General features: G+C 32.0%; 6 protein-coding genes and 2 long non-coding RNA genes across 9 annotated transcripts; 4 read left to right on the top strand and 4 right to left on the bottom strand.

Moving 5' to 3' along the window:
• The first annotated feature begins 21,952 nt into the window (after positions 1-21,952).
• Positions 21,953-25,495, top strand: LOC134684664 (serine/threonine-protein phosphatase 6 regulatory ankyrin repeat subunit C-like). The gene has a single exon (XM_063543968.1). It carries the CDS (start codon positions 21,953-21,955, stop codon positions 25,493-25,495), a length of 3,543 nt encoding a protein of 1,180 aa, XP_063400038.1.
• A 14,322-nt stretch (positions 25,496-39,817) lies between these two features.
• Positions 39,818-46,335, bottom strand: LOC134684663 (uncharacterized). Its single transcript, XM_063543967.1, has 7 exons — positions 46,186-46,335; positions 45,014-45,072; positions 43,988-44,099; positions 43,256-43,314; positions 42,004-42,072; positions 40,290-40,376; positions 39,818-39,825 (listed from the first exon to the last, which is right to left on the bottom strand). The coding sequence occupies exons 1-7, from the start codon at positions 46,272-46,274 to the stop codon at positions 39,818-39,820; spliced, it is 483 nt and encodes a 160-aa protein (XP_063400037.1). The 5' UTR covers positions 46,275-46,335.
• Positions 46,336-50,945: 4,610 nt separating this feature from the next.
• Positions 50,946-55,006, bottom strand: LOC134683931 (uncharacterized). The gene is made up of 3 exons (XR_010101113.1): positions 54,912-55,006; positions 52,563-52,760; positions 50,946-51,135 (listed from the first exon to the last, which is right to left on the bottom strand). It is a non-coding gene; the product is annotated as an uncharacterized LOC134683931 (long non-coding RNA).
• A 5,862-nt stretch (positions 55,007-60,868) lies between these two features.
• Positions 60,869-64,956, top strand: LOC134683930 (uncharacterized). Its single transcript, XR_010101112.1, has 3 exons — positions 60,869-60,987; positions 62,972-63,059; positions 64,610-64,956. It is a non-coding gene; the product is annotated as an uncharacterized LOC134683930 (long non-coding RNA).
• Positions 64,957-71,611: 6,655 nt separating this feature from the next.
• Positions 71,612-86,571, bottom strand: LOC134684662 (putative GTP-binding protein 6). The gene is made up of 13 exons (XM_063543966.1): positions 86,554-86,571; positions 85,104-85,209; positions 82,310-82,387; positions 81,792-81,887; positions 80,296-80,402; positions 79,414-79,601; positions 78,125-78,214; positions 77,512-77,629; positions 76,580-76,700; positions 75,625-75,833; positions 74,518-74,663; positions 73,855-74,010; positions 71,612-71,799 (listed from the first exon to the last, which is right to left on the bottom strand). The coding sequence occupies exons 1-13, from the start codon at positions 86,569-86,571 to the stop codon at positions 71,640-71,642; spliced, it is 1,593 nt and encodes a 530-aa protein (XP_063400036.1). The 3' UTR covers positions 71,612-71,639.
• Positions 85,403-99,075, top strand: LOC134684661 (DNA repair protein XRCC4-like). The gene is made up of 11 exons (XM_063543965.1): positions 85,403-85,548; positions 86,646-86,790; positions 87,305-87,495; positions 88,206-88,370; positions 89,809-89,865; positions 90,341-90,398; positions 91,249-91,339; positions 92,083-92,113; positions 92,520-92,623; positions 93,360-93,443; positions 96,086-99,075. The coding sequence occupies exons 2-11, from the start codon at positions 86,661-86,663 to the stop codon at positions 96,204-96,206; spliced, it is 1,032 nt and encodes a 343-aa protein (XP_063400035.1). The 5' UTR covers positions 85,403-85,548; positions 86,646-86,660; the 3' UTR covers positions 96,207-99,075.
• Positions 99,076-104,446: 5,371 nt separating this feature from the next.
• On the bottom strand, positions 104,447-122,562 carry LOC134682987 (uncharacterized). 2 transcript variants are annotated; one of them, XM_063541960.1, is made up of 8 exons: positions 122,479-122,562; positions 114,897-114,998; positions 111,920-112,204; positions 110,301-110,481; positions 109,510-109,652; positions 107,443-107,604; positions 106,591-106,737; positions 104,447-105,558 (listed from the first exon to the last, which is right to left on the bottom strand). In XM_063541960.1, the coding sequence occupies exons 2-8, from the start codon at positions 114,979-114,981 to the stop codon at positions 105,260-105,262; spliced, it is 1,302 nt and encodes a 433-aa protein (XP_063398030.1). In that variant the 5' UTR covers positions 114,982-114,998; positions 122,479-122,562; the 3' UTR covers positions 104,447-105,259. The 2 variants fall into 2 exon arrangements, with proteins under 2 accessions (XP_063398030.1, XP_063398029.1); XM_063541959.1 differs by lacking the exon at positions 122,479-122,562 and adding an exon at positions 116,273-116,383.
• A 3,457-nt stretch (positions 122,563-126,019) lies between these two features.
• On the top strand, positions 126,020-127,492 carry LOC134684660 (uncharacterized). The gene has a single exon (XM_063543964.1). The coding sequence runs from the start codon at positions 126,020-126,022 to the stop codon at positions 127,490-127,492; it is 1,473 nt and encodes a 490-aa protein (XP_063400034.1).
• Positions 127,493-144,179: the final 16,687 nt, after the last annotated feature.

The following is a 144,179-nucleotide window of genomic DNA, read 5'->3' as shown; positions in this document are numbered from 1 at the left end:
TTTGTGATGATGACATCATTCATACTTATCAAAACAAATAGCTCTTTTCATAACAAGAGATCCGGTATATTAATTCGATATAGTCGTCTTATATCTTCTAGAGTATACCCCTAGTTCATGTCACATTTCACATTCAATCTAATAATACTCTACATGCACACGCATGTATGTAAACGGACATTCTCTTTATCAACTTGGACATGATGAACAGTAATGGAATCTTAGTTAAATTTTTCACACAGTATAGGGTTTCATTTGTATCCAAATACAACGCATTCCACTTTTTCAATTTTAAACATTCCTAGCGTTTTTGGCAGTATACTAATAAACTGATAACATAATCCATTGCTCGACAGACTAGTCTTCAATTTATATCGAAATATTACCTGTCCGTGACCTTCTGCTGTAGTTTTTTCTATGGTCGGGTTGTTGTCTCTTTGACACATTCCCAATTTCCATTCTCCAATTTTAAGTAAAGGTTCAGATTTACTAAAACAACTATGCATAATTAGAAATTAATCAATATGTTATAACTTCTTTAGATTATATATGTACAACAGAAAAAGAAAGACTAGGACAGAACAACTCTAAATATCCGATTATTGTACATGACAGGTATATATCTAATATCAAATTATACAATTTTACACAAATATAAATTTAACTATAATCATCGATTAGTTCAGATGTGTTATCATTGTTAAATAATATTTGCTCTCTATTTTTTTAACTTGTCAGATATTTGGAATCCTCTTGTTTTATTTTGTAGAGCAAATAAAACATTTGCCCGCAAACACCTACTGTTATTTTTATAATTTTATTGCATCTTGTTTAAAAAGTTATTTTTGATAATCTTATCTGAATCTCGTAATAGTTTTTAAAGGGAAAAAGGTGGTAGTGTTATATATAAGAAAAATCTTGAGAGACGCAGTTTTCAAAAAAAATTCAATGGTTTATTTCTCGAAAATAAATACACGGACCCTGAATTTTTTGTGTTCTTTAAGTTCCTTAATCTATTTCCTATCAAGGTAAAGCTGTCTTGTAAAAAGCTTATTATTTTACAACTTCAGTAGCAAACATCCTTAAATAAAGAATTGGCATCATGCCTGATAGTGTACAGTAGAAATAATGCTGGTGTATTGCGAAGCCTAAATAGTATTTCTAAACTAACACGTTCAAGTGCTACAGATATTTATTAACAACTTATAACAATTTGTTTTCAAACATCATCTAGTATGGAGTATAGTTATTAATTCATTTATATTAAAATGTTTAATGTAATATATCTTTAGATTTACTCTGAAACGGGCCCTTTGATTGGATTTCAATAAATATTATTTTTCTTTTCTATTATTTCAAAGCTGTATATTTTTCTAAAATGTTTACCCTTGATTGTACAACTTTTATTCTTTATTGTAAAATTGTGTAACTTGTTGTGAATAACAATACTTTAAAATACTTCTTGAAATATAATGTGGTAACAAAAGTACAAAAGGTAAGACATAATAAATATGTGCGCAAGTTGTCAATGAATTCTTCATGACAAAATTGGGTTTCACAGTTCAGCAAAAAATTCCTTCTCAAAATCCAGTCGGAAAAATAGTGTATGACAATGTAAAACAACTCAAACAAGAAAACTAACGGCCTTATTTGTGTAAAAAAAAGGACGAAAAACAAATATGCATCACATAAACAAACGACAACCACTGAATAACAGGCTGCTGGCTTTGGAAAAGCACATACATGAATAATTGGTGGCGGGGTTAAACATGTTAGCGGGATTCCAACCCTCCCCTTACGTTTGTTGTTTTAACCCTTAAACCACAAACCTGGTGGTAAGCAGTAACCCTTATTTAAGAAAATACTGATAAGAAAGAAGGCAAGTTCTTAAATAATGCCTACCCTAACGATTTAAACTCCAAACCAAGGCTCGTCTGCAGCATTTTAACTTTAAAACAGAAGGACTAAGATTTTGACCATGTTTACCAACATTTTTAATATATGTCTTGTCTCTTTTAATTCAGATTGTGCAATGAAAATAAAACTTTAATTGGAAACACCTATTTTGAAGAGCTGATGACTGGTAAGATTAAGCGGTCGATTCAAAGAAGGTTCTATTGCTTCAGCTATATATCTTAAACCATTAAAATACTTAGTATAAAATATTAGATATTTTGTATGTTTGACGTAATGTATTCAGTAATATATTATTTGCTTATAAAGGAGAAGACTCTTAGGGTTCACAAAATTGTTCTTATTCTTTTGCTTATTTTGTGTTTGATTTTTTTGACAATGTAATTTATTTAAACCTATGAATTTTTCGATGATTAATAGTATTTGTTTTTAATCACAAACATATGGTGAAATGGTTAACGATTCGTTAAAACAGACATACATGCAACATTTATTCACATGATTTTAACTGTTAATACTTCTATCTTTCATGTGCGAACATTTCTTTGCAGTAAGTTGTATATACTTCATTTGGTCATATAGTTATATCATGGTGTGTATATTCTTTCTATTTATTCAGAATGTTCTTCCTCAAGATTTGTCTTTGTTGTTATTGCAATATGCACGTCCCTTATAGCGGTTGAAGGTATGTGCAATTACGGGATGCATTTAACATGTTTAATGATACATTCCAATAACATAAATAACAGGGAACCAACTCAAAATATATCAATCCGGGGAATATATAAGGGGCATACGTGCAGATCTATAGATTCAAACAAATACAAATTGTGTAAATATTTTGTAGATTTTTAAGTAAGTACTGTTTCAAATGGAGTATGATCACTTAAAGCATAGTAGGATACCTGTTGATGTAAAAGAGGGACGAAAGACACCAGAGGTCTCGTCAAACGGTAACAAACTGACAACGCCAAGGTCAAAAATGAAAAAGACAAAGAGACAAACAATAGGACACATGTGTTTACAATTGAGAATGGATATGAGGAATATGTCAAAAAGACAACCTGACTAAAGAGTAGATACCATCCGAATACATGTAGGATCCAACACAGCTAGAAAATCTAGTACCCAGAAGTGGACTTTTCACAATTATTCGATTTGCTCATTTCTTAGTTTGATCTCGGTTTTGTACATGCTGTATGTATTCTTAAAAAAAAATAGCGATATTGGCATTTTCGTGGCGTTCAAATTATACTCGTTAAGGTAGCCGGAACTTCTGGGGACAAACATTGACCTTCGACAAGAAATTTGCTACCGTAGTTTTTAACGCGTGATTGGAATCGTATGCTGCTCCAACTAGTTATACAATAGTTCGACTTCTAAAACAATTCAACCATTGAACTACTGCATACATAAATGTACGTAATCAGTTGTACTGGTAATCAATATTTCATTACCAGTAAGATTAAGATGATATTTTTTTTAATCAAACAATATAAGGTTATTGATTACTAAGGTTACAAGGTCCGCTCGGCAAATTTGACACTTATGTGTGATTAATTTTCAATTGGGGACTTCCTTTTTTACAAGTTCTGTACAATGACAGAGGTTATTTAAAAAAAAACAATAAGGAAAAATGTTATGCAAACTATGTGCGTGTCTTTCTCCATCATATCAATTTTAAACAGTAACATAAAACTCAATTGAGTTACTCAAAAAAGAAAACAGAAACGACACGATAGGACAAAATGATTATCGACATGTTTATTTATTTTTGCCAATCACTTGTAACTTTTATTTCTAATAAAACAAAACTCTTATCAATGAATAATCTGTAGGAATACCAAAACAATGTTTTATCTATAAAATAATGATTATTGTATCACAACATATGATAGGCAGGTCGATACAACAAATCACAAAGTGAACAGTAACAGATCATCCATATTATTTATCCAGTAATTCTTCCAAGTGTTCAAATCATTCGAAATTCCCGAAATGTAATCACAGTTTAAATCTTACAAGGAAAAAAAAGTATTCCAAGTGCATTCATTATATTATTATTTTTTTCAGGGTTTCTTCTGTTTCTTCTGTTTTTGTGCTGTAATGAAAAGGGTAAGAGGTGGTAATAGCATCATCAATGTCTTTTATGTATAGGAAGAAGGGCTGATAACACCCTTAAGCTTACAAGTTGGTTCCGATCGCAAAATGGTAAAATAATCGAAGCCTATGTGCACTCTTTTATATCAAGATGAAGGTGTGGTATAATTGCCAATTAGAAAACCCTTCATAACAGGCAAACTGACACAGAAATCAATACTTATAGGTCCCCGTACGGCCTTTAACACCGAGCAAAACACATACAACATAGTCGGCTACAAAGTGCCTCGTCATGACAAATGATAAAAACTAATGCATTGTTACATATTTAATAACAAGAATTTTAGTTAACAGTAAATATTTGATTGTTTCTATTAGTTGTTATTTGCTTCAAACTGGCTCCCAATAACTGTGAGCGGTCTCATATTTGTGCTTTGTTACTTTTTGGTAAGTTGAGATACATCAAATCCCTGCACGGTCCGGTCTGTGTTTTTGTTGGAAGTTTGTATTCTGTTTGCAACGATCTGATGACATTAGCCGTTTTCAACTGATTTTGATAGTTTGCTCCTGTTTTGGGTTATGACAAAAACCCGTCACATTCTTTTTGTGCCTTTTCAAAGGCACGAACATGTTGTGCAGTTGTTGTCATTAGTTCGTGTCTGTCATGACTGTTTGTCGTTATTTTTTCTATTATCAGTTATGCCTTTTGTCTTATCAATTAAATCGTTTGATATTTTAGCTGTCGGTGGCTTTTAAAGCCGAGTATACGGTATTTTCTTATTATAAAAGGTCACATGGTTGCCTATAAATGCTTTTCTCAACTTCATTTAGACTTTGGTGGATAGTTGTCCAATTGTCATTTCGTTGTTTTATACTTTATTAACTTACGGTTGACTTTTTTATTTATTCGTCTTCAAAATTAATGTTCGTTATCAAAAAAACAAAGAAAAAACATTGATCTTGAGTATTTAGAAATACTCACATAGGTTAAATAATGATGATGTAAGTTTGATTTTCCATTTACACACAAACACACATCTAGCAGAATTGTAAAATTGTCAAATATATTAGTAAGTAGATTGAAGGTAAAATAAATTAGATAGATTCATTTAAAATGTGAAGTATTTCAAATGTTTGTTTCTTCTGTCATGTAACTAGATACTGTAACAGAACATTTAATTAAAGTTGATGACGATATTAGATACCTGGAAGAACGGGAATCGAACGGACAATTAGTAATTGCAACAAAAGGTAAAAGTATGTTAAACGTTTCTGACGTTGAAAACATCAAAAAGCCTTATTTGGTGAACCTTACATATTGTTGTATCTGTTTCCTACTGCTGTGCATTTGAAATAGACTTAATTAAACAATGGCCTTTTTGTACTTATTAAGCTAATTAAGAATCGAGTAAATTAATTAGGTCTTTCCACCTTTCCGTGTGGAAAGACCTATTGTATTTGTTCTGATTATTATTTTTTTTTCTTCCGCCTAATTTTTTTTCTTGCGTAGTATTGATGTTTCAAAAGATTTGGAATATGATATCGTATAGTTTATACGCTTTAAAAATTTACAACGACGTAACAAAATACTTTACGTTGTAAGAAGTTATCAAAGGTACCAGGATAATAATTTAGTACGCCAGACGCGCATTTCGTCTCACAAGACTCATCAGTGACGCTAAAATAAAAAATATTTATAAACCCAAACAAGTACAAAGTTGAAGAGCATTGAGGATCCGAAATTCCAAAAAGTTGTGCCAAATACGGCTATGGTAATCTATGCCTGGGATAACAAAGACCTTTGTTTTTCAAAAAGTTCTGTATACAGAAAATTTATAAAAATGACCACATTATTGATATTCATGTCAACACCGAAGTGTTGAATTCTGGGCTGGTGATACCCTAGGGGACAAAAACGTCCACCAGCAGTGGCATCGACCCAGTGGTGTAAATAGTTATCAAAGGTACCAGGATTATAATTTAGTACGCCAGACGCGCGTTTCGTCTTCATAAGACTCATCAGTGACGCTCATATCAAAAATATTTATAAACCCAAACAAGTACAAAGTTGAAGATCATTGAGGATCCAAAAGAGTTATCTCCCCAAACACTGTTTTTCTTGTAGCCACTAATCCTTCGCAACCATAAAAGATAACGACAAATTTATTTTACCAAATTGCTCGTTACATCTTAAAGATAAGGATATTCATGAGAACCGACGCTTTACGGAGACTACATATGATAGTTTTTCATTTTATTCGAGTGATATGCATTTCTAACTAGTAAACCATAAGTAATTAAGACCAGGATCTGCAGATTTAAGGTCCGTGGTCCAAAAAAATGAAAATGAGGTCAAGGTCAAAGGTCAATGTCGTATTCTGAATTTTGATTTTGGCTTATTTTCACTTTTTTCAAATACCTTATGACATATCGACAAATAATTGTCCATAAATTATTAGTTGTGACATGTCTTTACTTGTATATTTTGGTTGAAAGCGTGTGCAGACAATAAATGGGAGTGTTTGCCCATCTTACATTTAGAATAATGCGTAAAGTGATATTACTCGCTAACCAAACATATTAAAGACCTAAGGTCCTTGGTTTGTGACCTCGAAATTGAGGTCAAGGTCATAGGTTTATGGGACGTTCTAGATTTTGACCTTTGCTTTAAATTCATATTAATCGACATAAAGCCATAGGAACTAACATTTTAAACTGATTTTTTTATATTTCAATATCAAAATAGATTTTTACTAGTGGAAAGACCTTCAATTGTTCTCTGAACAATTTGTTTTTAATTTTGAATGATCTTTGTGGAGAAATGAATATATGTTCTGTAAAAAAACAAAAGTAAAGGAATGTATAATGAACATATTGAATTCCTGAAAAAAAGTGGACAAAACAGGGAATGAACAATAATAGAAGAAGGTAACATGTCGCTTACTTATAATGATTGAGCTAATTTTGAGAAAATAACTTAAAAAGAGTTTTTGTGATACACAAAACTCTTTCAAAATTTCATTCATTATGCTATTACACATTTAAAAAAAACAAATGTTTTCCCCTTTTGATATAGAAAAGTTTGAATTTGAATAATTTTAGAAACATCTTAATCTGGTAAGAGAATCTAAGTGGTGAATAGAAGGGGATACTTGTGCAGATATCATTATTAAAAGAGAGCAAATATACTTTAAATTCAGGCAATAAGAATAAGAAGTTTTATTTCTTTTAGCTCAAAATGGAGAATGATTCGTCTTTTTTGTTTAACAAATACTATTTGTCGACATAGTTATATTGTTTGAGTGCGATTTTCTCGTCACATACACGGACACGTTAACATTTGAAATTTTACAATATATTAGATATGAAGTAATATTAAATTATCGTTTTATGTGTAATGCATTTAGGTTCCAGAATATCGGCAACATATATAGAAATGGATAATGAAACTATTGGATCTCTGAACGAATTTGAACTAAAAGAGGAATTAACAGGAGAATTTTGTTTACTATTTTATCCGTTCATTTTATTATTCTTGCATATCTCATTTTGTCATTTTCTTTTGCTATACACATTAAGATTACAGCCAACGCCTCTTTTATGCTATTGATATCGATAAGTTAGAATGTGCAAATATTTCGAAAAATCTAAATAAAATGTCAATTGAGAATAAGAACACCTTCTCCCCTCCCCCCCCCCCCCCCCCCCAATAAAAAAACACCAAAAAAAACCAATCGCATCTGAAAAATGAGTATGAATTGAATTTTCTCGTCACATACACGCACATGTCATCAGTTTGAATATTACAGTATTCAATATATTTGAAATTTAATGAATCATAGAACTCTTATAAAAACACTATAAGCTTACATTTTTAAAGGGGCTCTACCTGCCAAATTCATGTTCACCGATTTCACTCAAATTATCATACTTGATTTATAACATACGGCAACGTATTTTCAAATTACTATAAGTCAAAAGTATATAGTTAACACTGCAGGTATTCAATAATGTATATCATAATTTCGTGTATATGTTAGTCTTAACGCCATCTATTTGACGTTCAAGATGACCACCGGTGTCTGTCACTTGTCATATAACCCGATCTAAACATGCACATAGATATAAATGGATATCACATTCGTGTAATTCGATTTTTCTGGGTCTGATTGATTTCATGTTGAAGGTTAAAAGAAATTGTCGTGTTTTAAAAAAATATTTTTATGTGGATCATATTAGTCAACGAAATAGATCTCCAATATATCGGTTTCAATATTAACATTTTTTTTCGTTTAAATGACTGAGCACGATTTATACATACGTAACCAATCTTTAGCTGTTGAGTTAATTTGAAGGTCACCTAGATACGAATTCAATGAGGTCGAATTTTTCTCTTGCAAGTGAATAATTAATCATTAATATTTATTTGCTTATTCTGACAAAATTGGACCAAATTGGTCGTTTGAACGAATAATAATTTCATGATTTCAATATTTTTGATGATCGAACCAAACAAAATCATATTCTTTGTTGTTCATTTCTCGTAACTAGACCCTGTTTAAATTTTAAGTCATTTCAACTAATCATTTATGATTAATGTATATAGGTTCTGTCACAACAACAACAGGTATAGAAATGTACAATGGACGTATTGAATTCCTTAAAGAACATGAATCAGGAAAGGAGTTAACAATTACAGAAGGTAAAATATCGTTTACTTCAGTTTCAGTTCAATGTAAGAACAAAAACATTGGTTTCATTTGGTAAACCTGGCATATCTAATATTTTGTTCTCCTTTTGCTATGCACATTAGTAGTGCAATCAATGACCCCTTTTTTCTATTAATATAGATAAGTAAGAATTTGAAAATAGTTAGAAAAACCTAACTATTTGTCAATGTCTTTATAATGTTTGAGAAACCGTTTAAAAAACAATTGCATCTAAATAATGAATAATTACGTAAAGACATGTTAAATGTGACGGTGGTTTGCATTTTCTCGTCACATACGCGCACATATGATTTTTTTTAATATCGCAATATACAATATATTTGAAATGAATCACGGAAAATACCTTTAAACACAATAAGATAGAGTCTATTAAAGTTAATGTAAATTAACATTATCTTGTATGTTCAATGTTTGTAGGATCTGTAACAACAATAACAACAAGTATAAAAATGAATGAAGAACATGATATCGGATTATTGGAAGAACGTGAACCAAGAAAGGAACTTACAGTTACAGAAAAAGGTAAAATATCGTTTAAATATGTTTGCGTTAATTATGAGAAAGCGATTAAAAGGTGTCTTATGTACTTAATCTTTCATATCTCTTTCTTTTACTTTTGCAGTAATGCATTTAAGTCAATGCCTCCTTTTTGACGAGCCGTCGACATTTGTCGAAAACGCGAGGTATAGCAATCCTACATTTCGTCGTCGGTGTCGTCGTTGGTCTTGTCGTCAGTGTCGTCGTCGATGTCGTCTTCGGCGTCATCTACAAATATTCATTATGTGGTTGAATTTTTTTGAAATTTATACATTTTTTTATAACTAGCCTTAATTTCGGCCAAACTTGGAAAGAAGCTTGATTATGATCATAAGATAGTATCCAGATATACATTTTGTAAATACAAAAATCCTGTTTATCTGTGTTTTACTTATAAATGGACTAAGTTGTGTTATGCAAGTAAACATAACATTCGCTCTGTAGTTCAAGTTTTTAAAGTTTTTATAACTTTCTTAAACTATCTTTGCTTAATACCAAACTTGGACAGAAGCATGTTTACAATCATTAGATAATATCCAGATATATATTTTTTTTAATAAATCCTGTTTATTCTTATTTGACTTATAAGTAGAATTATTGTTTTCAACCAGTTAACATTGTATTTACTCTGTGGTTCAAGTTTTTTGAAATTTTAAGCACTTTCTTAAACTATCCTTGATTTCTACCAAACATTGACAGAAGCTTGTTTATGATAAGATAGTATCCAGAAATATATTTTGTCAAAAATAAATTCTGTTTATTTGTATTTTACTTATAAATAAACTTTATTATTCTGCTTACATTAACTTTGGTGGTTAAAGTTTGAAAAAAATTATAACTTTCTTTAACTAACCTGTGTGTCTACGGAACTTGGACATAAGGTTGTTTATGATCCAGAATTAAATTTTGTAAAAAGAAATCCTTTTTTGTCTTCATATTTTAGTTATAATGAACTAAGTTTTTCTGCCAGTTAACATAACATTCACACTGTGATTTAAGTTTTTAAATTTGTATTACTTTCATAAACTATCCTTGATTTCTTCCAAATTTGGACAGAAGTTTGTTTATGATCAAAAGCTAGTATCTAGAATGAAATTTTGTAAACATTTATTTCTAGTAATTCAGGATGTGATCCATATATGGACTTAGTTTATCTTCCAAATAACATTAAATACAGTCTGCAGTTAAAGGTCTTAAAACATTTATTAGATTCATTAAGTAGGCAAAACATTGGGTTGTGTGGAATCCTTACAATTTTTTCTTTTGGTATAGATAAGTTATTCCTTTTTTTATTTAAAAAAAATCTCAAACTTGTTTGAGAAGTTAAACGGTAAATAGAAGAAAAGATGTGTACTCTCTATCAGACTTGTTTTTTTTCGACAAAAAATGTGAAGGTTGCGTAATATGTGAAACTACCCCTTTTGGCTTTCGAAAACATAAACAAGCTTATATCGTAAATGATGAATTATAGAGTAGAGCCCAATGTGTGAATTAATCCTCAATTCCATGCATGCAAACATATAACTGTCTCAATATGTTTAAACGGCAATTGATTCGTCCAATTTGTTAACAAATACTATTTTCAATTTAGTTGTATGTTTATGAAGCCAGAAAAGAAACTTGCATCTGCATAATAAATATTACACAAAGACAATGTTATTGTTAGTGGATGTTCATGTGACATAAACGCACACGTTTACATTAAAAATATTACAATATACAATATATTTGAAGTTAAATGGATCATGAAACTGATCTTTAAAACACAATAAGCGCTTGCGTCTTTTAAATATTATGTAGTTTTTAATAATCTTTTATGTGCAATGAATGTAGGATCTGTACAAACAACAACAAGTATAGAAATGAATAAAGAACGTGACATTGGATTACTGGCAAAACGTGAACCAAGAAAGGAATTAACAGAAAAAGGTAAAATATCGTTTACTTATATTTCAGATCATTGCATGAAAACGAATAAAAAAGGAGTGTTATGTTAAAAATACACATCAGGGGTTACATTGTATAATTTCCAGCAAAACGAATAGGGGAGGGACTAGAACAGAAAAACAATTTTCATTCAGTGGCAATAACTCATATATTAAAGCGTACAATGACGACTGTCTCGTCTAGGTGGCTACATTTGCTGTCTCAAGTTTATTTATATCTCAGACTGGTATAATAGTTGTCATCAACGCCAAAATAAATATAAAAAAAGGTTGACAACAATTTAAAAAAAGATTCAACTTATTTTGGGCGTGTCATTTCTTTTTTTATATCGCCTTGCTGATCGGTTTTGTTATTTATATTTTTCATCTACTACTGTCCTAGCAAAAGTCACAAAACTGTTAAAATCAGCCATGCAACTTATTTGAAAAGATCTAGCTGACTTTTCTTGTTGTTTGCACATTACAATCATGCAACTCGTGTGTAGCTCGTCTTTCCCTTTAATTTTTTTTAAGGTAAAGATAGCGTAAAATATCTCACTGCACCAGGCATCGGATATACATTCCTAATATATGTTGATCAGACAAAGCTGCGTATTTATAAAACCAAAAGGCCAAACGAACGCACCCATTTAGCAAGAGTATACTGTTGGAGGGGATAGGTCCATATTTCTATACCCAAGCGATTCACTTGGTTTTGAATAAAAGGGGATAAAAGTAAACATTAATGCGACAGCAACCCTTCGGGCTTGAGGATCTGAACACCCCTTTTTGTTCAGAGGTATTTCAATATCAATATTAACTAATCATTGAACTTTTACTATTACGCAATATACCTATGATTATTTCAACATGTTTAAAGTGTAACTGATTCGTCTATTTTGTTTTAAAAAATTACACTATTTTTAACATAGTTGTATGTTTAGGAAACCAGAAAAAAAACTTGCATCTGCATAATGAGTATTACACATAGACATAGTTAATGTTATTGTCAGCGAATTTTTATGTGACATAAACGCACACGTTAACATTAAAAATATTACAATATACAATATATTTGAAGTTAAATAAATCATGAAACTGATCTTCAAAACACAATTAGCGCCTTTTGATTTTTGATTTTTTTTGAGAATTTTCCTCGGAGTTTATTATTTTTGTGGTTTTTACTTTTGAGTCTATCGAATGCTATGTAGTTTTAAATGATCTTTCATATTCAATGTATGTAGGATCTATAACAACAACAACTAGTATAGAAATGAATAAAGAAAGTGATATTGGATTACTGGCAAAACGTGAACCAAGAAAGGAATTAACAATTACAGAAAAAGGTAAAATATCGTTTACTTATATTTCAGGATTGAAAACAATTAAAAAAGGAGTGTTATGCTGTCAACCTGTCATATCTCTTTTGTTTTTCTTTAGATATGCACTTCAGCCTTTTTAATAATGTTTCCTTTCTTCTTTTAGTTTAGAGAGCCAAGATATTCAAATGTTTGAAAATTTCAAAAATGAATTGTGAAGGTTGGGTAAAATGTAAAACAATCCCCGTTCTAAACATAAAAAAAATGTTCTTATAAACTATAAAGGAGAAAGAAGAACCAAACGCGTGAGAATGCATCTGTATAATGAGTATTATAAAAGACAAAAAGTAAGTGTTATTTTCTCGTCACATACAAGCACACCTCAACAGTTTGAATATTATAATATACAATTCATTTGAAGTTAAATGAATCATGGAACTGATCTGCAAAACACAATAAGTTTTGTATAATTTTGTATGTTTAATGTATATAGGATCTGTATCATCAATAAATAAAATGAATATAGAACCAGATATTGGAGTACTGGAAGAACGTGAACTAAAAAAGGAATTAACAATTACAGAAGAAGGTAATATATCGTTTACTGATGTTTTAGTTTATTTCGAAAAAACGATTAAAAAGGAGTGTTATGTTGTCAACTTGGCATCTTCCTATTTTTGTTCTGTAGATATGCACTTCAGAATTTAAATCAATGATGTTTTTTAGCTCACCGGGCCCGAAGGGCCAAGTGAGCTTTTCTCATCACTTGGCGTCTGTCGTCCGTCGTCGTCCGTCGTCCGGCGTTAACTTTTACAAAAATCTTCTCCTCTGAAACTACTGGGCCAAATTAAACCAAACTTGGCCACATTCATCATTGATGTATCTAGTTTAACATTTGTGTTTTTTGACCCGGCAAACCAACCAAGATGGCCGCCATGGCTAAAAATAGAACATAGGGGTAAAATGCAGTTTTTGGCTTATAACTCAAAAACCAAAGCATTTAGAGCAAATCTGACATTTGGTAAAATTGTTTATCAGGTCAAAATTTATCTGCCCAGAAATTTTCAGATGAATCAGACAACCAATTGTCGGTTTGCTGCCCCTAAATTGGTAATTTTAAGGAAATTTTACTGTTTTTGGTTATTATCTTGAATATAATTAAAGATGGATATAAACTGTAAACAGCAATAATGTTCAGCAAAGTAAGATTTACTAATAAGTCAACATGACCAAAATGGTCAGTTGACCCCTTTAGGAGTTATTGCCCTTTATAGTCAATTTTTAACCATTTTCGTAAATCTCCATGATCTTTTACAAAAATCTTATCCTCTGAAACTACCGAGCCAAATTAATCCAAACTTCTCCACAATTATCATTGATGTTTCTTGTTTAAAAATTGTGTTTTTTTACCCGGCCAACCAACCAAGATGGCCGCCACAGCTAAAAATAGAACATGGAGGTTAAATGCAGTTTTTGGTTATTACTCAAAAACCAAAGCATTAAGAGCAAATCTGATGAGGGTTAAAATTGTTTATCTGGTCAAGATCTATCTGCCCTGAAATTTTAATATGAATGGGACAACTCTTTGTTGGGTTGCTGCCCCTGAATTGGTAATTTTAAGGGAATTTTGCTGTTTTTGGATATTATCTTGAATATTATTATGGATAGAGATAAACTGCAAACAGCAAAAGTGTTCAGCAAAGTCAGATTTACAAATAAGTCAACAGGACCAAAATGGTCAGTTGACCTCTTTAGGAGTTATTGCCCTTTATAGTCAATTTTTAACCATTTTTCGTAAATCTTAGTTAATTTTTACAAAAATCTTCTCCTCTGAAACTACTGGACAAAATTTTACCAAACAGAGCCAGAATCATCATTAGGCTATCTTGTGTAAAAATCGTGTTTTATGACCGGGCAAACCAACCAAGATGGCCGCTACGGCTAAAAATAGGACATAGGGGTAAAATGCAGTTTTTCGCTTATAACTCAAAAACCAAAGCATTTAGAGCAAATCTGACAAGGTTTATCTGGTCAAGATCTATCTGCCCTGACATTTTTAGAAGAATTGGACAACTCGTTGTTAGGTTGCTGCCCCTAAATTGGTAATTTTAAGGAAATTTTGCTGTTTTGGGTTATTATCTTGAACATTATTATAGATAGAGGTAAAATATAAACAGCAATAATGTACAGTAATTTAAGACTTAAAAATAAGTCAAAATGACCAAAATGGTCATTTGACCCCCTAAGAAGTTATTGTCCTTTATTATCAAATTTTAACAATTTTCATAAAATTTGTAAATTTTTACTAACATTTTCCATTGAAACTACACGGACAGGTTCATTATAGATAGAGATAATTGTAAGCAGCAAGAATGTTCAGTAAAGAAAGATGAATAAACACATCACAATCACCTAAACACAAATTTGTCATGAACTGTCTGCTTCCTTTGTTTAATTCACATATACCAAGGTGGGCGACACAGGCTCTTTAGAGCCTCTAGTTTTTATTCTTTAAGTACAGAGAAAAAAGATTTTTCAAATTTAAAAACAAAATATCAACCTTGTTACAGAAAGGTGAAAGGTGAAAAGAAGGGAATGCGTGTAAATTGTCGTTATGAAATGACAGAACAGATATGTACTCTCGATAAGACATAGGTTGTTTTTTTCTATTTTATACACGCACTCGTCAACATTTTGATATTTAACATTGAGTAATTCAAGAAACACTTTAAGCTTGGCTCTATTAAATGATAAGTAATTTTAAATGATCATTTGTGTTCAATGTATTGTTAGGTACTGTAATAACAGCTAAATGTATGGAAATGAATAATGAACATATAGTATTCCAGAAAGAATTTGAACCAAATATTATAAGTAGTGAATTAACAGTTCCGGAAGAAGGTAATCTGTCGTTTACTTATGTTTCAGTCCATAGGAGAAAACGATAGAAAATAGTCTTTATTTTGGTTATGGCTACTACTCACAGTATCATCATATACACCAACCCATTTCCAGTAAAAAAATTAAGTGTTGTACAACAATATTTAACGATAAATTTGTGTATATGTTTCAAATTCCAGTAATAACAGGCGATAATAAACATTTTTCTCTTCCTTGTCTTGATTTAAAATTTAAATTCAATTACATGGATAATCTTTCAACGAGGATACAATTATAAATTATTCAATTCAATTTGGAAATCATGTTTGCAACTAAATCAAATAATAAGAAGTTTAAAATGAAAGAATTATGTACTGTGTTCAGATGTTGTATAGTTAAAGTATCCAAAACTAAAGCATGCATTGAAAATATGTTTTTGTTTCAGATGTATGCGCTGAGAGAAAAATGACAAAGGAGAAAACACATTCGACTCGTTTACAAGACCTGTTTCGCGTTGTGAACACGGTTGTAATGCAGAAAATTGAAGAGGAAAGATTAAAAGCAAATCTTGAAATGCTTCATTTGGATTCTGTAGAAGGGTTTTTACCTTCATTGTCTAGGGAAAAGAAGGAGGATATTCTCTGTATATCAGGTATAATGTGTAATCGTTTATTTAAAAAGTTCGGGTCCATACCTCCTTGTTAAACTATAAAGATATTTGCGAGTAAAATAGTCGATAACCATTCATAAAGAAAACACAAAATGTAACTGTGTTACTTTCAATCACCAAAAATATGATTATAATATCTCATCACGATGATGGAATTTTAAACAACATTAACTGGCTATACAGCCCTTGCATGGTCTTTCAATGAACATATTGGATGACTGAAAGAATATTGACCAAATAAGGAATTAAAAATTACAGAAGTAGGTAAACTGTCGTTCACTTATATGTTTCAGTTCATTGTAAGATGACGACAAAAAAAATGGTACTTTTTTCTTTTGCTATGCCCTTAACCATTTGAATCAATGTCTACTTTTTCCTCTGGATAAAGCATGGCGTCTTAACATCATGTGTACATTTAATAGCTAAACTCAAACTAAAAAAGAACGTTTCAAAGTTCTGACCATCATTACTATGAGGTATCAGGTAGCCTTCATAGAATATTAAATGAGGTATATTTTCCCGAATATAAAACGACCTACCGCATCAGGCCATTTACTAAGTTTTTAATATCATGACCAATACGACGGGTGTCACATGTGGAGCAGCGTCTGCTAATCTTTCTGGGGCACCTGAAATCATCCCCAGATTTTCGTGGGGTTCGTGTTGCTTAGTACTTAGTTTGCTTTGTTGTGTCTTGTGTACTATAATTTTTCTATGTGTCTTTTTCTTTTATAGCCATGGCTTTGTCAGTTTCGATCTATGGGTTAAAATGTCCCTCTTGTATCTTTTGAACCTGTTTTAGCAAATGTGTCATTCAGCTTTTGACTACATAGTTCTAAAGATCTGCTCCAGCATTTCTTTTGCAATCTATTGAATTTTACAGCAAAATCTAAACCTTTTTTTTAAACTTTCCAATAGAAATTATAATGCTTAACTTATAGTTCGGCTACATAGTCTCATAACACAGAGCTTTTTGGTGAAAACTGAATAAACGTTCCATTTGACAAAATGTTTGAGATGCCACATTACGGAAAGTCACGGTGCTACTCAACTACCACAAATTGGAAATTAAAGTTACTTATTAATGTTGATGGTTTGATTTATATCTTAATCGTTTCCTCGTCATAGACAAACATATGTGACTTCAAACAAAAACTGCCTCCCCTCCACTAGATTATGAGGGAAAACGAAAAAACGACTGGAATCCAAACTTCATCTTATATTCATATTTTTACGGTCACCGTAAGGAATTGGTTGCCCGTAAGGATGTGTCAATATTTCAATATACCAGCCACCTTATACTAGTTAAGAAGTCTGCTGTGTGATTTTACTATTTTTTTATAATCTTCAAATGGTACTGAGTGTGAATTTGCCATGATGAATGATAAATCGATATCACTTGGCGCCTGGTTTAGCTTCTTTTTGTGTTTCACACACATCATTTTAAATACAACGGAATTTGATGAGACTGTCATCAAAGTGTGAGGTTTAGTGCTGTAAAGCCAGGTTTAGTGCTATAAAACCATTTTCTACAATGAAAAATACCTGTGCCAAGCCATTCGTTTTGTAAACGTTCTGTCATTTGAATTTGCCATGTGATTAGTTCAGTATTTTTGTGTTTTTACTTTTTAATAAATTTCACAATTGGTTAGGCACTGTCTCCCGATCTAGTGATCTGCTTTGTGCAGTTTTAAGTGGAATATAACCTATAGATTACCCAATATTTCATAATAGTTACAGAAGTGTTAAAAATGGGTACATAATGTATAGTATTCATTAATATATACTTCTAGGTACCATAAATTTTAAACTTGTACATTATGTGAATGGCAACTTTACTTAATGTGTTTCAGATAATCAAGTATTCAAGTCATCTATGAATTACAGGCTTGTTCTACTGTTACGATTTTGGCTATTGTCAAATGGACAGAAGGCTCCGACAAATGATTTTGAAAAGATGCCATCTACAAACGATACAAGTATACAAGCAGATTTGTCAAGAATTTATCTGTCAAGAACAGATATTTCAATAACAGATCTAGAACCTGTCGGAGCATGGGAAACTGTTTTTCAGGTAAGTGTGCAAGATTTTTTCATTTTGGCAATTTGATATACATGCTATTTCAGTTCTATAAATCAACAAAATCCTAGTGTCATGACACTGCAAAACCATAATCTACCTGATTTTATCGTATTGAAGATTTATATATAGTTTATACTGTCTAGTATCTAACAATGTTTAATCAATTATTGTATATGCTCTTCAGGTGAAAGAAATATATTATCAGTTATTAAATGAAATGTAACATTGTTTCTTTTTTAGCAAAGGCGTTTTCAGTTTATTTGCAATCTATGAGTATGAATGTATCTTTAACCTCAGATATATTCAAATAGAATTGTTACATAATAGTTATTCAAACATGACGTCCTTCAAACGCTTTGAGTACACACCCGTCGTAAAATATGAATAAATTGCAGTGGCTGTCTGATCGTTGTCCCATGTCATATGTTTTTTATGAATGAAGTGCCCGACGTCATATAATGATGACGCAATAATTTAAGTATTTTACTGGAGAATACACGCTTCTCATAACGAAAATCATCACAACAAGGAAACGTAAACAACCAATGCTAAAATGTGGTATGCGCCCATTTTTTTTTATACAAGAAGAGTACATTATCATTAAAATTCATCCAAATCTATCTAAATACGTTATTGTAAATAGTTTAAGCATGTCACTAGTTCTGTTTGCTCCGTTCTTTTACGCCAATTTAAAAGTGCGTTGATTTATGGGAACGGCAAATATTTGCTATCGCTTTGGGTAAAATATTTGTCATAAAAGGCCAACCTGTGGTAAAATCACGATATATTCAAGCCCCCATGAATTATTTCTTAAATATACTATTTGTCTTTTTTATATGTCATAGCTAAGACCGCACAGAGCAGGTATGAAATGTTTGCCACTGAAGAACGTAAAACAATAAACATCGTATTCACAACAAGACTAAAGCATTCACTTTCTAATTCCGAGAAATTGAGGATTTATTATCTTCCCCTAACATGCATAATGACGCCTTGACTATTGTACATCATATTATAATGAGTATGTATGCATTCAATTGTGTATCTCGTTTTACTGATGGTTTCAATGCTTTATTTATCTTAGGCTGTATTCAGACTTGGTGGAGGTAAAGTACAAGAAGCAGTTCCAAATGTTGAAAAAATTATGAAAAAGGAGCAATATAGCTGCTCGTGTAAAGGTATACTATAATATTTGATAATGATATTATGCAAATTATGTTATATGTAATCCTTTATATAACTAGATTTATAAAATACAGTGTAATATTGCAAATGTTAGATGATAGTGCGTTTCTGTGATTGTTAAAATTTAGTTATTAACCCTCATACCTACCTATCTACCTACCTACATATATACATATATTTTTTTACAGATTTGCACAAGCTAGAAATCGGGACCTGGAAAAAACATGAAGCAAGTTTATGTAAAACAGATGTTGATGAAAACATACAAAGGCAGTTACAAGACTCATCATGTGTGGCACTTGTGGGATCAGATAAAAAGGAAGTAGACGATGTGTTACATCATAATGCACTTCTGTTTGTAGAAAGAAATAATCGATATGTTATATTACCTTGTAAAAGTCCTTTGGAAATTGTACATCACTATAAGGGTGATAGGTATCAATTGTTCATTTTAGAAGATCCATGTGGTCGCGAATTACCCCTAAAAACCACCATCGAGTATATGGTTCAAACTGACGAAACTTTTAAACAAATGTTACAAACAGATCAGACAAAAATCATGATAACTTTTACCCCAACTGTATTTTGGAAATTTCCTTACTCAGGGTCCTTTTTTGATAATCTTATAACATTTTTAGCACCCGACTATACAGTCTTGTTTGGGAGTGAGCAATTCTCTAACAAAGAAAGGTCTTACACGAAAGAATTAGACGATTGGTTTCTAAATGATAGGCCAAAACACTGTGCGTTGTTTACAACAGTTATACGTAATGGTTATATATCAAGTGGTTCGCATTCTAAAGAAAACGAAACGGCACAGGAAACTGTAAGATTTGAACAGATTTGTCGAAAATATTCAATTGATTGTCAAAAAGTCACTGAAAGCTTTCGGGGTATTTCTGGTAATTATGTTATTAAAGAGGATAATGAATTCCGAATTCCCCAACCAATGTTTAACTTTCTCTGTTGCTACTTCGGCAGGCATACAGAACTGCAGGGTCTTTTTTTGCAGTATGTAGAAGGACATTTTTTTTATGAAAAAATAGTTTTAGAGTCCATACTGGGTGAACTATCGGGCAGCTTGATAAAAGTTAAAAAGTCTCAGGAAAAACATTATTTTGAACGCGTACTTTATGATATGTCGCGAAAAGATACCAGTGTATTTTATTCCAAACAAATGAAACATCCCCTGTATAGAGATTTACTCGTGCGATACATGACAAAATCATTGGAGACAGGCGAAATTGACATATTAAATTCAAGGGAACTTCTTGAAATTGAGGTCATTAGAACAAAGTCAAGGTCAATGCTGATAGCAGTATGTAGCGAAGGATATGAAGATATCATGTCAATTATGTTAGGCCATTTGCATGATAACATTAGAGTTAAAACAGTTTGTGATCTGTTCAGGATTTCAATCGATCAAGAATATCCATTTCCAATCATAAAATCGCTCTTAGACAAAGTTAATGACGTAAACAAAATATCGGATTGCTCATGGACCGCATTAGGCGTTGCATGTTTACACAAAAATTCAAAGTTAGCTGAAATATTGATTGAAAAAGGTGCCAACATTGATAGAGCTGATTTAAAGGGTACTACGCCGTTGATGTTAGCATGTTATTATGGGTTGCACTCAACAGTACAGTTGCTGTTCTATAAAGGTGCAGACATGTATAAGCCTGACTGTAGAAATATGTCGCCCTTTAAATATGCATGTGTTGGTGGACATGAAAATATAGTTTCACTATTTTTAGAAAAGGAAATAACGTCTTTTAGCACTCAATACAATGATTCGAGACTGGCACTGGTTTTAGCATATGAAGAAAAACAAACCAATATAATCACATTACTGAAAAACAAAGGTTTTGATCTAGAAAAATTAGATGAATTTGGCAATACCATTTTAGTCAATGCGTGCAGGAATAGTGATAACAGAACAGTGCATAGTCTTATTAAATTAGGAGCAAATGTAAATGTCCGTGACGTTACAGGAGTGACGCCGCTAATTCGTGCGTGTTCAACAGGAGATACTGGTATTGTTAAACTTCTTATAACGGAAGAAAATAAAGATCTCAACATTGCAGACAATAAGGGATGGACACCTTTAAAATGGGCGTCGTTTAATGGACAAATCCAGGTTGTTGAAATCTTGTTGCAGACGAACCGAGTTGAAATTGATAAAGCTGACAAATGTGGATATACTCCACTTATGTCATGCTGTTATAAGGGACATTTAGAGATCGCAAAACATCTTGTTTGTCAAAAGGCAAATCTTAATTACAAGAGCAAGGATGGAACGACGCCATTAATGATTGCAGCACAGACCGAGCATAATGAAGTCCTTAATCTACTCCTTGACAATAAGGCAAACATTGATCTCGATGATGATATTGGAAGGACACCACTCAGTGTCGCATGTAACAAAAACAACGATCAAGCGGTTTGTCTCTTTCTTGAAAAAGGCTCAAATGTCGATACTGTCTGATAAGGATGGTTTTACTCCCTTACAAATAGCATGCAAAAAAAGAAATGTCAAAATAGTATCACAGCTCATCAAAACTGGAGCGGAGGTTAACAAGCAGGACAAAGATGGGGTGACGGCACTTATGACAGCCTGTCAGTTTGCACAAGAAATGATCGTAGAGAAAGATACAGGTACAATATATTTTAAAAACATTATCCCACAGATTGAAGTAAGTCACAATGACCAGTATGAAGTGATAGAGTTTCTTGTCAAAAATGACGCAGAAATAAATATGATTGACAATAGGGGATTTACTCCCCTTATTATTGCATGCAAAAATAGAAATGCTTGTCTTGCTGAATTCTTAATCAATTCCAATGCTGATGCAAATTTGGCAGCTGGTGATGGGTGCACTCCATTACATACTGCATGTTTAGGAGGTGATGAGAAAATGGTAAAATTACTCTTACATAATAATGTTAACATAGACAAAGAAGACAATGAAGGTTCGTCACCTTTGAAAACTGCCTCTGTCAATGGTCATCATGAAATAGTCAGAACACTACTGCAGAACAATGCTAATGTTGACAAAGCTGATAATGATGGATGGACATCACTAATGACTGCTTGCAAAACCGGAAATTTCACAGTGATCAGTGTTTTAATAGAGTGCAAAGCGAATGTCAATTATTCTAGTCCGATAGGGGATACTCCCATAATCATAGCATGCATACACAGTGACAAGGAAATAGTTGAAAAGTTGCTGGAATGTGGTGCTAATTACAATACACCTAACCATATTGGACAAACTCCGCTTTTAAAGGCGATTATGTATGGTCGGACAGAGAATGTTTCAGTATTACTGCAGCATAACGTTGATATAAATATAACAGACAATAATGGCATAAGCCCATTAAAAGCTGCATGCAACGGGATGAATGTAGTTATTATCGAATCACTTTTCAAAGCTGAAGCTATAATGGATATTGAAGATGAATATGGTTACACTCCTCTCCTAAGCGCCTGTGAAGCACAAAACTCGGAAGTAATTTCTCTGCTTATTCAATCTGGAGCCAATGTAAATAAAATTGCCCCAGATGGCTGGAACCCTTACCTTCTTGCCATTAGAAATAGTAACAATGTATTAGCAAACTTTTTAATTCATTGTGGAGCTGACCAAAACGCTGTATCATTAATGCAAGCGTGTGAAGATAAACATATTCCTGTAATTGAAGTATTATTAGATCTAAATCACAATGATCCTTCAAAAACCATTGATAACATGCCTCCTTTCAAGATGGTGATTGCAACACGGCAATTTGATGTATTGGATATATTTTTAAAGAAAGGGATAACATTTGATCTAGACAGTCTCATCTTAAGAAATCTTATTGAACACAACGATGCGGAAGGTTTTTCTGCTCTTACAAAAGCCTGTGAAGGTGGGAACATGGAAACATTAACATACCTACTTGAGCTAGGTGCTGACATGTTAAAGCCAGACGGGCGTGGATGTTCTCCTTTAACAAATGCATGTATAACTGGACAGGAACAAAATGTTGACATATTTCTCAAAAAATCAAGTAAAAACGTATCCGAAATTCGTAGTTTATATCTGAACACAGTGGACAATAACGGATACACACCTCTTACAGCTGCAACAAGCAAGGGACATGCCCGAATTATACAGTCACTTGTTTCAACTGGAGCAAACGTTCACAAGGTTGATATGCACGGTCAATCACCAATTATGTATTCCTGTCAAAGGGGAGACTTAGAGACAGTTAAAATACTAGTTGCAAAAGGAGCCAGTATAAATGTTGCATCTGAAATGCAAGCCTCTCCTGTTTCTCTTGCAATACAGTATGAGGCATGGAATGTTGTAAACTTCTTGATAGAACAAGGAGTTGATAAAACACAGACAGATCTGATGAGTACCAGTATCAATAAATCTAGTCATGACATCTTGACAAAAGCTAGTAAAGAAGGATTCAAGGCACTGTTCGAATTTATCATAAATCATAGTACACCACTTAATTTAGATGATTTGATTGAAGATCTAACTATTTTGATGCATGCATGTAAGATGAACCAAAAGGAAATAGTTGAGATAATTACTACTAAAAATATTAACATAGACTTGGCAAATAGTGATGGTTTTACAGCTTTGATGTTTGCTTGTCTTGGAGGGTATACAGACATAGCTGAAATCTTGTTACGCAATCATGCAAATGTGAATGCATTAAGCAATCTTGAAATAACGCCTCTGATGCTTGCATGTCAAAGAGGTACAGTTTCAATCATTAGTTTACTGTTGAAAAATGGGGCGAACAAAGATAAACAATCAAAGGATAGATTAACTGCATCGTCCATTGCATGCTATTCTAAAAATTATGCAGTGGTAGAATACCTTTTAAGGAGCAGATTAGATAGACTCTTGGAAGACGACATCCGAAAATTGCTGTCCGATAGAACAAAAACAGACGTCCGACATTTTATTTTAAACATCTGTAGGAGTGGCTTTAAGTCAATATTTGATTTATTGATAGAAAATGAAAAAATCATTGATGCCGTCGATTTAGATGAAAACAGTTATCTTATGCTCGCAAGTCAAGGAGGGTATGTTGATATCATCGAAACACTGCTTAAAAGAGGGGCAAAAATTAATTTAAAGAATAAATTTGGATGGGATGCGCTCAGATTGGCATGTAAAGGTGGTCATGCAAAATGTGTTAAAATGCTTTTGCAAAATGGGGCACATGCAAATCAACGTGATGAGGAAGGTAAAACTCCTTTGATGATGGCTTGTGAGGGTGGTTTCTTTGAAGTCATAACAACATTAATACAATTTGATGCTGACATCACATTAGTTAATAGAAAAGGAACATCAGCACTTTCAATTGCGTCAAGAGAAGGTCACCTTGAAGTTGTAAAATACATTATTAGCAAAGGTACATACGCCAGTAAATACGAAAAAGAATGCTTAAAGTCCTTGATGGCAGCATGTGAAAATGGTCATCTTGAGATTGTTCGTCTATTAATCGATACGAAAATAAATCTTAATTTGTGCGATAGCCATGGCTTTACACCTCTCAGGATTGCTTGTAACGGTAGCCATGAAGACGTTGTCAATATTCTGATTCAAAATGACGCAGAAATCAATAAAGGTGACAATAACTGTTGGGCACCATTGAAGTCAGCATGTAGAGATGGAAACGAAGCGATAGTCGCATTATTATTAAAGATGCGCGCTGAAATAGATAAAACAGACAATAAAGGACGAACCCCTCTTATGTCTGCCTGTCAAAATGGACATAATAAAATCGTAAAACTACTCTTAAAATACCAAGCAGATATTGACATGACAGATATGGGTGGTTGGACAGCTTTAAGAACTGCATGTCATCATGGTCAGGCTTCAACAGTGAAAGTCCTAGTAAACAACAGCGCGAACGTTGATATTGTTGACAAATACAGATGTAGTCCTCTAAAAGCATGTGTTGATAAGTGTAAAACCATAACTGATTCACAAACACCGAGTCCAATACAACAATATAAGGAAATAGTTTCGATTTTGATCGAAAATGATGCTAATGTAAATGTGGCTGACAAAAAAGGATGCACATGCTTAATGTCTGCCTGTAAAGGTGGTCACATTGATTTGATTAACCTTTTATTGACATAGGTTGATGATGTTAACAATGTCGATAATCAAGGACAGACATCATTAGAAATTATCTGTAGTAGAGGCCACACTGATGTTGCCAAACAACTTCTCGTTCATGGCGCCGATATCAATAAAGTAGACAATTATGGCTGGACACCTTTGCAAATTGCTTGCAGATTTGGACACAAAGATACAGCTGAATTCTTATTATGTCAAGGAGCAAACGTTGATATCAAAGACAATGATGGATTTACAGCTATGATATATGCCTCTCAAAGTGGGAATAAAGAGATTGTGGAGTTAGTTCAAGAGCATGGTGGAAACGTACAATGCACTGAGAGTGATGGACTAATAACGCAAATTGAGTTTAAAAAAGGTGTCAAAATATGGACAAACTATTTAAAATGGCAGCGATTATGTTCACAGGTTGTGAGGATTATGACGATTATGAAGATTATGAAGATGATGAAGAGTATGAGTTTGATGAGGACGATGACGATGATGAAGTTATGAATTTGGTCAGTGACAGCGACATCGAAAGTGACATTTCTTTCTGCCATTTGTCGGCCGCTATGCCAAATCAATCCGCGTTTTCGTATTCCCGAGCCCAGTTTTCATTTTCACTTTGATATGAAAGTTCATGTATTCCAAGTTTCCCTGATACCTTTATACAATCTGCACCATGGACTTAAATACCAAGGTTTACATGTTTATTATCTAAAAGGGGAGTTATGCTAAGATTCATTTGGTGGTTCCTAAAATGTTTTTAAAAATAATGAAAATGTTTCGATTTGATAATACAGACAAATGAAAGATACGGCATAATCCTCACATTGAAGTGCAAATGGGCAATTTGTGTTCACTTTGTTGTCAAGTTCGACATGCTGAACTTAGATATGAGCGAAGAGATTGAATTGATAGTTTACTGACATGAACATAATCATCTTATCATTCATCTTGAATGATATCTTAAAGCAAAATATTTTTAGCCATATAATACATTTCAAAGAGGTTTGCTACTCAGTTTCAAAATTACAAGCTTTTCATAACACTAGCATATAATGATAGGGAATTAATAAAGGAACCAAAAATATATAGGTCAGTGTGATGGTTTCCCCGATATGTGCCATTGTAATTTAGGCTCTTGAATTTTCATAGCTTTATCATTGACAAGTTTAAGTTCTCAAAAACTATGGACTTTGCTAATTGTTAAAGACCGTACGGTGACCTATAGTTGTTAATTACTGTCAGTGTCATTTTGGTCTCTTGTGGACGGTTGTCTCATTGGCAATCATACCACATCTTCTTTTTTATATGTATATTGATATATCAACTTACAAGCATACTATATATGTTTAGTTAGTACTTAGTATTGACCTTTTGTTAGTAATGAGAATGTCATAGTTTTTATACTTTTCTGTTTTTGTATGTTATTATTTTCTTTTGTAAGCGATAAGATAAGATAAAATAAAATTTTATCATAGTGTCACATAGTAATTTACGTAATAAAGTACACACTATACTTATCAACAGTTACAACATTCAATCAATACCCACCCATGAAATTGACTTATGAGACACTTTTAAAACTTTATATTCACATTTAATTCTAGTAAAAATCTGTATTTACAATATTTAAAGTTACAATCACGTTGTATGTTGAATAAAAAACAGTTAAATAAAAAATAAAGATAAAATAAAATATTGTTAGCAATATGTTATTTTCATTTTCTTTTGATTTTCTCTATGCTAATTTATGATAATTTCGTCCATGAGTGTTGTTTTGACAATGTTCCACATGAAATTAGCTCTCTGAAACCATAAAAACTTCTTTCGTATAGCTTTATAATATAGGCAATGGTTTTCCTTAACTGCTTTTTTGTGTACACAGTCAAGTACCTCCAATGAATGCCAATGAAACAAAAATTAACGATTTGGTTTCATATATTTTATATCTTAACATAAATGCATAAGTCATCTCTGTATAAAATTTCTTTTTATCATGTAACCCTATTTTATTTTACGATATATCCTTTTCTGTCTATATGGTCAATTGGTCATAGGTTCACGTTTTGATATGAACATAATAAAGGACCCCATGTTTTTTTCATGTTTATGTTCCATATGGAAGAAACAGTTCTCTCTTTTAATCTGGAGTGAGAAAACATTATTAATTATTTATATTTTTATTGGTTATAATTAGCATCATCAATATTTTACAAGTAATAAGAACAATTTTCAATTAATATTGTGAACCTTATTTTGAAGCCACTCCATAAAATTTATAGTTAAATATAATGTCTTTTTATTAGATGTCATGGTCTTTAGTATCTAACATGTGAGTTATTTTCTTTATAGTTTTGTTTTACACTGAAGCTTTTACTGTATTTTAATTTTGAATGTGTATAAAGTAAGTGACATAAGTGAGTGTATATTTTAAGATTACATTTGCACAATCAGAAACAAACATCATTGCTAGCGTTAGAATTATTTTATAATTAATTATGATTTGTGTGTGTGCAGATTTGTATTTGTTATTGTATGTTCTGCCTTTCGGAAGAGGTGTAAAAAAAGAAAGAAAAAGCAGAGAAAGCATTCAGTGACCATGTAAACTAATTGCTTAGTACTATGAAATGTTTTAGGTTGATATAAATCACTTTTTATTTCAGAGTTAGGTTAACAAATTAAAAACAACACAAGATAAGACTTATTCTACATTTTTACCTTCAATTTGAGCCATAAAATAGTCTTTACATAGTCAATAAACTAAGGATATCATAATTAAAAACTTAATATCGTTGATGAAAATAACCTGACAATCTGTCAAATCTTTTATATACATCAATTACAACACTTGAACTACCAATACATCTAGTGTGGGACGGAAAGAAAAAGAACAATTTAATTATTTGTATAATATATGATTCTTAAAAGATGTTGGAATATATTTTATAAAACATAAAAGTGTTGTATAAATTTTTAATGATTTTAATTTTTATCATGATATCTTAGTGTTGAAAAACATTTGTAAAGAATTTGCTTTAGACTAGAATTTTGTTTATTGACGGACATTAAATTCCCCCATCAAACACATACATTTTAATTAAACAATAACTTGCCTCCTAAAACACTCGAATGCTCGGTGTATATTTAATTCATTGTTAATACTTTTATCTTCAAAGCTATTCCAGAACAAGCACAAAGTTGTCGAAGCATGGATAAAGGACAATAATTCATGAAAGAGACATATAAGACAGCTCTATTATACATTCTAAGACATGTTTCAGTACGCTATTTTTATTTTTTGCAAGTTTCATACCGGTAAAGAATGATCGGATATGTTAACATATCACATAGTCTTTATTTATTTTAGTGAGTATTGAACAGTTTAAATTGCATTTTTACAAACTAATACATTGTTATTTTATTAATAATAAGATACAACAAATTGTTTTTTTTTGTACTTAATCCAATAATATCTTTATCATAATAAAGTTGTTGTTTCATGCTTATACGCTCAATCTTTTTTCTCTCCAAGTTTCATTGTTCAGAACAGAGAAACTTGGTACTCAACAACTACTTCATAGAAACGTAAATATAAATAAATTCAAATAAAAAAGCTAAAATAAATGTTACTGAATTTGTAAGAACATATCAACTTGATAAATTTAGAACGCTCAAATATTATGCAACACAGAAAACTAGCATTGCAATGCAATACCTAATAGTTCATGGAACGCTAAATATTTCCCAACGTAAAGCACAGAAAGTAACAAGAAAGCAGTTGTAGTAAGATATGGTGGTGATTGGCATGATGTGTATGCTTATATCAACAATGATCGTAGGGCTAAATGTATCGGTGCATTTTGTTATCTGTAAAACGCCTCTGGTATTAGTTGCAGACTTCTAAGACGCCCTTCAAAGCACTTCCAAACTGAATCCATTTTAACAAACAACAAGAATGTGTCCAGTACACGGATGACCCACTCGCACTTCCATTTTTATGTTCTGTGGATCGGGAAATGGGGGTAGAAATCTCATTTGACATTTAGATTAAAAAGATGATATCATAGGGAACATGTGTAATAGGTTTCAAGACGATTGGATTTCAACTTCATAAAAAAAATACCTGTACAAAACAATTTAACCTGATGCGGACGGGCAAACGGACGCACAGACCAGAGAACATAATGCCCCTCTACTATCGTAAAAAAAAGCAATAAGTTACACTGCTGCTAAAACGATAAATATGGTATAATATACATATCGAATTTCAAACAACAATTAATATAAAGCGCATATAAGCCACCCCAAACTTCAAAAAATGTGTAGCTAAAGCAAACATATGTGGAACCTTGCGAAATCAACAAGATGTGTGTACATTTATTGTCATATATATTCTCTGGGAGTTAAATTCGAATGTATATAATGAAAGAAATTTCCCTCAACAAACATCAGAAAAAAAAACCAAGGGACTTGGCGTTATATATTAAAGTATAGTTTTTTTATCGGTCGAAAAATAAAATATCGAATTAATGCTGTCAAAACTGAATTTATATTATCGCTTTCTGATGAGTATAAGACTCGAAAATAATAGTTAAATCGGTTAGCTCTCTATATCAATCGAAATTAACAATAAGTCCTTGATTCATTATTGAGGGAGGAATTATTACACGACGCCTTCTTCAGTGTATGTAAAGTGCGGATCCTAAAATATCATTTTTACTGTATATGCCATAAATGTCTACTGTAGAATGATAAATAAACAGACGAACTTTTTTTAATTTTTGAAGAAAATCAAGAAAATTAGTTAAAATGTATATGTTCAGAAATACATTATACTAATAAAACAAAGTAAGAGATGCGAGCGGGGTTTTATCGCGCCTAAAGCCATCCAGTTGTTAAATATATACCAAAATAGGTGAATATTTAGGACATTTCACGAACAGATCGTGCAGGTGCTTTATAACTAACAGGTTAGATGTTGTTGCAGTAAAAAATATTCATTTTAATACAATTATTAAAGTTGTATAACGTAGAATATGTTTTGTCATTCAGTTTCTTCATATTTAACTAAATGCCACTATGATGATTTCGTAATGCTAGTCATGTTTACTGTCGAATAATGATACTATTCTTTCATTTTCACTGTGGAGCAAATCATTATTATTGTATATGCGGTGCATTTTCACTGTATAATTTTATTTTATTTTATCTATTACAGCTCATTTCTTTAAGCATGTAGAGCAAGACTTTAGTTGATTTGCTTGCTTGCTTTTTTTTTTGATAATCATTATGATAACACCCAATTTAATTCAAATATTAAAAATACAGGTTAAACTATGCCTATTCATATTGTTTAAAAATGTCAATCTTATTTACAAAGTTTGTATAAACAATTATACAAACAAAGCAAGCCAACCAAAGTTTTGCTTTACATGCATTAGGAAATTAGCTGTAAAGCCTTAATTTAGCCGACTTGCTCAAACAATAGATAAAGTAAGAGAAAGATTTGATCAAATTTAACTTACGGAGGAAAGTTTGGTTTTAAAACACTCTAATAAATTCAATAGAAATAACATTAATTTCAAATGTATTCCATTTAGTTTCTTATAAAGCGTATATATAGGGATCTTTATCCTTAATTTTTTTATCCATTTCCATGACATTTCACCACTAATTACGTACATCTTGATATAGATTGCACCTTTGTTTTCCCGTTTAAAAGGTTTTACACTGGAGCCCTTTATAACTTGCTGTTCTACTTTTATAAATTGTGACTCGGATGGAGAGTTGTCTCATTGTCACATACGACATCTACATGTATATATGGCTCAAAAACGAAACGAGACGGGATAAAAAGGGATAAAAGAATCTACGCTACTTTTTTAAAATATTTATAATGGGATTAATATGAGTCAAAATAGAGTAAAATAGTGGGTCGCATTTGGGTATAAGCGTCACGCCGGATTGCCGATTTTTTGCAAGCGTGACAGGTGAAAGTCAAATGATTGTGTAGTGAAAAACGGGAAATGAAGTCTAGCGGGACACGGATAAAAATTAGAACTGCATAGTATAAGCGGGATACGGGAATCTGACAAAACAATAAGCTGAATACGGGAATCTGACAAAACAGTAAGCGGGATCCGGGATCAGAACCCCCCAATGAGACCCAAGAATAAGATATTTTTGTATATTCATCCTATTGTTGCAGTCATGCCTTGAAGAACAAATGTATCCGATGCATGCATTTTTTTTTTTATATTTTTGGTCCCTTTTTCAATTTTGTGGGGTCCAAATTTATAGACAAAAGTCCTTTAATATAGATATTTGGAATTCGTTGACATGCTGAATCTAACCGTGTATCTAGTTTGGGGATTTCTTTTGCCTAGTTGCTGAAATAGCTCACATAGAGTTCCAAAGGGTGTAAAATCAACAAACATGAATTGTAGCATGCATTTCGCGTACAATAACCCAAATGTGCATGGTTTTACCTCTGCGGTAGTATCCATTCGCGGATCTACAATTTTTCATAAGTAGGGACCCACTGACTGCCTAAGAGGGCCCGCTGCTGTCACCTTCCAGTGATTCCCTATATAAGTTAAAATCAAGGAGAAACGTAATCTGAAGAATACAATATGACATTTTGAGAATCGCTTTTGTTACAAGTTTGAAAAGCTATATATTTGATGAAGAATGAATGAGGAGTTTGTATTTCAATTTGAAAAAAACATGTTTCATAAATCCTAAAGTCATCAACTAAGGTTTTTTTCATTTGTTGCAAGTGCATTTATCACATAATTCTACAATGAAAATTCCTCGCATCTTTGAAAATTCTACATTAATAATGACTGCACTAACAGTGATAATTCATCGCATCTATAGTTAAAATGGATCGCTTTCAATAATCGATATGCTATATAATGATGCTTTTATAACACTTATTTGAACTTTAATGCTATGTTTGTATATTATAAAGACATATCACAATGAAAATATGTTAAAACTTAACTTAAAATCCTTTAACTTGATATTTTCAAAACGTAAACAAATACAGTTTTCCCATGATCCTTTATTCTACAATAGACATACCCGCATATAACAGTAAAAATGAACTAGCTGGATTCGCACTTTATATACACTGTTCTTTGTAAATCCTCAAACATCAGAATTCTCAGTTTACATCAATAATTAATGATTGCCAATATGACAACTATTAACAAGAGTTAATATGACGTGAATGTCATGACCAGCAAACAGAAAGTGGTTGGGCGACTGACGGACGGACATAATAACCGAATAGCGAATGTTATATATTATTCGGCGTTAGCGAAGCCGGCAAAAATTGATAACAAGAATCGCAAAAACTACTTTAAGTTTAACAGACCTCATAAGAAACTAACGCCAGTCTACGTAGGAAAATCAGCCGTAACAACAGATACAAACAACTATTACACATGGTCTTGATAACGGTAATAATAGTCGGAACTTGTAGTTTCTTATTTTAATTTCATTGTTCCTGGGGTTTTAATGTTGTTTTAAAAATGTTTCATACCTTCGTTTTATAATATACAACAGAAAGCTGTAATATTATATCTGAAACAATGAGCATATAATAAAGGGGTTATTTCGTTGAAGTTTATGACCCCTCATTATTTACTGTATTATACGAACTTTTATGGTGCAAAACTGTTATAATGTTAAGGGAATTTATGAAATAGACTTGTCGTTCTATTCACTATTGTTTTTTGTATTTTGCTACCGTTTCATTGTTACAGAAAATATTTTCTGTCTAAGAAATGCTTAAATAAAAACCTCGTGTTGAGTAAACAAACAAGTTCACTTAAACTGGTCGATACTTGAAATTTGAATATCTTTGTTCAATAACTATAGGTACGGAAAATCTTTGTATGGAAAAAAAATCATAAACAATTGAATAGTTATCAAAGGTACCAGTATTACAATTTAATACGCCAGACGCGCGTTTCGTCTACATATGACTCATCAGTGACGCTCAGATCAAAACAGTTAAAAACCAAACAAATACGAAGTTGAAGAGCATTGAGGACCCAAAATTCCAAAAAGTTGAGCCAAATACAACTAAGGTAATCTAATCCTGGGGGCAAGAAAATCCTTAGTTTTTCGAAAAATTCAAAGTTTTGTAAACAGAAAATTTATAAAAATGACCATATAATAGATATGCATGTCAACACCGAATTGCTGACTACGTGGCTGGTGATACCCTCGGGGACGAAACGTCCACCAGCAGTGGTATCGACCCAGTGGTGTAAATAGTTATCAAAGGTACCAGGATTATAATTAACTACGCCAGACGCGCGTTTCGTCTACATATGACTCAGTATGGTACTGTTGACTTTATTTTTGGAGTGGTTTTCTATTGATTTATATTTCTATAAAGTTAGCAATGACACAACAAAGAGATACTTAAATTCAATGGCTTCATTGTTTTTGTCCAAGATTCTTATTTGATTTGTACTTTTGTAATTAGCAATCGGAGACATTTGCTTCATTCAACTCTGACACAAATTCCAAATATGAATTCAAACATTCTGCATTCCCCAATGAAATAGTATCCTCGTGAGTTCCACTGGTTAAGTCCTTGTTATTATTTTCAGGATCAAAAACGAGATTGCTATTTTGAATCATTTTGTTGACATCGATAGTTTCGTACAAAGCTTCGCCTCTAATGTGTACTTCTGGTGGATCAATATTAACTATTCGATAAGCCCTGATTGTTGTATGATTCTCATATACTTTTCTCCATTTATAGAAAGCTAATACAATTACAAGTACGAAACAACCAACTGCTGCTGATGTATATGCTAATATATATTTTATCGACAATTCTGAAATGAAATAAACCAATCCGGTAAATTATAACTGTTATCATATTACTGAGTATATGTATACACACAAACAAAATTAGTTATTGTCTGTATGATAGAGACATCAATAAAATTGCAAAAAAGAGTTAAACTTCATAATTTGGACACAACAATTAAAATAAGGAAATGTGGTATGGATGCAATGAGACAAATATCCACAAAGGTTAAAATAAAATGGATGTCAGCAACCATGGGCAACCATACTACCTTCAATGATAAAAACCTATACCGTATACATTGTAGTCTCCCATTAGTTTAAACATATTTATTTATAGTGGATTGGGAAACAAGTTTTACAAATTATATTAATCCCTTTCCACTTTGCGGGTGCGAGTGCTGCCTTGTAGCGGCATTAGCCTACTCTTTTTCGAAATCTACAAGGGTGTCTTTAACGTGCAAGAGATATGGCTCTCTCTTAACACGGGTCAGCCATTCATCGTCCCCGTCCGACGGACTATCATCGTTTCCTCAAGACCATAGTCTCCCATTATTGACCTCGAGATGAAAAATAGGAACAGTTATATATTTGGGACAGTTTATATAAAAGTTTTGCGGGGGTAAACATGTTTGAAGGCGCTAACCATCCACTCTAACCTTAGACACTGGTGTTAAGGCACAATAAATCGGTTACTAGTATCTAAAAGTGTACGAAGAGAAGGAACTAAATTTAAGCCCCCCCCCCCCTCCCCCCATGTCCAAGTATCTTAAAAAGAAAACTCAAATTGAGAAACCAGCATTCACAAAACACAACTGTTACACAACGAAAACTGCTGCAACACAAAAAACTAAAGATTTGGCACGAGAACATCACAAAAAATCGAGGTGATCTCAAAAACTGTGGAGATTCAGTAGTTCTGTCTGTGATATTTATTGATTTGACATTTAGGGAGCCACCAACCATTTAACTTGATGGGGAAGGGGCGGTAATCGGTTCGTGTATTATCACATATTTTCTTCTTCAACAAATTGGAAATCAGGATACAATGTATTTTATTAAAAAAAACATACCCCAACCAACCCCTCCCTTTTCAAGTTAAAAGGTCGTTCTCTTAATAGAAACGTGTTTATTGAATTCGCTATCAAACACTTAAACATCAACAAATTCAAAGAACAAGTTGTACTTACAATTTTTCTATTCCTAAAGCATGTAAAATGTTTATCCTAGGGCACAGAAGGGAGTTAGTAGTTAGTTATACAAAAGGCATACACATTCTTATTGGTTTTTATCTTACCCGAATGTACTTTCTCTTTTGACATGTTTAAATGAACATAGCTTTGTTCCACGCTTGTTGACACAGTTTGAAACGACGTTGTATTTCTATCTCCTACAAAACATTATGTTTAATATTTAGAAAACAAAAATATGTGGTAAAGGGCATCCCTCCCCCGTGGCACACTGTGTTCAGTTCAAAATACCATCATGTTTTAAAACAGTTTACTTTTTAATGAACATATGTACTAAGTTTCGACTAAACCAATGAACACTGTGTATCATCGCCACCGGAAATTGGGTACTAACGAAGCGGAGAGAAATAGAAAAAAAGGTAAACAAGTTAAGAATTCATTCAAATTAAAGCATTTCCTCTCATTTGATGAGGGTGCCGCTTAAGAAATGATTTTCTGATATATAATTCTTTAAATTATTAGGCAGATAAGTACAAAATTAATACAAGATTTTGTGTAATACTCCAAAATTTGCCACTTAGTACCGGAAAATTTCGAGGTCGATCGTCCTCTGTGGCCCCATTCTCAAGATATTGAACTGTTTTTCATCATTTTTCCAGACACGTTTTAAGATTATTATAGTGTGGCATCATATTTGCTGAAATTTGTTGTCAAAAACATGTTTTTTAAAGAATATGGACAAAAACATTGTTTGTTTGTTGTGCGGCGAATTGCAGGACGTTGTACGGCGAATTGCAAATTAAATAACAATTTTTGTCAGTACGGCGTCCTGCAATTATATATATTATAATTTTAAGAGGAAATTAATCACTGTTTAGATAATATCAAGTGACGATATATCGTTGATATCAAAGCTTTACAGGCTTACACATATACAAAATGTCACACTTATCAAATATTATTAAATATATGCCGTTAATTTAGTTCAGAAGGCCTCGTTGCGTACCGCTTTTCGATTTTGTACAAGAAGTTATTTTTCAACCATATTATCCTAAATACATTTATATATCGTTATACTACTAACGACTGTTGTCTTATTTGTTGTTAGGTTGAGATTGTGTAAGTTCAATAAAATAAATCGTCCATTCATCTTTTCTTGGTGCTAGCTTTTTTTTTTTTAGATAAAAACAGTGGAGATGTGGTATGATAGCAAATAAGATAACTATCCATCAGGATAAAATCAAGTGTATGCAAGCAATTATATGCTATCGTACGGCCTTCAACAACGAAAACTCGTACCTTATACATGTTATAGTCGGCTATAAAAAGCACCGACAGAAAAATGTGGAAGGACTCAACAAGAAAACTAACGGCCTAAATCGGACAGACAAAATTAAGAAAATACTTTGTTTTCATCGAAAGTAAGGAGAAACAAATCGTGAATTGCATTTCGAATTAATTTTCTTGTCAGTTTCTTTTTGAAAATATATAATTTGCATACATCTTAAATGCTGTCAAATGGTATTTCTATCTAATGCATTTTATCTAATGCATAATTAGATGGGGGAGGGTAGGGGGTCCGTTAACATGTTAACAACACCTCGATTTTGGCAAAAACAGTTAACAACAAATTTTAAATGCTGATAAGAGTAAACAGCAACTTTAATTTACCCTTTTTTTCCAAACGAACCCAATAGCAATGAAAAGGGGAAGTGCATATCTTCAATGTATTCAAAAGTTTGAAAACCACTGTACAAAGTCGCAGGAATGCCAAGCTCCATAAGGAATCTTTAATAAAGCTGACTTATTTTCAGAAGACACACGCAAGTACCATATTTTTTTATTGACAGATGGACAGACAATTGAACGGATGGAAAAGCAGACGGAGTAATTGACTCCAAGAAAAAGGACTATGTCATGAATAATCGAAAATATTTCAAACAGCAAAAAGGAGGCTTCTTCTGGTTATGTATATTGTTGAGTAAACGTTTTATGTCAATCAGTCGTAGCAAACTTGAGTTATCATCATGACGTAGGAAAGTGTAACAAACAGATAGAATGAGTGAATACTATAGGGCGCGAACATTATTTATTTTGATGGCGGGGGGCTCTTATAAATTATGGTTACATCTTAGTCAGGGTATTCATACGACTAATTGCTTTCATGATTTATTTTTTGTATTAGGAATTACGAAGGTTTACTGACTTTTATTTTAAATCATCAAAACCAGGGTATAAATCAGAAAGTAGCATGTAAGGTGTCACAAATTGAAGCGCTCTTTTATCTCCAAGTCCCAATTAATAACTCTGAGCTGATATAAAAAAAGCCTTGGTCCATCTTTACATTTCTGAAGTCTTAGACTAGCAAATTTGACATCAATTTGAGAACCAAGTCCTCATTTTCGGCCTTTTCTACCAGGCCACACTGTTCAGTTATTTTACGAATTGCAAATTGAAAAGGTACTTTATTTTTCACAATTCCGTCCAGGTACTCTGGGTCAATATAACTTATCAAACATTCCATATACATCTGAATTATTTTCATTATAGGACTGACTAGGGTTTTAGCTGGATAAGAAGTGGCCTTTCCTTTTAACGTTTTGGATACATTACAAATAGAAGGCATATATAACTACATTGGTTAGACGTATAAAGAGGGGCATGAGATATCCGTAAACATGTTTAACACTGCCGCATTTGTTGCACCTGCATGACCCAACTTGAGTCCGTAACCTTTGCTACATTTGTATATAGTCTTGTATTTATTTCATTTTTTAAATTTTGGTTCATTTATATGTTTCAAGAAACAAACATTGAACTTTTACCCCCTTTTTGTAGTTAAATGATTGCTCACGTAGGAGACAGCTTCAGGTATATCAATACACAGTTACAAGTTTAGTTTCGCATTATAGCCATGGTAAATTTTCCTAAATATAAAAGTTTTTGTACAATTGAATTGATATTTAGGTAGTTGAATAATAATATAGCCTTCCTAGTGGGTTTATATGAACATTTAGATTTAGAAATTTTGAATTGTTTTTCAACAAAGATTTGACGCTCGATCTTTTCAATTCAATTTATGGAAAAAACAGCAGAAATGCATATGATTTTTTTTAACCTTTTGATAGATATATGTCTATGGTTTCAGGAAAGGTATCACTCTTATTGATTGAAAATTGAAATTTTCCTTTCGACCAAACTTTTTAGATCTTTGTGACATGTTCAACCCCCTATGTTGCAATATTTGGTATCAAATAAATGCTGATTGTTGCCATGGTAACACACAAAAAAAGATAATATTTCACCATTATTACTATTGGAAATCAAATCTATGGACGATTCTCTTTCCATAAATATACACATGCATAACTCAAATAGTAAGCCTTATTTATTAGGAAGGAAGGGAAAGAGGGTGTTTAAAAATTATGAGTGTCAGTTCTAAGTTTTTTTCCTATCTGTGAATTCACATCCACCCTAGTGCATAATTTTCTCGTTGCGTTGGGATGTTTCTTCTATTTGGTCGGGCTTCTGTTTCTTTGACATTTTCCTCATTTCCATTCTCAATTTTATCAAGGATTTACTATACTCAAAATATTTTAAAGACATGAACAGTTACATATATGCTGAATATGTCACTCCTTTGCGGAAGCAACGTAAAGAAGGAGATGGACAGCAAATTTTAAAAAGATTCTTGTAAAAAACAGTTAAGAGCAGTTAACAGAGAAAATAATGTCAAAAACAGTGAACATTTTAAGTATTTTAAAAGTAACAGATAACAGGAATCTCAATTTCAAATAAACAGTTAACAACATTGCAAATTTTAACAAAACAGAAAATCTGATTACAGACAGTTGGTCGAAAACAGTTAACAGTTTTTAAAATTTATCAGTCAAATCAAAATTTTAAACGAAGTAAAAACTTGAAAAGGACAAAAACAGTTTAACTTAAAAGGGTACCTTTTAAATACTTTATTTTCTTTGAAAGGACGGTAAATAACTATTCTGAAATTAGCAAGTTGCCTTACAGTTGAAAAAAAGTTGCCATACAGTAAATTTGTCAACACGAGCAAGTTGCCGTATCCTAGACTTTGTTTTTTATGGTCTATATTCTTTAAAATACATCTTTTTGACAACAAATTTCAGTAAATATGATGCCACACTATAATAATCTAAAAACGTGTCTGGAAAAATAATGAAAAACAGTTCAATATCTTGAGAATGGGGCCACAGAGGACGATCGACCTCGAAATTTTCCGGTACTAAGTGGCAAGTTTTGGAGTATTACACAAAATCTGGTATTAATTTTGTACTTATCTGCCTAATAATTTAAAGAATTATATATCAGAAAATCATTTCTTAAGCGGCACCCTCGTCAAATGAGTGGAAATGCTTTAAATTGAATGAATTCTTAACTTGTTTACTTTTTTTTTCTATTTCTCTCCGCTTCGTTAGTACCCAATTTCCGGTGGCGATGATACACAGTGATGAAGGGACCAAAGAAAACCTTAAACCAAATATGTAACTTGATGCTTGACAAGCGGACGAACACACAGACAGGAAAACACGATGACTCTCTACTATCGTAGCTGGGCCTAACACTTGATAAAGCGATTTTCAATTGAAATATAATGTTTGATAACGCATATATACATGGTCAATGCTTATTTTAAAATAAATCAATAAAATTTCTGAAAAACCATAACTTGTATTTCAATATACAAAAACTATGCGTAAAAAATAAGGAATTGTTTTTCTACAAATAAAAGTTATTAACTTATTTACCTGTACTATTGGTATATTCTAAAAACAGCGTCCGATTTTGTCCATCGTACTTAACGGGGTCAGAAGTTGATGTATCAGTAAGCTTATCTGGAAATACATTTTAAAGTTTGAACAAAAATTAAACATGTAAAGCTGGTTGATAACGTCATATAATTATAATACAAGATATCTAAATATTAAAGGACGAAATATTTTTTAGAATCAGCTTGATGAGTCAGTGGTGAATCAGGGGGTCCTCCTTTTTTGACGATCAATGCATGTGAATGGGGAAATATGGTTGGAAACTCCCTTTCTCCTGGGTTGGGAACCCCCTTTTAAAAATGAGTGGGTCCGCTCCTGTGACTACATGATTGATACTGTTATGTTTTAAATACCCAAACCAGTATCATTTCTAGAGGGAAAAGTAATAGCAGTCGGTGTTCATTTCATTTGGGCCACGTTGGATTTGGGGTTGGTTTTTTGGGGTTTTTTTTTGCGGTTCTAATAAATGTTGTTCCATTACAGTCTATGAACAAAAATACAAACAATAAAAAATTGTAAACTATCTGTTTTGCAAGTAAAAGTATATAAATCGGTTGTAAATATAAAAAGAAGATGTTGTATAATTGCCAATGAGACAAAAGAGGGACGTAAGATACCAGGGGGATAGTCAAACTCTAAATTGTCACAAAATAAACAGACAACGCCATGAATTAAAAAAAAAACAGACAAATAATAGTACAGAAGATACAACATAGAAAACTAAAGACTAAGCAACATGAACCCCATCAAAAACTGGGGGTGATCTCAGGTGCTCCGGAAGGGTAAGCAGGTCCTGCTCCACATGTGGCAACCGTCGTCTTGCTTATGTTATATACAAATCCGGTAAATAGTCTTATTAGGTAGGCCACATTCATGAAAAGGGAAGGGTATTGTAATTACGACATAAGGAACATATCCGTTACATCTTCGAAACGGTTATTCCGTAACGGTCAACCAACTCGTGATGGCGTCCGTAAAATTTACGAAGGGATGATTTTACTTTTCACTATAGACCAATAGAATATTAACAACGATAGGTCACTGTACGGTCTTTATCAATGCGAAAATCTCATACCGCATAGCCAGATATAAAGGCCACGAAATGACAAATGCAGAACAATTCACACGACAAAACTAACGGGCTAATTTAGGTACAAATAATGAACAAAAACAAATATGTAGCTCAGTAACAAACGAGACCCACTGAATACAGAATAAGGCGGAGTTGAACTAGTTTGAAGGCGCCAACCCTCACCTAACATTGGACAGTAGTGTAACAGTACAAAATAAAAACAAACTGTAAAAATAAGTTCAAATGGGCTTACATCAGTCATAAAACTGCTAAAAATATAATAAATTGATACAGATGTGTCACTGAGTTTCAGATATTTTTTCACATGGTATTTGAATTTTTTCAAAATAAAAATATAATATAAATCTGTCGATAGCTATATATGTGATGTATGTTTAATTTAGTAGGTTTTCAGAACAGATCCGATTCTAATTTACTAGTTTACCAGTAACTTCCCTGAAAATAATTCCTGCTTTGATGCTATGCTCTGGAAAATGTTTTCCTGCACAAATTGGGGATTTTGTCCATTGCTTACTTATTTATTACAGTGTTGGTATATACATTTGTGAAAACTGCATGTATATATATCTTGGCTAGAAATATAAAGAGGAAATATAATACCTGCAGTTGTTGTTATCTTTTCGGTTCTGTTTTGATTATTGTGTCCGTCACTGCTATCATCTTCCAATTCTGCATGAAAAAGGAGGGAAAATACAGACATAGAAATATTAAGAAGATGTTGTATGAGTGCAAATGAGACAACTCTCAATTCAAGTCAAAGTTTATAAAAGTAAACCATTATAGGTCAAAGTACGGTCTTCAACAAGGAGCATTGGCTAACACCGAACAGCAAGCTATAAAGGGCCCCACAAAAGACTAGTGTAAAACCATTCAAACGGCCTAATCTATATATATATAAAAACAAGAAACGAGAAACACTTATGAACCACATCAACAAACGACAACTACTGAACATCACATTCCTGACTTAAGACAGGTGAAAACAATTGCAGCGGGTTTAAACGTTTAAATAGGTACCAACCTACACCCTTTACATGTATATGAAACAATAGTGTAACATCACAACATAGAAAGACCCACTATAAAGTATCAATTGAAATGACTTAACATACACACATATATATGAGAGTATACATTGGTGTTCCTTCATATCTGCATTCTTTAATTTTTTCACTCATTATTCTTTCTTTTGAAAAATAATGGTTATTACGTAACTACTTGATAACTGTATTCTGAACATAGTATTTTTTTTGGAAATCAATATATTGTTCCCCATTTTTTTATTTTTTGCAGTTATTTTTTATGTTTCAACACCCCATTATTCTTTATTCTTAATGTTTTCCCTCAGCCATTTTTCTCTACTCTTTATTCTGTTATCCACACCTTCGATCATACATTCTACATTTTCTTATGTCATAAACGTACTGTATAATTCGGACTTTAGTATGACGTTCATTATTACTGAACTAGTACACATATTTGTTTAGGGGCCAACTGATGACGCCTTCTGGTCTTGAAATAGGATTTGAGCTATTATTGTTTTACTGTATTGAATCGCTGCAGTAAAATTCAATAGTACGGTACCCATTAATTGTCCTTCAGTTTTATACATATTTATGAGGCCAAAATTACAGAAGAAAAAACGTATCGTTCAAGCTATCACTTGTTTGTGATCAAATACGTTATTAGAAAGTTTGCTTTCTATTTTAATGTATAAAACTTTTTAAAACAAAAAGCCTTGTTAAACGGATTGGAAAAAGTTTAAGGTATAAAGAGTACAACCGAAACATGACGTCATAGTAATAAGTCTTATTTTTATTTTAAGCCAGCTGAGAAATCATGATATATTTACCGACAAAAATGTCCAACTCTATTTCTTCATCAACCACGCATCCCATAACTGGGTCACATCTAGAAAAAATCAATTATAAATCAATTTGGAGAAAAGTTATTATTTTCATATACAGTACTATAGATCTGTATTTGCTGTACTGTTAATGTTGTAGTAGTGTCAAATCTACCCAACTTTCAGTGGTCAATATTAGAGTGTTGACATATATGATGACTTTTATTTAACAAGCAAGTGTATTAAAATACATCGACCTACTCAATTATAAAACCCTCTACTTTTAAAGCATGATATATTTATGATATATTACTTCTTCATTAAAATTTATATCAAATTTGTATATATTTTTTATTACATGCATTCCTGATTCCTATTAATGATGTACGGTTTAAAAAAGTACAAACCTTTGTTTCAAAGAGGGGCACAATTTTTGAAATTATTTCTGTGTGTTTTTTCTTACAAAAACGGTTTAACATACACGATTTTATTTAAAGGTATATATCGGTTTACTTTTATGAATATCACGAAAGTAAGGCGTTATAAAAGATTAATTTTCCTAATAAAAACTTCCTTCGGATTATTTCCTTCTTTTGTATTTTTTTTAAAACCGTAAATATTTTATTTTGTCCCAAATTTACAAGTTAAGAAAATCTTTCGACTCTGCGATCTATTTTAGTATCTGGAAAATATATCACAAAACAACTGAATAATGGAAAAGCAGACGAAATAACTGACCTTTGACTTGGTGAACAATTGCATCCATAACCACATTTAGGGCCGAATCGGTTACTTCGACAAGGCTCACAAGGTTTACCGTATCCCGACGACATGTAACCGGCTGTGCATTCTAGAAAACAATATTGTATAAAACTGAATAAGATGGTAATTATAATTGGAACAAAACCTAACCCGCCCCCTTTTTTTTACCAACAATACAAATAAAGTTTCAAACATTAATAAACTATAATCAATAATAGTTGACCTTGATGAAGTCATGATTTTTAAGATTTATTGCACTTGTGCAATATTGGAATTTTTTGCACGCTAACTTTTGGTAACTTTCTGTGGGATTTTATATGGGGAATATTGTCCCTCGTAGAACATATATTGCACTCGCAAGCTCGTGCAATATAAAATTCTACTCGGGACAATATTCCCCAATATTCATGCAATAACCCTATATTATTATTAAACAGAATAAAAGGGACTCTATTCGATCAGGTTTTTTTTCTCTTAACTACATGAATTTCAATATGGTTTGTACGTATCGGCAGTTGGAGACACTCTGGTCAACGTCAGTAAACACCCAGACAAATAATTTGTTGCTCTGTCTGATATAAAAAAATTCAGGGTGGAGTTTACAATATAGGGAATAATAGGAGATAAATAAAGTAAAAAGGTCCCCTAAAAATAAGGACTGGTTAGATAGGTCAAAAACTATAAAGAATATACCGAAATGGAGAACATCTCATTCAGACCCTCTAATATTGACGATACCATATCTTATCAGAACAGTGATTACATACAATCTACTTTTATAATAATACATATATCCTAACCAACATATGTGGTGATGCATTGGATTTACAGAATAACAAATCAATGGCCACCTTTTCCCAAGTGTTTCACATTTGTTTCCCGCATCTGATTTTGCTCAGTGTTAAACATTGTGAAGGAACCTATTACTTTAAAGAAGTTAATTTTGTCTTATCGATCACGTTACCAATTCTGAATGTATTCTAAAAGCCTATAAATACATACCAACACATCGTCCGTTCTTCAATTCGTGGTTGTTACAACAGAATGTTCTTATCCCATCACTGAAAAGTATAATATTTTTTGAAAGACTATTTTAGTTCAAAAGGAGCAATAAGTTAACACAATGTATATATATTTTTTGAGATGATACTGAAGTCTTTGCTCTTATTTCTTACTGGTGCATATTATTTGAAAGCAGGAAATACCATAATAACGTTACGTGCTATGTTCGGACTTCATTGGCAAATCGGTGTAGTTGGCAAGATGCAAGTCCAAAATATATATTGTTGTGACATCATATCCATTGCTGTTATACGGATTTAAAAAAAATAACTTGTTTTTTTTTAAAATAAAAATGAAAAAAAAAATTATTGTTGAAACTAGTATGTTTAATGCTGCATGCGACAAGCTTCATTTTATAAAAACGGCTATTGTTTAAGATCAATTCCTCGACATCAAGCATTCGAGTTGAGTACGCTAGCATGCGCTTATGATATAGACCCCCTTTTTTCTCTCAATATTTGTTTTTTGTTTTTTGTGTTTTGATCATTTGTTTTAGCGTATTTTGTGTCACAGTGATAGTTTTACTTATTTTCACTAATTCAATGTGTTTCGATCTTTTCTATACGATATACCATTACCATAAGTTTTATAATTTTCCCTCTCCGTGTTATTGTTATGATTGTGTTATATCGGACAGAAAAGAGCAAGAACACTTTAAATAATTGAAAATTAGGTCAAACAAAATAGTTTCTAAATAAACATTTTAAAACATAAAACATCAAAAAAAATATTTAGAAAAGGGTGTGCGTGTGAGCATGCTACCACGTTCGAAAAAAAAATGGAACATTTTAGGCAGCGCTACATTGTATGACAGTTTATCATCGTTATATTAAGACAAATCGTTATAGAATATTACGAAACGTTGTTATCTCGAATCTCAGATAATGATTTTACTGGTAAACAGGCAGAAGTGAAGGGGGTGACAATATTTTTCAATTCCTCTTAAATAAGATTCCCTTGGGTTTCCGAATGAATCTCGAAAATAAGTGAAATTAAATTTAATAGAATGTATTTATAATTTTGCTATCAACGCCAAATCACAGTTACAAGGTACGTCATTTTCAGGTACCTCATTTTCACGGCGAAGTAAAACTTAAATGTGATTGACTAACCTTCCACTTCTGAAGCACTCTGGACTTTTCGTTGTTTTGGCTGAGGAACAATATACTGCTAACAATAATAAAAGCAAGTGATTCTTCATATTGTCCAATTCGCTTTAATGACTTATCTTTGAGATCAGACAGCTTGCTTAGAACCAATACTAACGGAAAAACCTTTAATTTTTCAAATATATATGGAACAAAAATCGAGAAAATCCGAGGCCTTCTATTACGTATTCCGGGAAAAAGATTATGAAAAGGTTCCTTTGATATAGTTAATATGATCTAATGACGGAAGATATTAAGACTTATATATTGTGTCCTTTAAATATGTTTGATTATGAAATCTATAGAAAGAGTTTCTTTCAGTATAAATTTAATACAGGTATCCGTTTATCATAAACATAATTGGAAAAATGAGTGTTTGCTTTGTAGTAAAATTTTTATAAATCAACATTTTGCATTTAAATTTTGTGTCAATTTCAAAAGGCAAAATGTTCGATTAAGTGTGTCAAAAGAAGGGAATCCATAGTAGTAATACTTCCGTGTCCTAACCCATTTTTTAAGTATATTATGTATAATTTTAAAATAAAACGATATTTCACGAGAATGCCTAGATTATCATAGCTAGCTATTCATATGTACAAGCTAGAATTTTATTTCAACCATTTTAAAATAAATCTATTTTTAATTAGTTCAATTGTTATCAAGAAAAAAAAATACATAATTATGTAATTATACTATTCAAAGGCCAATTTGAATGTACCGTTCCTTTGCTATTTAGTTACGTAGATTTTGAAAAATCGATACAAATATATATATATATGTTGGCAGTGGCTATTTGACCGGCACCGGCTAAATAGCAAATTTGCTATTTGACCGGCACCGGCAAAATAGCAAATTTGCTATTTAGCCGGCACTGAATAAAACTGTTCATTGATGTGATTAGTAGAGAATAAAAAAGCTTAATAATAATTTAAAATAATTTAATCACAATATCAAGCATTAAAAATACAGTACAATCAAAAATAAAATATTGAAGATGTTCATAAATAAATAATTTATTTAAGAATCGAATGCTTCTTTTTGTAAATTTATTGGGGTGTAAAAGCGTTGACCGAAGTACATTTTGTATGAAGCGCGGAAGCGCTTCATTCTAAAAATGTACACGCGGTCAACGCTTTTACAACCCTATAAAGTTACAAAAAGAAGCATTCAATACTTATAATTACATTTTTACCTATATGATTATAAAAACACGATTTTCATGAAGTTTAGTTTTTAAAATAGACATAAACTATCAAGAGTTAAATCAGGTGGCATTGTAATCGGGAACAGAGAAAATCTGAATAACTCTATAGAAGTGATTGAAACAAATTGTAAATTTGTTCTATGGTGTAAAATTTCTAAATTTTCAAATAACGAGGATATACTTTTCGGAGTGGTCTATATCCCACCAGAATATACATCATACTCTTCCCCTGATGCATTCAATGAAATTGAAAATGAATACTTAAATTTTTCTACAACATTTGAACATATTTTTATTATTGGTGATTTTAACGCACGTACCTCAAATGAAAAAGATTATGTATTTATTGATGAAAAAGATATTAGTATAGATTTGGAGGGTGTATCTATAAATGATGTATGTAATTTAGAATTGTATAATATACCCAGAGATCGTATTAGTATGGATAAAGGGAAAACACGTTACGGTAAAAACCTGCTTGACTTATATATAAATGTAAATGTAACAACTTATTCATTATGAATGGTAGACTTGGAAATGATAAAACTGGTAAATTCACATGCAGAAATGCTAGTGTAGTAGACTATTGTTTGAGTAATGTTAACGTTTTAGAAAAACTTATTGATTTTGATGTATTAGAATTTTCACACTTGCATTCAGATGTTCATTGTCCATTGTATTTACGCTTAGATTGTAAGGAACAGGACTGTCATAATGATCAGTCAAGACAAAAGATTAATTAATGGGATAATAAAATGGTACCTGAATTTAGAGCTAATATCAATGTTGATAGACAGGTTGTTACGTAATTTGAAAAATGTGAATTTGGAAAAAGTTGATGATATCAACGTATTTGTAAATGAGATTGGATTAGTTGTTTTAGAGTCTGCTAAGACAACGTTTGGAACACGAACTGATAAACCAAAAAAGCGAGCCCCTAAAAAGAAGGGAGACAAGCCATGGTTTAATTATGACTGCAAATTTGCGAGGCAAAACTTTAGAAAGCTTAAGCGCAGGCTCAAATTTTCACCTTCGCTGTCACTATATAACGAAGTTAAAGATTCTGAGAGGAAATATAAAAAAGTTATGGACAAAGCCATAAAAACTCATAGACGTGATATGGCTAAAAAATTTAAAAATCTCAGATCTCAAAATTCAAAAGAGTATTGGGATATTTTAAATAAGCGGGAACACACGAAACAACCAGACATCAATTTTGATAATTTGCTTAATTTTTTCAGAGATTTAAATTCAGGCACCCCCGACCCTATTAAGTTACCAAATGTAGAACAAGATGCTTTAAATGATTTAAATTGTACACTTAATAGTCCAATTACAAAGGACGAGATTATGAATTGTATTAAGAAACTAAAAAGTAACAAAGCCTGTGGCGACGATATGATTATAAATGAATATATTAAATCTTCTAGTGATTTTTTAATTGATGTATATGTTGAATTGTTTAACTTAGTTTTCAGAACTGGGATTATACCAGAATCTTGGGTAATTGGCACGATCAAACCATTTTATAAGAATAAGGGAAACAAATTTGATCCAAAAAACTATAGACCAATCACAATTGTCAGTTGTGTTGGGAAATTATTCACTTCGATTTTATGTCATAGATTATCAAAATTTTCCGATGAATTTTTATTAATAAATGAAAATCAGTTTGGATTTAGAAGTGGATATTTTACAGTCGATTGCATATTTATACTGCACTCTTTCTTTGAAATTTTGAAATTAAAAAAGATAAAAATGTTTTGTGCATTTGTTGATTTTGAAAAAGCGTTTGACACAGTCAGAAGAGACGCTTTATGGTATAAGATGTTATTGAATAACATTAATGGTAATATGTATAACATAATTCATAAGATGTATGATAATATTAAGTCATGTTTATCTTATAATGGCAATATATCAGATTATTTTTCATGTAATATTGGCCTACGTCAAGGGGAAAACTTATCTCCTTTTCTGTTCTCACTTTTCTTAAATGATTTGGAAAACTTTTTTATCGACGAGAACTTAATTGGTTTGAACACTATTGAAGATGCACTCGAAGAAAACTTAGATATTTATGTAAAACTGTTTGCAATTCTCTATGCAGATGACACTGTGCTAATGGCAGAATCATCCAAAAACCTTCAATTGTTGCTAGATAAATTCAATTCATACTGTGATGTCTGGAAAATGAAAGTTAATGTAGAAAAAACAAAAATTGTAATTTTTAGTAATGGAAGGCAACCAAAAAACCTCAGTTTTACTTATGATAACTCTGTCATAGATATCGTTCAAGAATTCAACTATCTTGGGATCTATTTTTCACGAAATGGCACATTTAAATACTGTAGAAAACACCTAGCAGAAAAAGCTACAAAGGCAATGTATGAGGTGATCAAAAAGGGGAGAAAACATGGGCTATCTATTAGTTGTCAATTAGATTTATTTGACAAATTAGTGAAACCGGTCTTATTGTACGGTTGTGAAATTTGGGGGTTTGGGAATAACGACATTTTGGAGAGAGTTCAATTAAAATTCTGTAAGCTTCTTCTGCACCTAAAGACTTCTACCCCAAATTGTGTAATATATGGTGAACTTGGACGATATCCCATCAATTTAGATATCAAAGTCCGTATGATATCATTTTGGGTGAAATTAGTATGTGGTAAACCGACTAAATTATCAGCGACTATTTATAAACTAATGTTTAAGCTGTCAAATGAAAATGATGTAAAAACACTGGACACTTTTAATTTGCAAAACACTCATTTGCAAATCCGCCGCCGCCTCAAACAAAAGCTACAATATCATGTATATGACCAAAATGTGCGGAAGTACATGGGATTCAATAATTTTATTGGTTTTCTACTGTTTCTTTCATATTTATTTTGCAATTTGAATTATAAAAACAAGGGATTTTCAATATCCCATGGGACAGGGCAAAATCCCATGGGATTGACCATTATCCCATGGGATTTTGGTTAAATCCCATGGGATTTTTTTTGGTCCCATGGGATAATTGTAGTCCCATGGGATATTTGTTGTCCCATGGGACAAAAAAAATCCCATGGGATTTTTATTATCCCATGGGATTTTTAATATCCCATGGGACAAATTAAAATCCTATGGGATTCTAATTGTAAATATATAGATATATATATGCAGTAATGTGTATGTTACAATGTATTCTATTTGGTAGTAAATTATTATAATATGAATCTTTTTAATTGAATATCTTTTTTTCTTGGGAAACGTTAATTTAGCATATTGTTCTTTAACTGTTCAAAACTAAACTTTTAAACAACAAAGCAGATGATGTAAGTATCAATATATGTTTATTCATGAATTATAGAATACTTTCTTGAAACACAATTATTTCCCATTTGAAATCAATAAAAACTCTATTGTTAGGCTTAAAATACTACATGTACTAGTAGCTATTTAAGTAAATCTATTTTTTTTCACAATATCCCTCAACACATTAATAGTTTAATATCATCCAGCATAAAAGGTATAGTCCAATTTTTGGTCATTCAGCACAGAACTTTGACATTATTGTGGTTTCAATATTTTTTTGTATTTAAAAGAACTTCAAATCATTGACTGAGTGATGAAAATAATAACTGATCCAACTTTTGTCTTTGAATTTATTCTGGTCTTGTTTTTATGTTTTCTCCATTTATTCTAGGTGGTGAATTTCAATCCTTCTGAAAAAGAACCAATAAAATCTAAAGTAATGTATTATACAAAATTGTTTGCATACATGTAGCAATAATATGATTTTCAATAAAAATAGCTATGCGGTATGGATTTTACTAATTGTTAAAGGTTGTCCAGTGTCATCAGTTGCTAACGGCCTACATCCTTTGTTCTCTGATGGAGGGTAGTCAAATTAGCAATATACCACATCTTCCTATTCTAATACCATATAACAATCAATTAATTTGTTCTTCTTTATAACATTTGGGTATTTTCCCAAGTTATATACATAATATATATACTGTAAATTCAGAATTAATGCAAGTTTTTTTTTATTGCGAAAAATTCAACGGAGTTGTAAACGCAATAATTTAAACTCGCATTATGAAATATCTTATATGGATTAAACAGGATTTTTCTCAAAATCGTAAAATTTAAAATCGCATTTAAGTCTAAAATGACAGAATCGCAATAATAAATGCATGCAATAATTTATAAATTTACAGTATAAAGATCAATGTTAAAACTGACAACTATAATAACATTCCATTATTCACAAGAATTTGCAATATATTATACAAAATGTAGACAACAGAAACAATATTTCTTTAAGCTTTTGAAGTTCTGACAGATTTCAATTTGTGTTTTATTTCAATGAAAAATACCTTGAACTCTTTGAACATATTGGAAATTATAACATTGATACAAAACAATTATGTATGTTTCATCCTTATTTTTTGTGTTGTTGGCTTGCTGTCTCATTTTAATATACATTTATACATACATCAATAATCTTCTTCTTTATTAAAAGTAAAAATGGGATATTTTTGATTTTGATATCCCAAAACATTATAGTTCTATCAAATAACTTATTATCAAGTTCAAAAACACCAATGTGTTTGATATTAATTTTAAGACATATATAAACAATGATAAATGTTCCAGACCATATCAGTATTTGAATCTTACGTTTACAGTCCAGAACTTACAGTCCACCATATGTGTACAGTCAGACCATATAAGTATACTTGTACTGTCTGGTACCAGCTCAACCAAACCTGTGTTTTTATTTTAATTGCAATTAAACTTTTTGTATTAATCTATTAAAGTCAAAGATTTCAGTTATGTTGATCTGTACTGTACATTTGTTTCTAATAAACTTGACCAACTTCTTAAAATTGGGCAGACTGTATGCGTACAGTCCAAATACTTGTATGTACTGGAACATAAACAAGATTAATAAGCATTTGGCAGGATGTCATGCTAAAATCCCATTAATATTAGTACTAAATTTTGAGTATATACATGTAAATCCACAAGTTACTTACTGAAATTCATGGCGACCACTCACCAAAAACTTAAAGAGGATACAATTTAGAGGAAAGACTGGACAGATGAATGCACTAACACTGTCAAAACAGAGCATAAAACTTACCGAAACAAGATGTTTTACATTTATCCAGGAGCAGGATTATTGAAAAGTTTGTTTTTTTCTTTCTCTGCCGTCCATCATATAACCTTTGAATTCATTCATGCAAAATATGAAAATCTGCAAAGGTAAGACCTTGAACCTCAGCATATCCACATTTTGAATTTTGAACTGCCTACTTGTCCTTTTCATCTTGCTGACAACCTAAAAATAAAAAAAATGATAAAAACATAATTCTAGATTGACTTTGCGTTTTTATTTTTGTTGGTACAAACAATTTCTCAACTTTAAAACGAAAATATCATCATCAAAAAGGAGGTCATAGTAACCTCCAAAATATTTAAACAAACAGAAATTATTACTTGATTGAAAATCTTGTCGTAAATTAATGGCATATATAGACACTCTTATTTTTGAAAACTTGATGTCTATTGCATAAGTACTTATATTCCTTTGTACGAGAGTATGCATATTTAGATGGACTCCATGGACTTTAATGTTAAATAAGCATGATTAATTTTACAGTTTTTCAGCTCTATGTGTACATTTTGAGAGAATCTTGCAATACTGTATATTCTGATATTCAGAACTTATTGTGAGGTTTTTATTAATACAACTGAAAGCTGTATCTCATTTTCATTTCTGATACATATTTATGAGCTGAAGATCAGTGCCGAAATCTTCTCACTGTATTGAAGACCCATAGGTGACCTTCGGCCGTTGTCTGCTCTTTGATTGGGTTGTTGTCTCTTTGTCAAATTCCCAGTTTCCACTTCCCATTTTATAACATGTATGCTGATTTTTCTTAAATTACAATATTCAATCATGCAATTTTGTCCATTATTGAAAATACGGTAAGCAAAAACAAATGCACAAAAAATTTAACATTGTTATATATATGTAAAAGGCTTTTTTTTAAATTCAAAACAGTTGCCTACACTGCTAATTTCCTTGTTTGATTTCTTATTTTTAAAGCCTTTATAGCTAGCTAGATGGTATGCCGGGGCGGATCCAACCATTTTAAAAAGCCGGGTTCCCAACACAAGACAAAGGGGATGATCCTATATTCATTTGATTTGTTTTATTGTCTCATACAAGAATATATATGGTTTGAGGATGGGGATCAGGGATCTGGAAATTTTTTCAACTAACCACTGGGGATCTCAACCATTTAAAAGTTTCTCAAACATGTAGGGGTGGGAGTGACCCCCATGGACTCTCCCTATATTTCATTTGATTTGTTTTATTGTTCTATACAAGAATATATATATATGGTTTAGGAGTGGGGATCTTGACCATTTACAAGTTTTCAAACTAGAGGGGGTGGGACTTCCCTTTTATTTTATTTCATTAATTTTATTGTCCCCGACAATAATATATATGGTTTAGGGGTGGGGATCTGGATCGTTCACAAGATAATAGCACATTCTCAAATTGAACAGGGTGGGGTAACCCCCAAAGACCTCCTTTTAATTTCATTTCATTTGTTTTATTGTCCCATTCAAGAATTTATATGATTTAGGGGTGGGGATCTGTACCGTTTACAAGATAAAAGCATATTCTCAAATTGAAGGAGGTGGGGATTACCTCTATCTATCTATCTTCATATTTACGCACTCAGTCACAACTTTGACTATTACATGCCGTTGCATGCGTGGCTTATTTACAATTTAAAAGAAATAAATTTGCAGTAACATTACGTTACATTGCATTGGTGCTTACAAAAAATAAATAAAGTAAAAATATAACAGTGATTTAAAAAAAAAATTGTGGATTGTTATCCTATGTATATTTCTTGTTTTTAATAGGTCCCAATGCACAGATAGTTTACACATTATTTTCCCTTGATTTACACTTTAGATATATATACACTATACAGGTGTAATTTTTTTTTAAAAAGATAATACAACTGAAGACCACAGTAGTGGATCCAGAATTTTTCATAAGTTGGGGCCCACCGACTGCCTAAGAGGGGCCTGCTCCTGCCATGCCACAGTGATTCCATATATAATCAACCAATTTTTTTCCCAAACAGGGGGCCCTGAACTCCTGACACCCCCCACCTTTTTTCCCCTCATTTCAATCACCCTGATATAAATTTAGTTTTATCACTTACAATAGGAATTGTTTGAATTCACCAATAATTCTTAAACATGTATACCATTAATATCAACATATATCATTTTTGATAAATGAAAGGCAAAAGTTTTGGTATAGAAATGGATAGTGGGAAGCTTTCAAATTCACATCATGCCGGTGGCTGTGTTCAAAGTACTGGGTTTTTATGACCCTCGTTGTGTGCGGACTAACTATTTAGGCCAGTGGTGGATAAAAGTGTGCATTAATCTTCTATACCTTCTTAATCAATATATTTAAATACTGACGGCAAGTGTTGTAATGTATCAATGTCTTATTTGAAATCACCGTGCTATTTACATGTGGGATCGAAAGTGCAGGGGAAGGAAACTTGTCAATTATGATTATTTCTAAGCCAAAATAAAATGAGCCGCCGTAAAATTAATCTTGGGTAATCCTCAAATTGGTGCAAGAGGCTTTACGGGCTGACTACTAATACATGTCTTAATCTCAAAATAACTCGGCAGCGTCAAATAACAGTGCATGTAAGGCTCGTCTCGGCGGGGGTGTCTTTTTTTCTGTCTTTTTTTTAGTCATATTTTTAATAACTTACACTTTTTTCCATTATTCTCTTTCTTTCACTATTCTTTATTCCTTTTTTTCTTTGTCCTTTGTTCTCTATTCAGTTAATTCACATCCATACCCTCTTATGTGGACTTACGGTAGTTCATTTTTTAGTTCTGACAGAGATATTAGATTCAATATCTATGTCTCTGGTTCTGGTATTATGCGATAAGTCAATTTCTTTTTCATGCAGTGTCATGAAATATAATGGTTTTATTCATATCAGCCAAGATTGTGCGTCACATTTTAATAAACACTTCAACACTATATGCACGTTATGTGAATTTTATTAAAATCGATGAAGAACGTGAATTTGGCAGCTAGTGCCCCTTAAACAGGTAAAGTTCAATTAATAAATTCTGATCTACTGGCATTCAACACCAAATTACTTACTTGCTGTATATTGATAAATTTGATTGTATATTGTCAATACCTCAACATCGAGAATACGTCATGTGAGGTGTTGGTCGCTATGTTTGATACGGGGTCACCGGTTACGGCTTCGAGACAGAGAAAAAAATCCAGGTAAAAAGTGTAGAATTTTGTTTTTGAAAATTTGAGTTGTAAATTTTCCTAAAAAAGTACTTATTCCGTTCATCTAGTTGTAAATTTTCCTAAAAAAATACTTCATCTATTATGGGTATAAACAAAAACTGAACAAGAAAAGCATAAGTAAACAGACGGAAAGTCGTTGAATTAATTATTTTACAATTAATTGTTTAAATATATGAGAGAATATTTTAGGCGAATTTTCTTTAATTACAGTAAAATGTATTTTAGGTTCAGGAAATGATTTATTCTTCGGATACGTCTTAACTACCGCTATGGACCTCCTGAGTGCACTCAGGACATACAATGTGCACTCAGGACCCATTACCGTCATCGTATCTGCACACATGATGGATGTTTATATTCGTTATGCTTCTTATTTTAGAGTTAAATTTTGGTCGAATTTGAAATCGCAGGGGCGGATTCAGCCATTTTAAAAAGGGGGGTCCTAACCCAGGACAAAATGGAGGGGGGGGGTCAACTACATGTCCCCATTCAAATGCATTGATCGGCCAAAAAAAGGGGGGTTCCAACCCCCGGAACCCCCCCTCTGGATCCCCGCCTGAATCGAACTTAGATAGATATGTTAATTCTTAATAAATAAAATAATGAGGGCGCGTGTCACTGATTACACAACTAATGAGCCCTGATTTTTTTTAGGAATTGTATTGTTAGTTCAGTTTTACCTTTAACATGAATTTGCATATATAGAAAAAATAAAATATCTCAATCGATGTACTTTTTCAGTTTATTTTCATGATGACGGGTAAATTAATTTGTTGTGTTTTGCAGTTCACGAATAAAGAAAATTATTTTATAGTTGCGTTTTTTTCTGTAACAAGTTCGATTTTTGTTTTTCAGTGTGATTCTTTTCTCTCTCTCTCTCTCTAAATCAAGTTTTTAAACAAACACAATATCAATTGAAATTTTATTGAATTTGTATATCTTTATTCTCAACAAACCATTATACAAGAGAAGACAAGTATGTACAATGTTCGGTTTAACCTTAAAGGAAATCTGTGCACGAAGACTTAGTTGTGGTTTGAACGGATTTCGTGTCAATGACTGTCTTCGAAAAAGACTTTCTCGCTGTAACAAAAAAAATTTTTTTTAATTTTTAATTGAATCTTACTACAATCTAACTTACATATTGTTTAGAAATAATTATACCCAAAATATCATAATTTCAAAAAAAAAAGGAGACGAAAACGGAGACAAGTTCATTTTCAGAATTTATGTTCACATTGAAATTCGTTTCAGGCTTGTGAAACTGGACAAAACGACTTTGATTAGAGAAAAAAAAACCTTAATAAATGCGGATTTCTTAAAACATTCGTATTACTCAAAAATAAAATTCCTGGACAAGTTCGATAAAAATGAGAAATAACATCTAAATACATGTATATTAGTTTGATTGTTTGAAAAGTACGGCTTTTACAGTTAAGAACGGATTCCATATACAAAACTTTAATTAATATAAATTCTTTAAAAGTATGAACATGTATTTCCCTTTTCAAAATCGTACAAAGAATTAATTACTGGTCCAGGACAGGATATTTAAATTTTGAATAAAACTTAAAAATTTATGGAACGAAATTTTAATAAAATACGAAAATCTTAAAACATCGTGATATTCATTTTAAACGTCACAATATTACTTCCGGCATGGTCGCACTGTTCTAACAACACAATCTATAAACAACAATAAAGATAATCAAATCAATTTTGTTGATTGGATAGTTCGTGGCTCAGTAGTTGTGTAATCAGTGACACGTGCCCTCATTATTTTATAAGAATTAACATATCTATAAAAGTTCGATTTCAAATTCTACCAAATTTACCTTTAAAATAAGAAGCGTATAACGAATATATGCATCCATCATGTGTACGATGACTAAAAAGGGTCCTGAGTGCACTTCGTATATATGTCATTAGTGCAATCAGGAGGTCCTTCAAGCGGTGTTTAGGCGTAACGTTATTCTTCTGGCGGCTTAAATTTTGTTTTTTGTATCAATAAGTTATACACAAGGAGACATTTTTATTTTTTAACAGCATGAACCCCAGTTAATTAGCAAACACAAATTAAGAAAGAAAATCGTTTACAATTAAATTTTATAAAAAGGAAAAAAAGGGGGGGGGATAATAAACAAATTTTATTTACGCTCACATACTTCTAAAAAGATTTGCATATGTAAGCTCTCTATAGATAATGTTAAATTATTTCAGGAGTTTTGAAAAAAGAATATATACAGTTTAAATTCGACTAAAATAGTGATTCTTTTTATAGATTTGGTACCTCAGTTTCGACTCAACAGATGTCAAACTCTTTAGGACAATCTTGTATCTGTTCTTTATGTAATTATGGTGATATTGGCGATGAGATTCATTATACTATAACAATGCCTTGTACAAATCCTTGATTATAGAATGTTTGGCAATATAAAAAGACGAAAGTAGACAAACCCTAATTAAGCAGGGTTTCACAGGTTGATATCCAAGCGGCCCACATTGTACATTTAATAAGATCTACATTTTCAACGTTTTCAAAATGAAATCACTTGTGAATTTTTTTTATTTCTAAACGTCTTTAATTATTATTTCGGAAAATATTTAGCATATTCATATATTTTCGTAATTTTTTCCAAGGGAACATTTTTTTTTGCAAAGTTAACTTCTATATGTTTTTAACCATCACCAGCGACATATTCGCTGCCATCACCAATTAGTCCTAATTATTAAAGATCAATCGACCAAATTCAAATGATGATTGGTATATCGTATTGAATATGACCATCGGTCATCCGTGACGTATCCCAAATAACGACGCATGCCGATAGAAAGATAGTTTATTAATTAGCGTCTCGCAATTTAAATTTCATCAAGGGGACTTAATTAAACCAGTTACTATACAAATCTGGAAAAAACGATGTACATGTACTTTTTAATATTTTTAAAACAAATTAAGAAAACGTTTAGTGTAAAAATCACCGAATAAATTGTTTCTTTCTGCCTAAAATATATTTGCAGGTTTTGGCATTTGTAAATAACATTAACGTTTTGGAATCCTAATGCAAAAGACAGTCGATTCAAACTAAAATAACTTCTTTAAAGATGGTTTGATTTTTCAGAGACACATGTATTATATGTACGTGTATTATATATGTCTCAATACATGTATTATATGTCTCTGAATTTACCAAAACAAAAATTACAAAATTATAAAATAAGTTATCAATCGAATGTATACCCTGAACTCTCTCTATTATATATACATGTCCTAAGTTACTTAATGTCCTGTGTGCAACCAAGAGATCCTGAACGGTTTTTAGACGTACCATTATTTTATATGCATATATTTAAAGCTGTTCTTAATCATATGCATACTAGGTATCAGTGGCGGATCCAGGGGGAGGGTTTCGGGGGTTGGAAACACTCCTTTTTTAAACAATCAATGCATTTGAATGGGGGCATATGGTTGGAACCACCCCTCCCCCTTTTGTCCTGGGTTGGGACCCCCCCCCTTTTCACATGGGTGGATCCGCCACAGAGGTATATTTATATATATATGTGTGTATCAGACCAAATGACTTCCCAATTAGCAATGGCGGATTTCGTTTTTTTCCAGCCCCCCCCCCCCCCCTAAATCTTGGGAAGCAAATGGTAGATTATAAAGGGAATCACGGAAGCATGTTCTCTAAGGCAGTCAATGAGTCCCCACTCAACCATCAAACATTGCTTAGTTCTAGTTATCTTAGGTCCTAGTGTGAAATAAAGCCAATGGGTCTTTTTAAACACATCTTAATTCAAACATGTATACGTTTTCTCACGGATTTGTTCATGCAATATTGATATTATGTTTACTCAATGCGTAATTACTGAAGTTTATATATTATATTTGCTACTTTTCTTCTTAATTTCATATAAATTTTTTTTTTTTTTTCTCGTCGAAAAATTATTGGTGTTGAAATAGGGAATGGACACAAGATACCTTATCACATTTAACAAAAGAAATGTTGTATAATGTCTTCAATCTGTATTACACGTAGACAGGATGTTCTCTAGAAAACTATACGTTATACACACCCGAGAATACACGGCGCGCACTGTCGTAATGGAAAATTATTTACCTGTAATCAGCTTTGCAACACCATGTCATCACAGTTCAAACAGATTTTCTTCAAATCAAAATGGAATATTCATTTTTTCTTTAAAATTTAAAACTTTAAAAAGTAGACTTTGACAAAATTATGAATAAGAAAGAATTGAACAATTTAAAATCGTATTTTAACAAAGATTTAGATAAAACTGCGTAGGTTCATATCGTTTGATTCAACGTTTGTTTGGTTATTTTTTAAGGATCGTTGTAAAATTATATATCAAAATACTGACACACACCAGTTTGCCATCTCAGTATTCAAGGCAAGGGTGCTTGTTGAGGTGCTGGAACTTGATGTACATGTATCATTAAGTTACAGTTCTGTTAGGATTTGACTGCCTTTTTACAGAGACTTTCTATTCTTACTGTTATCAGTTAGTATAGACTGTTCCTGGCTTAGAATGATTCTCTGCTCAGCAAATGGTACGTAATTAGCATTTGAATCAAATTTCTTGTAGAAGTAAAAAAACAAAAAATAATGTATTTGACAACTTTATTCAGAAGCACAGTCTATATTATCCGGCATAAATAACTTCGAGATTTATGTAGAAGTTTACTCTTCAGCTCGATCTATGCTAATCGATGTTCCAGTATATTTCATATTTATATTTATTCGTGAGGCCCTCGTCATCATTTATATTCACTAAAAGCACAGTCGCCTAAAGATTTAATAATTATAGCGAAAAAAGTGCGAAAATTGGGGGAAATAATAGATTTTTAGTAGCATTATTATTTTAAAATCTTAAGAGGTTCCCCGGCCGTTACTTTCAAATTTAACTCTAAAATGAGAAGTGTATAACGATCTATAACGAATATGTACATCTATCATGTGTGCACATGCGACGACTATATAGGGTCTGTCATGAGTGCACTTTGTATGCCCTGCATGTGTGCACTCAGGAGGTCCTCCTGAGCGGTGGTTAGACGTACCGGGAAAATCTTATCTGATTCTGGATCGGTTACACTCCCCTGTCACCAGTGATCCTTTTTTGCTGACATTCTGAAAAAGTATTGTGTAGTCCCTGTGTAAGTGTTGACTCTTAATTTGCACATGTGATTTTTTAAGATCTTTTAACATTCCCCGGACTTCTGCAAAAAACAATTATTCAGTTCACTGATTTTAAAAGATGGAAGGTAAACGAACAGAAAGTCACAGGACATTCCGACAAAAAGTCACAGGACAAAAAGTCAGACACATGTCAGACTCAGACATAAAGTAACAAAGTTGATAGGACAAAAAGTCACAAACAATTTGTTGACAATTGTTTGAATGTAAATGAAAAAAGATTTTGAAATATCTTCTTTTTATTACATATATTCTTTTTTAATTTAAGGAAATTGTTCATAATATAAAAAAGAAGATGTGGTATGATTGCCAATGAGACAACTGTCCACAAGAGACCAAAATACACAGACATTAACAACTATAGGTCTTTATGACCTTCAACAATGAGCCAATATAAAAAAGATGTGGTATGATTGCCAATAAGACACCTGTCCACAAGAGACCAAAATGACACAGACATTAACATTCATAGGTCACCATACAGCCTTCAACAATGAGCAAAGCCGAGGTAAAGCCCATACCGCATAGTCAACTGTAAAAGGCAATCATACCATATCTTTTTTTTATTTTTACATGTAAAAAAATGCGTGCAAATGTAATCAAAAGCTGCACACATTGTACGTAATGATTTTTGTGTGCAAATGTAATGGTAATGTGCACAAACCTAAAGCACTGATTTATTTGTTTTTAACAAATTTTAATTACAAAGCTGCTACATCATGTTCATGTATAAAACTTCAAGAAAAATACAAAAATAGTGTTTTCTTGTTCAAAGAAAAATAATTTCAAAACTAAATTGTGACTTTTTGTCCTGTGACAGTGTGTGACTTTTTAAATGTGACTTTCTGTCCTACATTCAGATTGAATAGGGGAGTTTGGTTGACCCCATCTCCCTCTATCTGAGACTACTATCTCATTGATGAGCTTTGTGTTTCATGTACAAATGTATTGTGCTTGTCATGTATGTATGTCGGATAAAAGCTCTACAGAGCTTATGTTGTATTGTTATATGTATAACCGACAATAAATAAATAGCCCCTAACAAGTAAGAATTAGGTTACTTCTTTTTGTTTTGACATCTTGCAAGGGTTTTTATACCCCCGTATTAAAATTATACCCCACTTTAAAAAAGGGGTATACTGTTTTACCCCTGTCTGTCCATCCATCCTTGCATCAGTCAGTCCGTCCAATGAATATTTTTCGTCCCATTTTGCTCAGGAACTACAATAGAAGGATTTCTGAAATTTGGTGTTAGGGTTTAATAAATAAGTCAGCTATACTGTGTGATGCATTTTCAGATTCATCACTCCACAACTTCCTGTTTTCCAAACACTTGTATGAATTTACACATGATAGCCAAGTTGAAAGTTGAAAACTAACAACCTAATTTATGTACAAAAAAAAATAAAAAACAGATATGTTTCACATAAACAAACGACAATCACTGAATTATAGGATCCTGACTTGGAACAGCCACATCCATAACAAAATGGCAGGGTATAAGGAACTTTGAAAATGTTTAGTTTATGTGCTTTGGTCTTTTTTACAGATACTGTAAGCAATAAGGCCCCTTGTGCATGTCTGAATGGCAGATTCATATATATATAAACCATGACCGCATTTTATTGTTCTTTGGTCAATGATAAGTTTTCTTGGTTTTGTCATTTTATCCATGTTATCAGTTTTTCTAAGCATAGGTCTACTTGTTGTTGTCTGGAATGACTACAAGGTATCATATAAAAAAAGATGTCTGCCTGCCAAGGTTAATTTTACTGTGACCTCTGATTCATAGAATAATGATAATATTAATGATATTGAACAGCAAGAATGATGAGTACGGTAAGTTGATGTTATAAACAAATAAGGCAAAATTTTCAGTTGCCTACTAATTATGATATAGTAGTTATTTTTGTCATTAAATGATGTTTACCCTTTTATGTGTAGGGCAAGAACATTAAAGATAAAGGGGAAACTATAAACAGAAGATATTATCAACAAAATAAGATTTACAGAGGTCAACAAAGCCTAAATGGTAAGTCCACTGTTATAAAAGCTTTTGTCCGTGAATAATGATTAAATATTTATTAAAATAAGATGTGGTATGATGAATGAGAAAACTATCCATCAGAGTTCAATTTAGTGGATGTAACCATTGTAATTACTTACTGTTAATTCAGAAATTATTGCGTGCATTTATTATTGCGATTTTGTCTTGAATGCGATTTTAATTTTTACAATTTTGAGAAAAGTCATGCTTAATTCAGTTAAAATATTACAAAATACGAGTTTTAATTATTGCGTTTACAACTCAGTCGCATTATTCGCAATAATAAAAAACTCCCAATACTTTGTGAATTTACAGTATTAGAGGCCATTGATGACCTGTAACATGTGTAAGTAATGAGAAAACCCATACCCTATACATGTTATAGTAATCTATAAAAGACAACACTAACCAAATTTGAAACAGAGCATCAATTCAAACGTCAAATATACCAGACTAATTTATAAAAACAAAAAATTATGAAAAATAAAAATGATGGATATGAACCAACATCAACCACTGAACTATGTACAAGCTCCTGATATTGGACAGGTATAATATGGCTGGGTTGATATAAAAATAAGAAACACTTAGCAGTCTGATTTCCAATGAGACATTTCTCCAATAGAGATCAAATGATGTTTAAGGAGGCTCTAGGGTATAACAATTTCAGAAAAAAATTTGATATTTTTGTTCATAACTCATTTTATTTATAACTTTATTGTATGGTACACCAAATCATTCAAAACAATCAATTCGGTTTGGCCCCAGTTGACTTTTAAAATGTATATATCATTCAAAAAGCTCCAAATTATCTCCCTTTGGTGCAAAAATTACATTTTTTGGCATTTGAAATGTAATATCTTTTTTAACTCATCGGTGGCCTTTATTTTTATGCCCCACCTACAATAGTAGAGGGGCATTATGTTTTCTGGTCTGTGCGTCCTTTCGTCCGTCTGTTCGTTCGTCTGTCTGTTCGTCCATCTGTCCCGCTTCAGGTTAAAGTTTTTGGTCAAGGTAGTTTTTGATGAAGTTGAAATCCAATCAACTTGAAACTAAGTACACATGCTCCTTATGATATGATCTTTCTAATTTTTAAACCAAATTAAACTTTTGACCCCAATTTCACGGTCCACTGAATATAGAAAATGAAAGTGCATGTTTCAGGTTAAAGTTTTTGGTCAAGGTAGTTTTTGATGAAGGTGAAGTCCAATCAACTTGAAACTTAGTACACATGTTCCTTATGATATTATCTTTCTAATTTTAATGCCTGATTATATTTTTTATCCAATTTCATGGTCCATTGAACATGGAAAATGATAGTGCGAGTGGGGCATTCATGTATTTTGGACGAATTCTTGTTTATTATAATTTTTAATTAAGCTGTACTTTAACTAAACTTTTATAAAAGTTAAGCGATTTCTGTAATTTAGTACTTGAATATTCATATGAAAGTTTATCATAATAATCATAAACATGATAAAATAGCCATTTTATTGATCTCTTCACTGATAATTTTTGAGTTTGTGTATTTGTAGGTCAGACATCTTGATTTTCATGGTCATCATTCACAGATCAATACTGAACAGAAAACTTAAAGCTGATATTTTTCTCCATAGTGCGACTTTTTTATTAATTTGAAATGGAACGTGTTTTTTCCTACATTTATTTGAAAGAGGAAATTTCAACATGATGACAATAAACAAAAAGGAGTCATATCATCACGATCATTGATGCACAAGAACTTGATCATATAAATACAACAATGTAATTATCAATTGAAAGATGGAACCAATGAACAAAATATTAGAATGTTGTTGTCCAACTAAACTTGCTTTGTTTTCTCATTTGAATATCTCCATTCAATAAAGATGTACAGAGGAATATCTTTGAAGAACAGATTGAAAAAATGTTTTGTCTAAGAATTATAGGAATATTCTAGTGAATGAAATTATTTATTGACTTCACTCTTATATAGTGGACAGAATATTTGTACATAGCAAGTTGTGAATAAAGAAAACAAAAACTTTAACAAAAAGTGTTTATATTATAAATTTGCAAATATAAGCATACTATTATGTACACCACAAAGGTATATATAATTCAAATTGTTTGTGTATACAAGTATTGCAATGAAACTATAACAAAGAAAATATTACCGCATAAAAAGAGTAAACTATTCAGTCAGGATATAAAATATTTTTTCAGTTCTATTTTTCATAATAGAATAAACAAGACAAAGATTCCAAAACAATATTTTTTCATTTATTTAGACATTTCATCATTTTGTTTCAGTGAAAGGACTTTATTCTTTGACTGTAAATATTATTATACATTCCAGAATAAGAATAATCTTTATTGTCATATAAACAAATAAAAAACATGTATGTGACAAAATTAAAAAAAAAATATATATACAAAATATATATTAAAAAAAACTTGTATACATTTAAAACATTTTACTACCAAACAGCATTCATTGTAACATACACATAACTTAATATTTATATATATATATATATATATAATTTTAATCCCATAGGATTTTATTTTGTCCCATGGGATATTGAAAATCCCATGGGATAATAAAAATCCCATGGGATTTTTTTGTCCCATGGGACAACAAATATCCCATGGGACTGCAATTATCCCATGGGACCAAAAAAAATCCCATGGGATTTAACCAAAATCCCATGGGATAATGGTCAATCCCATGGGATTTTGCCCTGTCCCATGGGATATTGAAAATCCCATGTTTTTATAATTCAAATTGCAAAATAAATATGAAAGAAACAGTAGAAAACCAATGAAATAATTGAATCCCATGTAATTCCGCACATTTTGGTTATATACATGATATTGTAGCTTTTGTTTGAGGCGGCGGCGGATTTGCAAATGAGTGTTTTGCAAATTAAAAGTGTCCAGTGTTTAAAGTTTAGTTGGTTAAAACATGTTGAATCCATTTTTAATGAAACGGGATTATCTTTTGTGTGGTTATCTCAAACATGTATTAGTGTCATTTGGTTAAAGAATACAATTAGAACATCACTCCAAGATCAGTTTCAACAAACATGGTTTTCAAATGTGCAAGCATGTTCGAAGACATTAAATTATCGAATTTTTAAGGATACTTTTGGCTTTGAGAACTATTTTGATATTTTAGAATTTCGTGATATTTATACATTATGCAAATTTAGAACCATCAACCATAAATTACCCATTGAGATAGGGAGATGGACAAATATTCAGAGAGATAAACGAATTTGTAAATTATGTAACTCTAAAGATCTTGGAGATGAGTATCATTATATTATGATGTGCACAGAGATGTCTGAAAAAAGAAACAAATGTATTGACAAAAAATATGTAAATCGTCCAAATATAATAATGTTTAAGAATGTTATGAACTTAAATAAAAAATCTAAATTGAGAAAGCTGTGCACTTTCATTAGATTTATAAATTCCCATGTGTGCCCTCCTGGCTAACTACTATCAGTATAATTGTAAATAGTGTACATATTTTACTCTGTGTATTAATTTATGTATTTATGTCTGTATTATTGATGTCCTTTAGTGTCTGTATACCATTGTTATTGCAAAGGTTTGACAGAATAAAGATATATATACATTCACCTGTGCACTTTATTGTGGGACCTCGTGTCATCATGAATGAAATGTTATTGTCTCATGCAATTGCTTACGGAATAACATGTGATGTGCAATTAGCCAATCAGAATAACGTATTATAATGAAACATACATCTAATGTAATTATTAATTTATAATATTAATTCAAAGCATGAAAACAAATTTGTATATACATTACTAACTACATGTATATTTTTTTTCTAAAATATTTATTAAAAAAGTATGCTTCTCCCGTGTTGGCATATACTCAAACTAAGAATAGTTATTCACGAAAATTTATTTATTGCTGGAGCAGTTTCAGATCGTTGGAAGATTAACAAAGTCAGGACATCACATAGATTATTTTAATTACTGAGGAACAAGTTGAAGCAATTCCTGAACTTTTAACTGCCTCTTGTTTGGACTCAATTGTAAACATTGATTTAATCAAAAATATTGCCAAAACAATGCATGGGAAGCTATTAAGAGCGTATATAAAGAGAAGAAAAATAACCCTATCTACATATGCAACATATGCACACATGATGCAGATTCAAAGGAAGCCAGTGTAATGTGTAGTTCCTGTTTTGAGTGGCAACAATTATCATGTGCTAGACTAAAACAACTTCCAAAGGCAAATAATTGGTTTTATAACAATTGCACATGTAAAATCATGTGTCCCTTTGAAATTCGTATCAAACAACTTTTAATATTGTCTTTTTTATGATGCACGTAGTTTTACATAACACTATTTTTATAGCGTGGCAGGATATTTAAACCATAGATTTTATGCAGATTTAGACATCTTTTTAATAAATATTTCATAAAAAAATATATTTAGTAATGTATATACAAATTTGTTTTCATGCTTTGAATTAATATTATAAAGTTATAAATTATTTATTTATGAACATCTTCAATATTTTATTTTTGATTGTACTGTATTTTTAATGCTTGATATTGTGATTAAATTATTTTAAATTATTATTAAGTTTTTTTATTCTCTACTAATCACATCAATGAACAGTTTTATTCAGTGCCGGCTAAATAGCAAATTTGCTATTTTGCCGGTGCCGGTCAAATAGCAAATTTGCTATTTAGCCGGTCCCGGTCAAATAGCCACTGCCATAAATGTTCAAGTACGATGCTTAAGAACTTTCATACTAGTTTCGCATTATTTCCTTTTTTATAGGGTTTATACCTATAAAACAAGGAGGAAAAAGAAGCTAGTGCATCATGCATGACCAGCATATGATTTTTTGGCTATGTTGTGGGTCTCATAATCATTGATCTCATTGGGGTCTGAGCGTGATTGCCAATTTTTTGTAAGCGTGACCTGACGTGAAAGTCAAATTATTGTGTCGTGAAAACAGGAAATGAATTCTATTGGTACACGGGAAAATACCTTCAAAAAATGAGAATTATATACGTTCATGTATAGTGTAAGTGGGAAACAGGAATCTGACAAAACAGTAAGCAGGATCCAGAACCAGAACCCCCCCCCCCCCCCCAAACACACACACAGACAATGAGACCCCCTAAGTTATCCAAATGCAGGATAAAAACTAGAGGCTCTAAAGAGCCTGTGTCGCTCACCTTGGTACATTTGTATATGTGAATATTCAACAAAGGACACAGATGGATTCGTGACAAAATTGTGTTTTGGTGATGGTGATATGTTTGTAGATCTAACTTTACTGAACATTCTTGCTGCGTACATATATCCCCATCTATAATGATTGGCCCAGTAGTTTCAGTTAAAAGTGTTAGTAAAAATTTACAAATTTTATGAAAATTGTTAAAAATTGACTATCGATTCGTCTGAAATTTTCAGGGCAGATAGATCTTGACCTGATAAACAATTTAACCCATGCCAGTTTTGCTCTTAATGCTTTTGTTTTTGAGTTATAAGCCAAAAACTGCATTTTATCCCATGTTCTATTTTTAGCCATGGCAGCCATCTTGGTAGATTGACCAGGTCAACGGACACAATTTTTAAACTAGATACCCCAATGATGATTGTGGCCAAGTTTGGTTTAATATGGCGCAGTAGTTTCAGAGGAGAAGATTTTTGTAAAAGATAACTAAGATTTACGAAAAATGGTTAAAAATTGACTATAAAGGGCAATAACTCCTAAAGGGGTCATTTGACCATTTCGGTAATGTTGACTTATTTGTAAATCTTATTTTGCTGAACATTATTGCTGTTTACAGTTTATCTCTATCTATAATATTTTTCAAGATAATAACCAAAAACAGCAAAATTTCCTTAAAATTACCAATTTAGGGGTAGCAACCCAACAACAGGTTGTTCGATTCATCTGAAATTTTTAGGGCAGATAGATCTTGACCTGATAAACAATTTTACCCCATGTCAGAATTGCTCTAAATGCTTTGGTTTTTAAGTTATAAGCCAAAAACTGCATTTTACCCCTATGTTCTATTTTTAGCCATGGCGGCCATCTTGGTTGGTTGACCGGGTCACCGGACACAATTTTTAAACTAGATACCCCACTGATGATTGTGGCCAAGTTTGGTTTAATTTGGCCTAGTAGTTTCAGAGGAGAAGATTTTTGTAAAAGTTAACGCCGGACGCAGGACGACGACGACGGACGACGACGACAGACGCCGGACGCAAAGTGATGAGAAAAGCTCACTTGGCCCTTTGGGCCAGGTGAGCTAATAAGCATTTATTGATAAAAAAAAATGGTTTTGTAGTTTCTTGGTATCCTTTCAAAACCCATCATAAGTTAACTCTTCTTATTAACCAGCTTCATATCCAGTGATATTACATTCATATTCAGGAAAGTTGGGGGTTTCGGGATGACAGGATTTAAATTTATTTAAATTCGGGACCTTGGGATTTCGTGTTTTTAAGCCTGGGATTTCGAGATGCAAGTCTGACATACCTAAATACAATGAGAGCAGGAAAGCAAGTATCAGTAGATGGTTAGGAGTTCTCAAGTGCACTTTTAAGATGAATTAGCTTCCCCGAGTCCACGAGAGCAGCCATATAAGTCATGAACACCGGTCTCAAATGATTGATAAATAATCCATCCTTATGTGTCGCACTCACAGAATCCCTTGTTTTATAAAATTAGCGGCCTGGTTCTTAAATACATTTATTGCCGTTTATCTATTAAACCAATCTATCTCTGATTACTAAAGGAATCATGAATGGAAAGTATATTGATGGTCACCCCAGTTTAAAAAGGCTCCAAATAAAAGAGAATTGATAATACCAGCAAAGTCTCTTCCAAAAAAAATTAAAAACACATGTTGATTGTGGGCGTCAACAAATATGTTAACCTTGCTGTATTCTGTATGTGCCTGTCCAAAGTCTATGAAACCTGTATTACAATAGTTATTTTCTATGTACTAGGTAGGGTTAGGGCAACCAAACATAATTTCTTTTTATGACCTATTTTTTTTATGTCTAACCCTAGAAAAAAGACAATAAAAACTGAATGGTGTTTTTTGATAGGATATTATGTGGATTGCAGGTCAATGTAATTGGACAGTGTACCAAGTAATGTATCAAATACGTTTCAGTGGCCAGATGAAGCTGAATTTTTAAGAAGATAATTCACTAAAAAAAACATTTGAGCTCATAACATGGACATAATTACACTTACACTAGGTTCACAATCCGAAATGCAATTTGTTTTAATATCTTATTAAAGAGTGATAGGTTGACTGTTGGTGTTTACTGCCACTTTTTAAAAAAAAAAAACTATTAATAAGCTTCTTTCTGACAGCCAGTTTTTATTGGTGGAGGAAGAAGGAGAGCATTTGAGAGAAACAATGACCTTTGGCCAGAAACTGGCAATACAGATTTAAGTTGAAGAACCATATAATGCAAGGTTTGAACTCAACACCTCAGTGTTGACAAGCTAGAGAATACATTAGATACAATAACAATTCCACCACAAAAGCCCTTTGGAGTTTTGTTTTTTTTTAGTTATATTCTCTCATATATATTTTTATATTTTGACTCTCCAAAGTTTGAGTCACAAGGTTATTTCAAAGGCATGATATATGTGCATGAATATCATGTCATTTTATTTACTACCTCTAGTATGGAAGTGTTTCAGTAGATAAGAAATGGCGGCAATCAGCTAATAACCGACAATATGGTTGTGATTATATATTGGCTTATAAGCATTATTATAGATATAGGAAAGTATGGTATGAGTGGCAATGAGAAAACTCTCCATCCATCTCTCAATTTGTAAAAAGTAAACCATTATAGGTCAATGTACACCCTTAAACACAGAGCCTTGACTCACACTAAACAGGAACGATTAAAAAAACAACACAACAAATGAAACTGTGATCTAATGCTTGCTGATGATTCCCCTGCCCAAATACTTGACAGTAAACAGGAAGTTAATGAGTGATAAATCTGAAAATACATCACACAGTTTGGCTGACTGATATAAACCATGAAACCAAGTTTCAGAATTCCTTGTAATGTAGTTCCAGCGAAAATTGTGACAAAATTTTCAATTTAGGTGTCATGTGTAAAATGATGTAAGTGTCCATTAAACAGAAGTTGTTGAGTGATGTATCTGAAAATCCATCACATGGTATAGCTGACAAAATTTCAGAAATCCTTGTCATGTAGATTGTGAGAAAATTGTGACGAAAAATATTCATGGGACCAAAGGAGGGACGGACTGACGGACGAATGTTGTGAGAAAATTGTGACGAAAAATATTCATGGAACCAAAGGAGGGACGAACTGACGGACGAATGTTGTGAGAAAATTGTGACGAAAAATATTCATGGAACCAAAGGAGGGACGGACTGACAGACAGGGGTAAAAAAGTATACTCTTACTTTTTCAAAGCAGGGGCATAAAAAAAACACTAAGATATAAGAATTAAACATGACTGAAAATAAAACAATATCTGATGCCAACAGTTGATATATATCTTTTTTAACTTCTTTTAATTTTTGGAAAGTCTGTTTTCTGTTTCACATTATAAAATCTACTTTTAAATTTTTCATAAGCTGTTTTTGAGATCACAACATCTACAATAAGATGATTTTCAGTGTCTGTTTGTATGTCTTGTACTTTGGTCTCTTGATACAGCCAACTAAAATAAAAAAAAACAAACAAGAATTAAAAACCAATTTGAAATAACTGTTAAGAAGAATTAATTTCTGGTTTACCCAAAGTTACCAAGTAGATGCACACATTTGATAAACAGTGAATAGGGAGATATCTCTTACAAAAAAAAATGTTCATCTTATTAGCAGGGTGAAATTCAAAGGGCATAAACTGTACGATATAAATATAAGAAACATCTAAGCAAATTATTGGAAAAACAAAAATTCCAAAATATGGCAGAATTTTTTATAATTATAATCAGAAGAAATACAATAGGTCTATACACAGAAAAGTGGAAAGATCTAATTAAAGAAGACTTGGTTACAATTACCTTATGTTTTATTAGACTATATACAGTAAATTCAGTTATTTTTGTAAAGTCTTAATGCTGGTAAAAATTGTGACAAGAAAGGTTACACAAAAAGAAATCACATTTCATATTTTGATAGCAGTATTTGTATAAAGCATTTTCCTAAATTGCTAATATCAATTTCACATTATAATTCATGGATGAAACATTTCAATTATAAATAATAAATGCACTAAATTTTTTCTGGTTTAACAGAAGTCCTCCAGTTACATGTTTAGGAATCTAGAATTTAAAGTTAAAATTAGAAATTTATTATCAACACTGGTTTGCAACAAACATGAGCTGCCTTACCAATTTTGTTCATCTGATGTTAACCAATCAATCATTCATATTCAATCATTTTGTCTCACATTGACCTGTAGTTTATAATGTTGTTTATTTAGAAATTATAATATTCTATTTTCATATTACCATGATTACCGACTTTTGACTCTGGAATTAATATTTTTCGACAGGTTACCTTTTCTATGGTAGGACATCCTAGTACTCATTCATGCAAGAGCAATGTTAGAAAGTAAATTCAAGATTTTAATCCATACAATTTTGAGGGAAAATTAATTGTTTACGTAAATGCTTTCTATTCGTGACTTAACCATCTGGAAACAGTAAATTTCCCCCCAAATTGCACCGATCATATATATATGATTTTTACTTCTTTTGGTTGCTCTTACTTGACAAAGTATCAGGATGTCCTACCACATAGTAGGTAACCTGTCGAATAATTGTAGAACCAAGAGTCAAAAGACAATGAGTGCTTTCATTTAAATTATTACGATTTTTCAAGAATGGACAAAATGTGAGTTTTATTATTATGATCTCAAATAAAAATTTGCATGCAGGTCTGTTTCAGATATCAGAATTCTAGTTCTTATTATTGCCATACTTAACCAGTCATATAAATGACATTCAAACACATCGTCAAAAATCTGACTTTACAGTATTCCCATTGCCAAAAGTTAAGATTGATAAACGCATCTAAATGACACTAACCAATGTTAAGGGCATACGATACAGTTACAGGGGAGGTAATGACGTTGCTAACGTAAAATGTTGTTTTCGCGACGTCAAACTGACATATCGGGAAGAGATGCATTTTTCGACTGATTTTTACCACTCAAACTGATTTAATTTGAAAACGAGTTCATGGACCCCTATTTTTCAAAACAGCAATTTGGTTCATTTTGCAGGGAGATTATGTGACCCAAATTTTATAAAACTGTAAATAGAGGATTTTTTTTTATTTTGATAAACATGCAGCAAAAAATGACGTATTTTCTTCAATTCATGAACATTTGAGAAATATGAGTTATTTCTGAATAAAAAATGCATAATTTTTTAGGATACTTATAAAATACAGAAATAAACGGTTATTTAACAAAAAACAATTTCTGTTTATCTTTTATAACAAAAAAGTTATGTCTTTCTTTCGAAAAAGAAATTACGGTCACAAATCTGAATTTTGAGCAAATATACAAAATTTCGACCTCAGTTTACTCAAAAAGTAGCACATGAAGGTATATTTTTTATTACATATTTGATTTAATCAGGTAAAAAATAGCCTATGTTCAAATTTTCACGAACTTGTAAATACAGGATCAAAACTGTATCGTATGCCCTTAAGGTTAGAGAGTAATTAAGTTCTTTAAAATGTTTACTAATGGATATTTATACCTCAGCTGGTCTCCAGAATCAGGAATTCTCAGTCTTTTCTCTAAATATATAGAGTTTTCTCCTAATAATTTGTGTTGTATTTTTTCCACTAAAACATCTAAGCCTTGTCCTGTCACAGCAGATATAGGCATTTCATTGCCTTCACAGAAATAATTCCTACAATAGAAAAAAAGACAGATTATGTTCAAATGAACTGGTTTTTTTTAGAGGTATGTAGATTTTAACAAGATAATGATAAAAAGGATTTTTAAGTAATTAAAGGATGTTTGGGATTTGTTTAAAAGAACCTCAGCAAACAATACAAAAGACATCGAAATGTTACCAAAAAAATAATATCAAAGCTTTTATATCCAAAATATAGTTGTGTACACTTCAATATCTGTGTTAAAGTGAGCTGTCAATGTATAACTTATCTACCAAGCTGAACAAAATTTTAAAAATGTATGAAAACACTTAATTGAACATGTAAACAAATTAAAAATCATGTGCATATTGCTTCCTGTTAAATGTATAGGAATTGTCTTTATTTGTTTAAATCATTACAAAAATCAATTTTTCGGACAAAAGTTTGGATATCAATAAATAAGAAAAAAAAAACATAAAACAAACAAATATAATTTACCAAAATGGATCTAAAATAAATATCCTGTAATTCATTCTTACTGTGAAAGTTTGTCCACTTTATTACAGACTTCTATAATATTGTCCATTTGATCTTTGGTCAGTTTTTCCTTCAATATCTTCATCACACCAACTTTTTGATTGACAGCATCTGGATGACTGACATCTCTTACATGGAGAACTATATCCTGATTTGAAAAATGATTAATGCAGTTGACCCATCATTATTTTAAACTAATATTTTTAAAAATTGTGTTTCTCTTGATATAACATATTCATGGTATTTGTCATAATTAATTATAGACTTGCAATATATTTACCATTGATTTCTGTTTACCTAAACCTATATTTTTTTTCACTCAACTAACTAAAGATAACTCAAAATATATAGAATACTAAATTTTTAGAAGATAATTGATTGTTGAGTAAGGGGAAATAACTGCAGGAAGCATCTTTCCGATTAAAACAGATTCACAAAATTCAGAATCAGTCTACAAGAAAGGTATTTCTTCAAAAGAAAATTTTGAAAATGTAAAAAAAAAAGAAAAAAGATTTATATCTTTTAAAAGCAGGCAGCTATCCTTTGAAGCCAATAAAAAATGATATTTAAAAAAAAATCAAATCATTGTTTATACATCATTTACATGTACAAATTAAACGATGTATCAATAAGCAGTCAAATCCAATTTCAAAGCAAACAAGACATGGAGAGTTGTCTCATTGGCACTCACACCACATCTTCCTATATTTAAGACAACCCGCTCTTAATTTTATGATCAGAAATACATTGTATTGATCAGAAAAGCAATGAGGAAATAAATACCATGAAAATTTAAAGGAAGCTACTACAAACAATTTTTCAAGAGTGTTAATTTTTGCAACATTCAACTGAAGCAAATATGATTTGGCAAATCTGAGGGTATTGATGGGATTCTTTTCCTGCTGTATTTTTTGTTTTTTTTTTGTTTTAGGGGGGGGGGGGGGGTATTTTTATTTATTTTTGCACTTCATATTCTGTATTCTTTACTTTTTTTGGCCTTCTTTCTCTAATCTCCTTTATTTTGGCCCATTTTTCTGCATTATTGACCTGTATTGCTTTATTCTATAAACCCCAGCTAAACCCTTATAACTTCAGGGAGTTTAACTTACAGCAGCCAAAGCATCCTCTAGCGTGGCAGAAAATGCATCTATCAAATTATGATGAAGATTAGATATAAATCCTACAGTATCCATATATAACACTGTCATTTTATTGGGCAATAGTCCACCATGTGCAGTGACATCTAGTGTGGCAAACAGCTGGTTTTCTGGTAGCATTCTCTCATCACCTGTCAGCGCTTTTATCAGTGTTGTTTTACCTGCAAGAAAAATAGCCAAACAAAGATTTCTCAAAAATATAATTAATATTCAGACCTGGCCTTGAAGTCATAAAACTTTCTAGTCAGTTTTTTGTACTTATACTCTAAAGCATTCATTCAAAATGCTGCAATTTCATTTTTCGAGTATGAAATTAGTGCTCCAAGCACAGACCAAAGTTTTATGACTTCAACCCTGATCTCCTTAACTTGAAACACTCACCAATGTTACAACCCATTTATTCCAGAAAAGATACACTTTCTTGTGTCAAGAACCATAAAAATATGAAAGATTGATATTAGAATTTAAAATCAAAATAAATGTTATAAATTCATTGTAAAATTCTTCTCTTTTGATGTCATAAAGTGGACATTCTAATTAAATAAGAAGCTCATCCTTTCAAGCTTTTCCAAGTGAGCAATTAAAATAGATACTAGGGTCCATCTATATGTTTTTTTTTCAATATCTATCAGTCTCAATTTTAAAGAGTTAGTGCCAATTTGCAATTTCTAAACTGACTTTTTTTAAAAATCATATAGTTCTAAAATTATCCTTTTTTAAAACAATTATTCATCCTGTTTTATAGGAAAATTAGTACCAAGCTTCCTTTTTTCTGAATTAATTGTCTTCATATCGGTGTCCCAGTATCTTCTGGATAATTACCAATTTTACAAACAACCTTCTTCTATCACTGAGAAAAATATTAAATGGAGTGAGCAGATAAAAGGTCTTTTGGAATTTTACCTACCACTGTTTGTATAGCCAACAACTGCTACAGTTGGAAGTTCTTTCCGTTTTCTACTTGTTCTAAGAAGTTCTCTTTGATTTTTAACCTTAGCAAGTGCCTTCTTTAACTTTCTTTCTGTGTCCTGAAACATATTAACTATAAACTATTTTGATCTAATAGTACTGGAAACTTAAAACAGAATTAGATAACAGTTAGGGACGACATAAAAAGATCAATGTAAGATAAAAAACTTAATTCAAATAGTTTGGGGGTTGGGGTTTGAAATGCTGCAAGATTTGATAATCCGACATTGATTTTTACATATATCCATATGGGTCAAACAATTTTTCCCAAATTAAGTTAAGAGGGGGGTAGGGTCAGTGAAAAAACTATGTGAATTAAGTTTTTTATCCTTCATTGAACTTTTGATGTTGTTCCTTAATTTCTTATACAGGAGGTAGATTTCTTCATCAACTATACAAACACATGTGTTTGTTCTACATAATCTGTTGATTCATGGGACACCAATTTTGGTAGATTCTGTGGATTAACTATAATCACTTATCATGTGATGAACTTAAAAATTAATTAAGTAAAAATGTGCCCCCTCTTAAGTTTTAATATTTTTTGTTAAAATATGTGGGATAAAAAACCAGTGCAGTTTCATAAGTTTTTGCGTTCATTTACTTAATTGCCATTTTTCCACATTTGACAAAAATATAAGATCAATTACATGTGTATTATGATTTCATGAAATGATGCAAAAAAATAAAGGAATCAAAATATAAAATGCATTTTTTTATTTCTTTCAAACATATCCAGTTGAAATTTTCACAATAATAAAACTATTGCAAAAATTTCAGGAGTTACAGAATATCATAATTTTGCTACAACGCTTTAAGGAAGAATATTGCTACTACATTTCTGACAAACATGTGTCTTCTGTAACTTACCTGTAGTAAAGCCTTTCTGATTTGTAATGGAGTTTTAGCACCACGACCATGAGCTGACTTGGCAAGACCACTCTGAATTTGACGTGGATTGGCAGCATTGAGTTCTTCTAACCTATCTCTGCAGTAAAGATACATAATAGTGTTTGAAACAGATGATGGTCTGATCTAAGGGTTTCATTTATCAATAAAAAAAAAAGCAAAATAAGCAAAAAACAAGACTACATTTGTATTACAGCTATTTATCTAGAAACAAAAATTGTTTAACTTAATTTTTTTCACTAGACGGAGACAAATTGTATTTGATTGAATAGGCTGATCCCTGCACCTTTCTGTCATTTTTGGATCTCAATCTCATCACATCAACCACTGTAAATTAATGATAACTCTTTAACAGTCAAGGCCTATAAATTTTTCAAGTAAGTAATATTCATTATTTTTCTTTGTCTTGAAGGTGGTTGGTCTAAAAAAGATGAACATTTTCAGTTATGCATTGAGTTTTTTTATAAAAACTACATTTTTCATTCATGATTTTGAAGAATATATCTGATGTCTTGGTTTTGTTCAGTTTAATTGAAAATACAAGCAGGTTTAAATAAATATAGAAGTTAGTTACCTTATTACTGGAATTTCAGCAAGTGCCACTTGAAGCTTTGCCACATTTGATAAAGCATGTTGTTTGAAAATTTGTATCACTATAGAGTATCTGAAATAAATCATGTTGGTTGATTGATTGATTCTTGGTTTTTAACACCACCCTTAAAATCTTGCAAACACAAAAATTACAGATATAAATAAGCCTTCCAATGAAATATCTTGCCATTGTATGATGTTTCCATTGGGTGTCTTTCACTAATGGTCTTTTGGAAAAATTTCACTAGCCTATAAATTCAACATGCCGTACAGAGATATCATTTATTTGTTTTTGTGCATCAATATAAGCATAGTTTCTTTGATTGGTCTTCAATATATATATAATTAACAAGGGATTACAAAAAACTAGAGGGTCTTAAGAGCCTGTGTCGCTCACCTTGGTCTATGTGCATATCATACGAAGGACACAGATGGATTCATGACAAAATTATGTTTTGGTGATGGTGATGTGTTTGTAGATCTAACTTTACTGAAAATTCTTGCTGCTTACAATTATCTCTATATATAATGAACTTGGCTCAGAAGTTAGTGGAATATATTTTGTAATAATTTACAAAAATGTACAATATTTATCATGTTTATGAACATTGTTAAAAACTGACTATAAAGGGCAATAACTCCTTAAGGTGTCAATTGACCATTTTGGTCATACATGTTGATTATTTGTAGATCTTACTTTGCTGAACATTATTTCTGTTTACAGTTTATCCCTATTTACAATTATAATATTCAACATAATAACCAAAAGCTGCAAGATTTTCTTAAAACTACCAATTCAGGGATAGCAACACAACAACGGGTTGCCATGATTGGTCTGAAAATTTCAGGGCAGATAAATTTTGACCTAATAATCATTTTTTTCTTTTCAGATTTGCTCTCAATGCTTTGGTTTCAGAGACATGAGCCAAAACCTGCATTTTACCCTATGTACATTTGTACTATTTATAGCCATGTCAGCAATCTAAGTTTGCAGGCGTAGTCATCAGGCATTTAAACTAGATACCCTACTGATGATTGTGATTGATAAGTTTAGTTAAATTTGTCTTAGTAGTTTTAGAGGAGAAGATTTTTGTAAAAGATTACAAAAAATTGTTTCAACCCCCAAAAAACAAGCTTCTTGTTTTTTTTTTATTTATGATACTCACAAAACTCTTATGAAAATGCAACAACCAGCAGCATATTAATTTTTTAGGATATTATCCCCCCACCATAATAAATTTTGAAACAGCCCTAAACTTTCCTGCCCTTTACCTATCAAATACAGGAAGCTGCCATTGTGCCTGAAAATTCATAATCTGTGCCTTGTTCAAACGGCTAACATTAAGAAACACAGCAGAAATGTTCCTCTTGTTTGGAATTTTAGAACACATTTCTTTAAATACATTTGCACCAAACATGTTTGCTGTTGTCAGTGTACCAATGTTGACGTTAACTATTTTCTGAAAAAGATATTAATGATGATAATGTATTTTATATTGCATTAAATTCAAAGTTAACAAGTTTTTATCCCATTCATCATGTTCATGTTCAACAGGAAAATAAATTTTCTAGGACAAGTAACAATAATTTGGCTACAACTTGTATTTACTTCCTAGTTACTAATATCAGCGACACATCTGTGTTTACCTTCATATAGGAAGAGATCCTCTTGGTAGAGATATCCCATTACATATTTCGTTGTATGTAATTGTTCAAGACAATGAAAACAACAGACATAGTATGTCCTCTAATGAATAGTAGAGATGACTATTAAAGACTCACAATTGAAACAGTCTTTTAGAGATATGTAGTCAAGAAGAAAACCAAGAGGAGAAAGTATCACTTTCTTACTTACTCTTATAAGACCAAAATCTGAAAAACTAAGGAAGATAATTCAGACTTGAAAATAGTAACATTACACCCGTAAATATTAATAATTTCAGTAAAAGAGCAATTCCAACAACTGGATGCTGGGTGTCTAAATTCCTTCATTCTATACATGACCTCAAATTTATGTCATGAAAAAATGTGGGATACATCTGGGTTTTTTTTTTTTTATCAAACTGTCAATCTCATTAAAATCGGATTTTCTGATACACTACACTCCCCTAGCGTATCAGAACATCAGATTTAATGAGATTGTCAAACTGTTACCTGTTCAGCAACGGTCCATTTATCTAATGTTCTGACTAGTGTACAGGCCTCTTCCATTTCTAACTCAGGTGTTGTAAGCTGTGGGTTACGTCGATCATATCTTACAGCTGAAATAATGAAAAAAAGTATTTTTCTAAAGTTTGTAACTTTTCCCCTGCTCACCTTAAGCAGCCCACATTAGCAAATGAAAACTTACTTCAGATTTTTTTTAATATTGTACATTTTTGTACCAGTAATCAAAAGAGGATGTGATTTTTCCAATGTTAATTTGTTGAGGATCCCAAAATAAAACTTGCATTCTGAATAATTATACATGTACATATATGTGTGTATGCAACTTTACCTGTAATTGCAATAATTATTCTCATATTTGTCCATCACATCAAAATGGGAATAATAAATGCAGACAACCATTTCTGAATTTACTGTAAATAAAAAGATTATCCAAAAACAAGCCAGATTGGCCATCTAGCTCAAACAATGTTAAAAGTCCTTTTAGAAGACTTGATGTACTTAGGTGAAATTAAATAAATCAAGAATATAAAATTGACACTATAAGCTGGAAGAGCATTGGTAAAGATATAAAATAAGCTAAAAATATTAATAGGTCATGGAGTTCCTTTTCATGATATTTGATATTTAAAATATGGCAGGAAAAGGCTGACATTTGCTTGGAATTTTACCTTATATTTGCATAGGTATTATTTGGGTCTCAAATTAAAAGAAAGAAAATCAAAAATCTTCTATAATTTTGGTAAATGGCCTTTTTATGAGCTGTTAAATATTATGTAAAAAAAATAAATGGGTGTTATATATGGGGGAAAATATTTTACATTGTATTGTATGGAAAAACTCCAAAGAGTCCAAACATTTGACACAAATGCCAAATCCTCACTTGAGTACATCCTTAAACTCTATTGTAAAAATCTGCTATAATTTTGGTAAATGGCCTTTTTATGAGCTGTTAAATATTATGTAAAAAAAATAAATGGGTGTTATATATGGGGAAAAATATTTTACGTTGTATTGTATGGAAAAACTCCAAGGAGTCCAAACATTTGACACAAATGCCAAATCCTCACTTGAATACATCCTTAAACTCTATTGTAAAAATCTGCTATAATTTTGGTAAATGGCCTTTTTATGAGCTGTTAAATATTATGTAAAAAAAATAAATGGGTGTTATATATGGGGGAAAATATTTTACGTTGTAATGTATGGAAAAACTTCAAGGAGTCCAAACATTTGACACAAATGCCAAATCCACACTTGAGTACATCCTTAAACTCTATTGTAAAAATCTGCTATAATTTTGGTAAATGGCCTTTTTATGAGCTGTTTTAAAAATATTATGTAAAAAAAATAAATGGGTGTTATATATGGGGAAAAATATTTTACGTTGTATTGTATGGAAAAACTCCAAGGAGTCCAAACATTTGACATAAATGCCAAATCCTCACTTGAGTACATCCTTAAACTCTATTGTAAATTCAAACCTGGATGAATAACAAAGAGGCTGTGACCATTGTGAGGATGTTTGTGATATTCTTCCACAAAATCTTTATATTCTGGGTCGTCTATTACATTCTCATCTGAAAAATAAATAAGAAAGATATCTGTCGTTAATGAAGCAGAAAAGTATTTCATGTAGAAACAAATAAATGATATTAACAATGAGTAGTTTTTTCATAATGTATTTGAATTATGTTTATATTTTTTAGTGATTTTTTTTTTAATTATGTTGTTGATCGTAGATTAATTCACCACTTTATTAAAAGGCACTTTTTTTTAATCAAGGCAATTCAAACATTTAAATGCTTTTTTGTTGCTTTGCTTTCTCATTGATATAACGATCAACGTGTATATCCTTTTTTTAACAATGTTTAAAATTTGTAATTAAATTTAATCCCTATTTTTGACATCATGATCAAATGTTCATACAAATTGATATCATAAAAACACTGCATAAACATGCCATGTATGCTGATAAATCATGTAAATAAATTTTTGTTACCTTCATTTGAAGAATCGTCATTCTGACATAGCAGAGCAGATGTGTGAAAATTTCCTGGTGAACCATATTTTGATCCATCTAAATATAAAAGACGTGTTTTTCTTAACAAATATTTCTTGTGGACCTCTAATCTTCCATATGTATAGAGCTGGTTTCTGTGGCTTATCTTTCCAATTGTTGATTGTAGATGCACACACTTAGTACACACATGTTTCGTCTTATTAATGGCTGACAGAAACATTCAACTTCTTTCTGAAATATATGTAAGTGTACAGTACAGAGAAGGGGGGGGGGGGGGTCGGAGGGGTCATGATCCCGAAATTCCCAGGCTTATAAACATGAAATCCTGAGGTCCACAAATCAAATCCTGACTTCCCGAAATTCAAAAAAAAGATTTCCAGGATCCCAAAAGGGTTAATTCTGAACTTAAAAACACCCAGTCCAGCCCCCTCATAATGAATTCATTTTGGTTAGAATTTATATTTAATAGATTGACACAAATTTTTTTTACAACTGCAATCAAACTACATTATATTTTTATTATATAACAGAATAATTCTCTTTTCAAGTAGATGAGAATGTAAAAGGTGTGTGTGTGTATTCCTTAATGAACATGATGTCAAATCACTAACAGTAAATAAAGCTGAGGCTCAGAGATACATAATATTTATAAAAAAAAATTCTACGCTACACTTAGTCCTGTTTTGTCATGTTTATATATCATGTATAAACATGATGTATATATATTTTTTTTCTTGTGTATAATTCAGAGTTAAGTACATTTGTAGTATGAATGTATGACATCCATTATCACTTGACATCCATTATCACTGAACTAGTACATGTAGTATACATATTTGTATAGGGGCCAGCTGAAGGACTCCTCTGAATGTCATGAATGTGGAATTTTCTCTCTGCATTGAGGACACATTTAAGTAGCCTTCGGCTGTTGTATATATATTCTATGGTCGGGTTGTTGTCTCTTTGACACATTCCCCATTTCTGTTCTCAATTCTATCATGTCTATTATTCAAAATTTGTACTTTATTATTCTGTAAAATTGCAAGCCTAGAAATTAAACAAATCAGAATTTCTAATTTCATAGACTAATAAATGACAAACTTAAACAAATTATTCTTAATTTGGATACATGAATATTGTAAGGTTGATTTTGATATTTAGATAGCCTTGTATTAAATTCATTCTACCAGAAGTTGATCCAGGTATATGGAGAAAAAAGGTGTGTGTTCTTGAGTTGTCAGAAATGATAAAATCAAGTTAACATTCATAGGGCTTGAATTTATACTGATATTACCATGGGTTGGCCCTTTAAGCTAAATATTTTACCGATGAGTATAGTCATGACAGTGCAGGGATAAATATTGGCATAAAGGGCAAACCAGTCGTAAATCAGTAAAAATTCAAGCCCCCATAAATCATTTCATTTCTAATAGGACAATTACAGCAGTTCTCTGGATAGAAGAGCACTAAGGTGAATGTGTAGGATTAAATAGTGTCCCTCATGAAATGATGTCCCATGGACAGATATTCATGGATATGAACTGTGAAATTTTGTCCAGGACAGAATTTAATTATGAAATATTGTCCACTACTGTGTAAAAGTGTCCCTTGAAAAGATATTCTATTTTGACCTTTGTTGGATATTTTTTCATAGTGAAATCATGTCCAAATTGCATAAAAGGCTTGTCTAATACCCTGTTTCAGTTTGTCCTTATAAATAACAAGTTTTAATGATTGCTCCTGTGTTTTTTTGTCAACATGTATACAAAACATTTCATTGTTTTTAATTTCAAATTGCTTGGCCTTCTTTCAAACATGTCTCAATGATCTTCTTTCATTATTTTTAAACACTGGAGGGTATTGACCATCACACAAAAAGCCTGAATCAAGTAAGAATATGACAGTTGTTGTCCATTTGTTTGATGTGTTTTTTCATTGGATTTTGCCATGTGCTTAGGGACTTTCCGATTGAATATTCCTCAGAGTTCAGGATTTTTGTGATTAAACTTTTTTTCATACAGCTGTTTATATTCACCACTTCCTATTTTTGTTTACATCTGTGTTGTTTTAATTAAATTTTAATTATCATTTAACAAATTGATTAAAACATTTCAATGATTGCTAAATTATTTCCCTTCACTATGGTGTGATATATTTTTTATAAAACATCCATGAAATTGGAGGGGGTGGGAGGGATCCTGATACTGAAATCCCAGGCTCAAAAATATGTAATCCCCATAGTTCTAAATTTAAAAAAATTTAAATCCCGACATTATAATCATGCATACTGAAACTCGAAAACATTCTGAAAGGATAAATCCCGACTCCCAAGCTTAAAATCGTCTGATCTTGGAGTCGAAATAAAGTTCTGACCCCCACTGTCTATTTACAATAACGTCTTTAGATGGGTTTGGATGAATTTGAAATATATATTTCATGATTTAGACATCAAATTTATTGCTACTGTAGACACAGGCACTTGTTTCTATCCATACAAAGGTCGACTATCCATATAAATAGAAGAAGGTGGCTTAAACACTTGTTTCTATCCATACGAAGATCAGAAAAGTGACGATCGACTCTGTAAAGACACTTGTTTCTATCCATACGAAAGTCGACCTTCGTATGGATAGAAACAAGTGCCTGTGACTGTAGAGGGGGGATAGATATTTGTACATAATTACATTTTTCTTCCACAAGTCTAAAGCTAATACTATATTGTCATGTTATTGAAGGTGTGTTAAAATAGTTTAAAAGTGAAGTAAATTATTACTACAATAATTTTCTTGCAAGATGATTTCACTTTTCTGTTCTTTTAACTTTTTGGTAACTTTTACTTTGGTCAGGACTGTCAAAATCCTTAATTGTTGAGGTAAAAGCTAGAGAAAACCAAATGATGTTTTTTTTCTAAAATTCAGAATCGAATGTCGGATGTGAACCCGGAATATCTTATTCACATGAATTTCTACCTCATTATTTTATAATTATGATCATATAACTGTATATTTTTCTTCATTTGACAAATTTTCATCGCTTAGATTACTGCAATGGTGCAATCATTGAATAGTAAAGAATTGCTCATGAGACTAGAAGATAAGTAGACTACTCGGAATATCTCTGTATTTGTCATCTTCCAACATCAGAATATTTGCTGTCTAACAAAAGTTTAGTCTAGAAATATAATAACATTGGGTGCAGATATTTGAATTTCTTACATAGTAAGCTATATTTATAGGTATAAATTCATGAGACATTTCCTCAATTATTTGATTTTGATAAATCATGGCAAACACCAGATCTTATCAAACCAAACACAAAATCAAATCAATCAATGAATCATGCAACATGACATGAAGATGAGCATTATCTAGTCCAAATAATTACAGGTCTTGGGAGGCTATTTTAAATTTTTGATTTGACACCTGTAGCCTGTGTTTGTTGCCTCCCAAGCCCAAGATGCATACAGTATCTTTACAGAGTCGATCGTCAAAAGAGAACCTAGTCCGAGATTAATTACTCTCAACGTCCAAAGGCTGTTTTAAGCAAGACAAGCTGGGGCCGTGGGACCATGGCCCCAGCTTGTCTGGCTAAACAGCCGTCGGACTAAAGAGAACCCATCCCCTGGATTAGCCACTAAATAAACAGTGCCTTATTATTCTTATTATTGATAGAATTTTTTATTCCTGTGATCAAACGCCCACTTTTTGCTAGCTGCTGTACAAATGCTGTATGCAGTTTGATTGTTACAAGAGAATTTTCAAATGATGTTTAACCTAAATTAAATTTGAGCAATAAAATATCTGTTGATTTTCAAATAACATGTATAATGTACCTCACATAATCATGATAATGCTTAAAGTGCAAATAATTTAATATGACATCTTATAAGGCTACTATATTTTTTTCTTTGACGCCTTACATAGATGCATTGGAATGGGGACAAAATATGGTTGTAACCCCCCTTGCTGGATCCACCATGCATTGAAATAAACCCACCTATTAGCCTAAAATGAAATATGTCTCATTGGCAATCATACCACATAAAACCCATAAAATTGGTATAGTACAAAAATTAAAAAATTATACACACAGTAATCAATTAATTTCTCTACATCATCATGATCAAGTATGCATGTTAGATACCCCTTAACCCACAATGCTTGAAAATGGTAAATGATTAAAAATGAGGAATGTTTTATATTTAATATTAAATAAAACTTTACCAGCATCATGCATGCCATTATAGGATACTACCCTCAAAGCCATACTTTTAAACATGTTAAATAATGTTATACAATTAAATGTTCTTTTACAGTAAAACTTGACCAGCATGAAATCCTTGGTTAAATTAGATTTGTTGGATGGGAATGGCTGCTTCCTGCAGACAGACTATCAGGATGACGGGAAGTCAGGATTTAAGCTGACCTTGATTGATGGCATAGATGTTTGGAAAGGTCAAGGTGAGATATTGACCCTGTTGAACTTGGTATCATAAAAGTAATCATGGTAATGCTTAAATTTAATACTTAGCCAGTCACCAATTAAATCTTTGAGATATTGAGAAAAATCCTTTTTTATCCATATAAAATATTTCAAAATGCAAGTTTAAATTATTGCGATTATAACCCTGTCGCATTTTTCGCAATAATTTCTGAATTTACAATAGTTTCGTGTTGCAACACTCATTGCAGTTGCAAATTTATTTAGATAAGTGTACCCAGCATATTCAGGAATCAGAAAAAAAGAAATATACTGTACTAACAACATGAACAATAAAAAAATAAAAAAACTTTACGAAAAAACATTTTTCTCAAAATTAAGATGTACATAATTAAACCCATAAAATGAATGACCTCACATACAATTGATTGTTTCGTTGGTCACATTATCATGATTACTTGCATTACAAAAATATTGCAATAGTTTCTGAATTTATAAATGTTTATATTATTTTTTTTTTTTTTTAAACTATAGTTTCTGAAGATGATCTTGATAATCTCAGATTAGCTATCAAGATGGACCTTAATACATTTACAAGACAGACATTACAAGCATTGACAAAATCAGGAGGAAAAGACATTGTTTTTAATTACCAAGTCAAACAGAAGAAGGATAATAGTGTGGAGCTGATCTGGAAGAAGCATGTTCCAGCAGAAGATATTACAGTAAGATAATGTTTATTTAATAATAAAGACTTTTTAACATACCTAACATGTTTAATACTTATTAATAATCTTACCTACTGTACATTTTCAGGAATATAATTGGTTAAAACAACCATGTGGAGACAATATAAAAAAGAAGATGTGGTATGATTGCCAATGAGACATATTTCATTTTAGGCTAATAGGTGGGTTTATTTCAATGCATATTTAGTAGTGCTGCTATGTTCCTTTATAAAAAGTAATAAGAACAAATTTGAAAGGGTTCAACAGACAAGGAAATTGATGATTAACATAATGAATGATTGAAATGAATTCATAAAACCACTTAAAGTTAACACAAAAACCTACATTTCTATGAAACATTGAAACTAATTATGACATCTGTGAATCTGTATATATAACATGTATAACAAAGATAAAATAATGAGGTTTTAGTGACTGTCAGGGAATGTGATGTTTAACCTTGAAACATTATGAACAGTTATGTTATGTTGAAAATTTCAACAACAACAAAATAAGAACTTCTAAATAGACTGTCAGGAACTTTAATTATGAAAAAAAATTAATTAAACCATAGCGCTCTAGTAGACCTTCTTTTTATATTTTTTTTATTCAATTTGATCGCGAAAAGTAAAAGATAGAATGAAAAGTAAATATGACCATTTTGATTTTATTACAATTTAACTTACCATGTTCACATGCATGTATAGTTCCAGTTAGGCAGAGCTACACTCAAGTCGTCAACATCTGCCACTGATGCCATAAGCTCTGTCCTTAATTATTGTATTGAATGTGCAAAATCACAGCAAGTAGACATAGCAACATTACAAACAGATAATGACAGATTATCTCAAGAAAGAGTTAATGCTTTAAAGGTAGGACATTTATTTTTTTCATTTTTCAAGAACATTTGGTATTTGGAAGGTTTGTATCTTTTGGTATTTTCTTTGTACATTTAAATAAAATTAAGAAAGGAAATGGTGAATATGTCAAAGCAACAACAACCCGACCATAGAGCAGACAACAGCTGAAGGCCACCAATGAGTCTTCAATGTAGTTAGAATTCCCGCACCTGTAGGTGTCCTTCAGCTGGCCCCTAAAAAATATGTATACTAGTACAGTGATAATGGACGTCATACTAAACTCTGAAGACTATTTTCTTCTGGTGTACATCTTGATGTCTTATATTTTTGAATTTCTATCATTGTATTGATGACCCTACTGGCATGACTGGTAGTCAGCAAGTTCTTGGGACAATTTCTTATCCTTATTTTCTGTACTGGCATGCTTGAACGTATACTTCAAAAGTTGAAAACGAAGAAATGTCTTGTAAACTAAAAAAATGTAACATTTTTTTATTAAGACAATATATGTATAGTGTATTGAAATATGAAATTTATTTGAATGAGGCTCAGAAACGGGAAAATGTGAGGTTCTATCGATTATACATATATTGTCTTTATACTGAAATCGAAAAAAAAAATATTTCCCTATGAGCGTAGTCCAGGCAGTAAGACATTGACATATTAAGGAATTAGAAAAGGGAAAATGCACTTAATTAATAACATTTGATAAACATGGTATAGAAATAACCAATTTGAAGACATAAAAGTTTGACCATTGTTACTTTACGTTGCCATGGTTGGACGTGACGTTGTTGATCAAAAACAGTAGTTCCGGTAAGGAGGTGGCGCTTATAGGTTAGTTGAGGTCATTGACGTATAAAGCTAACGTTTATACGTATAGCTTTATTTGTATAGTAAAATAGCTGATTGCAGTATAATAAATTTTATTATGCTTCACACTATAGATAAGGTGTTCATTAACTAATTTTGCCAGTGTCAGAGACAACTATCTACTAAAGTCAAATGAAGTGGATGTCAGTAATAATAGACAAACATATGGCCTTCAACATTGAGATAAACCAATACTATATCATATAGTCTGCTTTAAAAGACTCCAACATGAAAAATACTAAACAATTCAATTGTGAAAAACTGGTGGCCTAATCATGCTAATAATCATCACAAAATAATTAACAAGAAACAAATATGAAAAGACATGAACCAAGGACAACCACAACAGCTTCTTGTAATTGTGTAGAACGTGTGCACATGGGGCTGTCAACCATGTTTCTCCTAACCTTATGATGAAATATTATGCATATATTAAAGTTAACACTTCTATATATTTTGATTCCTTCAGTTTATTTAAGGAAATTTATGTTCCAAGGACATTTTACTCATGTATATATCAGTTGTCTGTATCAAATAAATATGTTTAAAAAAAATCATGACTTACTCTGTTTTGTAGAGATTGGAAAAGTGTGTTGTTGCAAAGGAAGAATTAGAAAGGGACCTTTATTCTAAAGTAAGGAAGACAAATTGTGCCTGGTATACGAGGGTCTACATTAGGAATAAATGAACCAAGGTTTAAAGAAAAATTGACCAAAAAAAAAGAAAAAAACAGAAAAATGGGCCACATTTTAATAAAAATTAACCAACAAAAAATTAAAAAGTGAAAATGAAAAGAGAATAAGGTTAAAAAAAAAGTATAGCAAAAAATAGATTTAGAAAAAAAAGTCTGAAAGTTGAAAAATGCAGAAATGAAGGCACCAATCTAGACACATGTACAGTATATAAAATAGTTTAGGGTAAACACTATTGAAGAAACTTCAATAACTGTCATATAACCGCAATTTAATGATTTATGTACTCTGACAGCTCAAATGATTAATAAATATGCATGATAATTATTTTTTGAAAATTCAACTATAAAGAACAAACATGTTTACATTTTGTATGTCTTTACTTGCTTACTTAATTATTAAATTCTGTTTTTTTAGTTTGCAGCAATTTTAAACAGTAAAAAAGAGAAGATCAGAGAATTGAAAGAATCTGGAGGTTTGTTTGAAATCAATTGTACAAAACATTTTGAAAAATAGAATTTACCCAAGTCGATAGGTTTTTATATTAGCACAGATGAACATTTAGATTTTGACCCACTTTGCCAGTAAGGCCATCTTCTACCTTGATAAGGTGGCCAAGTGGTCTATGTAGTTCTACTACTGTAATCACTAGCCAGTCAACACTGAGGTTGTGATTTTCAACACCAGTCATGTGGGTGCACTCCACATCAATCTTAATTGAGTATATAGCTAGGATTGTCAGTTTTCCTATTGAAGGTCAGTGTTTTTCTCCAGGGAGTCTAGCTTCCTTCACTTATAAAAATTGGTCGCTAAAAAATAACCCAAATGTGGTTAAAAAGTAGCGATAAAACACCAACAATTAATTAATCTACCTTATAAACTGTCTGGATGTTGTTTATTGAGAATATATATAATAAACCAATACTACAGAAAATGGAATAAAAAAGTAAAGAATAGAGAAAAATAGAATAAAAATAAGGACTGGTGAATAGTGGGGTGCTAAAATACAAGGAATATATATATATAGAATAATGGGAGAAAAAAATAAAAATTGAAGAAAAATAACCTAAAATTCAAAACAATGTTTACTGAAATGAAGAACATTCAGATTTGGTGAATGATATAAGGAATCACTGAAGCATGCATGACTCTGGCGGGCACCCATATAAAGAGATCTGGATCCCCCACTGTAATGTATTTATTAGATGTACTTATCCTGTTACATTTTGCATAATGATGAAAAAAAATGGTTCTTACGTTTTATAATGTGTACAAAACTATGATGAATCTTTCAAATCATACATTATGAAAATTATTCTTTACAGGTGTGGCAGTAAATAATGGTGACCCTGGACCTTCTAGAACAAAAACAACAACGCAAAGTACTAAACGTCCAGCAAAGCAGATGAATTACAGGTAACTTACTATAGGAAAATATAAAATAGATATTAACTTTAACTCAGGAAAATGGAAATCTTTGTAACTCCCTTGGTCTTTTTTACTTGTTCACTAACAAATGTTTTATCCATATTATAAATTTTTGGTTTTTTTTCTGTTTTAAGCCAGATATACCCATGCTGTATAATATAAGGCTAAGCATATGTATACCTCTTTTTGTACATGTTGTATGTTGAATCAAATATTAAATCATTAAAAAGTCTTTCTTTAAATGCCTTTATTGCTATTTTCATTTGATCTGGCTTACTGATAATTTCCTTTCTCAGTGGAGTGGAGTGATATGAAAAATTAACTAAGGGGCATGTGGCAACTTTCATTGACAACTGACACATCGTCATAGGTGAACTTGTGATAAACAGATTATCATTGGTCATCTCAACTTCATTGCTTTTCTCGCTTTCACTGTACAGGATCAAGCAAGAAAATCAATCTCATGGAGATGATCAACCATAATCTTTATGTATTGCTGAATGTCATATGTAGAAATTTGGACGTAATTTATAATTTAAGATATATGGTAATTTTACACTTTAATCAAAGTTAAATATTCATTAAAATTTAATATAGCTTATTTTTTTGAAATTTTAACAAAATGTAAAGATTGAATAAAGATGCGCCCATGTTTGTTTATGTGATAGGTACAACAATAACTTAATCTGTGATGTTGTACATGTTTAATATGATGTTTTTGATTTTTTCAGTGATGACGAAAATACCACTGATGATGAAACGGTGAGATTCACTTCTATATATAAAGTTAATCTAAAGGAAAGAAATATTTATTTAAACATTTCATGGAATATTTCAGGATAAAAACAATATCATAGGATTTCTATTGGTTTTTGTCATCTTTATATTTGCTTTTATATTAAGCAATACAAACTAGACACTTTGCAAGTAGCCGTTAATATTTAAATCAATAATTGGCTTATTACAGATAATCTTTAAACTCTTCATTAAATTGTTCTTGAATTCAATCTAACTGCCTTTCTTCTTCATTTTGAAAAAAATGCAATCATAAGTCTTGATTTATTTCAGACAGTTGTTTCTTCCTTGTTTTGAAAATCACTATGATATAAAAATTTAATATAAAATAAAATTCTCTTTTCTATAAACATGTATTTAAATTTCTTTAAAGGTCACACAACACAGTAAGAAAGCAAAGCAATCAAATCGATCAATGGACGATGATTCCCTAGTGCTAGAAGATGAGAATGAAGACAAACCAAAAACTGTTGCAAGGTTTGTATATAGTTTTATCATAGTTTGGACAAAAGAAATAATACATGGCAAAATCTGTATCGCATGCTGTATCACCACGAGAATCCAATATCAGTCCCGAGGGCCTAAGATAAAACTGCTGTATTTTGTACTAAATATATGATAAATAGTTTTATCATTGTTTGGACAAACAAATGAGCCCATGATTCAATGTAAAATGAGTAAGTTATTATAGCCTTGTGTTTTTTTCATATATATAAGAGTATAAGAAGCTGTTTGGGTTAGAAGGCACGGAAAATAACAATTGTATGTTGATTTTAATTTCCTATTAGGTAGTATTTTAGAATTGTAAAATTTAAAAAAAGTTTAATATTGCATGAAAAAACTATTCTAAAGTACAAGTATAAGAAGTATAGAGTTATCTCCCATATATAATATTACATTTAATTATCTGAGTTATCTCCACCTATACAAAATTACAGTGAATTGTCATGTTTTAAAAATATTGTTACCATGTTTTAATGAATGATATGGACACATAGATAGCATGAATTCATCATACACTTTTGTCAAATAATTTTGAAAACTACACAGGAAGATGAAACATTAACAAAATATTCCTTGCTGACTTGGAGTAAATGACAATTATTTATGCTATGCAATTTATATACAAGATTTCAGTGCATCTCCCACAATCATTCGATTTTTAAGGTTAATGTGTACTGGGTATACATTGTATTAAATTTTATATTTATAGACCAAGACGAACCAGGGAGACAAATAAGAAAACACCTAATAAACCAGTTCTACCAAAAGTTTCTTCAAAGGATTCAAATACAAGGTATTTCCATTTTAAAAATAGATGGTAATTTAGTGCATTTCTTTTATAAATCTACTTTCATTGTCAATCTTTTTCTCTGCAACCCTTGAATCCTATTAGCCCAAAGCTTAAGTCTGCCTCCGGGTACTTGATTTTCTCGCTGTGTTGAAGACCCATTGGTGGTCTTTGGTTGTTTGTTTTTTTTTTCCCTCTGGTCAGATTGTTGTCTCTTTGACATATTCCCCGATTTCCATTATCAATTTTAATAGACTCAAATATCCCATCATACTTAAATAATGGTAAAAATAAAATGTGATGCATGTGATCAGTTGATGAGACTGCAACCCAACAAAACATAATTAAAGACAAACTAGATAGATTAAATTGATGCTTTCTTTACACCACCTGAGTACAAAAAGGCTATATGGCAAATTAATATTACATGCATATTAATTTGCAAGGATGCAACATCTTAACCCTGCTTTTGCAATAGACTGACATATCTGCTGAGTCCCATTTTTAACATGCTAGTTCACATGGTAACAGTTCACAGGAAGACATGTCATTTTACTTGCACACATTATTTGGACTCCAACCCGATTTACTCTTACTTATTGATGCCCTGTGCTTTAAAAGTGGAAAAGCAGCAAATACTGATTTTTTAAAGCAATTGCTTTCATGCCGTCGCGTATGGCCATCTTTGTGACCCAGATCAGAGACTCCGCCCAGATCAAGCCATAGTATTTTGTTAAACAGGCTCCTGGTCTGTCATTCTTAAACACCTATGTATGTTTTCTAATGCAATACATAGCTTGAAACTTTTGAAAAACGTTAGTGGATTTAAGAAGTTTCAGCATACGTTCTTGTAGATGTATTTTTGTATTTAGGGGGACAACCGTTTGACTATCAAAAAACATAGACGTCCGAGTGAAAAAAAATGCATTTTTATACCTGCGATTCCGTTTTCCGTTCGTACGATGTTTCAACAAAATATGAAATCATTTCAGTTGTTGATTTAGTATTGAAAATTTGACTGAATTATCTTTTATAATATACGGTTTTATATGTTTAATTGGTGTTTTTTTTAGAAAGAGGTCAGGTGCTCTTGTTCATTCATAAAATTGTCGTTCATTCATAAATTTATCGTAAAATCAAAATCACTACACAGGTTATCAGGTTATACGTAGTGTCAAATGATTACCTGTAATCTAAAAATAGACAAAGTTAACTGACCTATTTTGTTGATTTGTTTCCGCAAATAATTTAGAGGAACGAAACCCTTGTTAAAAACACATAACATTAAGTTTGTTTTCCTTTTTTGTCATAACTCCGTAAGATTTATCGATCACCTTACTAATGAAATGGACCCGTCCAAACGTGATAGATGCCAAGTCCAGATGAAGAGATATTTACAATTTGTAATTTTCTAGTTTCATAGATTAAAAAAAGTACATCCTTTTTGGATATCATATTCAAAACTGGGTATGAATGACAAATGATGAAACCATTATCCTCGTCTTTCCAATGGACGAGTCTACTACGTTTGTTGACCCTCGACGGTCCACCGTGTTTGCAATTTTATTTCACATGTTTTCGAAATATTGAAGATCATTTTCACAATGTTTCCTGAAAATTGGATAAATATCAAAGCAACTTAGAGCTGTTTGTTCTTGTTCGTATAATGACGATTTAATGTCATGTTTGTCTGTGATGGCCTCTCTTTTCAGGATTGCATGAGAATTATATATAGTTATCTCGTACCGCATGAGGATGACACATATCAACTGAGCAATAATGTTTGGGACTTAGTTTTTAAGAAATGATGAAAAAGTAACATTATGAAAATATTTTTAGTCAGCTGAAATATATATTTATTTTTTACATGTTTATGTCTTGTAAAATATTTTGTTTCTCTCCCGTTTTTCAACATTTGCGTCTGGAAAGTTGAAATGTTTTAACTGAAGTGTTAAATTTAAATTAATTATGAAAATAAAATCAATAAAGGAAATTATTGCCCAGTTACAAACACTACTAGGGGATAATCCATAATAATTTCTCTTGGAGTTATATGTTTCAGCACAAGTATATTTGACCCCAAATTTAGCCTGGTAAACGTGTTGTCTCCTTGTGAAATATAAAACATATTAAAAATGACTTTCTGCTAAAGTCTTTAATTGATATAAAGTTAAAACCTTCTTAATTCTCACTAGACAACACTCCTGTCATGTTTAATTCTTAAATATATGTGGATGAAAAAAAAGTCCCCAAATCATAAACATGGCAGCAATTGCTTTTACAGCCTTTCAGGCTTTGATTAAGTCTGGTTTGCATTGTAAGGGTTTGAACCCACAACCTCACACACTACCTCAAGACCACCAAGGCAGTAAGGGCATCTAGAGGATAACATACAGTATACAATTATGTCCACTTGTGTTGATATGTCTTTTGATTGAAAAAGTTTGGCAGAGCCTCGCATTTTCCCCGTTTTTAAGCCTCATCCTTGTATGGTTGATATTTCAAATTAATACACTATTATTGTCTTTATGCTGCAATCTAGAAAAAAATATTTGATTGAAATTTCGATTCACTGATTATTTCTCTACTAACAGTTACACATAAGCAATTTTAATATTCAGTATTATAAATGTATTTTGTATTTGTAGTTTATCAGAAAGACCATCGACAAGTAGATCATCAGAGAGACCATCAAGTACAAGGAAATCCAGGGCATCCTCAGGCAATTCATATGACAATGATGCTGACGCCATGCTTGATGAAATATAATCTGTTTTATTCCAAAACTCTATTGTGATTTTTATAATTTCAGTGTCATAGAGATTACTAAGTCATATAAAACCATTAAATGATTTGTACTATGTTAGGAATTATTAATGTTATATTGTTTTTTTTTATATTTTAACACTGTGACCTTAGGAATGGAAATGTACTTTTATTAATATGTGTAGATTATGAAACAAAATTCCTAAGAATGTAATGCGTCTGTTTGTTCATTTGTCCGTTCCTCTGTCCCGCTTCAGGTTAAAGTTTTTGGTCAAGGTAGTTTTTGATGAAGTTGTAGTCCAATCAACTTGAAACTTTGTACACATGTTTCTTATGATATGATCTTCCTAATTTAAATTCCAAATTAGAGATTTCCTCCAATTTTCACAGTCATTTGAACATAGAAAATGATAGTGTGGATGCGACATCTGTGTACTAGGGACACATTCTTGCTAATTATTACATTGTAGTTTTGACTTGCATTGATTAAATATATAATGATTTATTCACTAAGAAAAATTAGGGTAACCATAATTGAGGCAGGTGTGCATAAATAACAATAAGTGTTTTAAGGTTAAACGGAAGTGTAAATATTGGGATAGACCAATCAATACTTTATGGATGCAAAATTCTTTTTAGGTAAAGATTGCATGAAATGCAATCAAAACCTTATGGGATGGACTTAATATCTAAATCTTCTAAGATTTATCACTACCTCTTTGATACACAACACTTTTGATATAGTGCATTGATCATAACATTCTATACATCCAAATATCTGTTAAATGATGTCATTGTTAAAGTCATCTTAAAAAAAATTGAGTTATTTCTTTGACTAGAATTGCTGTTAAATCAACTACAACCAATGCAATATTTAATTTTTTTGTATAGCAATATAATATTTACCACAGAACGTAACCAAAAGTTGGCATGCAATCAATTATAATATTGCACTAGTGCAATAAATCTTCAAAATTCATGACGTCATCAACGTTTAAATCTTAGTTTAAACCAATTTTAACTTTCAAGTATTATATTGCTATACAATAAAAGGGTTATTGCATGAATATTGGGGAATATTCATGCAATAACCCTATATTACTTCCCACTGATAAATTGAAGCAATCTATACCATTTAGTGCTTACAAGCACTTTGATTATTATCTTGTGTATGTTTAATTGTGTGTTAGAAAATTTGTTTGTTTTTAATATAAGACTGATCCCTTATTTGATGATGAACTTGATACCACATGTAACAGGTTTTTTATGTTCATCATTTACATATAGTATGATAGAGTTCACATCTATATACAATTGTACTAGTAGCTTTACTGTTAAGTATGTTGCACATTAAATATGAGCTCATGTGAGAAAGAATGTTTGTTTATGTCTAATGAAATCACTTTGAACCAATCAGTTTGTAAGCAAATTATTGTTAATTTTCTGTAGTTTCTTTTTGTTAAAGATTAGACAGATTTTATAGTTTTTTAAGAGATTAAAAACAAAAACCAAGAATTCAAAGCTACTATACAATGGTATTTTTTGAACGTACAATTGTTAATTAGTGTTTGCTCAACATCCAGTGGCAATGCAAAAAATTTCCGGAACATTTTTGCCCCTCTTTTATAAAGGGGCATCCAGGAATTGACGTATGTTTCTTGCAGTTTGTATATTTTATAATCATTATATAAATAACACATAGCTGAGAGGGTGATAGAGCAGATTGTTACCCCGAGAAAACATTGTCAACTGAGGCGAAGCCAAGGTTGACAATGTCTTTTCGAGGGGTAACTATCTGCTCTATCACCCTCTCAGATATGTGTTATTTAATTTATTATACTGAATGTTCTGTTATTACTGTCAATTTAATTTAAAATTCAAAGTCATAAACTATGACATCTTGTATATAACCATCCATATTTAATAAAGCGCACGCTTGATCAAACGTCTCTGTGAAGGGTAATAGAGTATTTGCCATAGAATGGAGTCGTATTTAATAAAGCGCACACTTGATCAAACGTCTCTGTGAAGGGTGATAGAGTATTTGCCATAGAATGGAGTCGTATTTAATAAAGCGCACACTTGATCAAACGTCTCCGTGAAGGGTGATAGAGTATTTGCCATAGAATGGAGTCGTATTTAATAAAGCGCACACTTGATCAAACGTTTCCGTGAAGGGTAATAGAGTATTTGCCATAGGATAGTGTCGTATTGAATAAAGCGCACACTTGATCAAGCGTCTCTGTGAAGGGTGATAGAGTATTTGCCATAGAATGGAGTCGTATTTAATAAAGCGCACACTTGATCAAACGTCTCCGTGAAGGGTAATAGAGTATTTGCCATAGAATGGAGTCGTATTTAATAAAGCGCACACTTGATCAAGCGTCTCTGTGAAGGGTAATAGAGTAAATTGACACCCTCGTATTAGCCAATCAAAATCTGGCATTTTGACATGAAGTATAATAATAACAAATATGCTGATAAAAACATAACAAATGCTTTATTGAATAATAGACTAGATACATTGTTTCAATAATATCAAGATATATATCAAATACATATATTGCAATTCTACTTCCAGAACAAAACTATGAAAGGCAGCTAAAATAAAATATTTTAATGTTTGTCACTTTTTTTGTTGTCAAAAGTAGAATATTACATTTTTATAGTTCATATATCAGAATAAAAAGATAGGGTATGATTGCTAAAATTTAACCAATCATATATATTTGCCATAACTGACTAGCTACAATTTACATATGAAGGATTTATAATTTGTATAATGTATAAATATTCTTTAGTAAACATGGTTAAAATCCTATGAGCATTTGTAGTCACTATCTGACTGGAATAAGACAAAGAGACATACAAAGCATAAACATCACAAATATTGTTTGATAAAAATACAACATTCTTAAAAAAACCACAATCCAAGATTATAGTGGAGGGGGAGGACAGGGGGTACCCTTCTCCCTTCTCCCACCCTCTTCTCCTTTCTCCTACCCCCGTTCTCCTTTCTTCTATTAGAATAAAACATCTCCTTTTGAGATAATTTTTCTTGAAATATTAGATCATTTTTTAAAACGAGAGATATTTTATTTTTTCTCCTTTCTCCCAGCCTTCCTCTTATAGTGTAATTGACTGGCTATATGTTATGGGATAGTTTCAATGTTAACTGTTTTGTCTCCTAGAACTGAAGGATCATGGGACAAAACAGCTAAATGAGAATCTATACTAGCACCATAAGAGAAACAGCTACCCTGTAATTCCTGATTGAGAAATTAATAATGATCAGAAATTTTCATATATAGACATAAAAAGAGCATCATTGTCAACATAACTTGTATAAATTTGAAAGTGACTAGTTTAAAAGTAATTCCCTTGACTTTTGCAAGGATTGAATTGTGGGTTTTTGGTCTCACACGTCAAACTAATGGATGACATTCATTGTCTTCCTCAATGCCAAGGTTCAGTACATATAGGTTTCTAAATTAGAGAGGTTTTGGTTTCTGTATGTTACATTCTTGTTTTTCTCCTCAAAAAAAGGTATAACCAGTTTCAAATGTACCAGGATTATAATTTAGTACGCCAGACGCGTGTTTCGTCTACATAAGACTCATCAGTGACGCTCATTTCAAAATATTTATAAAGCCAAACAAGTACAAAGTTGAAGAGCATTGAGGACCCAAAATTCCAAAAAGTTGTGCCAAATACAGCTAAGGTAATCTATGCCTGGGATAAGAATAAATGTCAGCAATATTAACAGATCTGTAGCACTTTCAGATAAAAAGCATAATACTAATGGAGCAAAAATAATGGAGGATGCACCATTTAAATTTTCAGCATTCTAGTAAAGCATGATCTATTCGACTATTTTTAGATTACAGACTTTTGACTCCAGAGTTAATTTTTTTTGACAGGTATATCCTTATCTTTGGTAGGACATCCTGATACCTTCGTCAAGTTAGAGCAACGTAAATAAGTTTAATCAACACTTCAATCTGTGCATTTTTTGGGAAATAAATTTTTCTATACACAACAAATAATCCCAAATTGCACAAGTTAATTATATGTCTGATTTTACTTCTTTTGGTTGCTCTAACTTGATAGAGTATCAGAAGAGCCCACCATAGATTAGGTAACCTGTTGAAAATACACCTAATGATATTTAGTCCATTCCGGGAAAAACACTCATTTATACAACTTCCTGTTTAGGTCACTGGCCGAAAAATGGAGGTCATCAGAAGTGAGCTGAGGGAGAAAAAACTTTAGAAAGTGATCATCAAGAAACTTAGATACAGTATGATCAACTTTTTTTCGAAATTAAAATTGAGTTAAAAAATATTTTGTTTGAAGTATTTACAGTAGTTTAAAAAGGTCTCATTAAAAAGTACCATGCATGGTGAATTGTTTCAACAGGGTCCCAGATAGCTTCAACTGGATGAAAAAGTTGTGTAATTTTAGAACTTATCCGGAATGGAAAAAATAGCGATTAGGTGTATTGTATAATCTGGAGTCAAAAGTTGTTATATGAAAATAGTATAAAAATACAAATTCTGTACATGTGTCAACACTTCACTTAAAAGGATCTGACAAATCACCATATACCCTTCTGTTCTGGTAATTATTACTTCAACCAATGAGATTTTTGCATTCAAAATTGTGATAGTGTGTGTCATTAAACAAAACCAGAGAATATCAAAGGTATTTAAAACAAGCTACGACAAAGCATTGCAAAACCCTTATTTATAAGCAAAGCATGGACAACAGATCTGAACATCAATCTGTTGGTTAACTATATCTGTACCAGTGGAATAATCCACAAGTCTAAAATTCTTAAATGGTGAATTAGGCTTATGGTAGAAAAATATATGATGTAAAAAAAATAGTTCTTGACATGTTATAATACAAAATAGTAAAATCAAGATCATATAATATCATATAAGTCTATAAGAACTATAAAAATATCATATATACAAAAAGAAGTTAAAATTTTGTAGAAAAACATTCAATATCAAATTTGGTGTACAAATACAAGACATATATATGTAAAAGTTGCCTATACAAAATTTCAATCTTTCACTCATTTTAAAAATAAATCTCAAACAAATAACAAATAAGTTCCATGTAAAGAAGCAAATATGGCACCATTATAAAGATACAAAACAAACTCCAGTATCTTTCTATAAAACACATAAAAAGATCTGAAGTTATAATTAAAAATTATATTTAAATGATTTAATTTTTCATTTAATGACAAGTCAATAAAAAAATTACTGTGTAACATACCTTACTCAATGCTTTTTGGGCATTCAAATTTTAATTGCCCTATAATTTTAGTTTTGACCACTTTCATACAGCAAATGTGTGAGATTTGGCCTATTTGTAAAGTTCAAAGAGAAAAAATATCAAAGGAAAATGCAGCCATGATCAAAACATCATGAAAACTTCTTACCTTTTTTTTAAACTTTTATTTCTCTTTTAAAACGAAGTTCTTAAAGTATCTAAATTTTAATATGTGATCATTCTTTTAACTATTCCTTCCCTCTGTACTCACTGAACACTTTTGCACTGAAACCTGTGACCCAAACAGAATTTGATTTGATTTTTTGTGTTTTAACACCACTTTGTAGCACCTCATTTAGGCTATTTTGTGGTGGCCAGTTTTTATTGGTGGAAGAAGCCAGAGTGCCCAAAAAAAACACTGACCTTCCATAGGAAAGCTAACAATTCTAGTCAATTAAGATAGAAGTCACATGCACCAGATTGGAACTGACAACCTCAGTGTTTATTGGCTAGGGATTACAGTAGTAACTACCTAGACCAAGGCCCCGACCAAACAGGAAGTTGTTTGAGTAACACTTTTTCCAGGTTGGACAAGATAAGGATAATACTTATCTAGATGCTTAGAACTATAACTAACAAGAGGCTGTCACAACGACAGCAAACCGGATTTATTAACATTTATTTGTGTCCTGGCAATGTCACAAGAACCATTACTGATGAATGGTAAGTGAAAATCGTCAATATCAAATTTGACCTCCATTTTGTCATCAGTATCAGCATATTAAAATTTGAAAAGCTTAGATTGAATGGTTCATGAGAAAATGCAACAACTTGAATGGAAAAACCATTTTACGATCTTTCAAGAACCTTAACTCCTGAACGGTAAAAGTCAAAATCGTCATTATTGAATTTGACCTCTATTTTGTCATCAGTAACAACATATTAAAATTTGAAAAGCTTTGGTTGAATGGTTCATGAAAAAATACACAGACACGACTGGAAACACCATTTTTTAATCTTTCAAGAACCATAACTCCTAACGGTAAAAGTCAAAATTGTCATTATTTAACTTGACCTCCATTTTGTCATCAGTAACAACATATTAAAATTTGGGAAGCTTTGGTAGAACAGTTCATGTGTTAATGCACGGACACGACTGGAAACTCCATTTTTCAATCTTTCAAGAACCATAACTCCTGAACGATAAAAGTCAAAATCGCCATTATTGAACTTGACCTTCATTTAGTTGTCAGTAACAACATATTAAAATTTTAAAAGCTTTGGTTAATCGGTTCATGAGTTAATGCATGGACAACATTTGATTGCCGACCGCCCACAACAGCCTGCCGTCCCAAAAATCTGGTTAAAAATGATGAACAAATAAAATTATTGCAATGAACAAACCACTCGGCCAGGTATAATAAAAATAGACAGTTTAACCTTTTTAAGAACATTGCTAAATCTAAAAAGTTTGATTTAACGTGTGAAAACTTATAAACAATAATAACTCAACAAAAAATGACTGTGAAAGGTACAAACAAACTAACTTAACTGAACTAATCACATACTTATAAATGTAAATGAAGCAAAAGTTTATAAAACATGACTCAGGTGGCGGAGATCAGAATGCCATTGCTTATACAACTGCATACTAAATATCCTTGTCCTACTTATAGTGATTCTGCAAAAACTAGACCTTATCACAAACTAATACAATGTAGACACCGATGCAGCCAGAAAAAGCATACCTATGTCTTGCTTTTTTCTCCCTCTAGGTGAGACAATTATGTGATGCAAGATAAAATTGTTTGTGTCTTGAAGTTTGTAAATGAGCACCAAATCTATAAATATAATAAACGCTTCACTGAGCACAGCCTGATACAACTGCAAAGGTTGAACCCTAAACAGTTATGGCAAATTTGGACACTATATTCAAGTTTGATTCTGTCTGAATTTGGAATTTGAGACATATAATACAAAATAGTAAAATCAAGATCATATAATATCATATAAGTCTATAAGAACTATAAAAATATCATATATAAAAATAGAAGTTACAAATTTTGTAGAAAAACATTCAATATCAAATTTGGTGTACAAATACAAGACATATATATATGTAAAAGTAACCTATATAAAATTTCAATCTTTCACTCATTTTAATAATAAATCTCAAACAAATTACTAGTTATTTCCATGTAGAGAAGCAAATATGGCACCATTATATAATTATAAAGATACAAAACAAACTCCAGTATCTTTCTATAAAACAAGTAAAGATCTGAAGTTATAATTAACAAGAGGCTGTCACAACGACAGCAAACCGGATTTATTGACATTTATTTGTGTCCTGGCAATGTCACAAGAACCATTACTGATGATGAGTGAAAGTGAAAATCATCAATATCAAATTTCACCTCCATTTTGTCATCAGTATCAACATATTAAAATTTGAAAAGCTTAGATTGAATGGTTCGTGAGTAAATGCAACAGCGTGAATGGAAACACCATTTTACGATCTTTCAAGAACCATAACTCCTGAACGGTAAAAGTCAAAATCGTCATTATTAAACTTGACCTCTCTTTTTGTCATCAGTAACAACATATTAAAATTTGAAAAGCTTTGGTTGAATGGTTCATGAGAAAATGCACGGACACACCTGGAAACACCATTTTTCAATCTTTCAAGAACCATAACTCCTGAACAGTAAAAGTCAAAATCGTCATTATTGAACTTGACCTCCATTTAGTCATCAGTAATAACATATGAAAATTTGGAAAGCTTTGGTAGAACAGTTCATGCGTAAATGCTCGGACATGACTGGAAACGCCATTTTACGATCTTTCAAGAACCATAACTACTTAACGGTAAAAGTCAAAATCATCACTATTAAACTTGACCTCTATTTTGTCATCAGTAACAACATATTAGAATTTGAAAAGCTTTGGTTGAATGGTTCATGAGAAAATGAACAGACACGACTGGAAACACCATTTTTCAATCTTTCAAGAACCACAACTCCTAAACGGTAAAAGTCAAAATCGTCATTATTGAACTTGACCTCCATTTTGTCACCAGTAACAACATATTAAAATTTGGGAAGCTTTGGTAGAACAGTTCATGCGTAAATGCAGGGACACGACTGGAAACTCCATTTTTCAATCTTTCAAGAACCATAACTCCTGAACGGTAAAAGTCAAAATTGCCATTGAACTTGACCTTCATTTAGTTGTCAGTAACAAATTTTAAAAGCTTTGGTTGAATGGTTCATGAGTTAATGCACGGACAACATTTGATTGCCGCCCGCCCGCCCGCTCACCGTACATCCCCAAATAAATAACCGACATTTTTGTCACAAAAATCCGGTTAAAAATGCTTGGCCCCTTTTTGGCCCTTATACCTAAACTGTTGGTACCATAACCCCCAAAATGAATCCAAACCTTCTACTTGTGGTATTTAACATTGTGTTACAATTTCAGAGCAATTGAAATGTTTATACACAAGTTATTATCCTGAAAGTACAAAAATGCTTGTTTTAGGCCCCTAATTCCAAATTGGTTGAGACCATCATCCCCAAAAACAAACCCAACCTGGGATCCCCTTGTGGTATTGAACCTTCCTATCAAATTTCATAGAGATCCATTTACTTAAATGTTAAACTAAAGTTATTATCCGGACACCAAATGTGTGTACAGACGACGCAGATGACTATGACAACATCATACCATTATATGATCACAAACACTTTTTTGCGATCGTATAAAAACATTTAGACACTTGTTAACATTTGTTCTTCAGGATCTTTAGAACCCCTTCTTTCTTGCTTTGGCAAGCCTTTTTTGACTCCAAAAATGAAATTCCTCCACTTCCTATCCCAATTGCAACTGGTTTCCTTTGGCCACAAAACTGGATTTATTTTCTTCTTATCCAGGGAACCAGACAAAATGATATGAGTAACTTCTCTTCCTTTAAATGTTGACAAACATCTTTCTTCTAAGTCTCCTACTTCTCCAACAATAATGACACAGGCACACTCCTGACACATAGTATCAAGGAGGGCTGGCAATGCTAAAAGAAAAGATACAAATGAATATAATGACACAGGCACACTCCTGACAATTAGTATCAAGTAGGGTTGGCAATGCTAAAAGAAAAGATACAAATGAATACAATGACACAGGCACACTCCTGACCTGTAGTATCAAGGAAGGTTGGCAATGCTATAAGAAAAGATACAAATGTATATATTCATTAACTTTTGTTGATACATGTACATGATAAGGGAAAATTCTACATATTTTTACTTGACCATGCGGATCTGACAAAGGAGAAGATTTGGGGCTGGTTGTTAAAATTTGCCCTAATAAAGGCAACTGAGAGTCTGAGTAGTATACCGCTGTTCAGAAGTCATAAATCATCATTTTGAAAATTGTTTGAACTTTCATGAATGCCAGTGTTGCTTATATTTACAATTCTACTTATTGTTTGCTTTTCTCCTTTTCAATCATAGTAGACTATCTAACTAGTCAAATGGTTTTTAAAGATTGTCATGGGCATCTGAAGTTTACAAAAGCAGACTCAGCACAAATATTACTTGGTTATCAAAACCTGTTTAGAGAGCCGTGGTGTAGTGGTTAGCGCATCGGACTACTAACACAAAGCTTCCTGGTTCGATCTTCGTACCGGGGAGAAAATTTCAGGGACTGAATTTTCGGCTCTCCCTAGACACCATTTGGGAGTATGGTCTTGAGAAACGATGCTAGTCCGTCGGATGGGGACAATAAATGGCTGACCCATGTGAGAGAGAGCAATATCTCTTGCACGTAAAAGACACCCTTGTAGATTTCGAAAAAGAGTAAGCTAATGCTTTAAACTCAAAACCTGTTTTTTTTTAAATTGAATAGACAATTATTGTACTAAAATATGCTAAACAAGGTTTCATTTTTCACATTTAAATTATTTTACATTTGTTATTTCAGGGTCTTTTAAAGGGGAATACGAGGTATGAGTTTTGCTCATTGTTGAAGGCCTTACAGTGACCCATAGTTGTTAACTTTTACATCATAATGAGAGATGTTTTTTTTTCATATTTATACTTACAATAACCAGCTTGTTGATCCATAGAATCTGGCCCAGGAGGATATTCTCGGAGATTATATTTGTGTAGTCCTGATTTTAATCGTTGCACCTTGTCATATACTTCTGCACCTTCATTGTATAGTATCAGACCATGAAATGGCTTGTCACCTGTGAATACAACAATACTAACCATTGCAGCAATATTTATATGACGGTATTAAGAGAGTGGTAAAGGGTTTATTTTCATGCCATGTTTTTGGCCTTTTTATTTCAAAAATTGTTGTTTTGTGTCTGATGGGTTATTTCTGTTCTTTGTGATCAGCCCAATTTGGCTATCGTGATCCGCGATCTTAGAAATTTATTTTCTGTGAATCGTGATGAGACCCCCGTATCAGGCCCCTCTTAAATATACTGTTAACAAGTTTTTTTCATGTGTTTAATATCCCCTTTGATCACTGCAGTTAAGAAAAACATGTCCTGCTAGTTAGTTGTCTAATGTCATATCTCAGTTATTCAAGAGTTAAATTTTTATGATATCGATGTTTGAATTTTTCTATAAAATTAAATCACAACTTTTACAGACTCTTGCAGAGCTTAACATATTGTATAATCATATGCTTATTGTTGAAGAAACTCTTTTACTCTCAATTTTTCTTTGTACGGTTGCTGTCTCATTGACATTTACCCCAAATTCATACTAAAATAACTAATGAAGCCTTCCACCCAAAGTGTGATTTTTCGCTGTATTGAAGACCCATATTGTTGGTTTTGGGATGTTTTTTTCTCTTTGGTTGGTAGTTGTCTCCCCATTTTTATTCTAAATTTAAATAACAGTATATATTCGACAAAAACTAGTGCAAAACAAGGTCATACCTTTCTCTGGTAAGTTATATGTAAGAAGACGACGAACATAACTAATTCGTGGATGATATAGGCAGAGGATTCCAACTATAATGAAAATGACAAAACCCACTGGCAATAGGATAGACAGCACTATCTTTATGTCAACTTTAGTATCTTCTATGGTGGAAGAATCTGAAAAAAACATGCAGAGAGATAACAGTAATTGGACAACTATTCAACAAAGAATAAACAGCCACGCCTTTAGTGCATGATATTTTTTTATAAAAAATAAAGTTCCATAACTTCTCAATATCAAATCAGAAATTTATAAAAACTAAAGGAGTTATTTTAATAGATATAAAACAGTCAAATTCTATGAAACTGCTCAAAGCACTGAGTTTTTGTCTGAAAACTGGAAAATCACCCCTTTTAAATGAAAACTTCATTATTTAGAATCATAAAAACTCAAATTTGTAAAAATTTAAAGGGAACTTACGACAATATTTATAAACAATTCACCAAAGTTTCATTTAAACTGCTCAAGGCATTTTTTAGTAAGTGTCCTCCTTTTTCAATTAATCAGAAACGTAAAATAACTGATCAGAAATGTAAAATCTAAAATACATAAAAATTGGAAGGAAGCTCACATCAAAAGATTTAAACAATTTGCCATGTGATTATGGACTTTCCGATTGGATTTTCCTCTGAGTTCAGTATTTTTGTGATTTTACTTTTTTCCCAAAAGTTGCTTGAAATTGGGGAAAGTGGTTTTGAGTTGTTCAAAAACTGGAAAATCTTTTTCAATGAAAAAATCCTATAACTCTTGAAACAAAAAATCAAAAAATTACAAAAATTGAAAGTGAGGTCACATAAAAAATATTAAAAAATTCAAGATTTTTATGCAAATTAAGGAAACCATTTTTGAGTTATTGTCTGACAAGCTGACAATGAATAGATGGAAAAGGGTATAACATAAAATGTTTTGTTAACAGAAGTACAAAAATAATTAAAGAACCTTAGTGAGCACACTCACATACCCCACGTCCCCACATTGTCATCGGAGAAATTAAATAAGTGTAAGAAAAAAAAATTGTATAAGAAAAATTGATTTCCTGCCAATATGCACATCTAAATAGTATGCCCTTATCATCTACAAAATTTCATGAAATTCTGTTGTGTGGTTTCAGAGGAGTTGCGATGACATACTGTTGCAGTAGAACATTGAAGCAAATAAGTTCAAAGGGGCGTAACTCCTAAAAAAAAAATAATTGTAATTTCCCATCAATATGCACAACTACATAGTATGTCCATATCATCTGAAAAGGTTTCATGATATTCTGTTGTGTGGTTTGAGAGAAGTTGCGATGACAAACTGTTGCAGTAGCACATTAAAGTAAATAAGTTCAAAGGGGCGTAACTCCTAGAAAAAAAATAGAATCACAATTTCCCGTCGATATGCACAACTACATAGTATGTCCTTATTATCTGAAAAGGTTTCGTGAAATTCTGTTGTGTGCTTTGAGAGGATTTGTGATGACAAACTGTTGCAGTAGTACATTTAAGGAAATAAGTTCAAAGGGGCGTAACTCCTAGAAAAAAAATGAATCGCAATTTTCCGTCGATATGCACAACTACATAGTATGTCCTTATTATCTGAAAAGGTTTCGTGAAATTCTGTTGTGTGGTTTGAGTGGACTTGCGATGACAAGAAACAGGACTGACCGACCGACTGAAGGATGGACTGACGGATGGACGGACGGACAGACGGACAGGTCAAAAACATTATACCCTCCGCAACCCTTTGCGTGGGGTATAATTACTGTTAGGATTGACAGAAAACAGTAGATTTCCCTTCCACAAATATTGTTATGACTGATAGCAAAAGTAGTTTTCCCAAATAACTGATTAGATTTAAATTTAAGGTGTTACCAAATACCTTGCTGACTCAAATTATTTTACATTAAACTTTGACAAAATATTAACTTTAAAAAAAGAAGATGTGGTACGATTGCCAATGTGACAACTGTCCACAAGACCCTTTTACGACTTGCCAGAATTTGTTTTAAGTTTATATCAGTCTCTGTTTATACACAGTACCTTGTTCAAGTAACCATGCACTTTGTAGTGGTAAACATTTTATTTCGTCACATATTGTACAATTTACATTGATACCAAAGTCTTCTTTTCTGACATTCATCAAGGTCAAATTCTTGCTTACTATTACACGTCCTTTCACAATTCTGAAAAATATACATCAAAATTATTGAATACAACATTTATTTTTAAACACAAATTTTCTGTTCTGGAAAACTATTCTGACCTCTCTATATAATTTTTTTTCTCAACATCTTCTTGTTTTCAAATCAGTATCATTTCCTATTGTGCCTACTTTTTCTAGTCATGACTGAAAATGAATTATATAGACAACTCTGCCATCAAAGCACTAGTTGTTCATTATTTCTCTACAGAAAATATTTTAATAAATGAGCTGTGTTGGATAGAAATTAACCTTATGTGAGTACATGTATTCATGTACATGTGTTTTACTGTAAGATTGTGCTTGAGATTTGAAATTTAAATATAAAATAATAGATGAATTTCGGTCTTGTTTATCAGGTTCTTATATCAATTCAATTTTCAAGCAGTTATTAGACGTTGCATGGAATTTTTTTAAAAACTGAAATAGGTAAACAGATGTATTGATATTCATTTGCATAAGGTCGATTTCTATCTAAGGCAGCTCAAATCATGTTTAGAGCCTGTTGTAGAGTCAATGTTGTTGATAGGGTAACCCTTTTAATATCAATGGAAACGAGATGTAACATCAATTAAACTTAAACTTAACTGTTTTTTGAAGATGAGTATATCTTCAATAGACTATACCTAACCTCTTTGACAGCTTGCTCTTTTTGTATCTTTCACCACCTGGGAAACGAAAAGATATAAAGTCTACATCGTTGGTACAGTTAGGCTCTCCAGTATCTGCCTTACAACTAAATGTTACATTGATTCCAATGGAGGCAGTCTGATTGTAAAATTGACACGGCTTTACCAGTGGTTGTACACATTCTACAAGAAGCAAAAATAAAATTATCTTAATGATTGAACAACACAAAAATACACAAAAAAATTAAACTACAAGTACCATTACTTTTTAAGGTTCTAAGTATGACATTTATCTCAATTACTTTGATAATGAAGAATCATCATGGGTATCGACTGAATACTGAAAAGTAATTGGAAAATGTTTTTATTAATAGTATCATAATGATCAAACATTTAAAGATGCTGACAGGTAATAAAAGAGGGGGTGACAGCTGGTGCTCATTTCCCAAATGCTCGTTTGTTTTTTATTATTTTTTTCTTACTTTCCACTTTTTTCTTTTTCATACAATATATATACACTCAATTTATTGTTAACAACACCACGATGACCTTTGAATTTAAATCTGTTTTCAGGTTGTTGTCTAATAGAATATATAACAGTGTACACCCCAAATCTTTTTATACTTGTACTATTCATATTTCTATTGTTACAATCAACTAACTTAATGCAAGGAGATCATAATTGTATTCAAACAATCAAAGCCATTAAAGCAATGGATCTCCTTAACCCCTAGGAGCACCTGAGATCTCCACCATTTTTTGTCTGCCTACCCTCTAGGAGCACCTGATATCTCAACCATTTTTTGTCTTACTACCCTCTAGGAGCACCTGAGCCTAAGATCTCAACCACTTTTTTGTCTGCCTACCCTCTTGGAGCACCTGAGTCTGAGATCTCCACCATTTTTTTTCTACCTACCCTCTAGGAGCACCTGAGATCTCCACCATTTTTTTTCTGCCTACCCTCTAGGAGCACCTGAGTCTGAGATCTCCACCATTTTTTGTCTGCCTACCCTCTAGGAGCACCTGAGTCTGAGATCTCCACCATTTTTTGGTGATGTGTATGTTGCTCACTCAGTCTTTAGTTTTCTATGTATTGTACTCATCATTTCCTCTTATTTTGTTGTCCAATCCTTTTGGTTTTTATTTATTGAATGTAGGAAATTTCACATTTGAGGTTAGTGGATTAATTAATATTCGTTGGATACCAATTTTCGTGGATTTCGTGCGTACAGGAGAACCACGAATTCAAATGTTCAACGAAAAAAACAAATTTTCTAAAGGATTGAGTGTAGGCTTTGCCAAAACCACGAAATTTAATATCCACAAATATGTAAATTTTCCTTAAAATTGGTACCCACGAAAATAAATGAATCCACAGTACTTCAAATTCAGAAATTATTGTGAGGTTTTTATTAACGCAAATAATGTGACTAGCTTTATAGGTGAGTTTTGCATTAATGAGAACTTGCATTTTGATAGCTAAAACATAGATGTGTAAAATGTAGATTTTTTTTGAAATCACAATAATTATAAACTCTCAATCTTAACCATTTTTGAAAATAATAACCACACACAATAATTTCTGTGTTTTTATAAAGATTTATGATCATGATGATGATACCTTGAAAATGGATTGAATAACCTTGACCGCTTTCACCATCAACACAAATGTAACTACCACCTGCCGAGGGGTTGAACTGTTTCACAATCAATTGTCTTCCTCCATTGTCCAACTCACAGTTCTTTTCTTTTTGGCAAAATTGAAATGGGTAAAGCTCTGGTAGATTGTGTGAATGCATAAAATACCATGTTATATTTTGTCCTCCTACTTGTTTACGTTGACACAAAATTTCCACATAATCTCCATTTTTACCATTACGAGTTATAAAGTTAATTGTGTAATTTTCTAAAAAATAAAAAATAATAAAATCATTATTTTTAAAGTGAGTTGACATACAATTTTCTATAAAAAAAAAAACCTAAAACATTATTTGACAGTTGACATACTGAACATCTTGAATGAATTTTCGAAATTCCCTTAAATGTAACCACAAGTCTCACTGATGCGTAGAAATAGAGTAATTCCTGAACATCTTCATTCTTGAAAGCAATTTAACGCTGCTATGGTGAATGTGTACATAATAACTCTGACATCTAACAAAATTTGACATTAATTTTAATGCCTTGTTTAGAGAGAACATAACTGTGTCTGCAGCTTAACCCTAGCAGCAAAACTAATCTCTATACTCTATATCTTAATTAAGTTATCAAAATTAGTTAAAACATTTAAGGATAAAAATTAAAATACAAAATAACTTTCTTATGATAGTTGGCCCTCTTATCTTTCATATAAGAAACAGTTTAAGAAAGATAGATCAAGAAAATGCAGGTTGCCTTAAGCTTCTATTGAACAAGCACACTAAATTCACAACAGTCGGAAAATATAAATTCAAAAGTTCAGAGTTGATGTCTCATCTGCCATTGTCTGCATATATATACACATCTCCTTTAATTCACAAATAAAACTGGAGAAAAAGTACAGATAGAAGGCAGTTTTATTCTTGAATAACTATTTCAAATATATTTCTGAAAATATCAATTGTGTAATAGTAGATCAGATCAGTACTTAAAAGAGGGATGAAAAGTACCAAAGGGACAGTCAAACTCATAAATCTAAAATAAACTGAGAACGCCATGGCTAAAAATGAAAAAGAAAAACAGACAAACAATAGAACACCAACATAGATAACTAAAGAATAAACAACACGAACCCCACCAAAAAATAGGGGTGATCTCAGGTGCTCCGGAAGGGTAACGATCCTGCTCCACATGTGACACCGTTATGTTGCTTATGTGATAATTATGTGATAACAAATCCGGTAAATAGTCTTATTCGGTAGGCCACATTCATGAAAGTGTCATTTTGTTGTCGGGATATACTCAGCCACATTCACTCTGTGTTTTTGTTAGATATATTTCTATTTATATCCATCTGATCAGTTAAGCCTTTTTCAACTGTTTTGTATAGTTCTTTCTTATGATGTACTGTTACACCACTGTTGCAGGTCAGAGGTGGGGGGGGGTTGAGATCTCTATCACATGTTTAACCCCGCCACATTCTGTATATATATAGTCATGTACCTGTCCCAAGTCAGATCCTGTAATTCAGTGGTTGTCTTTTGATTTATATATGTGTTACATATTTGTTTTTCGTTCATTTTTTGTACATTAATTAGGCAGTTAGTTTTCTTGTTTGAATTGTTTTACAATTGTCATTTCTGGGACTTTTATAGCTGACTATACGGTATTACTTTGCTCATTGTTGAAGGCCATACAGTGACCTATGGTTGTTAATTTCTTTGTCATGTAGTTTCTTGTCATGCTTGTGGAGAGTTGTCTCATTGGCAATCATACCACATCATTTTTTTCATATATATATATGAAAATCAACGTACTATTTACATGATTTATGGATTACCTTAGCTGTATTTGGCAAAACTTTTAGGAATTTTGGTTCTCAATGCTCTTCAACTTCGTACTTTATTCGGCCTTTTAAATTTTTTTGGGATTCGAGCATCACTGATGAGTCTTATGTAGACGAAATGCACATCTGGCGTATATATACAAAATTTAGTCCTGGTATCTATGATGAGAGTTTATTTCCTAGATCTACTTCAAGACTTGAACAATGGTAACCAGTTTATAATTACCTACTGTTTTCTAGTTCTATTTCAAGACTTGAACAATGGTAACCAGTTTATAATTACCTACTATTTTCTAGTTCTACTTCAAGACTTGAACAATGGTAACCAGTTTATAATTACTTACTGTTTTCTAGTTCTACTTCAAGACTTGAACAATGGTAACCATGAGTATATAATTACTTACTGTTTTCTATTTCTTCTTCAAGACTTGAGCAATGGTAACCAGTATATAATTACTTACTGTTTTCTATTTCTTCTTCAAGACTTGAGCAATGGTAACCAGTATATCAACTAACTGTTTCGTGGCTCTACTTCAAGACTTGAACAATGGTATTAAACCAGTATATAATTACTTACTGTTTTCTAGTTCTACTTCAAGACTTGAACAATGGTAATTAACCAGTATATAATTACTAACTGTTTCCTAGTTCTACTTCAAAACATGAGCAATTGTAGCTAGTATATAATTACTTACCATTGCTTACTCTTGTTACTGTTTCCTAGTTCTCTACAAGACCTGAGCAATGGTAACCAGTATATATCATCTTACTGTTTCGTGGCTCTATATTTCAAGACTTGAACAATGGTAACCAGTATATAATTACTTACTGTTTCCTAGTTCTACTTCAAGACTTGAACAATGGTAACCAGTATATAATTACTTACTGTTTCCTAGTTCTACTTCAAGACTTGAACAATGGTAACCAGTATATAATTACTTACTATTTCCTAGTTCTACTTCAAGACTTGAACAATGGTAACCAGTATATAATTACTTACTATTTCCTAGTTCTACTTCAAGACTTGAACAATGGTAACCAGTATATAATTACTTACTGTTTCCTAGTTCTACTTCAAGACTGGAACAATGGTAACCAGTATATAATTACTTACTATTTCCTAGTTCTACTTCAAGACTTGAACAATGGTAACCAGTATTAAATAATACTGATAGGAATAACAAATAATGTACTGCCATCAAAAGTCACTTACAATCTGAAAATGAAATTATATATATATATATATTGGTCCATTTAGATTAATGGTCCTTATGTATATATATAAATTAATAAACATATTTCCTGCTCACAAGGAAGCTACATTGTATTATACCAAAAGTTCCAAGTGGTGATTAGTTGGAATAATCTCTTTTTCCATGTGTTGATTCTCAATTTTAATATGTGCAATATATAGTAAAATTAAATATTTATTATATAATGATTAAAATGGGATCTTTAACCTTGCTCACAAATGAGTAACAATATGTACAGGTAAATCTTATTGAGAGGTGAAAGATCTGATGTCAATCAAATTTTTATAAAACAAAACAAACAAACAAAAACATTACCTTTCAGCACACTCCCTTAATTAGTTCATACCCATCATTTTATAAAAACAAAGTGTTTCTCAACTTCCTATCAAACTCCCTTAAGTTGAAGGCTTAACATTATTGTTGAAAAGGAAAAAAAATAAAAATATGTCTCAACTAACTATACAGTTGTTTTCCATACATTCCAGAATAGTTGTTTGATGTGTAAATTTATCAATTATGTCCTATTTTGAGGGTTGTAATGGGGGTACCTTCATGACAAATCACGGTAAAAATTCTTGCCAAATGATATTTACAGTATTTTTGAAGCATATATATGACAATAAAATGTACTCTTTCTTTTGGACAATAAGAAAATTGACTGATTTTGAAGAATCAAATTTAAATTTTCCCAAAAAATGACGGTAGCAATAATTAACTGAGACCTCTGACGAATAATGATAAGGATAGTTTGACGCATCACAGTAAAAATTTAATCAATTTGACGCTAACAGCTGCTGAAAATGTCACCATTTGACGCCTAGTGATATAGCTAGGGCATTACTACACTCTATTCCAAACCCTCCCCCTTCCCAAATCTTATATTCTCAATGGTTTTAAGATAATTGAACACCCAAATAGTTATGAGGGTGCATGAAGATCTGGGAGTTAACCATGTTAACAGTATAGAGTATAGTGTGACAGGCCACACAATATGACAAGAGATTAATGGACCAAAAAATGTTGAATAGAGAATTGTGTGCCAAAATTATGAGGAAAATACACAATAGAGAAAAATGGATGGTCCCATCCTACAAATAATGAATAGAGATGATGATGCAACCGTTAAAATATAAACAAAACAAAAATCAATTAAGTTCCTTTTTAGCAGTATAACCATGACAGACATCATAACCTAATATAGTTCATGAAAATTTCCTATTTTAACATATTTCCTCACCCACATAAGCATTGTTTATACTGGAATATTATATGCATATGGGGATATGCATACACTCTCATCATGTTCATTGTTGTAAAACACTGAATAATCCCTGTACAGGAAACAGGAATAAACCAATTAAAGTAAATGATTACCATCAAAACAATGAACTTTGCACTACACAATGTGAGTGTTTAAAATCATGTCAACTAAAGTCTGGATACATCATGTACATAATTCAGCAGTATAGACATTTTAACAAAGTAAAGGTTGATTGATTGTTGTTTAACGGTATTTGTAAGGTAGAAAATGGGGGTTTTAACATTAAGATCTGTAGAAATTTTTAATAATTTGCCAAATTTTAGTTTTTATCATGTTTATCATGGTTTTTTTTCAAATGATATTATATAATAAAATTCTGGGTCTCCTGTCTATTGTCTCACACAAAATTGTCTGGTATTTGTATAGATTATGCATGGAAAATGGAAAAAATAATCTGACATTATAACCAGTTTAAACCAGTTGATACATTTTTCTGTATGGAAGTCTGCTATTATGGTGGAGGTGTCAACATATATTTGTTTCACCTTAACAGAAGTTCCAATGGAAACTTTGTTATAAACAATGTCATAATGGGCTATTCCAGAAATAATCCATACCCCCCCCCCCCCCCCCCCTATAGAAGGTACATGTGGTTTGGAAAAAAATCCATGGAAAATTTTTGATGTGGTTCAGAAAAAAATCTGGAATTCCATGTCAGTCCTATAGAAGGCAAATAGATAAATAAAAATATTCCATGGAAAATTATGCTCTTGTTATTAAAAAATTTCTGGAAATCCAGAGCCATCCTATAGAAGGCAACTATAAAAGTTTAAAAATTCCATGGAAAATCTGGATTTTCGTCACTTTCAGTAAAATCTATTTTTTGAGCTAGTATGTATATCTGTAGTTCATTAGGTAATAATAAAGTCCAATATGTATCTTTACAAACAATGTATCAGAATGTGGTATAGCTTTTTGCACATTGTTGAAGGCTGTATGATATTCTTAAGTTGTTAAAATATATCTTTTGATCTCTGTTGGGGAGTTAGTCCAAATAATTTTGATGTCTAGGAGAGCTATTTTAAGTTTTTGCTTTGACGCCTCCCCACACATCAAAGTAAGATCAAAAGAAGTGAAAATTGAAAAATACCCACAGGAGACGGCATGATTATCTGGACCTATAGTGAAGAGTTGTCTTATTGGCAATTTGGAAATGATACCACCTTTTATTATTTTCATACTACATCCATACATGTTGTAAGCCAGAGTTACCAGTACTGAACTTCAGTCTCAGATTGGTAAATTTGAAATCGTTTGCAAAAGGACCTAAAAAGAAGTGAAATGTGAACATTTGTTATGTACATGTACCTCAGATACTAACATAACATTCAGGGGATAAACATGTAGATGTTGATAGTGATAATACTTCAAAGAGATGCCTACTTCCAACACCACATGACATGTTTGATAGTTTATTGGGGCATTTCTTAAGTACTTCTTGGAGAGATAATAAATATTTTCCCATCTTTTCTTTTACCATGGAAGTTTACTAGATCTTCAAGTGAATTTAAATTGATATGAATACTGTCATTACTGTGTATTTTATAATTCATTCATGACAAAAATAATAATTTTAATAATTCTTTATTGAAAAGCACTTTATGCCCATATGGACCAATGGCTTAAAACATTATACATAATATACAGTTTACATAAAACAATGAAAATAAACAATGGAGACACTTTGAACTATAATTTGTCTTTTTTTTAAATCAATATATATATATATGTATAAGAGATTCAAATTATATCAAGGACTCCCTGCCCTCAGTCTTAGTGACTTTTTTTTTAAAAGGAGCCTAATTTGCAAGTGTCCTGTTTTGTTTCAGGATTGAGGATATGTTTTAATTTATCTAAATAATATTTTTTTTTTATCAACATGATAAATGGTTCTAACATCCAAATTTCACTGACAAATGTATAGTACTTAAAATTTTCATGTTGTATGGGTTTTTTTTATTATAAAGGAGTCATAATTCAATGCAGCTATAAGGTTAATGATAAAAAAACAACCATACTCAGTGGCCGGTCCAAATATTTTCATAAGTGGGGGTCCACTGACTGCCTAAGAAGGGACCCGCTCCAGTCACGCTTCAGTGATTCCCTATATAAGCAAACAATATTTTCCCAAAAGGGGGGAGGGCGTTGCCCCCTGCCCCCCCTAAATCCGCCTCTGATACCAAGAAATGAAGAATCAAAAGAAACGACATAGTAAATATACTGGATGTTAAATATCAAATCAAGATTTTTGCAACTATTTACAAGTCTGTGTTTAAAAAAAACAAAAAAAACATAGTTCATTATCTGGATTTACAGGGTTTTATTTATGTTCTCTACAAGATGTTTGTATTGAAATTTGTGAGAAACCACACACCAGGACACTGCAGGACCTATTGCTTTTCTTAGTTGTTGAGGTTGAAGATTATTTTATCTAGCCATTCAGTTGACTAACAATCAGTAGTACAAGCTTGATGAAATCCCACTGTGACCACATGGCCATTTCTGTGGATTTTAATTAATTATATAATGATATATATACTACATGTAATTATTTGAACTACATGTTATAAGACAAATGAGATTAAAACTAGGAATTATGTATCTACAATCCCTTGCTCTGCAAAAATAAATATTAAGTCTCAGTTTTAAAATTATAAAAGTTTATTTGTTTATTAATATTAAAGTTGTTTCATTTATTTATCAATTATTATTATACATTGACTCTATATTGTCATTTGATGATCATTACAAATTGTTGAAGTGGATTAACATGATAACATCTATTATTTGAATATGTTTTGATTATAAACATAATGTATCATCTTTCAGTTCCATTATAACTTTTTTCAACTTTAAACATGTAAAAAATAAAAATGTCATTATTATACAAATTTAGAATTTAACAATTGTTTAAAAGTTTTGAAATTTTCTTTAATTTCATGATGTTTTAGGAAATTATAAAATGTAAAGAAATACAGGGATTTGGAAACAATAAGAATTTGTATAAATACGTTACCCAATGAAGGAGTGTTATGTCTAGATTTGGTGACTAGTTGCAGGCGACAAATAGCAAATCATAAAACTATATGTACAGGAAATATTAAAAATGTCAAATTTTGGTTAGAGCAAGAACTTTATGTGAGATTAGAGACACATTTGTAATGAATTGTGAACTACTTTATATTTTTTAAAAACTTGTGTTGAATTTTTGATGGTTCATTTATATTTGGAGAAAACTTTTTCAAAGTGTGGCAGTGATACAAGAACATTAAATTTGATAACTTCTCAAATTTCATTCCAGTATACAATTTTATTTTAGAAATTCAGTCATTTCTTATGCATATTTATATTGAACATTTTATAATATAGATATAAAGACAAAATACAAACTAAACACAAATATTATTTTTCGAAAAAAAAAAGGAAAAAAAAAGGGGGGATGTCTGGAGCTTATTAAATTCAAACCTCAGAAGATTTTGCCACTAGCTGATTTTGATATCAATGTATTTATGTGGAACAATACTTTTACACTATGTAGAACACATGTGGTCATTTCTGGTCAGTCATCTAAGATCTATTGTGGTAATCGGAAGATTTCATGCAGTGATGACAAATAAACAAGTGTTTGAAATTAATGATTTGTCAATAAGGCGTTAATTGGTTATTGATACTGAAGGAACTCAAAATCTGGTGTTTATCATGTTTATAGCTTGAAAATCAGAGCAGATAGCATTTTATCCTAACAATAGATATTAGAAAAATGATAAGTTCAATGTCATTATAGGCACCAATTATGATTTAAATCATCGTTATAAATATGATAGTGAATTCACAATAAAACTATAAGAAGAAAAAAAATATCTCCTTACTTTAAGCCAATGTAAAACATTTGGTCATAATGGAATTATTTTGAGATGTAAATACCTTTTCAATTTTTAAAGGCTTTGTTTCAGTCTTGGAAAAGTTTTCTTTTTCTTTTATGAAGTTAAGTTTACATGTACATGTATATAAATTTGCATTTCAAATATCTGAATTGAGAACTATCATGTTTAAGAATTGATTTTCAAAATATGTTTACCTACCCTGATATACACTATCTTTTTTGGGTAATTTATACTGATAGCGTTTGACATTTTCAGCTGAACAAATTTATCAATTTTACACAACTTAAATTATTGTATGCTGGTTCATATTCTGGACGCCAATCTTTGCTCCTTTTTTGGAAATTAGTATGGCGTTCATTATCACTGAACTAGTATATATTTGTTTAGGGGCCAGCTGAAGGACGCCTCCGGGTGCGGGAATTTCTCGCTACATTGAAGACCTGTTGGTGACCTTCTGCTGTTGTTTTTTTATTTGGTCGGTGTGTTGTCTCTTTGACACATTCCCCATTTCCATTCTCAATTTTATTAGAAAAATATATCAAACTTGATGATTTCTTTCTTTGTGATTCCAAGACCAAAAAAAAATAATTAAAAGAAATGAAAATTTGTAAAAAAAATCAATTAATATTGTCATTTATGCCTTATTTATTCATATATCTCAACTGTGTTTGTAATATGCTTTAAATTACACTAAAATAGAAAACAAACTATCCAACTTTAGAATTCCCTTGTAAATGGTGTAGTAACAGTTTGTAAAGTGATCAAAACAGCAGACAGCTTGTGTTGCATTCCCAAATAGCAATAAGGTTTATTGACTGTTAAAGATGAGAAATAATCATTAATACCGTTTAAGATGATATAAGCATACAAAAACACAAGCTCTTTAAGTTATGATCTTTTAAGTCAACCCCTCAACTTTAAAACAATGTCATGAATGAGTTGATGTAAACAAGAAGATGTGGTAAGAGTATCAATGAGACTACTCACAACCCAAATCACAGCGTATACAGTTAACAATCATAGATCAAAAACATGGAGCCTTGGCTCACACCAAACAACAAGTTATAAAGGGCCCTAAAAATAACTGAAAACCCAACTGTTGAATCAATATGAAAAAACAGAAACCAGAAACACCTATGGACATGTTACTACACCAACAAATGACAACCACTTAACAAATGGCATCTGATCAAGGACAGGTGCATACAAAAATTGCAGCATTTTAAACATAATATAACAGGGGCCAATCTTCACCTCCACTTGAGACTGTAATGTAACATTACATTATAAAAAGACCCACTATAAATTATCAATTGAAATGGATGAACTTGATCACAAAGAAATTTTAACAAAAACTAGTATTAAGCATACAGCTGCCATTTATGCATACACTGAATGAATGCCAGTTTGATTTAATCATCTACATGTTAGCTGCGGAACCTTAGCTCTTAGGTCCTTATGTTATCTATCATTTGACATAGATCTGCAAATAGTCAAGAAATAACATAAGGATCTAAGAGCTACGGTTCCTCAACTATCTACATGTATGACACAATAATCAATATAAACAATATTAAAACTATATGTTTCATGTAAATATTTAGTTGGAAAATTTCTGTTGCAAGTTAAATTTGCCTGGAAATTTTCTTTTGGAAGTTAAATTTGCCTGGAAATATTTAATTGAACCAGATATTTTCTTGGAAGTTTTAGTATTATTCTCATTTTTTTCCTGGAATATTTCTTACAAATTGTTGAAAAATTCTGGAAATTATTGCCAACTAAGAGAATATTTTCTGGAAAATCTGATATTTTTACAGATTTTGATTTTTTATCTGGAATTCCTAAACCTTCTATAGGGGGGGGGGTATGGATTATTTCTGGAATAGCCCAATATATCTGTTCCTGTTGGAACAAATATTCTATACCATTTATTCCGTTAAAAACATTTACTGTAATATTTATTCCAGGCAGTGGAAATAATATTCCAGAATATTGTTTCCATTTGGAACTTATATTATGAAGGAACTTCTATTCCGTGACAAAGGAAGCATAAGAACTCGTAAATAAACACTGATCTAACAGTCTAACACAGGGCTTCTCTGTTGGAGTCGTCCAAATAATTAATGACGTCTTGAAAGGCTATTATATTTTTTTTCTTTGACGCCTTACTTCGACTACTGTTGGAGAAGATAAATCCTCAGGAAAAATCAAAGAAATATCTGCTAATAAAATTATTACCTTTCTAAATTTTGACGTATAAACTTCTCGGAAAAAAAGGGAAAGTAGCTGTGTTTTTGATGTTCAAACCGGAAGCAGGACAAGTCGCCTCACATCTAATCGCCCCACTTTTTCACCAACTCGCCCCACTTTAAAAAAAAACCGCCCCAATTGTATCTATTTGTCATATAAACCTCTGCAGAAATACTAAAAAAAGGTCTATGTTTAACGAACTTGATTTAACAGTAAAAGGATTTTGCACAGTCAGCTCTATTTCATCTCTCATAAGCCATAATTCTTTGCACCAATGGTTTTGACGTTATGTTTTGAATCATATATTTTTTAATCTGGCCAAACGATCAATAAATTGAAATCTTGATCATCCTTTTGTTCCCCCTGCAACTGATTGTCGGTTTTGGGGGGGGGGGGGTACCCCTGTCCGTCTGTCAAATTATTGGTATATAGTTATTTGGCATAACTCCTCCTATTGTTTGATTCCTAGAAAGTTTTCACTTAGCTGTCAGTTGAGTTTTTAAGTACGTACACTGCGCTTCAATAGATACGATTCCCTTTTCAAACAATTGTAGATTCAGATTCAATAGTTTATTAAAGTCTCACCACATACAACATGATTAAAACAAGATACAATTATAAAATTAATTATACAGTAAACATAGTTAAAACAATTAAATACATGTATGTGCCATTCTTAAAAGAATTATGAGAGACTATTAAAATACAAATAATACTTATTCATTTTATAAAATACTACAAATACAGTAGTTAATGATATAAAATACTGTTTCTCCTTGTTAAAATGTTATTGCAGGTTTTGGCAACATTATTACAAATATTGGTATTTTTAAACATATATATAAATTTTTCTTTATCAGACAAGTTTAAAAACATATCATTATGACACAATATATCAATAAAAAGAGCATGTCTTAGATCTTCATACAAGGGACAATTTAAAAGTACATGTTTTTCATCCTCTAAAATATTGCAGTTAAAACAGACTCTTTCGTCTAGATTTTTTCTTTCATATCGACCAGTTTCAATTTTTAATTTGTATGTGACTACATTTCCATTATGTATTCCGTGCGCATTGAATGGCTTGAAATGTCATAAAATATGTCTATATTGTTGTCTGGTCGATTAAAGCTTTTGTTTTATGATTTTTTGAAATAAATATGAATTTATTACTATGTGAACGGACTGATCTAACATTCAAGTAAAAGTAACGTTTCCTGGATACCTTCTTACTTAATGCTAGCGCAGTCACGAAATAACCAAATAAACCCAGGTTCTTTACATAAACAATGAAGACCAGTTCTGCCCTGGACACCTTGTCACACTAGGGGACAAGTGTCTACAACAACCGACATAACGGACAATTCTCTGGGAGGACAAAGCTAATACTTGACCGGGAAATGATTATGACAAGTATAAGCCAGCATTCTAGGAAGGGAAGTCTTAAAGAAATAATACCTAAATTATCATATTTATTTCATACCAAAATACACAATAAATATTCTTATATTATGACAGTAAGTTGTACAACAATACAGAAGTTAAATAAAGGGGGAACATGTATTAATTTAAGTAGGGCTTTTAAATTGTACCATTTAAACCATTTTAGTCCCAAGTCCTAACGTTTAAACCCTAATTAGTGCCAACCCATTTAATAGACGAAATGGTCCAGAACAGTAATAGTAAACAGCATGGCTGTAATGAAAACTGATAATTACCTTTTTTTTTTTTTATCTTGACAACATTTAATACATTGTCCAGAAATCATACTTTCCTCGAAGGTAAATTGATAATTACCTTCGAGGAAAGTATGATTTCTGGACAATGTATTAAATGTGAATTCAGTATATAATTAATAACAAAATGACTTAACAAACGGTACTTTCTTGAAATAAGATTTGCAATTTAACCAACACAATCTTACCTTTAACTATTAATAACCGGTTTAGAAAAGGACTAAAGTTATTGTGTACATAAACACAGGTGAAAGTTTTCATGTAAACAATAGTAATTATATAAAATGTAAATATGCTTAAACTTAAAAGGGAGCTAATAAATAACTCTTAGTTCCAATATTGCCACAACTTCATGAAAGTTATGGCCTGTACAAGTGTTTCTTACCAAAAAACCACAATTATCGTCCTTGAGGTCAAAGTTCAAGGTCATATGAAGGTCAACATTTTTTAGAAGGCTCACCACCTCATGATGATACATACACATGCCAAAGATGTAAGGCCTAGGTCAAAAGGAAAAGAAGTTATGGCCTACATGGTTGTGTTTTTCACGGAAAAACACCAATAAAGTTGACCTTGAGGTCATATTTGAAGGTCACACAAAGGTCATCATGATACAAGACACTAACCCTGTGATGATACATCCACATGCCAAATAGCTACGGCCTAGTTCAAAAGACGAACAAAATTTTGGCCATTATGTACTTTTTGAATAGATTTTGCTCTTATCTAATGAACCAATTTGAGGGTGGGGCCTAATTTAAACTTAAATTCCAAAAATTCTAACGGTTAAATTATAAAAAAAATTGCAAGAACAACCGACTAGTATAGCACTCCAAATGCTTAGTTTTATCTGAGACTACTATAACACATATGTGTTATAGTAGTCTCAGGTTTTATGAAAAAATTAAACGACACATTTTTTTTCAAAAAAAAAATTCTTCTTCAAATACAAGAAGCACAGCATTCTCTTTTCGGGGCTGATTCTGATACCCCCTATTAAAGTTCTGGCCAATTTTTTAAACCGGAATAAAAAACTTACAAGAAGGGGGTATCAGTGAACTAATATTCTCCTCAGCTATCAATATTAGCTATTCTATTGTCAATTTAGGATTAAATTTTTTTTTTTTAACAAATTCAACCCTATACCCATATTTCAGAAACTTCCAATTTTGACAGATACCAGTATGTAAAAGATGCCATATTTGAATTGCCAAATCTTTTAACCCTATGGTTCAAATCTTTTAAAATTTTTACAAGATGTTTAGGTTGGCCTAGTTTATCAATGAAAAAAATTAAGAAAAATTAAACGACAGGAATTTTTTGGGGTTTAGTGTTGGTACCCCTTAAAATGAAAACTAATCTACACAGAAGACAAACAAACCAAGGCATGTAAATGGGGATGAGAAAGCCCTTGCATGTGATGAATGTGACACATGGTACCATGCTACATGTGCAGGAATTAACACCCAGGAATACTTAAAATTAGCAAATACCTCCGTCTCTTGGTATTGTATGGTATGTAAAAAGTAAAAACACAAAAATACCGAACTCCGAGGGAAATTCAAAAAGGAAAATCAAAAATCAAAAGGCAAACTCAAAAGTCCAAACACATCAAACGAATGGATAACAACTGTCATATTCCTGACTTGGTACAGGCATTTTCTAATGTAGAAAATGGTGGATTGAACCTGGTTTTATAGCTAGCTAAACCTCTCACTTATATGACAGTCGCATCAAATTCCATTAAATTGTCAACGATGCATGAACAAAACAAACATACTCAAAGAGTAAAAATGTCAAAAAATGTCAAAAATGAACCTAACCATACAACTGTTTTGTATGACCTAATTGACTCAGCAGACAGTAATACTTTTTCAATGCTGTCCATCTCAAATGAGAGCAAGTCATCATCAATCAACCAAGACGACAGTAACATAAGTATTGGAGATCCCATAGCTTCATCATCGCCAAAAAGAGTCAAACAAACTAAAACTGGAAACAAGAACAAAAAAGCTCTAAGAACTCTCATTATAAACTTTCAAAGTATAAAGAACAAACGTACTGAACTACCAATTCTTATAGAAACCGCCAATCCTGATATAATTATTGGAACAGAGACTTGGCTATCAAACAAAATTGGTAATCGAGAATTTTTTCCACCTGAACTTGGATACGACATCGTTAGACGTGACCATGAAAAAGACCCTCATTGTGGCGTACTAATAGCCGCAAAGAATGAATTGGAAATGAGCCAAGTATCTATTAGCAAAGAAGCAGAAATGATAACAGGCAAAATAAAGATAGGAACCAAACAGTACATAATTACTAGCTTTTACAGACCACCAAATAAAACAGACAGTACATATGTGGAGAAAACAATCACAGAGATACAAAATCTGAGAAACAACAACAAAAGGAGCACATTCCTCCTTGGAGGTGACTTCAATCTACCTGATATCAGCTGGGAAAGAAATGAGATTAAAGGTAACCAACTGCCAGAATCAATCAATCGAGCATTTTTACAGATGTCAGCTGACTTGTCAATCCAGCAAATAAACAACAACACCACAAGAGGAAAAAACATACTCGACCTGATGTTTACAGGCCATCCAGGACACATAGAGAGATATAAAACACTGCCACCTATAGGAAATAGCGACCACGACATAGTATTAGTGGACATATCAGCAAATGTCAACAAACCGAAACCACCAAAGAGAAAAATATACCTATGGAAGAAAGACTTGGAGAGTATAGGGAAATACCTTGAAAGCCAATTTGATACTTTCAAAAAGACAAACTTTGATGACATTAACAACATGTGGACATCAATTAAACACATTATATTAAAGGATTCCATGGAAAAATACGTACCAACAAAAACATCACTTGCTAGACAGAGCCATCCCTGGATGAATACCCAACTAAGACGTCTAAGCAAACAGAAGCAAAGAGCTTACTCTAAAGCTAAACTCACCAACTCAACAAAGGACTGGAAGCAGTATATAAACATAAAAGCTGAACTTCAAAGAGAGTCTACACGAGCGCATACTAAATTCATGCAAAATATAGTCAGTGATGAATTATACAAGAACCCTAAAAGATTTTGGTCATACATAAAGAGTAGGAAACAGGAATCGTCAGGAATAACATCCCTAAAAAAAAGATGGATACCTACACAGCGACACACCCACAAAAGCTGCTATACTAAACACTCAATTCCACTCAGTATACACCCAAGAAGACATAAACAACATGCCAGATAAAGGGCCGAGTCCATATCCAACCATGAGACCAATAAACATCAGCCAGAATGGTGTCACTAAGCTACTTAGAGGACTAAGACCGTTCAAGGCAACTGGCCCGGATAACATACCAGCCTTCATCCTAAAGAATATGGCTGATCAACTATCACCTTACCTGACCAGACTGTACCAACTGTCAATGGACCAGGGATCTGTACCAGAAGATTGGAGGACAACCAACATAGTCCCAGTCTGTAAGAAAGTTTAAAAGCATACAGCTGCAAACTACCGTCCAGTTTCCTTGACATCCATCTCATGTAAGCTGCTGGAACACATAGTACACAGCTCTATAATGGACCACTTTGACCAAAACAACATACTCTGCGATGAACAACATGGGTTTAGTACCAAACGGTCATGCGAGTCTCAGCTGGTAAAACTATACATGAAATAGCTAAGAACATGGAGGGCGGCGACCAGACAGACATCATCCTGTTAGACTTCGCCTTTGATAAGGTACCACACGCCAGACTTCTTCGTAAAATGGACTATTACGGGGTAAGAGGTCCCCAGCTGGAATGGATTAGACAGTTTCTGTCTAACAGAACTCAGTCTGTGATCCTTGAAAACCATAAGACGGACCCTCTTGATGTGGTATCTGGAGTACCTCAGGGCACTGTGATGGGCTCCTTACTCTTTCTGGCCTACATCAATGACCTCCCTGAAGCAACAAAATCAAGAGCTAGACTGTTTGCTGATGACTGTCTACTCTTCCGCCGCATTAGGAATACAGCAGATGCAGACTTGCTGCAAAAAGATCTAACCTCGCTGGAAAAATGGGAAAAGGAGTGGCAAATGTGTTTTCACCCGGAGAAATGTACAGTTATCCGTGTCTCAGGACAACATCATCAACACCAGACGTCCTACACTCTCCATGGACACACATTAGAGACAATAGACAGCGGGAATAACCTGGGGCTCACTATCAACAAAGACCTCACCTGGACAAACCATATTAACCAGACCATAGGGAAAGCCTCAAAGACACTTGGCTTCTTACGGAGAAATCTTGGTAGGTGTACTCCAACAACAAAAGCCACAGACTACTCTACGCTTGTAAGACCAACCCTGGAATATGCCTCCCCAGTATGGGACCCTCACCAAATCACCACCATACGTGACATAGAGCAGGTACACAGACGGGCAGCTCGCTTTGTTTAAAGTTGCTACCAGGACAACTCTCCTGGATGTGTAACCAAGCTACTGGACCAACTTCAATGGGAATCACTACAACACAGACGATGAAAACAGAGTCTTGTTTTGTGTTACAAGACTCAACATCAGATGATTGCCATTGATCCAGCCAAATACTACACGACAGGAGACAGTAGGACTAGGGGCTGTCGGAAAATACGCGAAGTACTAACATTACGTTATGGTAACGTTGTTACCATAACGCTTTACTGTGTGACGTTATATTATATGCATTAGCTATCACAACGATTAAACGTATAGAAAACACAATGCATGATTTACTTAGATTATTCAACATTTAATGGTGCCGTGACCAGGATATATATGGATTCAAAGCTTTAGTCAGTTCGTGCTGGACACAAAGGAGCCGTCACGAAGCTACTTGTGAAATTCGACGAGTTAAAGTCAAAAACAGACACAGAAGTTGACGAATTGAAAGCCCTTGATGATGCCGTCAAGCAGAAACAGAAAACATTGATTGACCTGAATAACAGACTTTTGGAACAGACATCGGAGGAAAATCTGGAGCAGGAAATCACCGACTCAGATGAGTATATGTACGAACTTGATTGTAAAATTAGACAAATTCGGAAATTTATTAAGTCCTTTGAAACAAGTACTATAATTTCGCATGATATTGTTGGTCCTTCAACGAGCAGACTTAACCCAGACGCATATAATTTCACACCCGAAGCTAGAGTCAATATGAACACATGTGCAATAGATTCTATCAACCAACAGTATTCAATGCACGCCCCTGCAGTTCATACCCGTCCGTCAGAGAATGTCATGTTTCAAGTCCCGTCAGAACCGAGATCTTCAAAATCTAATTACCATTGGCTTCCAAAGTTAGACTTACCCTATTTTAATGGAGATATTCTCAAGTGGCAGACATTTTGGGATTGTTTCGAGTCATCCATACACTTCAACGACACATTAACTTCAATCCAAAAGTTTAATTATCTGAAAGCCCAGCTAGAGGGAAGCGCCGCGCAAACAGTAGAGGGATTCGCTTTGACAAATGGTAACTACGAAACCGCAGTCAACCTTCTCAGAGATCGGTTCGGACAACCTAGCAAACTGATACATGCTTACGTGAAAGCACTCATGAATTTGCCCGCACCGACAAATGATGCTTTTAGTTTGAGATCTTACGGAGACAGATTAGAATCATACGTACGAGGATTAAAGTCACTTGGTCAAACACCAGAGATGTATGGTTCGCTTTTGGTATCTGTAGTTTTGGACAAGTTACCGATTGACATTAGAAAGAATATTGCAAGAGAACACGGAAGAGATAATTTGATATTAGATAATTTACGCAAATCTATAACTAAAGAGATCGACATACTCGAAGCTGGAGAAGGAGTCACAGATTCAGACAGATTGTACGCTACTGCATTTTCAATGGGTACGCAATCACATTCATACAAGAGCAAATTCACAGACACACATCAGAAGACAAATACACGTACATGTATTTTCTGTTCAGGTGAGCACTAGCCGACGGAGTGCTCTGAAGTAACAGACGCAAACGCTAGAAATCAAATCGTAAAACAGAAACAGTTATGCTTTTACTGTTTAGGGTCACACCGAGTGGCCGCATGCAAGTCTACTAAACGATGTAAAAAGTGTAACGAAATGCATCATACTAGTATATGTAGAGGCAAAGAGGTAATTCCAGGTACGACACCGGAGCATACAACACAACAGTCATCAGTAAACAAAGTTGAAACACCAAACGAGACTAGAGTAATGTATTCATCACAACAGAATCACAACATTCTCCTGAAAACAGCAATTGCACCAGTTGTATATAACGACCAAGAAGTAGAATGTAACATCTTATTTGACGAGGGAGCACAGTGTTCTTTTATAACTCAGAAACTAGCTGATCAATTAGAAATAAAACCCACAGAAAAAGTAAGCATTCAACTTTCTGCGTTCGGAGATTTATCTCAGAAAGTTCGTAACTCATTGTTCCAGAAATTGCCGTCCCAATTAAGAACAATATTTCCCTGACTACAAGGAGCTTGCCACACTTAAGAGAACTTAAACTTGCACATTCTATGCAAAGTACAGAACGTTTCGTAATTGACTTTCTCATAGGCGCCGACCACTATTGGGACATTCTCGAGGACAAAGTAATTAGAGGAAACGGACCCACCGCTGTTCAGTCAAAGATCGGATATCTATTATCGGGACCGATCAATAGAAACATCAACCAGCCATCAACAGTTCTTGTAAACGTCATCGCACACAAGAACACAACTATTGATAACGAGAAAGGCAATTCCAAAGAAGGGTTGTCTCAGAAACATAACCATCAAGATGATGTACCTTCAGGTATGATCGTTACCAAAAGAAGACCCTTTGAGGAAAACATCAAAGGAAGTGACTATCTACCAAGACCGCCCGAACGAACACACCCTCAACTGGTGGAGTCAAGAAGCCACATAGATACAGGACAGAAACTTTTAATGAAAGAAATTTACAGCTGAGCCTGAAATTACCGTGTGTGCTAGAAGGAACATCCATGAATGGACTAAAAGATAAACTGTAATTGTGTTCAGTCAAGGTTAAGGAACTAGATTGTTTTATTTGAGATGGACAATAATTTTAAATTATTTATCTGTATTGTGAATTTACATTTTTTAATATTTTCATATTTCACCTTTGTCGACCCCCAGAATGTCGGAAAATACGCGAAGTACTAACATTACGTTATGGTAACGTTGTTACCATAACGCTTTACTGTGTGACGTTATATTATATGCATTAGCTATCACAACGATTAAACGTATAGAAAACACAACGCATGAGTTACTTAGATTATTCAACAGGGGCAACCACAAACTTAGACAAACTAGAGTAAAGAGGGACTTAAGCTACCACTCATTCTTCCCACGAACAACTAGGGAATGGAATAAACTCCCCGAATCTGTGGACTTCAGGGCCAGAGTGAATACCATCCCCTGGACCCAGCCACATCTGAAATAGACAGCAGGATAACCAGTGTACATAGATGTAATTAATATCATATTTTATTGTAAATACTGTCCAGATTATTTCCTGGACTTTTTACTTTTACTTTTGGCCAGAGGAATGGCCTCCTGTCTGTTTGAGATGCGCCCGAGTCAATTACGCTTTTGGACTATATTATGCATGAAAGCCAGTTTTATAAGTGAAACTTGAGAAGCCGGAGTGCCCGTAGAAAATCACAGACCTCCGACAAGAAAATTTACAATCCTATTCAATTTAGAATGCAGTCGTGTTCACCCGCATGAGCGGGGTTCGAACTTAACAGGCTAGTGATTACACTGAGAAGAAACAACTCAGACCACTTGGCCACAGAGGCCCATCAGTAATATATGAGACTGATATACTCTTTAGATGCTAGGATCTCCGTAGTACAAATAAAATTCCCATACAGTTTTATAACTCTAGAATATCAAAATTATAGAAATTAAAGAATGAAATAAACGAAGGATCCACATCAAGACCCTCGATCAAATGTTTTAATGTTTTCTTTGCGCAAAGAACTTGATTTTCTCTATTATGCTTGTCACTGATAGTGTTTTGAAAAATAGAATTTCCCGAAGTTTTACTTTGGTCGGGTGTTTTTGGTTTACTCCTTCGTATTTTTTTTTACATTCGTGTATGCAATACAAACACTTTAAAAACGTGTAGCGGGTTATTTAATTAGTTATCAAAAGTACCAGGATTATAATTTTATACGCCAGACGCGCGTTTCGTCTATATAAGACCCATCAGTGACGCTCAGATCAAAATAGTTAAAAAGCCAAACAAATACAAAGTTGAAGAGCATTGAGGACCCAAAATTCCAAAAAGTTGTGCCAAATACGGCTAAGGTAATCTACTCCTGGGGTAAGAAAATCCTTAGTTTTTCGAATAATTCAAAGTTTTGTAAACAGAAAATTTATAAAAATGACGATATAATTGATATTCATGTCAACACCGAAGTGCTGACTACTGGCCTGGTGATACCCTCGGGGACGAAACGTCCACCAGCAGTGGCATCGACCCAGTGGTGTCAATAGTTATCAAAAGTACCAGGATTATAATTTTATACGCCAGACGCGCGTTTCGTCTACATAAGACTCATCAGTGACGCTCAGATCAAAATAGTTAAAAAGCCAAACAAATACAAAGTTGAAGAGCATTGAGGACCCAAAATTCCAAAAAGTTGTGCCAAATACGGCTAAGGTAATCTACTCCTGGGGTAAGAAAATCCTTAGTTTTTCGAATAATTCAAAGTTTTGTAAACAGAAAATTTATAAAAATGACGATATAATTGATATTCATGTCAACACCGAAGTGCTGACTACTGGGCTGGTGATACCCTCGGGGACGAAACGTCCACCAGCAGTGGCATCGACCCAGTGGTGTAAATTATTTAACAGTGTGCACCACATTTTTTTTTTTTATCATAGTGTTATTTCGAATAGACAGAAAAAATATTACAGTCATTTCAAATCCGTAGAAAACCATGAAAAAACGTTGATAACGACACGGTCACATGACTGAATTATGTCTATGGGCTCATAACAAAATAACGTCAACCACTCAGGAGACGCGTTACATCCAAAATTAGATTATATATAAAAAAAACTTATCATAGATACCAGGACTAAATTTAGTATACTCCAGACGCGTGTTTCGTCTACAAAAGACCCATCAGTGACGCTGGAATCCAAAAAAGTTAAAAAGGTCAAATAAAGTACGAAGTTGAAGAGCATTGAGGACCAAAATTCCTAAAAGTTTTGCCAAATACAGCTAAGGACTAATTTATGCCTGAGGTAGAAAGATATATATTGTACATTTCTACATACTCCATTTGTAACTCCTGTTTGCCAAATGACAATCGCAATTTATTAGAAAAAAATCTTGACAGCTCATCTATATTGTTACGACATACATTCATTAACGCGCTTGATTGATTTAGTCCAAAGGAAATTAGGGTACCCATAATTGAGGCAGGTGTGCATAAAACAAAGCGTTAAGTTTAACCAGAAGTGTTATTTTTGAGATGCAGTGGATTATACCTGCCAACTTTTCAAAATCTGATTTTGAGCGCAAGAGGATCTTAATATGCAGCTCTCATTTATTGTTATAAGTGTCATTAATCTATAACTAAATCATTTTAATGAGTATGTATGTGTTTGAACACCCTTTTCACTCGTTTAAATGGCTCTTTTGATGTTTTCAGTTTATCAAATAAAGAATTAAAAAATGTCCCCTATGACCATAATTCAGGATTGTTGGCATGTCTACAGTTTACAATGATTTTTTTTCAGTACAATTGTTTTGATTGTTGTTTTCTCAATATCCTATTGTTATTTACAGATATATTTTCTATGAAACCTTTTTTTTATTGGTTGATATAGTGGATAACCAACAGTTTTAAGTAGCCTGTAGTTTGTATATTTTCAAACCAAGAAAATAAATATTTTGAATTAAACAAACAAACAGTTTTATTGAATAAAAGACTAGATATATTGTTTAAATAATATCAAGATATAATATAGTTATACATGTATTTTAATTCAGGCTAATTCCAGAAGAAAAAAATCAATGTAAAGGTAGCTGTAAATTAAATATTTTCAAAATTTGAACGTTTTACTCTTTAATTTGCTATCCAAAGTAAACAATTACATATTTATAATTTATATATAAGAATAAAAAAGATAGGTTAGGATATCTAAAATTTAACTTATCATACATTTGCAATAACTGACTAGCAACAATTTATAATATGTACATATGTATAAATATTCTTAAGTTAACATGATAAAACTATGAGCAGTTTATAGTCATTATAGGACTGGAATAATACAATGTAACATTTACAACACAATTAAAGTAAAAGACAACACACACATCATTTGATGAAAAAATATTATTCTTATCAAAACAAGATTTATTGTGATTTACTGGCTGTCTGTTATGGACTCTCAATGTTATCTGTATTGGTTCCCACTACAATGACGGATCATGGGTCAAAACAGATAAATGACAATCTATACTAGCATCACTACAGAAAAAGCTACCCTGTTATTCCTGATTTAGAAATTTACTAAAGATCAGAGAGTCTTATATATATAAATGCATAGAGCATCGTTTTCAACATAACACCGAACTTGCAAGGGCTGTATATCCAGTCAAGGTCGTTAATAGTTATCAAAGGTACCAGGATTATAATTTAGTACGTCAGACGCGCGTTTAGTCTACACAAGTCAAATCAAATTAGTAATATAGCCAAACAAGTACAAAGTTGAAGAGCATTGAGGATCCAAAATTTCAAAAAGTTGTACCAAATACGGCTATGGTAATCTATGCCTGGGATAAGAAAATCCTTGTTTTTTTTGAGAAATTCAAAGTTTTGTACACAGTAAATTTATAAAAATAACCACATAATTGATATTCATGTCAACACCGAAGTGCTGACTACTGGCCTGGTGATACCCTCGGGGACGAAACGTCCACCAGCAGTGGCATCGACCCAGTGGTGTCAATAGTTATCAAAAGTACCAGGATTATAATTTTATACGCCAGACGCGCGTTTCGTCTACATAAGACTCATCAGTGACGCTCAGATCAAAATAGTTAAAAAGCCAAACAAATACAAAGTTGAAGAGCATTGAGGACCCAAAATTCCAAAAAGTTGTGCCAAATACGGCTAAGGTAATCTACTCCTGGGGTAAGAAAATCCTTAGTTTTTCGAATAATTCAAAGTTTTGTAAACAGAAAATTTATAAAAATGACGATATAATTGATATTCATGTCAACACCGAAGTGCTGACTACTGGGCTGGTGATACCCTCGGGGACGAAACGTCCACCAGCAGTGGCATCGACCCAGTGGTGTAAATTATTTAACAGTGTGCACCACATTTTTTTTTTTTATCATAGTGTTATTTCGAATAGACAGAAAAAATATTACAGTCATTTCAAATCCGTAGAAAACCATGAAAAAACGTTGATAACGACACGGTCACATGACTGAATTATGTCTATGGGCTCATAACAAAATAACGTCAACCACTCAGGAGACGCGTTACATCCAAAATTAGATTATATATAAAAAAAACTTATCATAGATACCAGGACTAAATTTAGTATACTCCAGACGCGTGTTTCGTCTACAAAAGACCCATCAGTGACGCTGGAATCCAAAAAAGTTAAAAAGGTCAAATAAAGTACGAAGTTGAAGAGCATTGAGGACCAAAATTCCTAAAAGTTTTGCCAAATACAGCTAAGGACTAATTTATGCCTGAGGTAGAAAGATATATATTGTACATTTCTACATACTCCATTTGTAACTCCTGTTTGCCAAATGACAATCGCAATTTATTAGAAAAAAATCTTGACAGCTCATCTATATTGTTACGACATACATTCATTAACGCGCTTGATTGATTTAGTCCAAAGGAAATTAGGGTACCCATAATTGAGGCAGGTGTGCATAAAACAAAGCGTTAAGTTTAACCAGAAGTGTTATTTTTGAGATGCAGTGGATTATACCTGCCAACTTTTCAAAATCTGATTTTGAGCGCAAGAGGATCTTAATATGCAGCTCTCATTTATTGTTATAAGTGTCATTAATCTATAACTAAATCATTTTAATGAGTATGTATGTGTTTGAACACCCTTTTCACTCGTTTAAATGGCTCTTTTGATGTTTTCAGTTTATCAAATAAAGAATTAAAAAATGTCCCCTATGACCATAATTCAGGATTGTTGGCATGTCTACAGTTTACAATGATTTTTTTTCAGTACAATTGTTTTGATTGTTGTTTTCTCAATATCCTATTGTTATTTACAGATATATTTTCTATGAAACCTTTTTTTTATTGGTTGATATAGTGGATAACCAACAGTTTTAAGTAGCCTGTAGTTTGTATATTTTCAAACCAAGAAAATAAATATTTTGAATTAAACAAACAAACAGTTTTATTGAATAAAAGACTAGATATATTGTTTAAATAATATCAAGATATAATATAGTTATACATGTATTTTAATTCAGGCTAATTCCAGAAGAAAAAAATCAATGTAAAGGTAGCTGTAAATTAAATATTTTCAAAATTTGAACGTTTTACTCTTTAATTTGCTATCCAAAGTAAACAATTACATATTTATAATTTATATATAAGAATAAAAAAGATAGGTTAGGATATCTAAAATTTAACTTATCATACATTTGCAATAACTGACTAGCAACAATTTATAATATGTACATATGTATAAATATTCTTAAGTTAACATGATAAAACTATGAGCAGTTTATAGTCATTATAGGACTGGAATAATACAATGTAACATTTACAACACAATTAAAGTAAAAGACAACACACACATCATTTGATGAAAAAATATTATTCTTATCAAAACAAGATTTATTGTGATTTACTGGCTGTCTGTTATGGACTCTCAATGTTATCTGTATTGGTTCCCACTACAATGACGGATCATGGGTCAAAACAGATAAATGACAATCTATACTAGCATCACTACAGAAAAAGCTACCCTGTTATTCCTGATTTAGAAATTTACTAAAGATCAGAGAGTCTTATATATATAAATGCATAGAGCATCGTTTTCAACATAACACCGAACTTGCAAGGGCTGTATATCCAGTCAAGGTCGTTAATAGTTATCAAAGGTACCAGGATTATAATTTAGTACGTCAGACGCGCGTTTAGTCTACACAAGTCAAATCAAATTAGTAATATAGCCAAACAAGTACAAAGTTGAAGAGCATTGAGGATCCAAAATTTCAAAAAGTTGTACCAAATACGGCTATGGTAATCTATGCCTGGGATAAGAAAATCCTTGTTTTTTTTGAGAAATTCAAAGTTTTGTACACAGTAAATTTATAAAAATAACCACATAATTGATATTCATGTCAACACCGAAGTGCTGACTCCTGAAAAACTTCCATTTGTTGTCAACATAACTTGAATAAATTTGAACGCGAGTAGTTAGATAATGCCCTTGACTGTTGTAAGGATTGAAATCAGGGTTTGATTTATATGCAAGTCTAAAGGAATGTAGGATGTACATTCTCTGCTGTTGTTTTTTTCTACGGTCGGGTTGTTGTCTCTGTGACACATTCCCCATTTCCATTCTCAATTTTATTATCATTGTCTTTTCCAATGCAAAAGTTCAATATTCATCAATATTTGTTAGGTACTTTTTTTTGTATATCGTGGGTACTACGGGGCGCCGAATTGGACTTGTGGTTTTGATCCAAATTCAATTCTGTCATAACAAAATCATTTTTGTCTTACAAAACTATGAGAACTTCATTTTTGTCATGACAAAAGTCAATTTTGTCAAAAAGGTATGCAAATATAAACTTATTTGCATACAAAATTGAGTTTTGTTACCTGATATGGAAACTAAAACACAAAAGTCACTTGTGTAAGACAAGATTCAATTTTGTGAGACAATATTGGCTTTAGTAAGACAAAATTGACTTTTATGAGACAAAATTCAATTTTGTCAATTTTGTGAGACATAATTCGATTTTGTCAATTTTGTTAACACAAAAAATTGGGAATGGAAATAGGGAATGTACGTGTCAAAGATACAACAACCCGACCATAGAACAGACAACAGCAGAAGGTCACCAATAGGTCTTCAATGCAGCCAGAAATTTCCGCACCCGGAGTTGTCCTTCAGCTATTAATATTTGTGGTTCCCCCGTTCTAACAAAAAAACATTGAATAAATAAAAAAAAAATACGAATACAAATTAGATATTTTTAGTACTGAAATAATTATGCTGAGTATCCTCATACTTACAATACCCTGCTATTGGATGAGTAGAATCCAGCCTAGGAGGATATTCTGTGAGATTATACTGGTGTAATTCTGATTTTAATTTTTGCACCTTGTCGTTATATACTTCTTCATTCTCCATTGTATAGTATCAGACCATGACATAACTTATCACCTATGAATACAAAAATACTTACTATTACCTCTGATCTATATGACTATGTATGTAGTGCATACAATTTTAGTTTTCTTTTTTTATTGCTGATTCAGGAATTTTTAATCATCTAATGTAGATATACCGTTCTTTTTTTTTTTTTTTTGGCATGTGTTTAATTTTACCTTTATTCATGACAGCTAAGGAAATATGAAAAAGTAATAATTTTATAATATAAAAGAAAAATAAATCTTATTAATGCAGATATTTGCATACATCAATTTACATAGCAATCCAACAACAACAAAATTAATTACAGATTTCTAAATACTGTTGATTATTATTGGTTGGATAGCAACTTTCGTGGAATTGGTGGTTACACAGGAACCGTGAATTCCAATGTCCAACAAATAACAAATTGTCTATAGGAATATATGCAGATTTGGCAAAAACACGAAATCAAATATCAACGAAAATAAAAGTTTTCCTCGATGAAAGTACGAAAAATAAATAAATTAACAGTAGAATTATACACCACTGCTTTCAACTGGCAAGAAAACAATTTCCACTGGTCTCTTTGAGACATTCTCCATTTTCATTATCAATTCCAATAATCAATGATGGATGTATTGACGAAAAATATTTCATTTTGACATGAACTAGTGCAAAATAAGGCCATACCTTTCTCTGATAATTTTAATGCAAGACGATGAACAACGTAACTGATTCGTGGATGATATAGGAAGAAGATTCCAACTATAATGAAAGTGACAACACCCACTGGCAATAGGATACACAGCACTATCTGTATGTCAACTTTTGTATCCTTTATGGTAGAAGAATCTAAAAAAAAACATGCAGAGAGATAACAGTAATTGGAAAATATTTCATTACTGAGGATTCATAATTATTTGTTGGATACACATTTTCGTGGATTTCGTGAGTACAGGTGAGCCACGAATTTACATGTTCAACGAGTAACGAATTTTCCATAAGGTTGTTTGCAGACTTGGACAAACCACGAAATCAAATATCTACGAAAATACAAGCATGCATCAATCCACGAAAATTGGTATTCAAGAAAATAAATGAATCCACAGTAAGAAAAATTAATTCTGTTAAGATTGTAAGAGATCAGCAGACTTCCTTTTAACAAATATTGTTTTGATTGACGGCAACAATATGTAGTTTTCCGAAACTACTGATTCAGATAATTTTAATGAGTTTAATCCCTTAATAATCAACTTCAGTATTGAATTCTATGTTTAATTCATGAAATTTATCTTGCATAGACAGCATTGCATGACTGATTTGATTTAGGTTTTGTTTTGTAGAATGTATAAATTGGCAGCCAGGTTTGGTTTAAGTTGGGACATTAAATCTGAAGCCTAGTGAAGAGAGAGAGTGCCAGGGATCTTCACTGTATATGAAAAACATTTTCAGGGGAGTTTTTGCCTCCATCCAAAATACCATTGATTGTAGTTATAAGAATCCAAATTTCCCACCATCCATCCCTGTCATTCCACCTTGCAGATCCGAAATAATTGTATCAACTGTATACAGTCAGGGGATTTACTTGAATGCTTGATTTTTAAGTAACATTACGTTCATAAAGGTTCGAAGTAAGAGTTGTCTTTCTTTAATAATCCCCTATTTAAGTAGTACAAATTAATCACGAGACTAATTTGGTATTGAGAAATATGTCTCTTATCTCCCATCTGATTTCATGCATAATATTATCAAATTTAGATGTGGAAGTCACAAGTTGCCAATTGAGGGTGGTAAATTTTTTTCTATTGAAAGATCTGAAAGAATTTGTGATTTATGTGATAAGAAACAACTATGTGATGAGTTTCATTACAATTTTAATGGTTTCTTTTTTAGTGCTGAAAGACATACATTTATACCTGGAATAGGATCCCAGTTAGGGCAACCAGTCCGGTACCCACGAATGTAGTTCTTAAAAAATATATATAACTTTTGTTATAAATTGTGTAGTGTTATTATTTCACTAGTTCTGTAACTGAATGTAGATTTATTTGAAAGGGTAGGCTTTCTAGTTTGAATTTCTGTAAAACTTTTGATTGATTTAAATGTAATCTGGCGTCAGTACATAGAGTAAATTGCCTAAATTATAGCCTTTATACTTTCCCGGAAGTAGACAGACTGACCCTGTTGTCAATAAAAACTAATTTTTGCAACGGAATGCCGGTCATGAGGCACTGAGATTGTACTTAGACACTTCAAAATGAATGCATAACATGAACCAGAAGTCCCAAGGTGGCTTTCAAAATCATTTATTGAACAGGACCTTATATATTTACTATGATTTTCAATGCGTTCCAAGGGGGCAAATAATTGGGTCCACGTTCCACCTGTTCAGATCTATACATGTTATAGCAACAGTAACATTATTAGTTAGTCTGAGTTAATGAATAGGCAAGATAAATATACACTTTAAATAAATAGGCTAGTAGTCTGTTGTTATTTATGTATTATTGTCATTTTGTTTATTTTCTTTTGTTGCCTCTTCAGACATCGGATTCGGACGTCTCTTGAACTGTATTGTTATGCGTTTATTTTTTCTACATTGGCTAGAGGTATAGGGGGAGGGTTGAGATATAAAAAAAAAACATGTTAAAACCCGCCGCATTTTTGCGCCTGTCCCAAGTCAGGATCCGTTGGCCTTTGGAGTCTGGTATGACTTTTGATTTTAGTTTCTTGTGTATAGTTGGAGTTTAGTATAACGTCCATTATCACTGAACTAGTATATATATTTGCTTCGGGAACAGCTGAAGGGTGCCTCCGGGTGCGGGAGTTTCTCGCTGCATTATGTTTGTATTTAAATAATCATATTTGTAATGTTCAACTTCCAGCTGCAAATACATCAATTCCATATGTATATAGTACATAATGATAACGTTTGTTCATGGATTAATTGTATTTGTTGTTAACTTGATAATACTATTATACCTCATGTGACACTGGTATTAAAGAGATAATCGTAACTGGAATTACGAGTATCCCAATATGGCGACGGCAGATATAGGTAAAATCTAAACAGTATTTTTTCTCAAATGTAGCATGTTTTTGTCAAAAGTTACTCAGCTGCAAGGTTTTTCTATACAATTACATCATATTTGAATCGTAACGGTGCACTGGAAAATGTCTAAGCGCTTTGAAAATTGCCATTGAAAAATTAGGGATGATAATCGTAACTCTATGGATTTTTTTCTTGTTTGATAATCGTAATTTCTTTATCGGATAATAGTAACTGAAAAATATTAAATGTGTCTTTCAGCATTTCAATGGTATAATTGTGTGTATTAAAATGCAAATGTACTGTTTATTGATAACATTAACTGAAAATAAAAATAAACGAAGAAACTTACAGGTTAATATCATATAAGACAAATTTACTTATATATCTCTCGCATTATGGGCGTTTTCCTAGAAACCCGTGATTTCTTGTCCCAGCTACTTTAAAAAAAAGGTTTTTGATCTTTACAAGTAATCAAGTTTTTGTGCAGTCAGTACATTGAATTATATTTAACATTTTTAAAGCAAACAAACATACTACTTTTAGAGGGACTAATAAGCTATTGATTCCTGAATGATCCAAGATAACCAAAATGGCATGTCCCTAGACGCCCTATTCAATATTCATTCTCAATGTTTGCAAGAGATATAAACATAAGGGTCTTCCAAAAGAAAATTATGTTTTTGATAACGGCAGTTTATTTGTTGACAAAAAAGGGCACACCAATGAACCAGAGTGATATCGTATTTTTGTTAATATCCACTACGAAACGGTTCAAATCTCCTTGTATCTGGTTTTAGAAATATAAAAAAATAACAGTGTACAGCTTAGTACGTGCTTTGATGAATATAATCATTCGTGTTGCTATTGCAATATAATAGAGATTGTGGGAAAAAATAAAACATGCAAATATGTCCACTACAAAATGGTTACCTACGAAACAAGTATAAGGGATTCTTATTTTTTTTCAATAATATTCGTGCAAAACAAATAACAAGGGTTAGTTTCATGGCATTTTCAGTATGTTATCAACATAGAATAGGGTTGATGTCAACTACGAAACTTTTTATCCACTACGACCGAAACGGTTTTGTCCAAAAAACTACGACACTCATCAAAATGTCCACTACGTAACATGAGTTGAACGTTCGTATGTGTACTGTCAAATATTTATCAATAAAAAATGATTCTCAAATTCAGAAAAAAAATTAGATCTTTCTAGTTTATAAAGTAAAACAAACTGGAATGTCTATAGGAGACACTCAAATGCAATAAAAGAGGGACGAAAGATACCAAAGGGACAGTCAAACTCATAAATCTAAAACAAACTGACAACGCCATGGCTAAAAATGAAAATGACAAACAGAAAAATAATAGTACACATGACACAACATAGAAAACTAAAGAATAAACAACACGAATCCCACCAAAAACAAGGGGTGATCTCAGGTACTCCGGAAGGATAAGCAGATCCTGCTCCACATGTGGCACCCGTCGTGTTGCTTATGTGATTACAAATCCGGTAAAAAGTCTAATTCGGTAGGTCACATTCATGAAAGGGAAGGGGATTGTAGTTACGACGTGAGGGACATATCCGATATCATTTGTGAAACGGTTATTCCATACCAGTCAACCAACTCGTGATGATGTCCGTAAAATTTACGAAGGGATGATTTCAACTTCACCATTTGGAACTCTTGGTTTAATAGCTTCCTTGTGAGCAATAAGATGTGCGTTTAAAAGCAGTTTCGTAGTGGACAAATTGCCAAAGAGCAAAATTATTCGTCAAACTGTCTCTGGCGAATACTAAACGTCTTTCTTACTTCATTATGGCATGAAGGGTATGGGCTAGAATTGGACCAGCAGTGGCTTCCCGGGGAAAGACAATTTAAACAATATTTACTATATTTACTATGTTTTTATTCTTGATAAATCAATGTTCTTTAAAAGTCTGCTGTTGTTTTTTTCTATGGTCAGGTTGTTGTCTCTTTGACACAATCCCTATTAACATTCTAAATTTTATTAATCACAAATCTGATTTAGGGTGACACACGCGTTTCGCCTGACAATTATTGCCATATATCATAACTTCCTTTAAAATTGCGTCTTCGCTCATTCACATATTTTGTGACATTCCTAGTTCTTGGAGTTTTCTGTATTTTAACATAGTTCGTGTTTTTTCCATTTCCAAATTTCTTGAAGATTGTTCACCCTTCCAATTTTATGATATAATAGTATGTAGCTGTTTTCATTAGAACTATTAATGATATAGGCACAAACAGAAATGTCATCAGATGATGAAACGTGATTAATTCATCACCATAATTTCATCAGATATACGTTTTTAATGTCAATAACAATAAAACACAATCCAATTACGATTATCTTTTCAATTTTTAATACCATATTACCATTTTTAATACCATCAACGGCAATTTTCAGAGCGCTTAGACAA

This window comes from Mytilus trossulus, chromosome 9 (assembly GCF_036588685.1).
Source record: "Mytilus trossulus isolate FHL-02 chromosome 9, PNRI_Mtr1.1.1.hap1, whole genome shotgun sequence".
Lineage (NCBI taxonomy): Eukaryota > Metazoa > Mollusca > Bivalvia > Mytilida > Mytilidae > Mytilus > Mytilus trossulus.
The sequence above is the reverse complement of the archived record's forward strand: the minus strand, read 5'-3'. Positions and strand labels throughout refer to the sequence as shown.

Excerpts from the sequence above, each read along its gene's own strand:
- LOC134684664 (XM_063543968.1), top strand. The coding sequence starts at position 21,953 with ATGACAGCCTGTCAGTTTGCACAAGAAATGATCGTAGAGAAAGATACA.
- LOC134684663 (XM_063543967.1), bottom strand. The coding sequence starts at position 46,274 with ATGAAGAATCACTTGCTTTTATTATTGTTAGCAGTATATTGTTCCTCA. Across the intron at positions 45,073-46,185 it reads GAGTGCTTCAGAAGTGGAAG|TGATGGGATAAGAACATTCT; the intron begins GTTAGTCAATCA and ends TATACTTTTCAG. Across the intron at positions 42,073-43,255 it reads AGAGTTGGACATTTTTGTCG|AATTGGAAGATGATAGCAGT; the intron begins GTAAATATATCA and ends TTTTTCATGCAG.
- LOC134684662 (XM_063543966.1), bottom strand. Across the intron at positions 77,630-78,124 it reads GCTGAAATTCCAGTAATAAG|AGATAGGTTAGAAGAACTCA; the intron begins GTAACTAACTTC and ends TCTTTACTGCAG. Across the intron at positions 71,800-73,854 it reads GATTCTGGAGACCAGCTGAG|TTGGCTGTATCAAGAGACCA; the intron begins GTATAAATATCC and ends TTTTTATTTTAG.
- LOC134684661 (XM_063543965.1), top strand. The coding sequence starts at position 86,661 with ATGAAATCCTTGGTTAAATTAGATTTGTTGGATGGGAATGGCTGCTTC. Across the intron at positions 88,371-89,808 it reads AAAGAGTTAATGCTTTAAAG|AGATTGGAAAAGTGTGTTGT; the intron begins GTAGGACATTTA and ends TCTGTTTTGTAG. Across the intron at positions 90,399-91,248 it reads AGAATTGAAAGAATCTGGAG|GTGTGGCAGTAAATAATGGT; the intron begins GTTTGTTTGAAA and ends TATTCTTTACAG.
- LOC134682987 (XM_063541960.1), bottom strand. The coding sequence starts at position 114,981 with ATGGCAGTACATTATTTGTTATTCCTATCAGTATTATTTAATACTGGT. Across the intron at positions 109,653-110,300 it reads AAGAGCAAGCTGTCAAAGAG|AATTGTGAAAGGACGTGTAA; the intron begins GTTAGGTATAGT and ends TATATTTTTCAG. Across the intron at positions 105,559-106,590 it reads GGATCAACAAGCTGGTTATT|CATTGCCAGCCCTCCTTGAT; the intron begins GTAAGTATAAAT and ends CTTTTCTTTTAG.
- LOC134684660 (XM_063543964.1), top strand. The coding sequence starts at position 126,020 with ATGTCAAAAAATGTCAAAAATGAACCTAACCATACAACTGTTTTGTAT.